Raw genomic sequence first — 144,179 nt, 5'->3', positions numbered from 1 at the left:
ATTACATATGTAAAGTACTTTGCAAATCTTAACTCATCATATAAATGCTAGCTATTATTATTGGCACCCATTTCACCAAAGCTAATACATATCTGCAATGACATTTGAACTCCTTTTCCTTGATTTCAAATCCAATGTCCTATTCACTTTTGCCACACTGCCTTTTTCTGTGTCACCTATCTCCCTGAATTGTTGAAAGATTCCAGTGAGATAATCCATGTAAAGTGCTTTGCAAACTGTAAAACCCTATTTAAATGTCAGTTCTAATTATTCTGTGATTGAATCTAGCCAATAAAGAACTGGTAACTGAGATAGAAATGATAGTAACTTTGAGAGGAAGTGATTTCCCTGAGGAATTGGGCTCTGCAACCTATGTCGCTAATCTGGGGGAGTGGATTTCAAAGAAATCAGAGGGAGGTGAGAGAGAATCTTCGGTCCAAAAATCCTACAAGGGAAGTCAGAGTCTCAGAGATGAAGGAGACTTCAATGGCCATGATCTCAAGAACTAAATTCTATTGACAAAAACAAATGATTCTAATCAAGAAGAAAAGAGGAAGCTGTCTAAAGAGACTAATGTGGATGCTCAGTAAACTCATCGATTTGGAAAACCCCTCCACTATGTATAGAAAATGGAAGCAGGTAGTGAAGGATACATATAGGAGCATGGTAGTGTTCAGAAGGAAGCATCAGGAGTACCAAGGCATAGAAAGAGTGATGGTGATGAATGCTAACAACTCAAAAGGCCACTGTAGCTATGTTGGGGGTGGGGGGATAGGAGAATCAGAATTGGGTTGAGCCTATTGCTTATAGTGGATAGGATGATAACAAGTGATGTAGAAAAGGAAAATTACCTGATTCCTATTAAATTAGAGAAACTGACCAATGAAGCCTAATCCTTAGAGCATGTACAGTAACTCCTGTTGTCAAAAATAAAAGGGTGAATCTACTTCCATAAATGGGTGAGGAAAGGGCTGGTGCCTTTTTCCTCTCCCATTCATAACCTCACAGATATTCTTATAGCTTACTGAGTGGTGATTAAAAAAAGTCTTTTAATTGGTTGCTCAGCTAGAATTGAGTGAGAATCCAAAAGATTTGAGCTAATAAAAGAACTACATATCCCTGATGGCTTTTGAAGTTGTAGCAAAAAATGTTTTTAGCTTCTGGGAAAGGGAGTTCTCTATGTTACCAGGCACCATGTGGTTGTGAACACATGAAGATACTGTTGTTCTTCTGTCTCTGTAGTGTTTCTCCTCTCCTGATCTATTGGTAAATAAGTTATTGGAGATGAAACAGACCAGGTATCAATTTGTGAGTTTTGAAATGTAAGAGCTGATGGCAGTCTGTCAATAGGCGTAGAAGTCAAACCCAATGAACCCTGAGGAGTGACCTGCTTGATACAACCCACAAGCAGATTGGTCCATCTAGTTGAGATCCTGTTATTTAAATGGAGCCAGCCCAGCCAAGCAGTTGAGAGACTTACCTAATTTCTCACCATGCAGCAGCCATCATGAGGAGCACCCAGAGAGAGAGAAAGGACATTAAAATAGGTCCTGCTGTTCTGGAATTATGAGACAGTTTATATGATAGAAATCTGAGGGTTTTAATTCTATTTTGATTCAAATAAATATTTTTTAAGTGTCTGCTATGTGCCAGGCACTGTGCTGAGTGCTAGGGATTCAAATTTGAGAAAGGACAGTTGCTGGACCTTCTTCATGGAAATTAAAATCTAATGGGAGAAGAAAACACAAAAAGAAGTTGAAAAGGATGGGGGACAAGGGTGTCCCTGGCATGATAGCATCATGTTTTATGCCTCAAACCTAACAGCTATGGATGGAAAGTGAAAAGTTAGTTACAATAATTACATTAATGGAATTAATTAATTAATTAATGGAAACCTCAGACAAAATCTAAAGTAATATTAGACTGAAAAAAGAGACAAAGAATCCAGAAGAAGGGAGATGATGCTAGGTGATGCAATGGAAAGAGTATTAAATTTGGAGTCAGGAAGACTTGTGTTTGAATCTTTCCTGAGCCACTTGCTAGCTGTGTGACCCAGGGCAAGTCAATTGGCTTCTCTATGTTTCAGTTTCTTCTATAAAGTAAGGATAATAATAGCTCCTACTTTCCTGGATTGTTTTGAAGATCATGTGAGATAATATTTACAAAATACTTTGCAAACCGTATCATATAAATGCTATCCATTGTGAGATAATAGTCTCTTTGTGTTCTGTCCTGATAAAACAAATCTACAGGATTGGGTTTAGCTCTTGGTGCCAAATTTCAGAAGAGACAATGACACCTCTGAGGGAGGGCAATCAGGATGTCGAGGGGACTGAAGACCATGTCCTATGAGAATCCACGGAAAGTATCAGAGAAATTTAACCTGGGGGAATAGAAGACTTAGGAGGGTCCTTCCAGCTCTCCAGTTGTATACTGTATACTCAAACAAAAAGTGAATTAAACTCATGTTGCTTGTTTCTAGAGGGCTGTTCAGGAGTGATGAGTAGAAGATATAGGGAGGCAACATGATAGGATTGTAGATTTAGAGCAAGAAAGAGTCTTGGAGACTACTGAGTCCAACTTCCTCATTGTATAAATAAAAAAAACTGAGGTCCAATGATCTGCCTAAAGTCACCCAGCTAATATGTAACTGAAGTAGGATTTGAACCCAGGTCTTCCTGACTTCAAGTCCAACACTTTGTCCACTATACCTACTTAGTCTTGATATAAGGAGAAATTCCTAAGAATTAGAATTGCCAACAAATGGAATAGTTTACTTGAGAGTTAGCCTTTCACTGGAAGAGTTCAAACAAATGATAGATAAAGTTGATGGTGGTGTTGGTGGGTTGTGTGTGTGCATATGTACATGTATGTGTGTTTGTGTAGAAGTGTGAAGTGAAGATTCTAGATCTGATTTCATGATCTTAGCTATTGAGGTTATGGTCTGTAGAATGTCCTGTTAGGGTCACTGATCCATCAGATATCCAAAAATGGATCTTTGAATATCATTTTCTAGGAACATAGCTGATGGGGAAGCACAATACTAACTTTAATAGTTCAGTATATATGATATAGATACTAAGTTCAGATTGCAACTCATTCATACCTTTTCATTCAATTCAGTTCAACTAAAGCATTTGCTGATTGCCTAGTGTACTAGGCATTGGAGATACAAAGACAAAAGTGAAAAACAGTCCCTGACCTCAAGGAAATTCCACTTTATGGGGTACCTAGCATGGTGTAATATATAGGGGTGGGGAAGATCTGCCTGCATTTATATCCAGTCTCTGATATTAGCTGTGTGGCCATGGGCAAATCACTCAACCCTACCTGTTAAATAGAATAAATGGTTGCTATGTGCCAGGTACTCTGCTAAACAATGGAAATGGAGGTGATAATATTTCTAGTTTGTCACTGAATTATCATGGGACTCAAATAAAATAATATATGTAAGGAAATTTTCAAACTTCCAAGTGCCATATTAGTTATTATGGTTGTAGCTGGCTCAATACTTGTTCATACCCTCTCATTAATCATCCATAGAAGATCTATCTGCTATTCTGGAGATTATCCTGTATGTCTTTTAATATTTCATCTATTCATTCATTCATAACATTTTTTGTTGATTTATTATTCTCCTTCCAAATTCATCTACAAATGCTCTTAGCATGATGAGACTTGTTTGGTAAAAAGGATCATAGATTTATTGCTGGAAGGAGTCTTCAAGGTCATCTAGATCAGTTTTCTCACTTTATGGATGAGGAAATTGAGGACTGGAGGGATGAAGTGACTTACCCAAATTTACAAAGATATCCAGTAGCAGGGCAGGAATTAAATTGAGTTTTTTAAATCAATCCAATATTCTTTCCACTCTGCTATACTTTCATTATGCTTTCTACAAATTAAAATTTCTTTTTCACTATTTTTCTTCTTTTGTAAGATTGTTCTAGCCTTAATCTTCTGCCATTCTTTGCAATGTTATACAAATGAGTTTATATACTTGTTCTGACCTATCTGCTTGACATGGAGATCAAGCTTTCACCAAATGAGGTGATCTAAGGTGAATTAATTGGTCTGGGCTCTTTTGGATTCTTCGTTGTAGTGACTGCTTTATATATTAGTTAAATTCTGTAAAAAATGATGATCATCAGAATTATTGTCTTTGTGTTTATCTGTTTTTACATTTTTTCCCAATGGCAGTAGCTTGTTCAAATAGGTCAGTTTGAAGCTATTTTAATTGAATACAACATCTTCTTTATCCTTTCTTCTTGTATGATGTTGATTTTAACTTTTGCTTTGATTCATTCATGGTCTGACTACACCCAGATATCTAAAGTGACTTCTACATCAATAACCACTCATTTTCTGTCAAATAATAATTAGTTTTGTTTTTGTGTGATAATGTCCATAATTTCCGAGTCTTATGTTGAATCAAGAATTGATGCCCTGTAGGCCTGTGGCTTCCGGGTAGCCCTCAATTTGAATTGGACCAGTTCTTTAAGTCATCAAAAACACTCTTCATCTCTAATAGGCAGTGGAATACTTTAGAAATGCTATGAATCAGTAAGAGATCATTCATGGCAGGAAAATTAGGGTTCTCTGGCATCAGTACTGCCCAAAGCCAAAGAAGCAATGTTGGTCTTTTACAGAGGTGAATTTAATCCTTTAATATGACCTTTAATTTATGTGGATTAGTATACCCTTCTGATCTTTATGTATCTCAGGAATATGATCTCCCTTCACAAAAGAACATTAAGAAATTGGTGGAAAACTGATGCTGGTGTTGTGTTGGTAGATAGCTTGGACCCGTTTGGCATGCTGAGCAGGGTCCTAATATTCAGGAGCAATTGATAAAACCATGAAGATGAACATTTTTGCCCTTCTTGGGAGGTCTGAATGAATGATTCTCTAAAGAATTGAAGAAGGCCAGCACAAAGAACAAAGAAACTGGCATAAACCAGTTTCTAGATAGGGCATGACAGATTCATAGGAGCATGGATTTAGAGCTGGGGGAAACCTTGGGAAAAAAGTGTGTCCAACCACCTCATTTCACAGTTGAGAAAGCCAAGATGTCAAGTGACTTGCCTAGGATCAAATAGCTATTATGTGTCTGAGATAGGATTTGAATCTAAGTCTTCCTATATGGCATGGTTGACAGAATGATGGGCTTGGAGTCATTCAGGAAAACTTGAGTTCATATCTCTTTCTCATTTACTTGCTGTGTTACTCGTTTAACCATTGTTTACCTTTTTTTCCTCACCTGTAAAATAGGAATAATAACTGCACCTTAGTTGCTGTTAGGATCAACTGAGATAATAATTGTAAAACACTTAGCACAGTTCCTTGCACATATTAAGCACTAAATGTTAGTTATTATTACTATTATTATCATTCCTAAATTCAGTTCCTGATGCAATATACCACATGGCTCTTTGATACGGAAGACCATCTTCTACCTTGATATCTGTATAAAATCGAACATCCTCCAGAAGACCATTTTAGTGAACATTGCTAAGTCTTCCAATGGATAAATCCACTTGGGATCTAAGGTAGAGGTTATAATCCTGGATATTAATGCCATTTAGGATTCCATAGTTAAGGAAGAGTCTTAACTCCCTACTTTGTTTTTTTTTTCTTTCTTTTTAAGCAAATGGTTTTTGTTTTCTGACAGGGGACATGGAAAACCAAATACATGTTTCCTCTTTCTTTTTAAAAATTCCCATAGGGACACAGTCTCTGAACTGGTCAATGTACTACAATTGGTCAGGACTGGGGCTCATCAGACCAGCTTGGATATACAGAGTGGAGGAAAGGAATTGGGAACATTCAACCTTGAGGAGTGAAGACTCAGGGGAAATGTGAGCATTGGCTTCAGCTATCTGAAGGATTTTTATATTGAAGAGACTTTGTTCTGCTTGCCCCAGAATGAGGAACTAAGATGACCTCCAAGGTCCTTTCCGACTCTGAGATTCTACAATTCAGTTGTTTTCAACAAACTTCCTACTTCATCTATTTTACTGGTCCCAAATGGCCCAGGGCAATAATTTTTTAAGGGAACCAGAGAAAAACAAAGGATGTCCTTTTCCTCTTGGAACAGAACAATAAAATTCCTCTTTTGAAATGAGGGGTATATTCTGATTGACATGGGGTCAGGGCTCTTAGCCCCATTTTCCTGCAAATTCTTCTAAATTTATTCAATGAAAAGATAAAAATTTATCAAAATTCTTCTAGAATCTCTTGATTGAGACATTTTTAGAATTACAAAAGGGCAGCTTCAGTGAATTGCTGCAAGTGATGATAAATTGGTTGCAAGTATTTTTCTTTTCATCCTCTTCAGCTCTTGTGATGTAGAAGAATTAGTATCTAATCCCAATTTCTTATTTGTTAATTAATTTTTGTTTGCTTCTCTAAATCTGTTAAATAGAGGTTTATCATTTTATCTCTGTGTCCTCCTTGGCATCTGGCTCTGTTGGCAGCAGAAGGGATGTTGGGATTATATTTAAAGCTCAGGGGTTAAACCTCTAGGACCATAGACAAAATGGAAGGAAGATCATTAGTCAACACACTTCTGGGAGCCTCACCTTTCAGAATCAAAACAAAACAAACCAGATGAAAAGCAACTTGCTTTGATTTGTCAATGGAGCACTTATGTCATTAAGGAAGCTAGTGCCTCTGCACCTTCTCATCCTGTCTGATTCTTGTCTCTGCCTTTCCTTACATTCTCCAAAGTCTATCCAATGAGCTGGAGGCCATCTTTAGGATCATTTAGTAGTTTGCAGGTAACAAAGAACACAGACTCTGCATCCATTTTCCCCTTTTCTCAATATGCTAGCAACTCACCTCCCTTTCTAGTCATTACAAATTCATGATTGTATTTTTTATTCTGTTTTCCTCATTTAAGTCATCATTGCTAACATAGCTTATTTATGTCTGGCATATTATGACTTTTTCTTCAGGTGTATTTGTACTCTAGATAAACTTCTTTTTTTTTAAACATTATTTTATTTGGTCATTTACAAACATTATTCATTGGAAACAATGATCATTTTCTTTTCCTCCCCCCACCCCCTTCCCTCCCCCTCTCCCATAGCTGACACACAATTCCACTGGGTATCACATGTGTTCTTGATTCGAACCCATTTCCATGTTGTTGGTATTTGCACTAGAGTGTTCGTTTAGAGTCTCTCCTCAGTCATTTCCCCTCAGCCCCTGTAGTCAAGCAGTTGCTTTTCATGGGTGTTTTTACTCCCACAGTTTTTCCTCTGCTCGTGGATAGAGTTTTTTAGATCCCTGCAAGTTGTTCAGGGACATTGCATTGACCCTAATGGAGAAGTCCATTACCTTCGATTATACCACAGTGTGTCAGTCTCTGTGTAAGGTTCTCCTGGTTCTGCTCCTTTCTCTCTGCATCACTTCCTGGAGGTTGTTCCAGTTCACATGGAATTCCTCCACTTTATTATTCCTTTTAGCACAATAGTATTCCATCACCAACATATACCACAATTTGTTCAGCCATTCCCAATTGATGGGCATCCCCATATTTTCCAATTTTTGGCCACCACAAAGAGCACAGCTATGAATATTCTTGTACAAGTCTTTTTCCTTATTATCTCTTTGGGGTACAAACCCAGCAGTGCTATGGCTGGATCAAAGGGCAGACAGTCTTTTATCGCCCTTTGGGCATAGTTCCAAATTGCCCTTCAGAATGGTTGGATCAATTCACAACTCCACCAGCAGTTTATTAATGTCCTGACTTTGCCACATCCCCTCCAGCATTCATTACTTTCTGTTGCTGTCATGTTAGCCAATCTGCTAGGTGTGAGGTGATACCTCAAAGTTGTTTTGATTTGCATCTCTCTGATTATAAGAGATTTAGAACACTTTTTCATGTGCTTATTAATAGTTTTGATTTCTTTGGCTGAAAACTGCCTATCCATGTCCCTTGCCCATTTATCAATTGGAGAATGGCTTGATTTTTTGTACAATTGATTTAGCTCTTTGAAAATTTGAGTAATTAGACCTTTGTCAGAGGTTTATATTATGACTTTTTAATGCATTAAAGGTCATCCAAAAGTGTGATTCTTTCAAGATCACGGAATTCCCTAATTCACAGTCATATAACTGAATCAATGAGCCCTAGAAATTAGTAGAGATAAGAGCAATGGTCACTTAAAGCTTTTTGTCCTAAAGCAAATGATTGGAATTCTTGTGCCCTAAACCCAAACACATTTTCCCCCTACATCTAGAAACACTGTACTTCACCTTTTCTTCACTTTACAATTCTAGCTAAGCGCTTCCTTCCATTATCTCCTAAGCTACTTCAGCCATAATCACCCTCTATGGTTTCTCTCTTTATCCATTTGTTAAATTCCCATCTACCCTTAAACCCCTGGATTAAATACTATCTTCTTTACTAAGGAGGGAACTCAGCTCCACCTTGTGCTCACTATTATCTCAGTTCCCTCTGCCCACAGTTGGGTATCAGTGTGAAAGAATGGAAAGTACCCACTAGCTTTGGATGTCAGGTATGTTCTGGATCCAGCTGAATAAGCTGGAGCATCATTGTTAAATTTTCAATGTAAACATTCATACCTTTTAACAAATGTTACAAGCCTAGGCTTGATTTAGTGTTCTTTTGATTGTCTAGGTTTAGGAAAATTGTGGGGAAAATGTTAATAACAAAAATTAACTTTATTTATTTATTTATTTTTAAAAAAACCCCTACCTTCTGTCTTAGAATCAATACTGTGTATTGGTTCCAAGACAGAAGAGTGGTAAGGGCTAGGCAATGGGGTTAAATGACTTGCCCAGAGTCACACAGCTGGAAAGTGTCTGAGTTCAGATTTGAACCTAGGACCTCCCATCTCCAGACCTGGCTCTCAATCTACTGAGCTACACAGCTGTCCCCCAAAGACAAAATTTAAAAAAGGCTATCAAAAACACATTTTTTTTGGAGAGTTAGTTATTAAACATTTACTAGCACACTCTCAAAGGAACTGGATTTGTAACCTTTTTCTATTTATTAGCTAGGTGAATTTGGGCAAGTCTCTTTACCTTTCTAAGCCTTAGTTTCCTTTTTATTTTTTAAAAATAATGTTTTTTCCCCAATTATATGTAAAAACAATTTAAAAAATTTGTTTTCTTAATTGTTGAGTCCCAAATTCTCTTCTTTCCTCTCTGTCCCTTCCTTTCTCTCTCCTAAGATACCTAGAAATATGATACAGATTTTACATGCTCAATAATTTTTCTATATTAGTGATTTTATGTAAGAAGTCTTGAACAAAAAAGAAGGCAAGTGAATATAATATATTTTGATCTGCATTCAGACTCTGTACATTCCTTGTCTGGATGACTCATCATGATTCTTTGGCATTATCTTGGATCACTATTTTGCTGAGAATAGCTAGGTCATTTATACTTGTTCATCAAAAAACATTGCTGTTACTGTGTACAATATTCTTCTGATTCTTCCCGCTTTGTATCAGTGCATGTAAATCTTCCCAGATTTTTCTGAACTCATCCTGCTTATCATTTCTTCTAGCACAACAGGATTCTGTTTCAATCATGTACCACAACTTGTTTAGCCATTCCCCAAATGATGAATTCTCTGAATTTCATTTTTTTTTGCTACATCAGTTTCCTCTTTAAAGTAAGGAGAAAACTATTTGTATTGCCTACCTCACAAGGCAAATGCTTTGTAAACCATGAAACCCTATACAAAAATAACCTATTTACAACATAAGCTTCTTTCAGGGAGGGATTGATTTAATAATCTTTTGAACTTGTATCCCTATCACCTATCATAGTGGATGGCACATATTAAGCTCTTAATAGCTGCTTATCAAATTGTCATTCATGTAGTGAATAACTCTAAAAGGACCTGAATAATAAAGGAATCCTCCATGACCTGGGAGAAGTTGAGTGACCTTCTCTCCCAGTGCTATAGACATGTCCATTTGTAAGAAAAGAAGGACCTTTGGAGATTGCCATGTAAAATCAGTGGTCAGTGTAGCAGCAAATATGTTGGGACCTGGGATAAATATAAGCCCATGCTCAATGACTAGGACAACAGCCAGGAACCAGCATAAAGGATGCTAGCATAAAGAAGCATGGATTTTAGAGAAGGATGAAATGAAGCTGATGCTCTACCAGCTCTGAGATCCAGAACAACAAAGCATAGGGTGGGGACTTGGTTAGTTGATGCTGTGTGTGAGTTTTAGGGGTAGAATGGGCTGTAAACATATACTTACTAACTGGGTTTGACTGTGAGCATTTTTTCCTACTCTTTATATACTTTTAAATAAATCTGTTTTATGTTTAAATGCTTTTGTGTGCTTCAAATGCTGGGAAAGACTGGGGGGAAAACCTAAGGAGAAATAGAAAAGACAAATTCAGGTGTTTCCAGGGTTTGGGAAGGGATGGGGGTGGGCACAAAATGATCCATGGAGATTATTAAAGATGTTTTAAAGAATGATTACATTTTTGGGAGCCTAGAGCTATAGTTTTGGGTCATAAGTTATAGTATTATCTTTCCTTCTTCCAACTTCACATAACACTTAAAAATAAACTTTTGATCTTTTTGCTTTTATTTAATCTATATTTCCTAATGTATCACTCCCTGTAACTCTTCCCAGAGAGCTATCCCTTAATATCAAAGAATAAAAAAGGAAAACAGTTTCAAGAGATGCTAAACAATATATTAAAAAGCTATTGCTATACACAAGGAAGCATTCCATATCCATAACCCTACACTTCTACAAAAAGTAAGAGGAGGTACTTTCTCATATATCTTCTTTGGGGTCAAACTTCACTTTTATAACTTCACTGCTTTCAATGTTGATTGTGGTGCTCTTTCTATCGACATTGGTACAGTCATCATATATATTGTTTTCGTACTTCTGCTGACTTCATTCTTTACCTCCCTTTGCCCTTATCGTTTGATATTATATGTCATAGTTTTATGTGTTCATGGCCATTCTTTATTTCAGCTAATAGACCTTGATTTCCCAGAGAAAAGACTGGGTCCTTTCCAGGGATGTGCTAGTGAATGTTTAACAACTGGGCTCCCTGAAAAAAAAAGTGCCCTTGTCACACCTTTAAGTTAAATCTATGTTATTAACATTTTCTCCATCATTTTTAAAGTCTAGACAATCAATAGAACAATAGATCAAGCCCTGATTTGTGGCCTTGGCAGATTTCCAAGTTGTGAATGAGCATGATGAAAATTTAACAATTGACTCCATAAGCCATTACAGCTGCCTCCAGCAAAGCCCTGATTCTGTCTTTTAGTGCCTTAAAACGTATTTGTTGAATGAATAATAGGTACAAAGATTGATAGGCTAATGAATTCTCTGACTGAGAGAACAGAAGATACCAGATCAAGAGAAAGATGCAAAGGGTAGACGAGAGAACAAAGGTCCTGAGTCATGAGGAGGCATGAATGGGCACAAGGAGAAGCTGGGATGGGAAGCATTGAAGGGAGTCAGTGATGTTTCCTGGGAAGAGGGAAGCTTTTTTAAAAAAATTAGATCTTTATTGATATCTTGTTTCCTTTTTCCTCTTTTAGGTCATCTCTTAAAACCATTTTAAAAAACCCATAAAAAAAGAAAAATAAAAAGAGGAAGAAAGAAATCTAGCAAATCTGATCAATGCATTTAAATGATCTGAAATTATATGTAATACTCTACATCTGTAGACACCCCATCCCAATCTCTGCAAAGGGTTAGGGAAGGGTCTTGGGCTCCATGTCTTAATTTCACAGTATTTTCCTACAATAATTTTCATTTCTTTTGTGGTGGTTATTCTTTCCATTGACATTGTTGTAGGCACTGTGTATACTGTTTTCCTGGCTCTGTCTCTTCACTTTGCATAGTGAACCCCACTGTTCTTAGCTGGTGGTTGCTGCCTGTAATCTCCTCTTCTAACTCTTGGGGCTGTGGTATTTGAGGTCATATCCTCCTCCTTTCCCCACAGGTCTGCTTCTCCCCAAATACTCATGAGGGTTTCCCTAGATATGGCTAGACATCTCCTGGAATGATGCATCTTGATGCTTTTGGTTTCATTATGAAGTGAACTCTGGCAGCTCTTTTGCTTGCCTCTCTGAGCAGCTGCTTTGAATTGTCCTTCTATGTAGCCTCTATTCATCTACACCTTTGTGACTTCTGGTTTCATTTATAGCCGGAATGTCTGTATGAATGTATTTCACTTCGATGATATATCCATTTGTCTGTCAAAGATCTCACACTTAGAATATCATTAATTAAAGTCATATTTGTAGATAGTCTGAAAGCTGTGTGCTTGCTATTTCTGTCACCGTCTTGGCTGAAGTAGAAGGTGGTCACAAAGCAGGGGACCATTTTATATTTTCATATATTTATTTTTTATATATTTCTGTTTTGTGAGTGTCCAAGACCAAAGAAAAAAAATTCCTCACCTTGTGGCTAAGCTGCATGCACTGAACTTTTCCATTTACAACTTCACTGGTACCTCCTGACTTTTCTGCCCTTTTCTCAGCTTCCAATTTTGACCTTATTTTTCTTTGATCTGACATTTTCTGCTCTCTCAATGACTCACTTTCCACCCCCCATTTCAAATAGTCAAATGACCACATAAAAATACCTAAAGATTCTTGTGGATAAAAGTTGGTAATGTGATGTGTACAACATCTTCCTATTTCTCTTAAAATGTGCTCCTTCCATGTGCTAATTGGCTCATTATTTGATGACATAACATCCTCTGAATAGTCTGTAAGCTTTGTGGGGTCAGAATCTGAAACTCTACAAACCTCACCTTTTTTTGTGGGCCTCTTGGCAGTTTGGAAGAGGGATGGATTTCTTTCAAAATAATGCTTTTAACTGCAGAAAAGAAAATAAATGGAATTACAAAGGAAACCAGTCAAATTGAGTTTTATACATATATATACATTTATAACATGCATATATTACATAATAGAATACATAAATGTACATATGCACATGTGTGTTTGTTGTTCAGTCAACTTTGGGAGTTTTATTTTTTAATTTAATATTCTATTTTCCCAATTACATGGAATAATAGTCTTTTATATATGTTTTCCAAAATTATAATATCCAAATTGTTTCCCTCCCTCTCTTCTCTCCCCCTTCCCTGAGATGGAAAGCAATTTTATTTGGGTTATACATGTATGATCTTGCAAAACATTTCCACATTGGTCATATTATGAGAAAATACTCATATGAAGCCAAACCCCAAAATAAAAACACATATAGGAATAAAGTGAAAAATAGTTTGCTTTGATGTGCATTCAGATTCCATCAGTTCCTTCCCTGGAGGTAAATAATATTCTTTGTCATAAGTCCTTCAGAATTGTCTTGGATCACTGCATTGCTGAGAATAGCTGTCATTCACAGTTGATCATCTTACAATATTGTTGTTACTGTGTGCAGTGTTCTCTTGGTTCTGCTCATTTTACTCTGCATCAGTTCATGTGGGTCTTTTCAGGTTCTGAAGTAACCTGCTCATCATTTCTTACAACCATACACCACAATTTGTTCAAATATTCTTGGAGTATTCTTGGAAAAGATATTTGAGTGGTTTGTCATTTCTTTCTCTAGCTCACTTTTTTGCTTTTATTTTTAAAAAAGATAAATATTTTTAATAGAATTTATTCCCAGGTTATCTCACCCCCTTCCTCTCCTCCCCTCTCCACACTGTAGAAGGTACCACCCAACAAAAATATATGTATATATAAATTTGTATCTTTCATGTTTCTATTTTTCAGTTCATTCTCTGTAGGTGGATATTCACAAGTTATTCTTCTCACATTAATTCTATAGCTGTATACAATGTTCTCTTGGTTCTTCTTGTTTCACTCTTCATTACTTCATGTAGCACTTTCCAAGTTTTTAAAAAAAAATTAACCTGCTCATCCTTTCTTACAGAGCAGTAATATTCCATCACAATCATACACCCCAGTTTTTGCAGCCATTCTCCAATTGATGGATATTCTCTCAGTTTCCAGTTCTTTACCACTACAAAGAGAGCTGCTATAAATATCTTCGAACTTTTAAGTACATTTCCCTTTTCCCTGATCTTCATGGGAAACAGATCCAGCAATGGTATTGCTGGGGCTTTTCTCCAGCTCATTTTATAGATGAGGAAGTTGAGGCAGACAGAGTTAAGTGACTTTCTTGGGGTCACACATTTAGTAAGTGTCTGAGACCAGATTTGAACTCAGAAAAATGAGATACAATTAAGATATATATTTTTAAAAAGTTCACAGACTCTAAGAAATCTATCCTTAATCCCTCAGGCACACTGGCTATGTGACCTTGAGTAAGTCATCTTACTTCTCAGTGCTCTAAGCAACTCTCTAGGGGACTAAGGCATTGACTTTCATTACTGAGGGGAAATTTCTTTCCAGAGGGATCCATCTACCAATGAAATCACAGCATCAGTCCCTATCCCTTTTGTTGTTCAGTAGTTTCAGTCCTTTTCAACTCTTTGTGACCCTATTTGAAGCTTTCTTGACAAAGATACTGGAGTGTTTTGTCATTTCCTTCTCCAGATCATTTTACAGATGAAGAAACTGAGGCTAACAGGCTTAAATGATTTACCTAGGGTCATACAGCTGGTAAATATCTGAAGTCTCATTTGAACTTGTGAAGAATAGCCTGCCTGACTCCTGGTCTTGTTCCCTATCCACTGGACTATCTAGATCCTTATTAGCCCTAGTTTTTAACTAGTGTTGGCTCCACTATGCCCTTGTCCTAGCCCCTACTGTGGTCACCCTCCTATGACTCTAGACTTGTGGCACCTCTCCTGCATCAAATACAGGTTTCTGCATACAAAGGGATCTTGGGGGATTCAACCCTCCGAGAACATCCAATAGCTGAGGGATGTCCAGACTAATCCACAGTACACTATACTATTTTCCTTGGGATACTTCTTCAGATCCAAGTAGTGAGTCCTACACACTCTCTCCCCTTTGAATTAGTTCAATTATTATTATTTTTTAAACCCATACCTTCTTTTTTAGAATCAGAATCAATACTAGGTAGAAGAGTGGTAAGGGTTAGGCAATGGGGGTCAAATGACTTGCCCACGGTCACATAGCTAGGAAGTGTCTGCAGTCAAATCTGAACCCAGGACCTCCTATCTCGGAGCCTGGGTCTCAGTCCACTGAGCCATCCAACTGCACCCTGAGTTAATCCAATTATTTACATTGGTGAAGGGAATTACGAATGTGGAAATCCCTTTGCACCAAGGAAAAGCAGTAGCCACCTAAGTACAACTTGTAGTCTTAAAGTTTTGCCTGGGGGAACTGAGGCTTCTCTAGGGTTACAGAGCTAGAATATATCTGAGGTGAGACTTGAACCCAGGTCTTCCTGACTCTAAGACCTGTGCTAGTTCTGACATGCCATGATCCATGCTCTCTCTCTTTTCTTTGTTTGTTTGTTTGTTTGTTTCTTCATCTTTGATGATCATCATCATCTCTTTTTCACTCTCTGTCTGTCTGCATCTCTCTCTCTCTCTCTCTCTCTCTCTCTCTCTCTCTCTCTCTCTCTCTCTCTCTCAGATCGTTACATTTAGGCTCCTTCTGTGAGATTAGAAGTAATAGGGAAGGGGCAGCTAGGTGACTCAGTCGATTGAAAGCCAGGCCTACAGATGGGAGGTCCTGCATTAAAATGTGGCTTCAGACACTTCCTACCTGTCTGATTCTGGGCAAGTCACTTAACCTCAGTTGCCTAGCCCTTATTGCTCTTTTGCCTTGGAACTGATACTTAGAATTGATTCTAAGACAGAATGTAAAACGTTGATTAAAAAAGTAATAAGGAATCCACCGAAAGCTGAGAGATGCAGTAAAGACAGGTCTGCCAAGAATGAAAGGGGTTAAAGAAAAGAGAGAAAGATCTTGAAGTTGGGCTGGGTGAGGGAGGAGTTAGAAGCTTCCCTGGTGAAGCCAGTCAGAAGATCTTGTACACGGTAGGGCCTGAAAACCACCAGGGGTCAGTCTTTGGCTCTTTGAGAGGATGCAGAGAAGCTGGCCCTGAGTTTGATGCCTGAGGAAACTCACATTAGGGGGAAGATGCTCCTACTTTAATATACTATGGAATAAGCAGCTTTGAAATTCTGCACGACCAAGGGACTCTTAAAGGCAATGAAGCAGGAGACTATGAAATGATCCATAAGTTAGGAGGGAACATTTATAACTCTCGCTGTTTCAATAAAAGGTTAGTTTAATAGTGCAATTATTCTCTAAGCCTTCAGCTTGTGGGGAGGTGTTAGGTAACAAGACAGTCCAGCTGGTCTCTGTTCTCCATTATTAAAGGGTAGAACCTTTCCATTCTTTCCCTCTAGGTCTAGCCCTTCCACCCACCTACTCAAAGACAGGGGGTGTGGCATGGGAAGACTGAACAAGGACAGAGGCTGGCTCTGAGGCAGGGACAAGATGGAGCCCCAGCTGAAGTTTTTAAATAGAGAAAATAGACACAAGGACCTATGCCTTCTTTGGTATAGGGAACTCCTGGTGAGAAAATGCCCTCCACCAATGCACATCAACACCTTTTCTCCTTTAGGAGCGTGCCCAGAGTTAAGTGATTTACTCTAGGTCACAGAACCAATATATATTAGAGGTGGGATGGGAACCTAGATTTTCCTGACCCTGAGGAGAATTCTGTCCACTATGCCAATTTGCATCTCTCGGGGCTATTAACTGGGGCTAAAAAATCCCTAGGCTATTTAATATTTGGGTTTCATCCTAAAATAATTTGCTTTCCTGTCTGAAGAGTAAATAATGCACATGCATACAGACACAAATATAACTTGATGTATTTCTAAAAACTTTCTCCTTGTTTTATCAAATGATTTTTGCCTATGGACACTGATGAATTGGAGGCTTGTTCTCAGCTGGATGCTGGGTCTTTTCTCTTGTTTTATATATTTAGAACTAGAAAAGATTTTAGAATACATTTAGCCCCCACTCTATTTCATAGGTGAGGAAACTGGCTAAGAGAGTGACTTGCCTATGGTTTTACAGTGAGTAAGTGTTAAGAGGCAGGATTTGAGTCTAGTTCTTCCATACTCCAAGACCATATTACCCTATGCCACTTCTTTTAATGCTTCATCAGCAACATGATCTCATGGGGGCAAGCAATTGTCCAGAAATTCAAATTCCATTTTCAGAGACCCACTTGACTGCTTCCTCTTCCTTTCTTTTTCTTCCTTCCTTTCTTTTTCTTCCTTCCTTTCTTTTTCTTCCTTCCTTTCTTTTTCTTCCTTCCTTCCTTCCTTCCTTCCTTCCTTCCTTCCTTCCTTCCTTCCTTCCTTCCTTCCCTCTTTCTCTTCTAGACAATGGAGGTTAAGTGACTTGCCTAGGGTCAAACAACTAGCAAGTGTCTGAGGCCAAATTTGAACCGAGACACCCATCTCCAGGCATGACTTTCAATCTATTGAGCCATCTATCTACCCCTGCTCTTTATTTCTGAAGCCATTTTTTTCTCCCCGGCATCTATTGTTTTCAGGCAATGAAGAAAACACCTCTTTTTAGTTTATAATTTCTTGATGTGTGGATGAGAGAGAGACAATATATTGCAAAGACTGGATTTTACAGTGAAATCTCATGCAAGAAGGAAATAGAACTTTGACTGCCAACAGGGGATGGGACTGGAATCTTCAGCTAAGAAAAGTAGGTGGACAGTTGGAAAAATATTCTTCTTGTCCTTCTGAACTGAGAGGGAAAGGAGCAGTCTCATTGATCTTATCTGGCTACAATCCCTCGTTGATCTGAAGAGACCCAGATTAACCATCTTTCCTTATACGTGGTGGATAGAGACTTTTTCCCTTTGAGGAAAGCCAGAGACTATCCACCCTGAAGATTTTCCTTCAAAGCTGTATCTCTATCTCAGGAACTTACATAATCCTGACTCCACAAAGATCCTAAGGTCTTCTGAGACTTAGGTCCCTAGACCTGAGCTTCAACTTCTGAAGAAACTTTAGGTGGAAAATAGAATAGGGACTTCCTGTTTCCTTCTTCCCTAACCTACCATTCCAGACTTATCAACTAATAGATCTTATAACCTACTGAAGAAATATACATCTCTTTTTCCAAGTACTAAGGGGATCACAGATAACAATCATCTAAAGAAGAGAACAGAAACCAGAGATTAAAGGGGATTTCCTCCTATCCTTTCAGCTCTGGACAGAGATTCAAATTCATTTTCTCTGAGTCAGCTCCGTCTGGGAGAGGAAGCAGTGTTTCTTTTTATCTGTTCCTTCCCTCTCAGAGACCTGTCAAGCTTTGGTTCCAGATCTCCCGCTAGTACATACCTAACTCAATAATCTTCAGCAGGACATCCTATGTTCCTTGTGGCAGTATTATTTGTGTCCATGTGACTGATCAGATTCTCTCCTCTTATTGGGTTGACAAATAATTACCTCAGTATTTCTGATCAGGAAATAGCCTACCACCACAGTTCCTTTATTTTTTCTCTGGTCCTTATTGGATGATCTCTCTCTCTCATCTGATTGCTTCTGGGTCTCTGGATCATTCTTGGGAAGACCTGATACTAGCTAACATTTATATGGTGCTTATTATGTGACAGCTACTTTACCATGATTATCTCACTTCAATCTTCACAACAAACTAAAGTATCTGAGACTAGATTTAAATTCAGGTCTTCCTGACTCAAGGCATGGTGATCTATCCACTGCACCACATAACCATGTCCAAGCACAAATATTTGCATCCTTGACATGAGCAACCAATTCTTTCCTCTTGAAGAAAAAACTTTTAGTCTTTTTCTTTTTAAGTTTCATAAGTTTACAGCTATTCTCTTTCTTCTCCCTCATCTCTGCATAGCAATCTTCTATCTATACTCTAATATTCTGACAAGGCTTGAATCTTTCCTCCTCCACATTAGTTTTATTTTTCCTCATTGAAACCCTTTCCTTAGGGAATATTTCATTGTTCACCCAAATCTGGAGTATAAAGAAGTATTCCTCCACCCCGTTCTTCTTTTCTTATAGGAGAGAGATTAGCCTATTCTCAAAACACAGAAATAGTCACTCAGCTGTGACAGAAATACAAATATTGTATACTTAGTACAAGTTGCTACAAAAAATTCATATTTTCTTCAGGTTGGCTGAGATTTCCCCCCCAATTTATTGAAGTACTTTTAATGTTGTTTTGTTTACACTATTTAGTAGTTATTTACAATACTCTGCCTGAAGACAAAAAGATCACATTTCAATCTGGCTTCAGATGCTTACTTACTTACAGATGCTTCAGACCCTGGATAAGTAATTTAACCTCTGCCTCAGTTTCCTCAACTGTAAAATGGGGATCATAACAACATCTACCCCCAAGGTTGTTATGAGGATTAAATGAAATATTATTTTTAAAGTATTTTATAAGCCTTGAAGTACTATATATAGTTATATAGCTATGAAGGGATAGAGGGGAAAAGTGAAAAATTCTCCTTTAGACATTGAATTTCAGATATTGATTGAAAATTGAGGGGGTGATGTCTATAAAATAGGTAAATATGTAGCACTGGAGTTTGGAATCAAATTAGTGATGAACAGAAAGATTTAGGAGCCATATGTATAATGATGCTAATAAAATTTATGGAAGTTGATGAGATCCCTAAGGGAGATAGCATAAAAGATGATAAGAGGGCTCAAGATAGACAGAATATTGGGGACTTTAATGTATAGGGGATTGGAGATGCATGAAGTTCAGTTGAGAGGGAGTAGTCAGGTGAGTAGGATGGGAACCAGGAAAGAGCAAAGTCATGGAAGTAAAGAGGAAATAACATGTATAAGGAGAATGGTTAATGTCAAAAGATTCAGAAGAGGAAATGCCCCATATGACCTGGGAGAATCTCAATGAACTGATGCAGAGTGAAATGAGCAGAACCAGAAAAACATTGTACACAATATGAAGGTGAAAATTAATTGTTGGACAATAATTTTATGAAATTATGTGGTCAGCAATATTTATTATATCTCGAATCAGAAATTTATTTACATGTATTTATAAATAGAGAGGAAACAATAAAGAAGAGAAATGTGAGGATGATAGAGAAGTTATCAATCCTATCTCAACCAGGAAGGCTGGTGGTGAGTAACCTCTTCCAAGATGGAAGCTAGTCTCTTAGGAAACTAGTTAACCTTTCACCCATGCAAGGAAGTAGTCCAGGCATCAGAGTCTAAGCTGAAGCTGAGCTCCAAGGCCATGATCCAAGGTGCAGTCTCCAGTAAAGCTCCCTTGAAGACTCTACCCAGTTAGAAGACTTATCCCTTCAGACTATCTTCTCAAAGACCATCTTCTCTGAGGGGGTTTGGACTTGCTTTTATGGTGACTTCTTGTCTCCTCTCCTCTTCACAGGAGCCAATCAGTTTCCAAATTGTCTAGCACTGCCCATGGAGCAGTGTCTGTGGGATCAACTTCTCAACTTCTGAAAGTCAATTTCTCATCAAAAAGGTTCACAGTTTCCTGATTGAACAGTTTCTGAGGGTGCGAACTCTGAAAAGAATTCACAAGTTTCTGACTGATTGAGTAAAAAAAAAAGGGTGGAGTTCTCTAAGTATCTTGCTGGCTTCTGACCTAGCACCAAGTAGGGTGTGAATTCACTAAATGGTTTGTGAGCTCCTCCACCTAGTTCAAGCTTGTGTTGATTCAATCAAAAGGTAGACAAAGGAGAGTTAATCCTGTCTTCACAATCTAGTGAGGTACTTAAGAAAGAACTGTGGGAGTAGAAATGCAAAAGCAAAATATATGACATCACTTATCACACATATATGTGGGTATTTGACTTGGGGACTAGATTTTTAAAAAATCGTTCTATAGCAAAAATGAATAATATGGAAATAGGTATCAAGTGACAACATTTGAACAACCCAATAGAATTGCCTGTTGGCTCTGGGAGTAGGGAGGAAAAAAAGGGATGAAAAGAAAATTAATCATGTAAACATGGAAAAATATTTTTAAAAATAAATAAAAAATAAGAGGAAATGCCAATATGGACTGAGAAAAGACCAAAACATTTATTACTTACTTGTTAGAGAGAATTTGACTCAAAGTGGTAGAGTATAAGGTTCTGAAGGTACCAGATCCTAAATATAACCCCTGAAAATCAACAAAAATATGCACAAAAGTAAATTAGTAGCTCAATAATCACAAAAAAATTAAAAATCAACCAAAATAGAAAATGATCAAAATGGAGACAAAGGTCAACAATTTAAAATAGCAACAACAGAGGAAATAAAAACGCTTAAGTATCAAAAAACAGAAATAAAAATAGATTCAATGTAAGATATTCCAAAAGTTGTTTTCAAATAGATAAATTATAATTCTGAAGAAATCAAGCAAGGATGAATATTGATAAGATAATATCAAGGTCAATTAAAAGAAGAGCCTGTGGAAAGTAAAAAAAAAATCAAGGAAGTTTATCAAGTTAGAAACAAAATACTTTAAAGAAAATTCAGAGAAAACCGTGGAGAAAAAATATGGAGTATATGACTAAAACTCCTCCAAAACCTGTAGAAGCAAACAGCAAAATTCTATAGTCTAACATAGAAATGGCCTCAAAACAGAGTGATCAGAAGTTAAGGTTTAAAAAAATAGCTGAATTATCCAAAGAACTGGAAAACATGCAGAACCAAAGGACAGGAAAGATTGTTCATGATGAAGTAATTTCTGAATTATTGACAATGCTGAACATTTAGAGAAATAAAAGAACTAATCAATAATGACTTAGAGCATTTATTCATATATATGTCTGATTTCTTCATCTTAAAACTCTCTCTTCATATCTTTTGACCATTTATCAATTGGTGAATATGAAATATTCCAGAAATTTGTCAAAGAAATGTTTCCAGGAATAACAAAAACAAATAAGAAAACACTAATTGAAAGAATCCAATTTAACCTTCCTAGACATATTATAGCTAAACTTGAGCATTAAAACAATAAGATAATATACTTTAAACTTCCAGAAAAGATGCAGAAATCCTTTACCAAGAAGAATTGATAAGAATCAGAGTGCATTTTTCAATGAATATGAAGGATTATCAGAGAAATTCCTTCATTTCCCATCAGCCACATTGCTTTAATCTTCTTTGCACTCTCCATCTTCCCTCATGCCAAGTACCTTCCTCCCTCTTCCAACTTTTCAGTTCCTATTTTATATTGTCTTCCCCCCTTAGATGGTAAGTAAGCTCCATAAAGGCCAGGACTGTATTTTAATTTTATTTGTATCCTCAGCATTTAACGCAGTGCTTGGCACATAGCAAGCTCTTAATAAATGCTTACTGACTGACTGAAATTACATTTACCACATATAACAAATTAAGAAGACTGGACTATATAGCCAGAAGTTTCTACCCAGCAAAACCAAGCTCAGCTTAAAAGTAGGAGGTAGACATTTGAGATTAATTTAGACTCTGAAAAGTTTGTAAAGAGATGGAAATACCTTAAAAAATCCTCCAAAAATAGTTAAGCTGAAAAGATAAGTATTTAAAATAATTTACATTTCTTAAATCAAGTTGAATTACTTAAGATGATGTAAGAATCTTTATAGTATCTTATTAGCTATATTACTATTTCAGAGAAAGAGGAAAAAAAAGGAATGCAGTGGACAAGGTAATCTTTTTTTTAATTAATTGAAAAGTTTTATTTAACTAATTAATTTAAAATATTTTTCCATTGTTACATGATTCATCATCTTTCCCTCCCCTCCTCCCCATAGCCAACATGAAATTCCACTGGGTTTTACATGTATTACTGATCAAGACCTATTTTATTATTATTGATAGTTGTACCAGGATGATCATTTAGAGACTACATCCCCAATCATATCCCCATCAAGCCATGTGATCAAGCAGTTGTTTTCTTCTGTGTTTCTACTCCCACATTTCTTTATCTGGATGTGGATAGTGTTCATTCTCCTAAACCCCTCAGAATTGAACAAGGTAATCTAAACCTTTGATCTTTGATAAAGAGGAATCGTGATCTTAAAAACCAACATAGCTATTTATCTAACACAAAGGAATTTGACTTAGATTAGTTTTGCTAAATTGAGTTCAAAGCATAAATAATAATAATAATAATAATATGTGTTTTCCCTGATGATTACACAATTAAGACAGAAAGATAAAAGCTAACAACAGTAATACTAAATGTAAATGGATTAAACTCACCAATAAAAACTTTAAAAGTAGTCATATGTTGGATTAAAAAGCAGAATCAATAATGTACTGGTTATAGGAAATGCATTTGATTCAGAAAATATAGAATCCATAGAGAATGGCAACAGTAACAAATAACTAATTTTAAAAAATGAAAACCATTAATATTCAAATAAAAAGGCTTTTCAGCTCCCTTTTATATGTTATCCTCCCATGAAAGCTCCTTAAAGACAGGAATTATATTTATTTTTGCTTTTATTTGTATATCATGGCTTATCTTAGTGTCTGGCATGTGTTTTTTTCCTAAACCTTACTTTCCATCTTAGAATTAATACTGTGTATTGATTCCAAGGCAGAAGAGTGGTAAGGGCTAGGCAATGGGGCTTAAGTGACTTGCCCAAGGTCACACAGCTAGGATACCAGATTTCGGCTAAGGACTTCTAAGCCTTGCTCTCAATCCACTAAGCCACCTTGCTGCCCTCATAATAAGTGTTTAATAAATACTAGATGCCTACCTGATTGTCTGCCTTTGGGGATTACGAATTACTCAATAAATATCAACTCTTGGTTCTATCTGGCTCACTTATTCCTTAGAGTCTAAAGCAGAAGAGGAGGAGTAAAAATTATGTGACTTCCCTCAAGTTGTTAGTGTGTTCTTTCTCTGTATTTCTGTTTCTTTTTCCTCAAATTACTCCATATATCTTTGTCTGTGTTCATGTTCAGTCCCTTGACCACAGAGACTATCTGTTTTTTCCCCTTTTGTCTCCTTCTCAGGACCTGGTGTTTGTTGCATTGAGGTGGGAGAAGCCATTTTGCCTGGTGAGTGCAGGGATATTTGGAAGTAAAAGCTATTTCTAGCAAGAACAACTCTCATTATGAGAGGAAAGCTTGGCTCAGGTAAAGGATAGAAAGAAATTGGCACTCCAGCGACCTGATCAGAGCAGAAAGCTGAGCCCAAGTGCATTTGGAAAGTCTGCCCAGCAGGAGGTGATGATTTAAGTTGAAGACATATTCTAGGAAAGAGAAGATAAGTAAGTATTAGGATTGTTTAGCCAGCTATAGCTCCTTTGGAGTTTAAAGACATATGCTTATTTTGAAAGTAGTACTATTTGATTAGAAGCTTGATGTAGTAGGCAGAGAAGTAGTCTTTAATCTGAGAAGACCTGAATTCAAGTCCTGAATTTGGCATTTGCTGCCTGTGTGATCCTGGGCAAGCCACTTAAATTCTGAGTGTTCCAGGTGACTCTTTAAACCATTGAGTTTCAGAGAATTTGCCAACCTTCTTTGAGAGAGGGGTTTTCTCATGTAAGAATTATTTTTGCTAACAAAATCACAGGACCAGTCCTTATTTCCATTGATTGGTTAAATTATAAATGTAAGTAAGCTTTATTTATAAAGTGACCTGTTAGTAAGGAAAAAAATGGTTGTGATAGTGAAAGTGTATATTTCTGGTTTTGTCATATTTCCTTTTGCCAAAAAGTTGGAAAAATCTGATACTAGTGAAATGGATGTAAATGCCAATTCATGTAAATGATTTTAGAAATAGTGGAGGATGGGGCAACTAGGTGGCACCATGGATAGAAAGTCAGGTCTGTATTTGGAAGGACCTGGGTTCAAATATAGACACCTCCTATCTATGTGACCCTGGATAGGTCACCCTGTTAGTCTAGCCTTTCCCCTTCTATCTTAGAGTTGCTACTAAGACATGAAGTAAGAATTAAAAATATATTAGATGAGCCTACAGTTGATGACTAATGGTCAAAGCGCCTTGAAAACTACCATCATCTACCAGTAAGAAAACTAGGGTTGAAGAGATTTGGTTTTAATCTTAGCCTAATCACTAAAGTCATTGTGTAATAAGAGGTAAATCATTTCCACATCTCCTTTAGTTAATTAAGGCATTTGGGTTTATTCTCCATGATTCTTTCTAGTTCTGACATTCTGTGTCCCTCTAAGCTCTAAATCTATGCATCCTTCACAACTTCCAGGTTTTGTTACCATATTTCCAGCCCTGAGTTTACTACTTTGAAGAATTCCTTGATTTTTCATTCTATTTCACTTCTTGATCTAATTATTTGTCAAATATTAATTCTGACTCTATAACATTACTCACATATATTCCTTTCTTTAAACTAACCTAGGACTACTTTTCTCAACTGGACAATTGCAATAATCCCTTTGTTGGCCATGTAGCTTCCAGTCTTCTCCTTTTCCAATATATGTCACATAGCTATTAAATAAATATTCATGAGACATAGGCTTGATCATGCCACTTCCCTACTCAAAAATCTTCATTGCCTCTCTAATTTGTCTAGGATAAAGCCAAATTTCTTGGTGAGACATTTAGACCCTTAAAAAAAATCTAGTTCTCTTCTGTTTCCAACCCTATGTCATATTGTTTCCCTTCATTCTTTCCATATTCTGGCCAATACACTTACTAGCTGTTCTTTGAATCTGTAGTACCCTGTCTGGTCCATGCTGCACGGTGAGAAATGCTGAGTATACAAAAGGGACCAAAACCATAATTAGTGCTGAAAGGGACTTGGAGGTCAAATAGAACAATGCCCTTCTTTTATACATGAGGTTGAAGATGTTATATGCCAAAAGTCATGTGGTATTCAGCATCAGATGTGGGATCTGGGTGTATATTGTACAACTCCGTTTCTCCCTAGATTTGAGATGGTTTTTCTAAGGGGAAGCCCTGTGTCCTGAGAGGTTCATACTCAAAGGAAATGGGATTCATAAGAGAATGTTGAATCAGAAAATGTGTACTTGTATGAGTGGAGAAGAAATTTCAAATGCTTGAAGGACACACTTTGAAGACATTTGAGAGATAGGTATTCAAAGGAGGAACATATGCAAGTTTGAATGGCTAATAGGAAACTTGGTAGTCATAGACATGTGGAGAGAAAGCCTTCATCATGTCCCTTGACTTCTAACACTTGCGACTTTAGAGACTGCTGAGAATTCCCTGGTAAAATTATGTTCTTTTCTAGTTGGAACTGAGACCTTCTCTTGCTTTCAGCTGAAGAGCCCATTTACTCTTGTTTATTCTTTGGTATATCGTAATCCACATAATTTCTCCTACTTCTACTTATTGTTTGCTTAGATAAAGAAATGTACTAAATTGTGGTATATGTTGGTGATGGAATACTATTGTGCTCAAAGGAATAATAAAGTGTAGGAATTCCATGGAGACTGGAACAACCTCCAGGAAGTGATGCAGAGTGAGAGGAGCAGAACCAGGAGAACATTGTATACAGAGACTGACACATTGTGGTACAAGAGAACATAATGGACTTCTCCAGTAATGGCTTTACAATGTCCCTGAACAACCTGCAGCAATCTATGAGAAAAAATAAAAATAAAAACTATCCTCAAGCAGAGGACAGACTGAGGGAGTAAAAACACTGAGGAAAAGCAACTGCTTGACTACAGAGGTTGAGGGGACATGATTGAGGAGAGACGCTAAATGAGCGCCCTAATGCAAATACCAACAACAAGGAAATGGGTTCAGAGCAAGGACACATGTGATACCCCGACGAATTGTGCGTCGGCTAGGGAAGGGGTGGTGGTGGGGTGGGGGAGGAAAAGAAAATGATCTGTTTCCAATTAACAATGTATGAAAATGACCAAATAAAATAATGTTTTAAAAACTAAAAAAGAAAGAAAGAAAGAAAGAAAGAAAGAAAGAAAGAAAGAAATGTACTAGACATTTTGGTTGTCTTTTATATAACTGGTGTATAATGGGAGGGAGCTCTGTAAAGATTAAAATTTTGGGAAACTGAGGCAGGGTAGAAATTAGTTCCTCTCTGCAAGGAGTATTATATTTTTAGAGGTTTATTGAAGATTAAAATATAAAGAAAATACAAGTAAGAGAGGCACGTGTTTAGGCCCAAAGAGCCTATTCACGACCACTCACATCTTGCCTGCTTGCTAGAGAGCTGTGTCTGCTCCAAAGTGGAAGTAGGAAAAAGGGGCAGAGCCTTTTTACAACCAGGTTAAATACCCCATCTCGCTCTTGGCCCAGATGAGGTTACAAGGCATTCTGAGGAAGCGGAGCAAGGACTTCTGGGGATTGAAGTCCTGGATTCAAGTCTCCATTTCTACATTTCTCCGTTTGATCCTCTGGGAAGAAGGACTTCCCCAAAGGATCATAAAAACATAATCAATTTAAAGATTACAATAATTTGAGGATAAGAGAAAAAAAAACCCAATAATTGCTGGACCTATTGACAAAAAGCCAATTAGGGGGAAGTCTCCTTTGGCATGAAAGTATACATACAAATAAATGTTCAATCAACCACATCCAAAGTTCATTCTTGTGCAGCTTGTGACCTGGAGGCTTCTTCATCGTGTCTTCTCCAACAGTTCAGTTCTGGATTCAGAGAGGTAGCATCTTTCTTCACCTAAAATTCTTCTAAAAAGGAATTTAAACTTTGCAATTTAAATGATATTTTTTACATTCCCCCATTAAGAGGGTGATTGAAAAATACAGGATCACTTAGGGATGCATGGCTGAGGTATGAGGTATATGAATCAATTTGCAAGAGAAATTAAAAAGATATCAGAATAATCCAAATAAAAAAGAAAATACTGGAAGAAAATATAGACCATCAAAGTCTTATGTGTAAAAAAGGAGAGAAAAAAATAAAAAAACCTGAACTAGTATATTGCACATGCAAGAAAAATATAATAATAAAAGAGCTTTAAAAAATTCAAAAATATAGCTTATAATCATTGACACTCTGTGTCAGCTAAGAAAATATAGAATGCAAGGCTTTCTCAACAAAAATGAGATCCATTTCCTCTTCATATCTGGCCATGATCCACTGTAAGTATGAACAAATGAATTGAACAAGGTAACATTTTTCATTTTTAAAGAACAGTATTACAAATATGTAGATATCCATATCCCCCAAATTCTCAATAGCCCAATTAATTACAATAGCAAACAAACACACAATCATTTTTACACGAGTTGCTGTATAGCATTTAAAAGCCTATGAATTAATGGATATTTGTCACAATTTTTGCAAATGTATCAATCTTTCAACCTTGGTGAATAAACATTTTTAAACAAAGTAAAACTCATTTTGGGTTTAGAAAATAATCAAGAAATCTCATTCTGGTGGAAGTAAAGTAGTGAGCTGAAGAGTATAAATGAGAGGTGCTCCTTTTTTGGAGGCTTCTTAGGGGTACAAATGCCCTGAGATTAACTGCGCCAACTTCCATTCATATATTTAGAAATGCAGGAAGGTTGGGGGTTATAAAATGTATTTCACTTCAGCTACTAGAATGGGCCTTACCTTGTGGTAGGGGCAGGCAAAAATGACCAGAGATTGTTAAAAAAATTTCTAAAAATTATGTTTAAAAAAAAACCCTTAAAATCAATTGAGATATTTAGCACATTAAATTTTCCAAAGGTTGTTATAGCAATTGTAACCAGTTTTGATGAAGTCCATCTATCCTTTATGTGACAATTTACAAAGTCAAAATAGAAAGGCTGTTTTTTTTTTCCCATATATGGGCTTAATTACAATGATCTCAATATGGTTATAGGGGAAAAGCAACAGAATTTTATAGTAGTTAACCCAGTACATTAAAATGATTCAGTGTAACAAAATAATATTAAATGCAGTAATATATGAATTTAAAATCACAAAGTTAAACCTTAAACAAAGCAATCAGTAAAATACAATAGAACACAGAGATTTGTATAAACTATTGGTGTCTGAAATGCTTTAGAATATATAACCTCCAGTCTTTAAGTTCCTTGGGTTCTTATCCATTTAGATATCTATTGTCAGAAGGCAAATTGATAAGGGGTAAGCTATGAGGTCCAAGCGATCTGTTCAGGGCCACATGGCCATGAAGTGTCTCAGGCCAGATTTCAACCAGAGACCTCCCGTCTCTGGGCCTGGATCTCAGTCCACTGAGACACCCAGCTGCCTCCCCAAAGTTAGCTAAAAGGTTGTACAAAGCTGAATATTTTCCCTGACACTCAGGTGAAGTCAATAAAAGGATCAATGCAATTAAAAGATATCCTTGTAAAATAGCCATGCTTCTAAGTTCCTGCTTAGAAAAGTCTTTCTTCTTTCCCTCTTGTCTCTCTCCCTCCTATGCTCTGATCTGCCCATGTGGAGCCAATACTCCTGTTTGTTACCAGCTGGTAGAGATGAGTCCTGAGCAATGAGTGATCTGCTCCAAGGCTAGAGTTTGTTGGGCAGGCAGGTCACTAGGTGGTCAAGATCTGGGTTAAACAGGGACTGGGTGAGAGAGAAAGACCAGGAGCATCAGCCAGAACAGGAGCAGGCAGCCAGGGTGGGCAGATGAGCTGCAATCTGGGTCAGATGAGCGAGAGACCACTGGGGTGGGTAGGGCCAGGACAGAAACGCAGGAAAGCAGGGTCAGGAGCCAGAGCAGGGCCAAGATGAGTCAAAAGGCTAAAAAGGCAACTTAGAAATCATTATCTAGGCTATCCTTCTTTAAAAAAATTGAGAGTCTTTTGTCCCATTAGTTCGCCAACTGTTAAGATTAAAATTTTGGGAAACTGAGGCAGGGTAGAAATTAGTTTCTCTCTGCAAGGAGTATTATATTTTTAGAGATTTATTGAAGATTAAAATATAAAGAAAATACAAGTAAGAGAGGCACGTGTCTAGGCCGAAAGAGCCTATTCATGACCACTCACATCTTGCCTGCTAGGTGGAGAGCTGCATCTGCTCCCAAGCAGAAGTAGGAAAAAGGGGAAGAGCCTTTTTACAACCAGGTTAAATATCCCATCTCACTCTTGGCTCAGGTGAGGTTACAAGGACTTCTGGGGATTGAAGTTCTGGATTCAAGTCTCCATTTTTATAGCTCAGATGGTGGTGTTAAGATAAGTATTGCTCTCACCTTGAGAGGGATCAATGGAAAGTGACATTGAGTCTGGATGTTCCAAAGTATTATACCATTAGACTACTCACATTTGGATAGACATAATTCTATCCCATTAGCCTTCTTGGAGATTGGTGAGGGAAGGAGCAATGCCATTTTTTCTGCTCCCACAAAGGCAAAAATTGCAGTCTTCCTTGGAAAAGGGAAGGCCAGATCCAGATCAGACTTGTATTTATGACACATGACAACCACGTCTTTGTATTTAGACAGAAACCAAGCACATATGTTTTTCAATTAGAAGATCCTTGAAGGTCTTTGTTTCCCCAAAACCTAGGACAGAGACATTTTTGTAGAATTGGGTTGAATTCTAAGATTCCTTTCTGCTTTATAAGTCAAGCTTTAAAGTTTCATCTGATCCCAGAATCCCATATATCATATTCTATTTTCTAAGGTCTTCAATTCATGACATTCAATGCACTATAATAACTTTATATTCATATGGCATTTTAAGGTTTGCAGAGCATTTTATACACATTGTCTTATTTATCCTAATGACAATTTTGTGAGGTACGGAATTTTAGGATTATTCTCATTTACAGATGAGAATACTGAGGCCACGAGACCATTTCTGGTCATTTGGAAAAATAGCTGCTAAATATAAATAATAAGACCTGAAACCAAATCTTTCCAAACTCTAGGACCAATGTTTTCTTCTATACCATCCTGCCTTTTTGGACTCCAGTATCTTCATCTATATAATGAAAACATTGGACTAGGGGATAATAGAGAGGCAGATAGAGCATACAACATTCTAATTTCCCTTTCAACTCTAAAATCACTGGGCCATTCATATTACTCTATTATGACTATATCAGCCCCTAAAGGGATATCCTGAGTACTCATTACTGCCTCCCTTTGCTTAAGGAGCTATGAGCTTATTGACATTACCAAGGCACCAGATTTGCAGTCAAAGGACCTGTGTTCAAATCCTGATTATACTATTTATTACCTTTCTTGTGATCATAGCTATTTAATCTTGTTGGGTCTCAATTGCCATATTGTAAGCTGATGAAGTTGAACTAGTTGGTCTTGAAGGTCTAAATTTTAAATTCTAAACTTGTACTCCTATGATGTAGTACTTCAATTTTCTCAGAAATAAAAATTTCTAATTCTAATAGTTGTTACCTCAGTCAAAATTTCACAAATAGAAAGCCAAAGCTATAGAAAGACCTTTTGAGACAGCTGTTACATTCATCTCATTTTACATGTAGCCTAGTATTTCCAAGCCTGTAGAATTTGCATAAGACTTTCTTCACTGGTAAAGAGAATAGTGACTCAATGTTCCATGCAACTATGTGAGAGGAGTGGAGCTGGCATAAGAAATTTGGTGAGGAAAGACTTTCTTTATTCCTTTTGGGGAAGAATACATGTGATTCTAGATTTTCTTTAGAGAGATTCATGAAGGAAGAAAAAAAGACTTTGGGAAAGTAGCACTCATGTAGAAAAGCTGATGTATCAACATGCCCCTGATTTCCAGTTCATCTCCCTAGAGACTTCTTGGAGGTTTTCCCCAGGTGATACAGGGGGCTTTCTTGGTTAATCTGAGATATCTACTGCCAGTGGGAAAATTTATTCATTCTGTGTATTTTCTGGAGGAATTTCTTTATTTTTTCTTTGCTTTCTGCTTGGATAAATGGATTTATTCACTATTTGTTGTTTGTAAAGGTCTTTTGTATAATGAGAATTTGGTAGAAAGAAATTGTCTGCCAGGTGTAAGTCTGGGATTCCTTCTTTAAGGGACAGTGACTAGAGGAGTGATTTTAATCTCAAGAAGTAGTTCCACTAGATTAGCAATATTTAGAGGGGGGAGAATAAATATAATTCTAGTATAGTACATCTCAGAGGAGAACTGAATGGCCAGGCTCATGGCCCTTCTCTTGCTCCCCTTCAGGCAGGAATTAAAATCTCCTAGGGATAATGGTGTCTCTTTTCAAGATGCATTTAGACAATCCACATGAATACACATAATTTACATGGGCAACATTCACATCTTAATGGGATACACATGGGAAACTGTGTCTCAGAGAGAACTTCCTCAAGGTGATATAGTAAATTTGTCACAGAGTTAAAATCAGAACCCAGGCTTCCCATGTCTCACATCAGAGCTCTTTCCACCATCCAATACTGCTAATATTTCCTCTAAGTACAATCTTGGATGTTTTATCTAAAACCAGAATTCAGAATTGATTATTTTGAAGGACTCCAAATTATGTACTTGGCTTATAGCCTAACATAGATAAATATTTCATGAAAACAGTCTGGGAAATGTTGATTTTCCAAAAGAGGTAAATAATATTGAAAAATCATCCCCAAATACACACAATCTCCTGGGCTAGGGCTCTGCTAACTGGCCCAGAATCCTTCTGCCCCCAGGAGCAGAGATTTGGTCCTAGTACCACCTCAATCTTTCTCATACTATCCTCATGGGGAAAATTTTTCTGGCTTATGGATGAAAAGTCAATATAACATTTTCTGGACAGAAAATGAGAATTTTTTCTCTTGCAAAAAGGTTTCTTCTACATTGCAAATTGCAACAAAGGCTTAATTGGAGGTCTATTTTCCTAATGGGAGAATATATAGATATTTAGCATTTATGCAATGTTTTAAAGTTTTCAAAGTGCTGAGCAAATATTATCTTTCCACCCTCACAGCAATGCTGAGAGGTAGATGATATTATTATCCACATTTTACAGATGAGGAAACTGGGCCAGGTAAGGGTTAGATGACTTGCTCAGGCCACAGTTTTACAAAGTATTTGAGGCAGGATTTGAATTCAGATCTTCTGGAGTCTAATACTCTAGTCATGGTACCATCTAGCTGACTACATAGATCCTTTGGTGGAAATGCTTTTCAGAGAAACCTCAGAAAACTTATATAATTGATGAGAAGTGAAGTAAACAGAACCAGAAAAACAAGATATACAATAATTATGACAATGTAAAAAAAGAACAACAAAAAATTAAATTAAGTGCAATGTAAATGATAATGATCAAGATATATCCAAAGAAGTCATGAAAAATGCACCTTCCTTTCTTCTCTGAAGAGGTGAAGGACTATGAGTATGGAACATTGTATTGACTAATTTTATCAAATTGTATTTTCCTTATTCTTCATTTTTAAAAATAAGAATTGGCTCTCTGGGGGGGGCAGGAAGAAAGAGAATATATTTAGAAGCAAAAATGAAATAAGAACAAAGGATATCAATATAGTCTCTATCTATCTATCATCTTTCTTTCCTTCTTTCCTTCTTTCCTTCTTTCCTTCCTTCCTTCCTTCCTTCCTTCCTTCCTTCCTTCCTTCCTTCCTTCCTTCCTTCCTTCCTTCCTTCCTTCCTTCCTTCCTTCCTTCCTTCCTTCCTTCCTTCCTTCCTTCCTTCCTTCCTTCCTTCCTTCCTTCCTTCCTTCCTTCCTTCCTTCTCTTTCTTTCTTTCTTTCTTTCTTTCTTTCTTTCTTTCTTTCTTTCTTTCTTTCTTTCTTTCTTTCTTTCTATTTTAAAAACTCTCAGGAAGCAAGTTCTGATCTTGATACTAATGGTGACTTCCTTTCTCTTTGTTTCAGTTCCCTTTCAGGAAAAGAAGGGGTGAGGCTAAATGATCTGTGAGATCCTTCCATTTCTAAGAGAAGTTTCTTTGATTTTCTGTCCTTCCTCAGATCTCCCTGTATTCATTTGGTATATGTACTGTGTATTCTTGTATCTGTATATGCTATCTCCCCTGTTAAAATGTAAGCTTCTTAAGTACATATATTATTTCACTTTTGTCTTTGGTTCCCTAACAGTACTTGTCAGAGATGTACTTAATAAAATGCTTGTTGATTAATTCATTAGCTTGTTTTAAGGGAATGGAGACTGCTATATTAGGAATCACTTAAGGAGCTATGGATACTTACATTGAGAAGGGAAAACTTATGGGAGTCATGAAGGCAGCCAAGTGGAAGAGGGATTAAATATGTTCTTTTTGTCCCTAGAGCAGAAATTTGGGATCAGTGTGAGAAAGTCATAGGGAGACAATATTCAACTCAACATAAAGTCCTTTCAATTAAACCTAGCTCTCTTTTGAGGACACTAACAGGTCTGCAAATTGAATTATCCTTAACTCTTCATTTCTCCTTACCCCAATATTTGAGTACATTTTATTGAATTTATTTCCCCCCACTTCTTGTATAAGTCTCCTCTCCATTTTACCTAACCACTGCCCTACTTTAGACTCTCATCAATCCTCACCTGTACTATTGGGATAGCATCCTAATTTATTTCTTGACTTCCGGTCTCTTCACTTTCCAGTAACCAAAGCAATGTTCCCAAAGCACAGGTCTAACCATGTCACTATCAGGCTATGAATGCTTCTTTGGCTTCCTATCACCTCTATAACAACAGTCAGGTTCTTCTTTTTGATATTGAAAGCTCCACACAGTTTGACTCCAGCCTTTCTTTTTGTAATGATTTCACATTGGTGTTCATAATGTATTCTCTGCTCTGCAAATTGGTCTATTTGCTTTTCTTTGTGCATGATGTTCTGTCTTATTCCTCTGTGCCTGAGTGATGTCCTCCACCAAATGCCCAGAGCACTCTTCTTTCTAATCTCTTTCTTATGGAATCCCTAGCTTCATTCAAAGCTTAACTTAGGTGCTACTTACTGATCTTTCTAGTTATTATATTTACTTTGTAGATGATTTGTATCTGCTTATATGTGCTGATGTATCTCCTCCTGATAGTGTAAGCTTTTTTTAGGTTACTGACTGTGTTTTCCCTTTTTAAATAACTCCAGGCATGTCATCTCCACTTTTCACCACTGGAAAATTGGACCACAATTCCAGAACTTCTCTGGACTTTAGTAGACCAGATTTGGTCAGTTCCAGGTCTACACAGAACTGGCTGGGTGTATCACTGTAAAGTGAAATCAGTCATGCCACCAAAACTATAACTCTTGTTTTCTGGCTTCCCTTTATGTGTTGTCTTCTCTCATTGGAATTTAAACTATTTTCCTTCCTTCCTTCCTTCCTTCCTTCCTTCCTTCCTTCCTTCCTTCCTTCCTTCCTTCCTTCCTTCCTTCCTTCCTTCCTTCCTTCCTTCCTTCCTTCCTTCCTTCCTTCCTTCCTTCCTTCCTTCCTTCCTTCCTTCCTTCCTTCCTTCCTTCCTCTTCTTCTTCTCCTTCTCCTTCTTTCTTCTTTCTTCTGACTAATATGGAAAAATGCTTTACATGATTATATACTAAAATCTATGCCATATTTCTTAATGTCTTAGGGAGGGAGGAAGGGCATGAAGGAGAAAGAATTTAGAACTCAAAATGTAAAAAATGAATGTTAAAAATTGTTTTCACATGTAATTGAGGGAAAAAATTAAAGAATATAAGCTCCTTGAAAGTAAGAACTATCTAGTACGTTTTTTAATTTGGATTCCCAGTGTTTATCACAGTGCTCAGGACATAAGCACTTAACAAATGCTCTATCCATCCATCTATCTATCCATCTATCCATCCATCCATCCATCCATCTACCCATCTATCTATCTATCTATCTATCTATCTATCTATCTATCTATTGATTTATCTTTAGGTTCAGCCCATCATAATGCCTTTCTCATGCTAGATACTTAATAAATTCTTGTTGATTTGAATCATAGCTGTTTGATAATGGAGTGGGCTGCTTCATGATATAGTGAGCCCATTGAATGCCTCCAAGAAGAAGCTGGATGATGACTGGCTTAGGATGATATAAAGGAATTCCTTGAAGTGTGGTTAGTGGGTGATGTAGGTACTGTTTCAGGCCCCTTCTGGCTCGGAGACATTATTTCTATTTCTTCTGCTGGGGATTCCCATTCTCCCAGTTCCACTTCACCATCAAGACTTCCCATGAGCTTCCATATCCTCCACATAGAAGCATTTTTTTCCCCTAAAGCATCACTGGAGTAAATTTTTGCCCAAGATAAGGAAGGCCTGAGTTGGGTCTGAATTTTAAGGGCAGAATCTAGAGCAGGACCTGTCCATCTTGTCTGATGTTTGGGGGGGGGCGGGTATGTAAATTGGCAGATGTACAGTAGATATTGATCTGTGTGTGTACTCCCCCTGTCTAGTTTGATTTCTAGATGGCTATTTGGATGTGATGATGATAGGGGTGGTGTCCTTGGTTTCACCTGGTCATGGGCACTACTTACTACTTATTTACTGAGTCTGCTATCTTTCTTTTTGGTTCCCAAGGCAAAGTCTACTCCCTAGGCCTTCCTCTTCACCCACATACACAAACTCCCTCTCCCCCCCATCTTTCTTACTGTTAGACATCTGATGGTGGGGAGATGGAGTGGATAGAGTACAGGGCTTGGAATAAAGATAGTTTGACACATACTAGCTGAGAATCCCTGTTAATCAATCAATTAAGCATTTTAAAGCACTAACAACATGCTAGGAGATGTAAAAACAAATACATGGAATGTAACAATACCTACTCTCAGAGAGTTTGTTTAACATCTATGAGCCTCAGTTTTCTACTTTGTAAAGTAGGTATATTAATACCTATACAACCTATTTTATGAGGTTGTTATGAGGCTTAAAGGAGATAAGTAAAAATATGTCACATAAGTATTAAATACAGTGTTATAAATAGAAATGCTATAGTGCTATACCAATGCCTGCTGGAGTTTCTTCAGTCTTTTCCTCTTGCCTGGGTCCTTTTCTTCAAACTACAAACCTTTTCAGGTTTCCTTTATAACCTTCCCTTGACCCAGCTTCTATTTAAAGTTATCATCTAATTTATTTCCTCCTTTTCAATCACTTGATCAATAAATCACTCAACAAGCATGTATTCTACTGCCAAACTTCCAGAGGAAGTCAGCTTCATTTGATGTCTCCTCTTTCTCATCATCCATTTGCTATTCAGCCTCCTGTAATCTGGCTTCCACTCCCACCACTCTGCTGGAACACTTCACATTTGAGGTCACTAATGACCTTCTTGTCTATAAATCCAGGCTCATCTGCTCCCAGAACTTTAATAATCATCCTTGTGCAGATGACTTAAATCTTTGCCTCTACCCTCAGAAGCCCCTTGGATAATGAGTACTGTATTTACAACTGCCTGTTGGACAGCTCCACAGAGACATAACCAGACCCTCAAGATTGCCATATTTAGAATTGAGTTCACCATTTCTAAAACAATGGAACCTTCCCATTTCCTAATTCTTTGTTTGTGTCAAAAGTACTACCCAGGCACCCAACACTCAAAATCTGTCATCTTCAACTCTCCCCTTCCCTATATCCAGTCACTTGCCAAGTTCTACTATTTCTACCTTCATAAGACTGCTCACACCCATCTCCTCTCCACTTGGCCTGGATAGGCAGTCACAGTTAGCTGATGAAAATCATTAGTTTGTGGTTCCACATTTTGTTACTCTTCTCTTCAAAGAAGCAATTATTCTTATCCAGAGACTTAAAAAAACCAAACAAATGCCCATACCTTCCATCTTAGAATCAATACTGTGTATTGGTTCCAACGTGGAAGAAAGGTAAGGACCAGACAACAGGGCTTAAGTGACTTGCCCAGGATCACACATCCAATCTACTTTAACAGATTTTGGGGGGTTATACTTTCCCACTAAACTTATTTAAACTTCAAGCTAAACTAGATTACTTTCCATCTTTTATTCTCTTCCTATTTCCTGTCTATAGTTCCTTATTCAAGTAATCCCCCCCTTTTTTTTAAACCCTTACCTTCTGTCTTGGATTCAATAATGTATATTGGTTCCAAGGCTGAAGAGTGGTAAGGGCTAGGCAATGGGGGTTAAGTGACTTGCCCAGGGTCACATGCTGGGAAGTGTCTGAGGCCAGACTTGAACCTAGGACTTCCTGTCTCTAGGCCTGACTCTCCATCCACTGAGCTACCCAGCTGCCCCCCCCCCCTTATGCTTTTAATGGACTCCTTCCTGCTGACATTTTCATGTAAGGTCTAACTTAGATGCCTTCTCCCTCATGACTCCTTCCCTGATCCATCCCTTGGTGAAAATGATACATCCTTAGGAGAGTTCTGGGATCAGCTTGAATCTTCTCCTAAGAGGCAATTATTAAAATTTCAGTGCAAATATTGGAACCTTGTGTGAATCTTAGAAATCTGACAAATCTACAAACAAGGGCTTTATTTATTATTTTGTTGCTTTTCTAAACTTCAGAAAGTAATAGAGACAATGTTAATAATGGAGAGTAAAATGTTATTGTGTAAGTTTTTGGCGAGCTAGTTGTTAAATACCTACCAACACAGTCTTGCTTTTCCTTCATATTTAAAAAACCCCACAAAAACCCCAAAAAACCCCTTTGCCTTCTATCTTAGAATTAATACTGTGTTCCAAGGCAGAAAAGCAATAAGAGCTAGTCAATGAAGTTTAAGCAACTTGCCTTCAGGGTCACATAGCTAGGAAGTGTCTGAGGCCAGATTTGAATCCAAGACCTTCTGTTTCCAGGCCTGGCTCTCAATCCACTGAGACATCTTGCTACCCCTTCTCCCTCATATTTTTCATAAACCTTTACCTGAAATTCTCACTCTCACTTACCTTACTGTCTCTTATATCAGTTGATTGGATATATGTTTTTCTATCTGCTTGTGATCTTCTTAAGGGTCCAGTCTATATTGTGAATATCTGTGTACACTAATATTATTAACCCCAGGGCTTTATATATAGTAACTGCCTAAGAAATATTTCTTGAAATCAAATTAAGATAATGGTTGGGGAGGAGAGTTGGATTAGGTTCTCTGGGAGTTCCCTTTAAACTTTGAGTTTCTTTGATTCTAAGGGTCTCAGATTTAGTCAAAAGAAATGAACATATTTGAAATTTATAATGAGGAAAAATAATGGATACAAGAAGATCCCTATCTCCCAAAGCATCCAATACGTTGAGAGTATGTGACAGTTGGTCTTGTCACTAAGAAACATTTCTAAGCTTGAATACAAGCAAGAACTCATTCTGAGGCCCTGAAATGACCACAAAGTTGATAGTGCCCATGTCATTTTTGGTATGGGTGAATATATACATTAAATAAGTAAAGCCTAGACAAACATCACCCTCCATCCTCTCTGAAGGACTCAAAAGGAAAAAAAAATCCCTCATTATTAAGACTGACAAGGAAGCTAGTAAGTAGATACCTTGGGACCCAAAAAGAGAGATAGATGTATCATTCTTCTCCCCTTAACAGTTATGTATACTTTGCAGAATCTACAAGGACATTGTCCCTAATACAATCAGAACTGTCACAGAAGGGATAGAATTAAGGGTCTAGGTGGAGTGATTAGCTTTATACACCTTGGAGGAGGAAGTCAGCTCTTCCTTTAAGACTGAAAGGAAGTGGTAGAGGGGTGAAAGCATGGAGAGATTTAGTGAAATAGAAGAGGGGAATGGAAAGAATTCATGCAGGCTAACTGCAATTATCTCAATAAAGGATGAATTGAGATTGGCTGCTGATATGTATTTCATGAAAGTACTAGTATAACTTATATTAGACTATTTTCTACTTTAGTAATGGATGGGGAAGAGAGTAAGGGAGGAAATCTGAATCCTAAAATGTCAGAAAACAATTGTCAAAAATCGATTCTACCTGTAACCGAAAAAAATTAACTAATTAGGAAAAAAAGAGAGATTGGCTGCAGAGACAGTGTGCCACTGTGGCCTTATGGACAGAGGAGATTTGAGCTAACCACTATTCTGAGTAGAGTGAGAAAATATCCTGTAGTATGAGGATCAAATCAATTCAATTTCCACAGATATTTACTCAGCATCCATTATGTGCAATGCACTGTGCTGGACACTAGGGCTATATAGACAAATATGAAATGGTTTCTGCCCTCAAAGAGATTAAGTTTCCATTGGGAAGTTATAGCATCTATACAGATAAAACAGCATGTTTAGGGTGTTCCAGAGGATTGGCACCTCTGCTGTGAGGGTTTGCTGAGTCCTTTTCAGGCCTGCTAGCCCACCTTTGGTGTCCTCTTATCACCCAACTTTCAGTTATGGCTTCAAGAAGCTATAGCACAGTGGCCATACCCCTTTAAAACCATCATCAGATGGACTAAACTAGTTTGAGGAAAACTGACTAGCCTTAAACCCATCAGTGACTTAGGGAGATGCCTACCTAAGCATAGGAAGACTTTTCCCAGGAAGAATGGGCAGATGAGAACAATGGCCATGAAAGTGGTTGATGCTTGGTCACAAAATGGACAACAGGGGGGCAGCTGGGTAGCTCAATTGGATTGAGAACTAGGACTAGAGATTGCATGTCCTAGGTTCAAATCTGGCCTCAGACTCTTCTTTGCTGTGTGACTCTGGGCAAGTTACTTCACCTCCATTGTCTAGCCCTTAGCACTCTTCTGCCTTAGAACCAATACATAGTATTGCTTCTACGATGGAAGATAAGAGTAAAAAAAAAAAAAAAAAGAAAACAGACAACAACTGTGTACTAGGCTCTGTGCTAAACTCTGAGGATCCAAAAGAAGGTAAAAACCAGATGCTGACCTCATGGAACTTATAATATCAGACCTAATTCCCAAAGTATCTCAACACTCCTGTTCTTAGCCTTATCTTCTTCCCTTTTAGTTGGGAAGAAAGAAGAGAAAAAGTATTCAGTAGGTGCTTACTATCAGTATCATCTCATTTGATCCCCTCAACATCCCTATAAGGTTTTGTTGTTCATTCTTCATTTTTGAAGACAACCAATGGCATCACAGAGTGATGTCTAGACTTTTGCTTGAATTATATTTAAGTGAGGCAGAGTTGCACAAATCCATCAGACTTACTGTCTCTCTTCCAGAGTTATCAAAGTCTAGTGGCAAGACAAAAGTCAGGATGACTCGTGACAGCCCAGGATGCAATTGGTGACTGGTTTCTGTGAGTATTTTTTTTTTTGTAGTATGAGGGGAAATGTCGATTAAATAAATAAATTTAGAAGGTTGATGAATTTAGCACAAAGGTGCTTCTATATTAGTTTGAATTCTCTGAACCCATCACATACCAGGGCAGCTAGATGACAAGATGGATAGAACACTGGGCCAAGAGTTGGTTCAAATTTGACCTCATCTTCCTGAGTTCAAATTTGGCCTCAGCCACCTCCTAGCTGTGTGACCCTGGACAAACCACTTAACTCTGTTGGTCTCAGTTTCCTCATCTGTAAAATGAGCTGGAGATGGAAATTGTAAAACACTCCAGTATTTTTGCCAAGAAAACTCCAAAAGGGATCAGAGAGCCAGATATGACTGAACAAGGACTGAAAAAAATCACATACCAAGTGTCAAAATAACTTGCCCTTGATTATACAGGAAGCAAATAAGCAGTTTGGACTTTTGAATTCAGTTCTTCTGATTTCAAATCTACAGTTCCCCTTGCCCCTACCCCACTAACATTTGTCTGCTCAGGCAGAAGAGCAAAGAAGCTAAAGTCTCCTATAGCATTTGCTCAAAGACTGTTAAGAGATGACGGGATCACTGTCTTGCTTCATCCTCCTCCATTTTTGGACAGCTGCTTAGTTATATGGAACTCTCAGGCAGCTTCTGGTTTTCCTTCCTCAGTGAATCCCTCCCTTCTATAATAGGGGTTCTTTATGGGCCTTGGCCTGAAACTGGACTGGACTTGCTGCCTTCAGACCTAGGAGCTAAAGAATAGCCCCTTGGGGAGGTGGGTGGAAGTTTCTCTAACCAGTGGGAAGTTCAGACAGAGTTTGAATGTGATGGATGCATCACCAGCTGGATTTTCAAGTGGAAACTTCAAGATGGATAATAAGGAAGTCATTTTTCAGAGCGATCGATATGATGAAGGATTAAATGATGAAATGAGGCCAGTAGTTAGATTTAGCTGAGCCTGAATTACATACTAGAAAACCCAGTGAACCAGAAGAGGGGAAAATACTTTTCTACAGAAACAGGCTGATCCATAGATGAGACTCTGCAGGGCAGAGGCAGAAAATGCTGAGTCTTGGTCTAGCATTCAATGCCTCCACAATTTGACTCAATCTAATTCTCCAGCTGTTTTTTAGCTCCATAGTCCAGCCAGCTTGATGTGCTCAGATGATGTGTCAGAACATAGCCTGAGTTTTCTCCACTTCGAGTCTGTGTACATGCTGCACTTTCTACTCTCATCCCTCCTAACCCTATCATAATTTCCATTTCTTTCTTTCTTTCTTTCTTTCTTTCTTTCTTTCTTTCTTTCTTTCTTTCTTTCTTTCTTTCTTTCTTTCTTTCTTTCTTTCTTTCTCTTTCTTTCTTTCTTTCTTTCTTTCTTTCTTTCTTTCTTTCTTTCTTTCTTTCTTTCTTTCTTTCTTTCTTTCTTTCTTTCTTTCTTTCTTTCTTTCTTTCTTTCTTTCTTTCTCTCTCTCTCTCTTTCTCTCTCTCTTTCTCTCTCTCTTTCTCTCTCTCTCTTTCTCTCTCTCTCTTTCTCTCTCTCTCTTTCTCTCTCTCTCTTTCTCTCTCTCTCTCTCTCTCTCTCTCTCTCTCTCTCTCTTTCTCTCTCTCTCTCTCTCTCTCTCTCTCTCTCTCTCTTTCTCTTTCTTTTTCTTTCTCCCTTATTTTCCATCTTAGAATGAATACTATGTACTGGTTTCCAGGCAGGAGAGTAGTAAGGACTAGGCAATGGGGGTTAAGTGAGCTGCCCAGGGTCACACAACTAGGAAGTGTTCTGAGGTCAGTTTTGAACCTAGGACCTCCAGTCTCTGGGTCTGACTCTCAATCCACTGAGCCACCTAGATGCCCCCCATAATTTCCATATTCCAAGGGCCTTCCAAAGCCATCTCTTCAAGGAAGCTTTGAACCCCTGTAAAGAATTTTTTTCTCTCCTCTGAAACCCTCTTCCCCTCTCTCCAACACTTGCTATACACCTCTCCTAGTACACAATAAAGGTTTATTTTATTTCATTTATTTTTGTTTCTTTGTGTCTTAGATATCTTGACAAACTGAAGAAAGATGTTTGTTTTCACTTCTGTATTTCCCCCTACCAGGTCAGTGGGAGGATGTGTTAAGATAGTAAGTGGAGAGCAGCTAGGTGGCTCAGTGGATACAGATTCTTGCCAGACATGGAGATGGAGGGTCCTGGGTTCAAATCTGAACTCAGATACTTCCTAGTTATATGACCCCAGGCAAGTCACTTAACCTCAATTGCCTGACCCTTATTGTTCTTCTGCCTGGAAACCATTACTTAGTATTCGTTCTAAGACAAAAGCTAAGGGTTTAAACATTTTAAAAAAAGAGAGTGAGTAGGTCAGTTCCTGGGTCTCTAGGCAGACATGTCACGTCTAACTTTGATGTAAGAAGGCTCCTGACTGAAAGGGAAACAACTGGCACACATCCCATGTTAACCTCTGACTTTGGAACCATCTGGAGAAAGATGTAGGGAGTAAGAGGGGAGGGGCAGGCTAGCCCTGGGATTGAGTTCTAGGGAGAGAGCTCCCAATGGGCTTTGCAGGAGAAACCTATTTCTATGCAGACACTGGATTTTGTTTATGTTCATAGATACCTCCAAATGAGTAGATGGTGAGGAGTTGGAAGTTGCTAGGTGATGTAGGAAGCCTAAATGTCTGTCTTTGGAACCAGAAAGACCCGAGTCTTCCTGTTTCAGATGCTGGCTAGCAAAGCGGTCCTCAGCAAGTCACTTGACCCCTCTCAGCCTCAGTTTCCATTGACCTATCATGTATTAGACCTATTATGTATGCTTAGTTTAAGATTGGCAGACAGAGAGCCTTTTCTTGTCTCTGGTAAGGGTCAGAGATAAATGGGGGAGCCTCCTGTGGCTTAAGGGAACTTCTGACTCCATGAGAGCCAGGCCCAGATATCTCCAGTAAATCTCAGAAACTAGACAAGTTTAGGAACCCAGGACTGGAGGTCACTCTCTCCTGGGGCTCCAGACAAATCTTTTTCATGGATTCTCTTTGTCTGAGATATCAGAAGACTGGTCAAGTGAGATAAGGCTTAATGATGTTTTGAATTCAGACTGTAGAGTGTTCAATGTCCTAAGGCATTTGGACTTTATCTTGTATTATAAATGAACAACAACAGCCTACTGCTACTCAGCAAATGCTCAGAGTTCGAACTCACCATCACGAACACTGTGTTCAGAATGGCGAACAAATATAAAACAACGTGGATGCACCCAAGATCAAAACAGTGGCATCTCATTGACTACATCATTGTACGCCGGCAAGACATCAAGGATGTAAAGATCACCAGAGCCATGAGAGGAGCTGAATGCTGGACAGACCACCGATTGGTTAGAGCGACTCTTCAAATGCGCATTGTGCCTCGCCATCCAAAACGCACCCAGACAGTTCACGCATTTTACAAAGTGAGTTGTCTTAGAGATCCATCTTATTTGCAAACATTCCAGTCCTGCCTGGACAACAAGCTGTCTGCCAAGGGACCACTCACTGGAAGCTCAACCGAGAAATGGAACCAGTTCAGAGACACAGTGAAGGAAACATCAAAGGCAGTCCTAGGCCCAAAACAACGCAACCACCAGGACTGGTTTGACGAGAACAACACTGCTATTGAAGACCTATTGAGCAAGAAGAACAAAGCCTTTATGGAGTGGCAAAATAACCCAAACTCTGCTCCTAAAAAGGACAGATTCAAGTCTCTCCAAGCCACGGTGCTGTGTGAGATCAGGAAGATGCAAGACTGATGGTGGGAAAAAATGGCAGAAGAAATCCAGCGGTTTGCTGATATGAAAAACTACAAACAATTTTTCAGTGCCCTCAAGACTGTCTATGGGCCATCAAAACCCACCACCACTCCCTTGCTATCCTCTGACGGTGACACTCTCATAAAAGATAAAAAAGGCATCAACAACAGGTGGAAAGAACACTTCAGTCAGCTTCTCAACCGACCCTCTTCAGTCGACCAAAGCGCCCTTGACCAGATCCCCCAAAATCGCTCCATCCTTCAATAGAGGAAGTCCAAAAAGCCATTAAACAAATGAGTGCAGGCAAGGCACCCGGTAAAGATGGGATCCCAACCGAGGTGTACAAGGCCTTAAATGGAAAGGTGCTCCAGGCATTCCACATAGTGCTGACCAGCATATGGGAAGAGGGAGACATGCCCCCAGAACTCAGAGATGCCTCCATCGTAGCCCTATACAAGAACAAAGGCTCACGAGCAGCCTGTGACAACTACAGAGGCATCTCACTACTCTCCACTGCCAGAAAGATCCTCGCCCATGTTATACTCAACAGACTCCTGTCATCTGTTTCAGAGCAGGACCTGCCTGAATCACAATGTGGCTTCTGACCAGATCGCAGCACCATCGACATGGTCTTCACAGTGAGGCAAATGCAGGAAAAATGCCTTGAGCAGAACCTGAGTCTCTATATTGTCTTCATAGACCTGACAAAGGCGTTCGACACAGTGAACAGGGACGCATTGTGGGTGATCCTCAGCAAGCTCGGTTGCTCAGCAAAATTTGTCAAACTGATCTAGCTCTTTCATGTCGACATGACAGGGGAAGTCCTATCTGGTGGAGAGACTTCCAATCACTTCAACATCTCCAATGGCGTGAAACAAGGCTGTGTCCTCGCTCCGGTACTATTCAACCTATTTTTCACCCAATTATTACGACATGCTGTGATGGATCTAGACCTGGGCGTCTACATCAAATATTGGCTGGATGGCTCACTATTTGACCTTCGCCGCCTGACTGCAAAAACAAAGACAACAGAGAGACTCATCCTGGAAGCTCTCTTTGCAGATGACTATGCTCTCATGGCCCACCAAGAAAATCATCTGCAAACCATTGTGGACAGGTTCTCCACCGCAACAAAACTGTTTGGCCTGACTATCAGCCTCAGCAAAACAGAGGTGCTGTTCCAACCTGCACCAGGGAGGCCAATGAACCAACCGTGCATTACAATCGATGGCATGCAGCTTTCTAACGTCAACACCTTCAAGTACCTGGGCAGCACCATCACCAACGACGGATCCCTAGACCACGAGATTAATGCCAGGATCCAAAAGGCCAGCCAGGCACTTGGGCGGCTGCGCTCCACAGTCCTCCAACACAGAGGTGTAAGCTCTGTGATGAAGCTCAAAGTGTACAACACAGTGGTCCTCAGCTCGCTCCTGTATGGTTGTGAGACATGGACACTGTACCGGAAGCACATGAAACAGCTGGAGCAATTCGACTAATGCTCCCTCCGGTCAATCATGAGGATCCAATGGCAGGACCGAATCACCAACCAGGAAGTCCTCGACAGAGCCAACTCCACCAGCATTGAAGTCCTGGTCCTCAAAACCCAGCTACGATGGTCTGGACACGTCATCCGCATGGACCCACAGCGAATACCAAGACAGGTATTCTATGGTGAACTGTCAGCTGGACTCAGGAAACAAGGCCGACCAAAGAAAAGATTCAAGGATCAGCTAAAGTCAAACTTGAAGTGGGCTGGCATCACACCAAAGCAACTAGAATTTGCTGCCTCTGTCAGAAGCAGCTGGCAAACCCACATTCACCATGCCGCCACCGCCTTTGAAGATAAGTGATGTCGACGTCTTGCCGCTGCACATGAACACCGACACCAGGCCACAACTGCACCTCCCGTAACAACTGGAGTCCCATGCCCCATGTGCCACAAACTCTGCGCCTCAGCCTTTGGACTCCAAAGCCACATGAGGGTACACTGTAGATGAAACTGCACAAAGACAATAGTCATTCTCGATCACCAAGAGACTACTATATAATAGGAAACCATTAATGGATTTTTGAGCAGGGGAGTGATGAGGTATCTACCTTCTGAAGATATATACATAAGGAATTTATTAAACCCAATATCTTGGAGTAGGACGGAATGGAGGTTAGTAGGTCAGATTTTGGAGAATGCTACAGAGAAAATCCTCCTCCTTTCCCTTATCCCCCTATCCAATGCTTCTCATCGGCCTCCAAGTTTCAAACTCTCATTTCCCATGATTTTTCCCTCCAAATCTCCTACCTAACCTAGCAACTAGGGCTGAACTCTGTTCAAGGATGGGATTATGGTCTGCTCTTGTCTTTTTATGTAAAGACAGTTTGGAATATCAGCTGGAGTGCTTGACCTGGTACAAGGAGAAGTAGGTTCAAATCCCACCTTGAATATTTACCAAATGATATGCCTTAGACTGATGAAGTGACTTCAACTCTATATGCCTTAGATAATTGTCTAGGGCTTATCTTTTAAATTACATAGTCCTAAAAGGCAAGAATATGTTACCATCTGCATTTGGGTGAGATTATGGATGTGTTGGAGTGTAATTTAAGCCACTTGGTGCTTTCAGAGTTCCTTTGAGGATTACAATCAATCATTCAATTGATTTAGTGTCTACAATGTGCCCTGTACCAAGAGCTGAGAATACAAAAAGAGGCAAAAGACAGTCCTAGCCTTCAAGGACTCCCCAATCTAATGAAGACCATATAATTTAGGTAATGCATTGTTTTCTTATATTGGTAAAATAGTCATTTGCTTCAGGGTAAAGTAGAGAGTAATAATGGTAATAGCACTCTTTGGGAGGTGGGGACCTCTGATTGCATTGGTATCAGGAAATCCCAAGGAAGGAATTCCCTAAATCAATGTACTCTGAGAGTTGTTTCTCTTTAGTGTGGTGAATAGGTAACTGATATATTAAGGATCACACAGCCAATATGTGTCAGAGGTGGGGCTGGTCTCAACTCTGAGGCTGCCATATTGCCATCATCCCCATCACCAATACCACTCCTACCACCATCCCCATCACTACCACCACCATTGCTGGTACTGCTACTTTTACTGTTCTCCCTCCTCTTCTTTCTGATGCTGTTGTTGCTGCTGCTACTACTATTGTTGCTAACACTGCCACTGTTATTATTGTCTCAGTCATGTCTGGCTCTTTATAACTCCAGTATATCCATAATCTTACCCAGGAGCAGTGGGCAACATATTCAAGCCTTTTAGGACCATCTCTAATTTAAAAGATAATCCCAAGACAATTGTCTAATGCATATAGAGATGAAGTCACTTGCCTAGAGCACACCATGTAGCAAAAATACTGGAGTGTTTTGTCATTTCCTTCTCTGGCTTACTTTACAGATGAGGAAATGGAGACAAATAGGGTTAAGTGACTTGCCCAGGATCACATAGCTAGTGTCTGAAGCCAGACTTGAACTCAGGAAGAGGACTCTTCCTGGCTCCAAGCCCAGGGTCCTATTCACTGTTGGACTAGTTGCCCAAAAGCCCTGGGAGGTAGATGAGAATCTTTATATAGCACCCACTATGTGCCAGGCATTTTAAAATATCATGTCATTTGATCCTCACAACAACCCCGGGAGATAGATGCTCTTATTATTTTACTTTTTTAGATGAGGAAACTAAGACCAAGAGGGTTAAATGACTTGCCTCAAATCTAGTAAGTGTCTGAGACTGATATGAACTCATGTTTTCCTGACTCCAGGCTTGGCACTCTACCCATTGTACCATCTGGCTACTCATTATACAGTTTTATCATACTGCATCTATACATGACACTTTCAAGTTTATGGTACACTTTTCTCCACTCCCCCCCAGGTGGACAGAGCAAATATTATTCCCATTTCACAGATGAACAAACTGAGTCTCAGAGAGAAATGATTTGTGTGGAGTCATACAGCAAGTAAACGCTGGAGCCAGAACTTTCCCCTCTGAATTCAGAGTTGTCTGTAATATTGCATTTTTTTTCATAGCTTAAGGAGCCTAGTGATTCCTTTTGCAGTAGGAAGGGTAATTCATACCTCTGTGATAACTAATGGGGATAAAGGGTATATTACCACTACCAAGAGAACTGAGGTGGCCTTGGTGGCCCAGATTTAGTGGGTCAAAGCACAGCAAACCTTCTGACAGGCCCTGGGTAAGTCAGATAGCTTAGGAGAGGGAACTTTGTGTCTAAGAACATTATATATGCAGACAGGGTCCTGCCACAGAGATGATTTGGATTGATGGGAAAGCCAGACATTGAAAAAATGATTGTATTAAACTCTGGGGCATTAGGAAAGTAAATGAGGAGATGCTTATGCAGATTATAAAGAAAAGCTAAGCCTCGAGATCCTGGTAAACACATCGGGGGACTTTAAAGCAGGTCTTGACTATTTAGGGAAGTAGGGATCTTGGGGAAGGGGATCAGATGACAGAAGACCCTAGGAAGGGTAGTCTTAGTCCTTCAGGGGTCACCCTTTCTTTTTATTGTATCCTCAATGGTCTAGCTGTAGCCACTCTGCTACTCAGTTCCTTTTCCCAGTGTTCTTCTGGATTCTTAAAAAATTCAGAGTAGCTATTTTAGAGTCAAGAAATATGGAACCTTAGTCCTTAGGCTACCTTAGAAAGGTATTAGCATAGTGTCCAGATGTGGGAGGTAATGATACTAGCTAGTTTGATACTTTAAGATTTGCAAAATACTTTACATATATTATTTCATTTGATAGTCACAAAATTTCTGTGAGGTAGATATTACTATTATTCCCATTTTATAGGCAACTGTGTGGTGTAGATAGAGAGCTGTCCTTGGAGCCAGGAAGAATTGGGTTCAAGTTTTACCCCAACACATCCTGGTTATAGATGACTCTGGACAATCACATTAAGTGCATTAGGTAACTCTCTGTGTTATAAGTTACAAAGAAGGGGCTAATCTATATTGGTAGAAGGAGGTTCCTCATCTGGGAGTCCCATAGATAATGAAATCAATTCCTCTCCTATTCTGCCAATGAGGAAACTGAGGTTAAGTGACTTCCTCAGGCTTATACAGCAAGTGTCTTAGGCAGGATTCAAACTCAGGTCCTATTGATTTCAAGTTCAGCATTTTATGTACTATGTGCACTTTAGATTACTCCACCCTACTTAGTCTAACAAAAATCAGGAAATTGTGAACTTTAGATTACTCCATCCTACTTAGTCTAATAAAATCAGGAATGTCTATACCTATACTTAAGGATTAAGTATTTAGAAGGATGGCCTATGACAGACATGTGCTAGCAAATGACAAATCAGAAACAACTGACAGACCCCTGGGCTGTCCTAAGTCAAGCCTAAGATATCATTGGTACATGTGAGATGCAGGAAAGTGATGTAAAACTGTCTATATATTTTTCATCACTTCCTCTCTCTGGCCTCTTTTGCGGCAGAGAGGTGGCTGGCAGCAGCTTGCTGAGTGTGTCGGCATCTTGGTGTGCTGGCTGCTATTGTCCGGTTTTTAGTGGTGAGTTTTCCCTGATACCATACTGGAGGAAGCCTAGTAACCTAGTTCAATGAGGCATCTTCTCTGAGATCTCTCAGAGTTTTAAGCTTATTCTTTCTCTTTTACCTTCCAAACACTATCCACTTAGAAGTCTCTAATCTTCTTCAGAAACCTTGTGGTGGAGGATTTTGAACTCTCCCTGGCACAGGGGAGAAATCCTATACCCTCTTCCTCTCTCTTCTCCTTGATTTCTTCCCTATATATTGATTAAACCACCATATATTTCCAAATTGACTTGGGTATTTTTATTTGGGATATCCCCTGGTGACCAAAAATTAAATTTAGATTAGGTCATGACCCTAAATTATCCTTACAACTACACTACCTAGTTGCCTCTGGAGAATGGTGGTCCTATTATTTTTTGCATCTGAAGTATTCTATGGAGATATTGGTGTCAAATTATAGGAGATATTCACATTATAGGATGTAATAGGAAGGAAAATCCCGATGTTGGAGTACATCCAGAAGATGGTCAAAATGGGGAGATTAGACATTAAACCACAGGAAGATTTAATGAAGGATGTTTAGCATGGAAAAGAGATTTGGGAGAGAGACTATTCCCTGTCTTCAAATGTTTGAAGGACAATAATGTGGAAAGGGGAATAAGGGAATAAACTTGTTCTGCTGAGTCCCAGAAGGTAGAAGGAGGGAGTCATGGAGAAGTGTCCTCTTTCACCAGGGCCAGTGCTCTATCTCTGGTACCATATGGACTCCTCACTGCCTTCTGGCATCCTGCCACCCAGGAGAGATTTCTCCTTTCTCAGTTCTTTTGTATCACTTTATTTGGACTCATCACCAATAAAAATTGTATTATAGTTGTATATGTTTCTATATTACATTTCCTGTGAGACTGTGAGCTCTGTGAGGTGAGGAACTCAATGTTTCCCACTACTCTATCCCAGTCAGAATGGAGGTGGGGCCCAAATGAATACTTGTTGAATTGTGTTGAACTGAACAGACTGAACATTGACACAGGACACTATTATTCTTTCGAGGTTGGACTTGATGGCCTCTAATCTTCCAGTTCTATGTATTCTGAGTCCCTTGTTCAATGGCAAAATGTGCTGCAGCTCCATCACAAGCAAGGATATTAATTCAAATCAGTTTCCTGGGAGGAAGGAGGAAATTGTGAGGATTGGGCGGTAGAAACAGGGTAGAGAGATTCACTGACATTCTTGGAGCTCTTTTGGACACCAACTACACAATCTCAGCTCCATGAAAAGCTCACTTCCTCCATAGAGTCCTCTCAGAATCCTCTAATTTGTTGGGATTTTCTCAGTGTCCTCCAAGACTCACTCCCTTCCCTCCAGCACCACAACCCTCAACAAACAGCTCTACTTTGTTAGGTCTTTGGGATGTACTGAAGAAAGGCTTCCACTCACTAGTGAAGGCTAGGAGGAACTGTCCAGCATTGCAATGGGCTGATAATACTTACTGTCCCTATTTGGATTAAGAGTTAAGACACACATGATGCTTTCCTTATAGAAACCCTGTGAGTTGGGTTGTGTGTGTAACCCATTTGCCCAATTTTATCCAACAACTCAAACACCTGCTAGGATAAACAGCATACCCATGTGAGGACAGACACTAGAGTTTGTTTACTACCATGGACATGGTGATGGAACGTGTTGAACAAGGAGCTGGCATTGTGCCGTGGAATTAACTGGATTGATTAAAGTTGTACAGATAGTTTTGGATGAGGGAGTCTGGAAAGACTGAGAATGGAGAGCAAGATGACGAGGGCCAGGGCCGGTATGGCACTGGTAAACTCTACCTGTTCATTGAACTCTGGGCTGGAAAGAGACTGTAGGTAGAGAGACATCTTGAATAGAATGATGCATGATGAGGATAGGCTGTGGTGTTGTACCACTTACTTGAATACAGCATTTAGTGTGCTTTCTTAGTTTATTTTAGGAAAGGAATACCTGGTGGATGTGTGTGTATATATGTTGGCACACATACACACACAAATGTGTATTTGTGTATGTTCCAAAAGGTGACATTAGCATTAGTTCCAAAGCATGCCTGACTGGGAGTGATCATTTTATGACCTTTTTATAGGTGAAGAAACTAAAGCTCACATTACTGAATTGACTTTTCCAGAGGCATATAGCCAGTAAGTAGTGCAGCTGAGATTCCAGCTGAGGTTTTCTGACCCAATTCCAGCATTCTTCTCACGATACATTGCTGCTTGAGGGAGTGAGTACCTTGTACCCTGGAAAGTATTCCAAGCACAATATGGATGCCTACCCATTGGGGGCGTTATTGAAAGTTTACTGCATTGGATGAGAGATTAGTCTAAATTACTTCAGAAATTTCTTTCTAGTTCTCTGATTTCTTGATTTTTTTATATCCTAAAGAGGACTCCTAAGGACAGAAACCTCATTATCCTTACTTTTATCTGACTCTATGGTACCATGCTTAGAACTTTGCCCAAGAGGAAGATCCATTGAAAAGAAAGATGAGGCTTGGAAGGCTATTGGTGTGTCTGATCTATGGACTTACTTTCAGGTGTCTGGTGGACTTGGTCTGCTAAAAAATGGGTAACAAGCATATGAAGAGTCAGATGTGACAACCCTCTACTAAGATGATTTCAGGATCTCAAACAGTACTAGTGAAAGAACTCTATTTGCATTTCATCACAGATTCAGATATGCTAGAGCTAGGAAGGAGTTTAGAGCCTTAGTATTGTAACTACTCTGTGCTCCAAAGCAAGGGCTCTATATTTGTCATGGATATTTGGTAGTCTCCTGAAGCCTTTGAATGTCTTCTTGGGATACTGCTTGAAAATGTATAATATAAAGCACATAGCATCATAAAGAAAACCAATTGTAATGAAATAAAGCTACAAATTATTTTTAAACCAAATTCATGGACCCTACACTAAGAACCTTTGCTCTAGAGAAAACTCCTCACTCTGATCTTTCAAAGGTGAGTTTTTTTTTTTTTTGAGTGATGTAATTCTGGAAGCCCATTCATGCATTTGCCTCTTTCAGAATGCACACCAATGCTGCTACTCTTATAGCTTTCTCTCTCTATTGAGGGCCTTCCCAGATAATTTCTGAGCTGCAAGGAATCTTAGAACATAGAATTCCTGGTTTGGGTGGCACCTTAGAACTCTCTTTTCACCTGTGTTTCTTGGAACTCTCAGCTCCTTTTGAATCTCTGTTCAGACTTCCTTTAAGAGGACTTTTCCCAATCCTCTGATGAGTGTTCTCCCATCTCAGATTATTTTGTAGGCTTTATTTATTTTTTTTTTGAGAGTGAGTCTCCCCCTGAGGCTGAAACAAAGGGGGGCTAAGTCCCACTTTTGATTGACACAGCTCTTCCTTCCTTCCTTCCTTCCTTTCTCTTTTCCTTCCTTTCTCTTTTCCTCCCTTCCTTCCTTTCTCTTTTCCTTCCTTCCTTCCTTTCTTTCTCTTTTCCTTCCTTCCTTCCTTTCTTTCTCTTTTCCTTCCTTCCTTCCTTTCTTTCTCTTTTCCTTCCTTCCTTCCTTCCTTCCTTTCTCTTTTCCTTCCTTCCTTCCTTCCTTCCTTTCTCTTTTCCTTCCTTCCTTCCTTCCTTCCTTCCTTTCTCTTTTCCTTCCTTCCTTCCTTTCTCTTTTCCTTCCTTCCTTTCTTTTTCCTTTCCTTTCCTTTCCTTTCCTTTCCTTTCCTTTCCTTTCCTTTCCTTTCCTTTCCTTTCCTTTCCTTTCCTTTCCTTTCCTTTCCTTTCCTTTCCTTTCCTTTCCTTTCCTTTCCTTTCCTTTCCTTTCCTTTCCTTCTGGGTAAGGGAAATGAAGGCAAAGGTTTTTCCAGAGTTTGGGATCTAGAGCTCAAGGTCCTTGCTCCTCACTCAGAGTTCAGAGGGCAAAGACCCTTTCTTTCTTTCTTTTCAACAGCTTCTCCCACAAACCTCTTTTCTCACTTCAACTCCCCCTCCTGTCACATTCCAAATGATGGGTGCTAACTCTCAGTGGGAAGAAATACAAAAGTTTGATTCTCAGTTTTCCTTTCCACAAACTGAAGTGATAACCAATCTCAATCTCCTTCTTAGTGAGAATTACAAATGTGTCCAATCACACCCAGTTAGAGCACATATCCACAAAACACAATTTACTTATCTGTACATGTTGGACATCTCCCTCCATTCCCATCCCACCTCATATTGTAAGTGTTTAATAAATATTTCTTGAAATTTTTAACTGAAAGTAGAATGGCAGAGGTGACCTTTGACTATAGAACAAAGAATTTCAAGGCAAGGAGAGACCCTCCAGATCTAGTCTGGTTGTTCCCAGTCTTTTGAAGTTTGATCTTTTTAATGTGATATGTGATAGAGTAGCTTTCTGTCATTGGGCATTTTCTCAAAGTTAAAAAATGCTTCTAAAGTTTGCATTTTATTAATCACAACAGCATTGGTATATTTTCATAATGTATATATAAGGAACAATAATGCATCTATATGAAGAGTACTCATTCAGCCTCTAACAGGTATGTTTATTTATTACTCTGAATAATTTAGTGAGATGATAATGGTTGATATATGGGATGGGGGAAACACTGAACTAAGTCAACCATGCCATTTTACCAAAAGAGAAACTGAGGCCAGAGAAGGAATTAAATGCTTAATAGTTTTTTAAAGCTTTAAAATCAAGTAACAATCTTATTGAACATTTGTACCATGGATGCCTGCTTTTTCTGGATAGAGAACAAAGTTCTTCCATCACCCAAACTTATGTACTGGCCTTCGATCTGGTAGCAGGTCTATCATCAGATGAACACTGGGAAGTTACATGGATGCCCAAAGTTCAAAAGTACAGAAAGTAGAAGCTCATTAGGCAAGACATTCAGTCCTCAGAATCTCAGAATAGTCTTATTCAGTACCTTTCATCCTCTAAGCTCTAGCTAGTCATTAGCTAATGAAATGAGCTCATTAGGAAAAGGGCAGAATGACAGTGACTGCAGTCAGCAGGAGAGCTTTGGGACTCACCAAATCAGAGGTCCCTAGGTGGTCCCTGATTTGCAGTGGAAGCAACTCCCTGTGGGGTAAAAGGAAGGCAGGTCACTTAGCTGTGAAGCTGCCTTTATGACAGGCAAGACAGAGAACGGCTTGAAGCTCAGGAGATGTGGAAGTTTTCTTTAGCCTGTAGAGGAGGTAGTGAGTCGTAAAGAAAAGAAAATTGCATCTGCATTCAAAAGACATATGTTTGAACCCCAGTTCTGTCATTTCCTGCTTATGTGACTTTGGGCAACCACTTAACCTCTGGAGATCTCAGTTTCTTTATCTGTAAAAAAGAGGCAGTTGGATTAGATGGCCTTTGAGCCCCTTTCTAGATCTAAATCCTATGTTCCTAGTGCTTGGCAGTGCATCTACCAAAGCTGGAGGAAGGAAAAGGTGATTCCCTCTTTTTTCTCCCCATTCTTTTGCTCCTGATTTTTTTCCTCCTTTTACAATCTAGCAATCATTCAGCATTTATTAAAGGCTTTCCATGAACCAAATACTATATAAAGTACTGGAGAATAAAAAAGAAAATGAAACAGGAGTCAGCTAGGTGGCACAGTAGATAGAGAGCCAGGAAGATCTGGGTTCAAATTTGGCCTCAGACCCTGCATAGCTGGTCCCTTTCTCTCTTTTGTCTTAGAATTGATACTAAGACAAAAATATAAGTTTTTTTTTTTAAGAAAGTGAGACAATCCCTTCACCTAAAAGAACTAACATTTTATCTGGGAGTAGAGGTTTAGAGATAGAAGGCACCTTGGATATCACCAGTCCTGTCCTTTCACTTGCTTAGCTTAGTCAGTCATGTCCAATTTTCTTTACTGAATTTCCAAATAACCTTTAGCAAGTCTCTTTGTGCCTCTGATTCCTCCCCTTCTTCTTTGTTAAATTGAGATTTGTTCTTGGAAGATGGAATAGATAATCTTTCTGCTTGGCCCCAGAGGACAAAACTAGGTCCAATTCTCACTGCTTTTAGGTTTTGGTTCAATGAAAAACAGCATGGGATACTGAGCCCGGAGTAAAAAGAGACCTGGATTGGAATCCTTCCTTTGACTCCGTACTAGTTGTATAGTTTTGGCAATGGGAAATCATGTATGTTCCACTCATCTTAGGTCTTCACATATGTAAAATGGGGATAGTAATAGCTATGATACTAAATTTCACCTAGTTTTTGTACATGTAAAATATTATGTACAACTTAAATCACTATACAAATATCTGCTTTAATCAAATTATTAAAAGCTAGACTTTTAAATGGTTAGCACTGTCCAACAATTGAATGGCCTTTCTGGCATATAGCAAGTACTTCAGTGATTGCTTCCTTTATTGGAAGATGGGGTGGCTACTCAGGAATGTGTGGCCCCACTTGGAGTCTTTCTGAGATAGGAGGCCCTGTGGAGGGTGTTTTAGAGGGTATTCATCACTTGAAGAAGGTAGTTAGGACAGAAAGGAGTTATTAAAACTGAGAACCTTGCCCCTTTCCCTCTAATCTCTAGACTAGATGCCTAATGAAAGCTTGGAATGGGGAAGGAGGATAGAAGATTTTGGAGAAAATGTTTCAAAGGAGCTATTTGAAGAAAGAGGGTTCATACTAGATGATTAATAAATGGTTTTGGTGTATTAATTAATTTATCCCAAACTTTGATAGCAGGAAGATGAGTGGGTAATGGGGAAATACACCATTTGGAGAATTAAACTTAGACCTAAATGACATAAGAGGATTGACTTGATACAATCGACCTCTCCTGAATATGTTATCTATAAGAGGAGAATTTTTGGTGGGCAGTCCAGCCATGGGATGGGAATAGGACACTGTTCTGGAAATATAAATGACTCCTTCAGGAAGGCAGGTACCTCAGCTGATGATTATCATAAGATCATAAGATTTTATGCTGGAAAAGACCTCAGAAATGATCTAGGTTAATTCCATGATTTTATGGATGGGGAAACTGAGGCCTAAAACAGTTAAATGACTTGTATAAAATAATTTGGGTAGTAAGCAACAGAGCCAAGATGAAAACTTATTTCTTCTAACTCTGAGGATTGAAGAAGAAATAACTTACCGAGGTCATATGACAGTTATATGATGGGAACTAGAAAACACTTTAAAACATTTAGTAAATCATAGAACCTTAGAACTGAAGGTTACCTAGTACAACCTAGTAAATCTTTAGTAAATTTTTATCCCTCCTTAAAAATGAAGACTTCCACACATTTTTGTGTCATGGACCCCTTCGGAAGTGTGGTGAAGCCTATGGATCTTTTCTCAGCGCAAAGTCTTTAAATAATTGAAGGAAATGCTAAATTTTAGTTAGATTAGTGAAAACAAAACTATAACACTTTCTTCCTCTAAGTTCATAGATTCCCTGAAACTTAAGGGTCTGTAGATCCTCTGCTTTAAAACTATTGGGTTAAAAACTCCTCACTTTATTTCAGACCTTTGGACCCAGACATCAGATCTCTTAACTCACATTCCTGAATGAATGCTGAGCCAAGATGGGAAAGTGGGTGAGCTGTGTTTAGACTCTCTATATCTATTGTCAACCTCTCCATCACTCCCTCACAGTGACAGCCATGTCCAGGTTCTGTGACCTCTGTGGCTTTTCCCACATTTATATGGTGGTGGTATGATGGAAAGACTTTTAAATTTGGAACCAGAAGACTTGGGTTCAAATCCAAAGTCTGCCCCTAACTAGGTAGAAGACGTAAAACAATCACTTCTCCCTTCTGAGTTCTAGTTCTCCCACTAGGATCATCTCTAAGTTTCCATCCCACTCTACAATTCTATTCAAATTCAGTTCTGATTTTATATTTGGCCTGAAGCATTGAATGTAGGGCCACATTGTCACTGCTTCCCCAACCTTCCATATCTATAGGGTCCTGATAACTGGGGGAGAAGTACCATCTGTATATGTGAGCACAAAGAGCTTCAGTCGATGTATGTGGGGTTATAAAGTCCCTCAGGGAATTAAAAAAGCAGCATGTTTCCCTGCTCCGTTGATTTATTGAATTTGATTAATGATTCTAATGTCCTCATTATCATGTCAAATTTTGCAGGCAACAGTCTGCTCTGAAGCCAGAGAGCACTGAACTCCCTCCTTCCCCCTCCTTCCTTTTATTTTACCCTTTCCCCCTCATTACCCTCCTTCTCTCATTCTTGACTGCTCTTTTCCATTCTCTGTAATCTTTTCTCCTTCTTCTCTTCCTTCCCTCATTCTTTTACTCTATCATTTTATCAATTTTTTTACCTCTCTTCCTCTGTGATTTTCTCCTTTTCCTTTGATTCTTTTTCTCAATAATTTTCTCTTTCTATTCAATCTTTCTATTAATTAATCTTTCTATTCAATCTTTTTCTTCTTTTCCCTCTGCATCTCCTTTTCTCTACCTTTCTCCCTTTGTTCACCCCTATTTTCTCTTTCTCCTTTTCTCTCTCTCTCTCTCTCCCTTTATCATATTTCCCTGTTTCTGCTTCTTTTTCCTCTTCATCTTTCCCTTCTCTCTTTCTCCCTCTTTTCCTAATCCCGCTCACTTCCTGCCTCCCTTGCTGGAAGATTCAGGACAGGCTCCAATGCATGTGGCTAACTGAGAATTCAACATTGGAAATGCCAAAAATACATGTTCTGTATCTCTTTCCTGGCTGGGAAAGTACTGTGGCCAATTAAGAATGAACTTTAAAAGAAATGAACATCTTGCATGCCAGGTTTCAGCTGAATGTCACTGAAATGGACTAGATTACCACCAACCGAAAAAAAAAAAGCATCTTAATTATGAAAATGCTATTAGGAGCAATTCTTATTGCCCTGGTTGCAGGGGAAAAGACACAATGACCCACATTCTTCAACACTTAGTCCAAATTTGGGGAAAAGGCTGGGGAGGGGGTACCATATGAATGTTTTCCCAGGGCACCCACTGTCTATTCCCCAGAGTGCATTCTCTTCCCACACAGTGCCAAGAGTATTTGAAAGAATACCAGACTGTGGAACCTTTCCAAAATCCATGATTCTCTCCCACCGCCATTTCTTCCCCCTACCCCCAAAGCTCAGTGGAGGTGGCAGGCAAAGCACAGAGACAAGGAGGGTGGGCAGGGATAGAATAAATGAGCCAAAGAGGCCAGAATATGGGAAGCAGCTGTAGCCATGCAGCTGAGACAGGGGATTCATTAGGTGCTTTTCCCTTTTTATGAAAGCATTGTCTTTAAAACTCAATGGCAATCTTCCCCTCATGCTGGTGATCTGGTCTGGCTGCTTTAGGTGAGTTATTATCAAATGAACTGTTTTGCATTGTGTAGCTGAGAAACTGACAAAACAGTGGGAAACAAAGGGTTCCTTATCTGAGAGCTGAGAAACTCCTCTTTCTGGCTCATGTGAGTCTGTGTGGTCCCTTTGGAGCCTTCCTGTTTGAGTCGGGGTTTGGGGAATCATGCCTCATCCCTGCATTTATTGAAGAATAGAATTCCTTGAAAGGGGGACCTATTACATAGTGTCTATCTGGTTCATAGGGACCTATGGGACTGCTGAGAACTGGCCAGATTTTTACGGTTAAGTCATCATTTATAGAATCTGTTTCCAAGCTAGGGTCCATTAGCTCTTGTATGAAAAGAGAAGCTGAGGTTGTCCCTACTGTCATTGTTATTCTTTATGTCACTCAAGAAAGAAATGAGGCTTCTTATTCACTGAAGTCTTACACTCACTGTCTCTTCCTTCTGCTTTCTTTACCTAACACAGTAAGCAAGGATTAGAGAAGGAGAGAAAACATAGTACAGAAAGAGAGAATGCTGATTTTGGAGCTGGATGATAGGGACATTGGAGCCAGATGTCCTGGTTCTGCCACTTACCACCTGGTCATTTTGAGCAAGTGATTTTACCCCTGAGCCTTAGTTTCCTCATCTGTAAAATGAGAAAGTTGGTTTAGGTCCATGTTGGCAAACCTATGGAATGTGTGCTGGAGGGGGCTACTCCCTTCCCCATCTCCATGCACACTTGATGACATCATACTTTACCTGTCCCTATTCCCAGCAGCCCAATGGGAGTGCTTCCTCCCTCCCCTGTCTGGGGTAAAATGAAAGGTTCACATACAGCATGAGGGTTGTAGTTTGGTCTCTAAAAGGTTCACCATCACTGGTTCAGGTGGTCTCTATGGTTTCTATCAGCTCTAGATTTATTATCATATGCTCTCCTTTCAAGGCAGTCTTGGGCAACTGCCCCTCTGGCATAAGATACTAGAAGACCTCTGGACCTGAAACACTATATGAACTTGAGGGTTCTTTATTCTGGGCCTAATTTCCTTCCTCTATAAAATAGTTGGGAAGAGATGATCCTTTAAGATTTTCCTCAGGCCTAAATACTATGCTCTTATGACTAGCTGGGAGTACTATTGTGTGGAGTGGCAGCTGTATTAATAGGGCAAATATCTCTCTCTTCTCTGGTTTCTCTGGCAGGGCTTCCAACTGGAGCAAAATTGCTTCAAGAGCTTTTAGATTTCCTGGAACCCTTCAAAGGGAAAGATTAAGCTAAGCCTGAAAAAGAAACCCCACCCACCCTGCCATGGAGGATATTATGAATTTAAGCTGCTATGATTATTTAAGCTAGGGTAAAAAAGAGAAAAATGTGACTAAAGCACTCTAAAAATCCACTTGATGTATTTAGTCAAGATGTGTTGACAACCCATAGTTTCCTTTGATGGTTTCCCCCTCCTCTGCTCTTTGATATGTGACAGTAACAACTGGTCAGGAGCTCTTTGAGTCATTGTGTTGCTTCATAGACATGGCAAGGAAATGAGGCTGGGCAGCCTTGACAGGGGACGGTAGAGAACATGGATAGGTGAGTGTGACAGGCATCAGAAATTTGCCTTAGAAGGATGGGAATGGAGAAACTTGACTGTTTGGGTCTTAGAGGGGAATAAGAATAAAGGCATGGTGTGCACCTTCAACCCTTCCTGCTTCTTCTTCCCTGCTAGGATTTACCTGGGTCTGTCAAAACAGTGAGAAATAAGAAATTCCTCACCTGAATGGTTGAGACACTATATTTTCTGGTCTTATGTACATTAACTTATTTGGGAAGTGAGCAAACCAGGAATGCTGTCAAGTTTTCTTCAAAATGGTTGCCAATTCTCCTCCTCCTCCTCCTTCTCCTTCTTCTTCCCTCCTTCTGTTTTAGAATCAATACTGTCTTTTGGTTCCAAGACAGAAGAGTGGTAAGGACTAGGCAATGGAAGTTAAGTGACTTGCCCAGGGTCACACAATTAGGAAGTATCTGAGGTCAAATTTGAACCCAGGCCTTCCCAATTCTAGACCTGGCTCTCAATCAAATGAACCACCTAGATGCTCCCTCCCCCAATCCATCTTTTTCTAGCAGCACCTGGGTGTACTATTCTCTTTGGAGCCAGCATGCTGGATACTGGTCTGGGGAGGAATGACTTGACTCCTGGCTCAGCCACTTACTTTGTGACCCTGGTCAAATAACATGACCTCTCTGGGTCTTGGTTGGTTCATTACCTAGCTAACCAGTTTGTTCATCCTTAAAAGAGAGCTAGTAACAAGTATCTCTTTACCTGAAAATGAAGAGTTTTAACCTCGGCTTGATGATCTTTATTTAAAAAAAAACATTTCAATAACTATATTTCAATGTAATTAACATTTTTTATAATTCCAATGCATATTATCTGCATTTAAAAACATTATCCTGTAAATGGGTATATAGGTTTCATTAGACTACAAAAGCAATCCATCCCTTTCCTCTCCAAAAGCCCAGAACTCCTGATGAAGGTTTTAAGATCAAAAGAGTTATATACCGTATCTATTCAAATATAGACTATAGGCTAACCTCCTCGTTCCAATTTAACATTTAAAACCCGAATGCAGCATCTAATTGATTTTTATGTATATATCCACTTACCTTTGAAAGAGATTTCATTTTAGGTTTGGCCTATAACATAAGAAGGTAGCCCACATTTGGAACAATTTCATATGTAAAGTACTTTGTAATAATCATGAAGGCTATTTACATAGCACTATCAAGTTTGTGAAACAAATTATGAACATTATCTCATTTAATCCTCCAAACAACCCTGAGATTCAAATATTGCCAGAGTCCCTATCTTACAGAAGAGGTAAGTAAGGGTCAAAGAGATGAAGGCAGCTAGACTTAGGCAGTTAAATGGCACAATAGAATAGAACATTGCACTTGAAGGTAGGCATGTTGCTTAACCTTCAGCCTCAGTTACTTAATCTATAAAATGGGGAGAGTGATAGCACCAACCCTCCTTGTGAGGACTGAATGAGAGAAAGTATTTTGTAGCCTTAAAGAACTATGTAACAACTAAAATAAGCTTAAGACTCTCTATAACTTCCAGCTATTATGAAGCATTTTGCCCCCAGTCACTAAGTATCTGAGGTCAAATTTAAACCCTGGTTTTCTCGACTCCAGGTCCAATACTTCATCTGCCACAAATGCTGCCTTTTACCCAATAGTGCCTCTACTATAGAGAAATGAGTCATTATTATAATGATAATAATCATTATTTAATAATTTGGATCTGTAATGTCAATCCATTTTCCATGAAGACTAGAAACCCTCCTTTCCTGCCCATCCCTGTTTAACTTGTCTGTGTCTTCCTACAAGCCTACTAAACACAATATTCCTTCTTCGTGTTCATTTCTTTGATGATATCCTTTAGGAAGTTTCTCATTTTCCCTTCTTCCCTTGTAATGTCTTACAGCCTGTTCATAGTTCTTATTCACCTTTTCAATATTTCCATTATGATTATTGATGGCCATGGTTCAGACAGAACTATTAGAGAGTGTAGGGGTGTGTGTGTGTGTGTGTGTGTGTGTGTGTGTGTGTTTGCACTTTACCATTGACTGGGAAGAGCCCCCTCATTCATAAAACTTGCTGTGGCAGGCAAGGGGGCTGATTTGCAGACATAGATAGGAGTCAGAGACCAGTCAGTGTCTGTAAGCTGAAGCACTCTGGATAATTTGGATCATCAAACTGGAAGAAGGGAGAATGAAGGGTCTAATGTAATTGAAGCTGAAGGACAAATCCAAGAAGGAAGGTCTGGATCCAGCCCAGGATAAACAAGAGCCTGTGTCCCAGGACATGCTACACTCAGAGGCAATAGTAATTAATGGCAGAATTGTCTTCGGGTAGCCCTTCTGTCCAGATAATTTGTAGTATATTTTATTTTTTGTCCTAGTTCATCTTCACCCAGATGTTGTCCATCATACTTTTCTCTCCAGATTCTTGATTTCCTTCCATTTTCTTCCTTCTTAATTACCAATACCACCTCATCCTCACTTTTTTACCCTCTATCTTTTCTTTTGAATAAAATATACTCTTTAGCACCCTATTTTAGTTATGTATCTAATCCCACAAAGTCTGAGTTACCTTGATAATGTCAAATTTGTCTTCTGTTAAAACCTTTAGGTTTTCTTGCTTAGTGTCTATACCGTGTGAATTCGAGTGTAGACATTTGAGGTTGCTTGTCTTGCATTTCCTCCTTTCTTGAATTTTTGTCTTCTCTGAACTTTTGGCTACTCAAACCAACGCTGCTCATTTCCCAAATCTCCTCTTCTCTCTTGCCTTAAATAAGCAGCAGGAATAGAAACACCACCTGTCCCCAGTGTTATTTAATTACTTGACCAAGACTTTGTAATCTCTGGCACTGATTTCTAGGTTCTTTTGGGCAGGATCTCTTATGCTGACATGAATCACCAGAAATGGATAGTTATCATCTGTTTGGGCAAGTCATGGGATTTATTTTTCTACTGTGTTTTGTACACATGTACTTTCAACCACTTGTCATATATAGGGTTGATTATGAGAATTATAGGCAGACTGAATGGGATCAGGATCAGAGCAAGCCAGTGATGGGGACTCATTTTTGAGTCCCCAGAAGAAAGTGGAGAACTTGCTTTTTTACTTCTGGTCTATCTGAAAGAAAGAGAGATTTGTGCAAACTTGGCTCTTGACTCCTGTCAAATAGCATCATTTCTAGGGAGGGTGGTGACCTGCTATTCTTGATCACTACTGTGGATAAAAAAAGAAGAAAGGCAGGATTTTAAACCGGAGCATCATGGAGGGTTTAAGTTAGCAGTGAGGCAAAATTCCCTGGCAGCAAAAATAATTCAAAACCAGAATAGTCAACCCAGGGAGATGAAGACATCTTCAGACAAAAGTCTTTTAAAAAATGAAATCTAGGATAGCTTTAGTCTAGTCTTTGTGAAGGCAGGGGAATACATGTGTCATAGAACAGTTGAGTTGCAGAAGTCCTCAAAAAACTTGTCCCATACCCTCATTTTATAGGTAGGGTAGGTGAGTCCAAGGGAAGGTGCCTGTCCTAAGTTAGTTACACATTAAGTTCATGTCTCAAGGAAAGAAAGCTCCTTAATGAATAGTAAAGGCACTACAGAGACAGGGAAACTAGATATTTGTAGCAAGATCAGACACCAGTAAAACGATGATGTTGGCAAGGTTTGCTTATGGCAACTTGGCATCATAGATCTAAAGTTGGAAGGGACTTCAGAGGCTGTCTAGTCCAATCCCCTCTTTTACATGTGAGGAAACTTTGGCCAAAAGAGTTGGGGCCACCCTGGCAGAGTTGTCAGAGCTTATTATCCTGAGTAGCATTGTTGGTGTCTCAAATACCCTTGTCTCCATTAAGTTTTCCTCAATCCCAATCAAAAGGTTTTATCAGGAAAGTGTCAATTACATGTTGGTTTAAATTAAAAAAATTATTATTAGATATTTGTGGTTGGAAGGCAGATCTGCTTAATGAACTCTAATCTCCCATCCAAATTAAGAAACTCCCTTCCCATAACATCCCTGTAGGGAATCATCTAGCCTCCATTCAAATGACCAGTCTATAGTCATTTGATACACAACACTGTGTATTGATTCCAAGGCAGAAGAGTGGTAAGGGCTAGGCAATGGGTTTTAAGTGACTTGCCCAGGGTCACATAGCTGGGAAGTGTCTGAGATCAGATTTGAACCTAGGACCTCCCTTCTCTAGGCCTGGCTCAATCCACTGAGCTACCCAGCTGCCCCCTATCTTTTAAAAGGAATTTCAGGCACAAATGATCAATGGATAGAGAGGACTTTAGTGGTCTCTTTGAGCCTACTGAAAGTATATCTTGTGATTTGCAGAGATTCGAGTGAGTCTATCTATATGCCTCAATCTAACCACCAATAACTCCCCTCCCCACACCTACCCCACTTCTTCAACCCTCTTTTGAAATTATTCTCTTTATTTAGATGTAATCATAATTATTTTTTCTTGTCTTCTAGATTGTGATTTTTCTCCAGTGCAGAAAATGTGTCTAATCATTGTTTTGTCCTGTTCTCCCCACCCTCTTTCCACCCCTGAGTGCCTAGCATAGTGCTCTGCCTCCCTTAGGCTCCTAATCATTACTTGTGGACTGACTGACTGACTAATTGGGCCTGAAGAAACAATTTCCCCCACTCTTAAATTTCAGCATCCAGCTGTGACCAGCCGTGACTGCCCCAACTCCCTCTCCCCGCTTCCCAGGGGAATGTGTGCCTAGTTCTCAATCGTGTCCATGCATCCCAATGTAGTAGACTTTGGTTTTGAGCATCCTCTCTATCCTATCCCCAATTGCAGAGAAAACCAAAAACTTGAATGGCAAGGCACAACCCAATAACGGCAGTTCTATTGAAAGTCCCCTTTATATTTATCTGCTCTGGCTTCTGTTAATGAAAATTTCCCAGGTGTGAGTGTACTCCAAGATTGCAATTTGTAATGAAGGTGACGATATATCAAACAGATGTTTCCAATTGTGCCTTTATCGAGCTTCTACCCTCTGCCTGGCACCTCATGGCACCCCCCTCCCATCCCTGTTCCCTCCCTCTCCTCCCTGGATGTTGGCTATAAATCAAGGATTCCATCCTCATATTGTAATCACCAAAATAAGGAGGTGATTTATAAGGGATTCTGAAATAGTAAATAGTATGCTGAGCACTTCCATTTAATGCTGGTAATAAGTCAGAGGCCTCCATGCTTATCAGGCTAGAGGTGGGAGGGGGAGAGAAATTGCCTCAGTCTCTGTTGTTTCCAAATGACAAATGCTCTTTGGTAAGTTGTGGCAAATCAATTATGCACATGTTGTGAACTTAACAATTCCTTTTCAAGATGTACATTTATGGAGACATTAACAAAATATCCCTGGGAAGGAGAGAAACAGAACCCTTCAGTTATTTTTCTCGTAGAGAAAAATAAGGAGATGGAATTGGTAAAAATAACTTCTCACAAGAAAAAGTCATCAGAAAATTCTATAAATCAGAGGGTACAGATGTCAGGAGCCCCACGACAGAACAGGCAGCATTTCTTACCTTCCTAAATAAGGACCAAAGGCCAAAAAAAAAATGACAAGTAGTCACTTTGCCTGACTGTCTTGAGGCAAGGATGGGATTACATTTCCAAGGACCCTTCCAGTCCTGAGATGCCATGATTCTTCTATAGTTCACCCAAGAATGCTCTGGGTAACATTGTCTAGTTTAGGGAAAAAAAAAACAATTGAGTGACATGCTTATAGATTCACTAGAATTGAAGAGTGGGAAGGGACCTAGAGGGCATCTACTGCACTGCCTACCCAAATATAAATACTCTGGTACACCATTCCTTACCAGTAGTTATCAATTTCTTGCTTGAACACTTCTAGTGAGGGGGAATTTGCTACCTCTTAAGATACCACATTCTACTTTTGGACCACTTTATAGATGGATCAGGAGTCTATTTCTCTGAAATTTCTACTCCTAGTTCTTGTCCCGAGGTCAAACCAAACAGGTCTAAATCCTCTTTCATGGATATTTGAGATATTTGAGATAAAAATTCTAACATTTTTGAAGGGATGGTTTGTAGGCATTCCGAAAGTGAAGCAGCAATCACTAAGAAGGGGTGGTGGTGGATTTAATTAAGAACAGACTATGGCACAATGACCTCATTTCCTTTTGTAATAGTTATTAGATATTATATATCATATATATAGATATTAGATATTGGATAGACTTATGGAATACCTTATACTAAGTATGCCTAGATTTTAACACTGCACACCTGACAGAGTCTCTCTTCCGAATCTTTATGCACAAAGACAGTTGTAAGCTAGATGATAGCACAGTTAGAGGGAATTTAGAACTAGTCAAATCATCAGCTCCAAAGAGGAGTAGTGATTAATAGATAGATGTTAACTTGAAAAGTTTCTAGTGGAATGCTTTAGAAATCTACCTTTGACTGTCACCTTTGACACATCTTTATCAACAATGTGAAGGAAGGCACAGAAGTAAGCTGGGAGAGATAGATAACAAAGATAACAGAAGCAGGCTTTAAAAAGATCTTGACAAAATGGAATGATGTGCCAAATGTAACAAGATGAAATTTAGCAGGGGTAAATGTAAAATTTTACATTAGACTAAAAAAAAAAAAAAGAAACTGGGATTAAGAAAAGAGACCAATTACACAAATATGGAATGTGAGAGACATGGCTCAACAGTTTATTTAAAGAAGATATTGAGGTTTTAGCAGTCTATAAGCTTGCCATGAATTTATTGTATGACATGACATAGCAATTTACAAAGTTAATACAATTTTAGGCTACACTAAAGGCATAGTATCTAGGATAAAGTGATAGTTTCAATATAGTCTTTCCTGACCAGATCCAACTTGGAATATTCTTTTCTTTTTTCTTTTTAAACCCTTACCTTCCATTTTAGAATCAATACTGTGTGGATCCAAGGGAGTAGAGTGGTAAGAGATAAGCAATGGGGGTTAAGTGACTTGCCCAGGGTCACTGGGATAGAATTGTCTGAGATTAGATATGAATCCAGGACTTATTATCTCTATATCTGGCTCTCAATCCACTGAGCCATCTAGCTGCTCCCTTGGAGTAATGTTTTCAATTTTAGTTGCTACCTTTTAGAAAGGATACTTTATATATCTGGAGAAGAGTACCTGGAGACTATGATATTAGAGGTCTGGATAAAGGAGCTAGAGTTATTTAGACTATTAAAGAGAGGGTCTTGTAGGAGGTGGCAGGGATAGAGTAATTGTCTTTAGGTTTTTAAAGAAAGAAAAGCTTGGAGAAATGGGGGGAGTTTGCCCAGAGGCAGGTTTCACTGTGGGATAGGGGAAAACTTCCTAATAATTGGGGCAGTTCAGAGTAAAATGGACTGAATATGGGGTAATGAGACTCTCTTCATTGAAATTCCTTAAAGAGAGGATGTGAAGAAATTTCTAAAGAAGAGTCAAATTCTAGTCCATACTGAACTAAATGAGCTTGAACATGAGTCCTTCTAGTTCAAAAATTGATGTTTACTCATCATCTTGCTTAACCATTCCTTGCCCCCATCCAAGGGCAGCTAAGTGGTATAGTGGGTGGAATATCAGGCCTGGAGTCAGGAAGACTTGAGTTTAATCCAGCCTCAGACATGTACTAACTGTGCGACCCTGGGAAAGTCATTTGACTTTATTTGATTCAGTTTCCTCATCTGTAAAAATGAGTGAGAGAAGGAAATGGTAAACTATTTCAATATCTTTGCCAAGAAATGCCATGAAGAATCTGACATGACTGAAAAATTATTGAACAACAACAAAAGACCCCCAACGAAAGTTTGATATCTCTAGTTCTTTCAATCAAATCTCAGATGATATGATGTCCACGGTGCCCTGAACTGATCATCCTTCTCTAAACAACATCAATTTTCAAGTATTTAAAGGTGTTATATAGAAGGGGGATTAGACTTGCCTTCTTTGACCCCAGAGGTAGAAGGAGTGAGTGTGAGTATGTGTGTGTGTGTGTGTGTGTGTGTGTATGTGTATGTGATTACAAGGAGATAGCTGTCAATCCATTGGTATTTGTCTTTAGCTCCATATAAAAGCATTTATTAAACACTTACTGTGTACTTACAGTTATGACTTCCTCCAACAGAAGGAAATTATAAGAATGATTTACTCCAATGGCTATGAAGCAGGCACTGTGGAGCACATAGAACTTGATCAGACATTGAAGATGACAAGGTCATCAAAGTCACTGGAAGAGAGAGTGAGGCTGATGACTTTGCACAACTTTGCCTCACTTAAATCCAACTTGAGTCAAAAGACAATGCCAGTGCTGTCATTTTGGTCTTTTTCAAATATGAAGGTCAACAACCAATCAACTAATGAAGGCACTGTGCTTGGCTCAGTAAAGAATGAAACAATCCTTGCTCTCAAGAAGATTATATTCTTTCAGGGAAGCATATACAAGATAATATAAAAAGAATAAATGCAAATATATACAAGGTAGTTAAGTACAAAGTATTTGGGAAGGAGGGCATCTGCAATTGAGAGTGAGGATCATTCATGTAGAAAGTGGTACTGAAATTGGAAAGAGAGGGATTGAAGGAGGCTGAGGTGAGGAGGGAGTACATTTTAGGCAGAAGGGACTGCTAGTACAAGAGTTGTTCATCCTTCATTTCAAAAAAGACAAATAACATCACAGGGTGATATCTTCACTTGTACATGAATTGGATTTAAGTGAGGTAGAGTTGCACAAAGTTGTCTGCCTCATTCTCTCTTCTAGATCATTGAAATCTAATGGCAAGACAAAAGTCAGGATGACTTGCAATGGCCCTGGGATGCAGTGGATGATGACCTTAGTATCTTTGCTGTCTGACCAAACTCTGAGTGCTCCATAGTGACTACTTCCCCTGCCTTTGTGACTATTGGAACAAATTGTTCTCATCTACTCATTCCACTGGGGGAGGTCTTCACACGCTTGGGGTAGACATTCCCCTAACTCACTGATGGGGTTTGAAGCCTGTCAGTTACTTCCAATCTGGTTTAGCCTGCCTGCCAACATTGTTTACTTGGATGTGGTCTCTGAGCATGCTACATCTTCTTGAAGGTAAGAGAATTGTGTCCCAGTGATGTGGTTAAGGTGATTGGGTCTCATTCAAAGAATTGATTGATGGCTCAAACAGACTCCATTTTGAGGAAACAAGCTTTATTATAAGAATATAGCAATAGAGTAGCTAGTATAGTAAATAATTAAAGTAAGATAAAGGGGTAAGGAGTTGGGATAGAGAGAGAGAGAGAGAGAGAGAGAGAGAGAGAGAGAGAGAGAGAGAGAGAGAGAGAGAGAAATAGATGATGTTAGGGGTTTTCAGGAAAGCTTTTTATCTTGATTAACTAAGGAAGGGTCATTAGTTTGGTCAGTTGTTGCCTTGTGTCTCCAAGGAACTGATGCCACTTTACCCATGATCCACTTTGATTTTTGTGGTTTTACCTGTGGTTTACTATGTTTGCCCAGTGGAAGAAGCAAACTACAATGTAAGTGGATACTAATGATATAGTAAAAACTCCGGGGCAACTTGAAGTCATTTTGCTTTTTTCTGTATAGACTTTAAGACAGTGAATGTGGAAATTGAGCATTGTTTGAACCTAGTCCTGTGTGACTGGGAAATGGAACCACCTGTGTTTGCTGTATAGCCACTCTCAACCAAGGACCTAGGTTATGTCTAAAGATCTACGTGAATAGTTTTCTCATAACTGTGATTCTAAACAACTCATATGTCTTGCCTGAAAGGTAGCTCCATCCTAATCAACTAGTTATTGTTTCTATGTTCTTTTGATTGTGTATAGCTACTTGGCAGGATTTGTGGGACATTTCAGCCCACATCACCAGGTGGAGACCAAAGATGAATGAGTAGCCTTGAAAGGGGGGTCAGCAAGCCCTCACACCAGAGTTGACAGTACTCCCTGAACATCCCATACACCCCAGTATAAAGGTATAGAAAAGTTGAGAGTATTTTATGTGTAGAACCCTGAGAAAACCAGATTGGTTGAATCATAAAGCACTTAATAAAAGGAAGGACTAGTTAGCAATTAGAGCTCTGCAACAATGGAATGTACTGCTTCAACACTCTTGGTGAGCATCAAGCAGGGGATGAATTCATCAGAGATTCCTGTGTTGTGTGGGAAGTTAGACTAGATGACCTCTCAGGTCTCTTTCTGCTTTGAGAATCTGAGTGCCAATCCACTTAAGAGTAAAAGCTTTCAGCATTGGCATTTACATTCCAGTAATGATGCTGCTAATTATAAATGATTTTTATCTCTTTGTTAGAATCTTTTCAAGGTTTTCTAGCACACAGTGTTCCCATTCCCGCCCCCTGTCAGCATCGTGACTGTACGAGTTGAATATAATGATGGGCCATGCCTTTACAAATGTCTGGCTACTCTGACTTATCTGTCATTGGGATCCTTGGCCTACTCTATCCTCAAGGGAGGGTGAATTAATGAAGTCCAAATGTCTTTAAACCCAGAGAGCAAGAAATGAAGTCCAGAGCACTTGGATTGGGAATGGAGAGTGAATGGAGGTGGGAGCTATAGGGTCAGAGGATTTAAGAAGAAGAAATGAAGAGGGTGGGGGATTCTAAGGGAAGGAGAGAGAGAGAGAGAGAGAGAGAGAGAGAGAGAGAGCGAGAGAGAGAGAGAGAGAGAGAGAGAGAGAGAGAGAGAGAGAGAGAGAGAGAACAAAATTATCAGAGAACTATAGTTATAGACTTTCATAGCTGGAAGCAATCTTTAGAATATGGAATGTTAGAATTACAAGGGATCTTGGAGGATGGAAACCCCAACTCTTCACTATCCTTCATCTCATAGTTAATTGTTTGACAAATCTTGTGGATTCTTTCTCCATATATCTCACATCCATCCCATTCTCTCCAGTCAGATAATCACCTCTCTAGATTGAGGTCTCATCACTTTTTGCCAAATTATTGCAATAATCTCCTGATTGATTTGTCTATCTCAAGTCTATGCCCCTTCAATCAATCCTCTACAAAGCTTCCAAAATGATATAGCTAGGCAGCTAGGTGATGTAGTGTCAACCTTGAGGTCACAAAGAATTGAGTTCAAATCCAGTCTCAGACTTACTTATTAACTGTGTAATCCTGACCAAATCATAGTTTACCCAAATTTCCTGATCTGTAAAACTGAGATAATAATAACACTTACCTCCTAGGGTTGTTGGGCAGCCAGGTAATGCAGTGGATAGAGCATTGTCTTATTTTCCAGTCTGGCCTCAGACATATACTATGTGACCCTGGGAAAATCACTGAAACCTGTTTGCCTGTTCCCTCATCATTTGTAAAATGATCTGGAGAAGGAATGGTGGACCATTCCAGTAACTTTGCCAAGAAAACCCCAAATGGGATCATGAAGAGTCAGACACAACTGAAACAACTAAACAATAAACCAGCCATTGCTGTGAGTTTCAAATGAGATAATAATTGTAAAGTTTTCAGCATGGTACCTGGAATATACTAGATGCTGTATAAATATTAGTTATCTTCATCATCATCATCATTTCCCCAAGGCACACAGTCCTTTGTTTTTGCAAATATCCATAATGGTTAAGAAACAATGAACAAATTGATTTTTAAAAAACCTGGAAAGAATTACATGAGATAATGAACAGTGAAATGAGTGGAACCAGAATATTATACATAGTCACAAAACTAATACTAAAAGAATAAACTGCAAATGTTGCCTCCAGAAAGTGAACAGAAAGATATAACATGAAAGACTTAATTCATATGAACATGGTGGTGTCCATGAAAATATCCTATGTGATGCAAGGAGGGTGGGAAGGGATAACTAGGGGATGGGATCTATTATGTAGATACAAAGAAAAGTAAATTAAACATATAAGAGATCTGTGATTTCATTTGTATATCGGTTTTTGCCTTTTCTATTCCTTATACCTTCACAATGCTTGGGTCTAGCAGATGCTTAAGAAAATAAATGCCTGTTAATTGATTGATTGACCTTAGAGACTGCTGTCTCTCACTCTCTAGATCTCAGTTTTCCCATCTATAAAATGAGGAAATTGAGAGTCAGCATTTCTAAGGTCAATCAATCAACAGACATTTAGTTAGGCATTCACTAGTCCTAGGAAATGACAGACTTTACCTAATGCTTTCCTGGAATCTTGGTAGAAACCACACAAGAGAGGCAGCATAACATTGTTCAGAGGATTCAAAATCAGGAGAAAGTAGAGTTTGAATCCCGCTTCTGATCCTCATAAATTACAAGTCACTAAGGTCTTAGTTTTCCCATCCACAAAATGGGAATTCAGTGAGAGGCTTTGGTAAGGATCAAGTGAGAAAATGCAATTGATCAACTTCAGGCATCAGATAAATATCAGCCTTTATAAGCACACACAACAAGCCTTTCATAAAAAGGACATGGGCAGAATTTTGCAGCTGATATTCTGCAACCCTTCTTCTCTATCACACAACTGACGATTGACTAAAAGGTGTAGTGAATGTGATTCTAACATGTCTGTTTTGGTTGCATTTTTTTAAAAAAGCATTTAACTCAAGAAGAATATTGTTCAGTCTTGAATGTCCTTGTCAGACCAGGTATCCTCTATTCATATGCTAAGATCTTACCACATGCCATGACCTATGACCATGGGCAATGGAGCTAACTTTGTTCAGCTATCTTCTGAATGTTGACCTTAGGAGACATAAAATAGGGAGACATACGCTTACCTCTGGTGTTTGCCATAGACTTGTAGAATGACAACCCATTTGGAATCCAAACAAAGAATGATTAGAGTTAAAGATGAAAAGGACTTTATATATGTCTAGTACAATGTCCTCTGTAAAATAAGGAGGAAGCTAACATTCCAATAGGTTTGCCAATCTGTACAAAGTTAGATAGTTATATAGAACATTCAGACCCAAGTCCTCTGGCTTCCTTTCTCACACTTCAAACACTGCCAAAATGAATTCATGCTGAGTTTCTCTACATAGGTTTGTTTGCATGTGACAATATAGAAGTCAAATCAAGTCCCAGAACCCTATAAAGTCTTCCAAGTAAAATCTACATCAGGGTGATAGATATTTCTAGTAGTCTACAGTGGATGAACAGATTGAATGAAAAATATGTATTATCCAGAAATGATATCCAGCTGGTTCATTGATTGGGTAGAAGAAATGACAAGCATCTCTGCATCCTGGTTCATTTGACTAACTAATCCCAAGAGGCTGTATCTTTAATGCCAATATTCTTTCAAAGAGCAGATGTTTTGTAAGTGAAGGCAATGTGGCACAAAGGAAGGCTCTCTGGGTTAAAATCAGTAATGTGCTGGTAAATGTTTAATAACACTATCTGGGAAAATGTACATGGGACACACTTTTAATTTTAATCTACATTACTAATTTTTTTCTCACCCCCTTTTTTTTCAACCTTTATCTTTGATCTTAGAACCAATACTAAGTATCTGTTCCAAAGCAGAAGAGTGGTAAGGGCTAGGTAACTGGGGTTGTGACTTACCCACGGTGACACAGCTGGAAGTTTCTGAGGTCAAATTTGAATCCAGGATCCCCCATCTCTAGTCTTGGCTCTCTTTCTACTGAGCCACTCAGCTACTCCATTTCCAACACTTTCTTGTCTAGACAGTCAATAAAACAATAAACCAAACCATGATTTGTAGTATTTACCCATTTCTAAGATATAAATGCTCACACTGAAAATTTAACAACTGTCTCTTGGAAGTTGGTTTGAATGGACTCCAGTGCACCCCTGGAAGCTGCCTCTTTAACAACTGTAGAGCTCTGAGCCTAATGGATGTGTGTGAACCATTACCACAGAGGGTTCTAATCATTATTTTGACCCACCCTTGGAGATAAGCAGCACCCTATCACTAGACAAATTCCTGATCTGTGTCCTGGCTACTTCCCTAAGAAATCAGGGCTCTCCATGTCCTCTGTGAGACATTTTTCTATTTCTCTCTAGCTGCCAGTTCTTCCTTGGCCCTCTTTCCCCCACCCTAAATACCTTGCATTTTCTTTCTGTGTATTTACATATTGTCTTCCTCTATAGAATATGAGCTCCTAGAGAGTAGGGTCTAGTTCCTTCTTTTTTGAATCCCTTGTGCCTAGCATAGTACCTGCCACTTAGGTTCTATACACACATAGACACAGACACACACACACACACACACACACACACACACACACACACACACACAGAGTCTTCTCTTGTTCCTATGTTGTTTAAACAGAAGAGTTTGGGTGTGATCTGTGTCCCCAGCTTCCTGTTTTTCAGCCCAGCACATAAAATCACCATTAGCAAACGTGTTCTTGGAGCTTGTGAAATGTTACAGGAAGGATTATTTTGGGAGGATCTGCATCCCCTGGAGGGGGTGGGTATGGTGAGGAGATGGTAAAGGGAAGAGGCTATTAATACAACTCCTCCTGTGAAATAAGATAGGCTGGGTGGGCAGCAGGTGCCACCTGAGCAGAGTTGGTGCAGTGGAAAGGATCCTGGGCTGGGAAGCAGTGGACCAGGGCTTTATTCCCAGCTCTGCCATTACTTTTCTGTGTGTTCATAGGCAGGCAAGTCACTTTCTGTGTCTCATAAAATGAAGACTCTATGCCTCCAGGACAGTTCTATGTGGTACAGTGGATAAAAATGCTGGACTTGGAGTCAGGAAGACCTGAGTTCAAATTCATCCTCAGAGATATATTAGCTATGTAACCCTGAGCAAGTCACTTAACTTCAGTCTACCTCAGTTTCCTCATCTGTAAAACTGGGATAAAAATTAGCATTTACCTCTGCAGGTTGTTGTGAATATAAAATGAGATGTCTGTAAAGTGCTTTGTAAACCTTAAAGCACTATAAAAATCTGCTGATATGCATCTCTGCATCCTGGTCCATTTGGCTGAAGCAACTTTTCCAGCTGGTTGCCAAGGCTGAATATACTGGTAAAGCTTGGTCTGCTCTCCATTGGTTGGGGATTCATTTACCTTTCTGCTTAGTTTTCCCAACGGTCTCACAGCCATATGGCTGGTGCTAGCTATGATGGATGGAGCTTCATCTTGTAATTGCTTGTCCCCACTAAAATGGGTTGGGAATAGGTTGTGGGTGGGTCCCCTTCATAGGTGTAAGGCACAGCTCTTTAGAATGGTGTTAGATAAAACCTTTTCAAGTGAGCTAAAGGTAGGTGAGAATGGAGTCAGTGATACCTTTCTAGAGCAAGATATTAGATAGTATATTATGGGCCAGGACTAATGCTAAGGACATGTTAGAACAGGAAAAGGCATTGCAAACAGGGACCAGAGAGGAGTTGGGAATGGCCAAGCCAGTGGTAACAACCAGAAGCAATCAGAGGTGAGTTGGGCTGGCTAATGGAGGCTTCTCTCTTGGGCGACCTCTTTTAATAGGGGTGGGTAAGGAAAGATTGTCACCTCTAGGATTTCATCTTTCTTATCTAGCAATCCTTGGCATATAAAGATGGAGGCAATGCCTTGTCCTTGGGGCACCCAGAGAACTTCACCATGCACTGAGTTCAGATGGGAGCCATCTCCTTGCATTACCAGGATCATTAATTTAATGTTGTAGAGGACCTTAGAGGCCATCTAGGCCAATCCTTTTCTCTTTACAGTTGAGGAAACTGACATTCTGAGAGGTTAAATATTGTGATTAAAGTTGTACAGGTTCTCCTGGTTTGGATGAAAAGCTTAATGCTTCTGCCCTACCCCAATTGTCCTGCAAATACTCAAAACACTGATTGTGTTCCTCATCCCCTCCACTTAAACATTTTCCTGATTTCATCCAATAGGATCCTCCCTCCGAAATGTAGATCTCAGCTTGTGTGTGTGTGTGTGTGTGTGTGTGTGTGTGTGTGTGTGTCTAAACCAAGAACATTTTCCCCTTTCAGTTTGTGGCCAAAACTTTGATGATAGGCTTTTCTGAACTTAACTATACTGGTCTTAAGGTGACAGACATGCTATCAATTACCAGATCGGAATATTAGATCTTACCAGTATGGTAGGATCTGCTGGATCTGCTGCTGTGCTAACATTTCCTTAAGAGCCCAGAGTCACTTCCCTTCCATAAGGAAGCATCAGAGAAAGGATTTTAAGAAAAGAAACAAAAATTCAAGGTAAGAAAGGAGAGAATTAGAAGAGAAGCTTGTAACCTCTGACTTCAAATGCTGATCGAACTGATAGTGGGAGGGGGAAGAAGGGGGAAAGGGAGGGGGTTCAGATTCTGGATCTTGCACAAGCTCTGTTGAGAACAGAAGAATTTCTGTCTGAACCAGACAAGCCCTTAGCAGTCTCAGCAGCTACATGGGTAGCCCTCTGCTGATGAGGCAGCAGCAACTCTGTCCCTCATCTGGGAGTGTCACGTGATGGGAGCTCTCCAGCTCGTCTTTTTGTCTCGGCTGGTTCTTTTCCAATTAAGATGAAAATAGCTGGTGTATTTATATTCATTTCTTGGACCTACAATTCATGCCCCATTTCTCAGAAGCTGCTTGCATTATCTTTTGCTGTTATCTGCTCATTTATCCTCCTGGAAACATCTATTTGTGTCTGGGATGGGTTAAGAAATGTTTCTTCATCCCCCCACCCCCAGCTCTGGAGAGCAATGACCTACATATGCTCCTTGGGATTGGGGGGGTGGTTGGGTGGGTGGCTGCAGTAGGAACTAGAAGCAGTGGTGAAAGGATAGAACAATTCTGGGCACAATCTTGGTTAGGGCTCAGAGAAGGCAGTCTGATCTTCACCTTCTTAGAGGTTTCAGTAGAGGATAGGTCCTTTAACAGGGCTGCCACAATAGGACCCTGGGTGAGGGTGGAGGTTACATTTGTTTCCCTGGGAGAGGAAACATCCCTCCCCTGGATATTGATACATTGGGCCAAAGCTCATTTGTTCCATCTTAGTTACAGTTCTGGTGTGATATCTTCTAATTTTTCTCTCTCTCTTCCCCTCTCTGTCTGTCTGTCTGTCTGTCTGTCTCTGTCTCTGTCTCTGTCTCTGTCTTTGTCTCTCTCTCTATTTCTCTCTCTGTGTCTCTGTTTCTCTCTCTGTCTCTATGTCTCTGTCTGTCTGTCTCTCTCTCTCTGTCTCTGTTTCTCTGTCTCTGTCTGTCTCTCTGTCTGTCTGTCTCTGTCTCTCTGTCTGTCTCTGTCTTTCTCTCTCTGTCTCTGCCTCTGTCTATCTCTGTCTCTGTCTCTGTCTGTCTCTGTCTGTCTCTCTCTCTGTCTCTCTCTTGCTAGATTGAGGGGAGGTAAAACAGGTATGGACCATTTTCTTCCCTATTGTATATAACCCTAGTACCTTTCCTTTCAGAGAAGGTAGGTAAGATTCTAGCTCAGGGTGCTGTAAGTATTGATTTTCTGTTGATCCCATCCCTACTTGGATTCCCTCACTGATGGAGTATGCTGGACTTAAAAAGGCTAATCTTTGGCCTCCTTTCCTATAGGGGTTTAGAAGTTCCAATATCTGAATCTTGAAGTGGTGCTCAGAAAGTGGCTAGAGTTACCATCCTATGCTAGGGGGCAGGGGTGGAGGTGGTAAGAGAGGAGCCATTGGTTTCCTGGGTTAGTAGGGGAGCAATCGGAACAATATGTCTATGTCTAAAGCTCCAGAAATTCTTCTGGATTGCTGAGTGTCTCATTTCCCCTGGCCAACATATTGAGAGATGTTCAGTTAGCACCAAGCTTTTAGACCAATTTGCCCTGCTGATGCCTAGAATGTCCTGATGCCTGTTCAAAGGAGAGTTGATGGGAGCTGAGACTTGGAGATCATGGCACCAGAGAAACAAGTCAGTAGCTTCTTTTTGATGAAATTCTCATTATAGATAATATTTTTATGTTGGACATTATGTTTGGAAAATTCAAGAAGACTCCCTCATGTTATTAGTTAATGATACTAATAACCCACATGTATATATGACTTTTTCACACTTGCAAAGTACATTATTTCATGTGATTCTCCCAGAAGCCTTGTAATGTTTTATTATTATTATTATCCCAATTTTATATATGAAGATTCTGAGGCTCAGAGAAGTGACATCAGCCTCCCAGGGTCACACAGTTTCTGTCACATACTGCTGTTCGAGTTACCTGGGACAAAGTAAAATACATTTATTCATTTATTTGAGGCATATTTATTGACATAGAGTGATCCTTACAACTTTTGCCGTCTTTGTGAAATCTTTAATAAACAATGTTTTAATTAATTAAATTCAATTAAAAGAAGTCTCCTTTAATTCATCTAGTTAATTAATAAGTCTTTGCTACAACTGTCTGTTTTACGACACTTCAGACTTGACATTGAATTCAAATAATTTTGATGCCTCTTTCTTCATTCTTTATATTCATCACAATTTTTTAGCACTTCTAATATTTTGTTTTATAATATAATAAAAGCTATTTTATAGGATACTTGAAGGTCTTAAAGGACTTTGCTTATGTTATCTTATTGGATCATACTATTATGCTCACAGGGTAAATTGTTCTCTTGGTTCTTATCCTTTCACTTTGCATCCATTCATAAAAGTCTTCCCATATTCCCAAAGGCCTCTTTGACCATATCACATTCCTTTAGTAGATTCTACCACCATCTCCCAAATTGCAGGTGTAATATATATTGGGAAAGGAAATAGGAAGATAAAAGGAGGTTTGTATGGGTATGGAGTAGTTGAGGGGAGAGAGGGTATATTGCTTGGAGAGGCAAGGGAGGGAGATGCCCCCTGCTGAGAGGAAACAGCAGGGGTCCAATGAGGTCTGTTTGTCTTTGAATGACTGAAACTGAAGTTTAGCTCCCTTTATGACCAGAAAAGATAGTCCACTTATCTGACTGCGAATTTAATAATATAAAGTTTAATCACTAGTTGGGCTTGGAGTTTTTCTCAGCTTCAGACCTGAGGCCAGGCCCCAGAGGCTGGCGGAGAGTTTGTCCCACTCCCGTCTACTCTCGTTGTTCTAATTCAGAATCTTAGCAGTACACAGAAAGCAAACAAGAACAATTCTAACCTTTAGAAGCCTGTGTCTTCCGGCTGAACCAAGAAGAGCATGCCACTCCAGACGGGGCTGAACAAGCTCCTCTCTCCTCCAACACCAGGAACCAAGTTCCCCAGGCAGGAAGGAAGTGCTAGTCACAAGACCCAACTGCCACTCCCAGTTGGCCCTTCCCCCACACAAACTGTTAGTCTAGTTTCCTTTCCACACAGGTCATAGAAAACCCCTCCCATATCTCTTAAAGAATGGTTTATGGCTGATTTAAAGGTGTTTTAAAAGTTATGTCTAGTTATGATTTATATTTGTAACTAGGAATATTAAAACCAGAGCACTTAAGTATCTGACCAGGTCTGATGGTTGCTATGGAAATGACTGAACAGAAATTAATCACTGAATACCCAGCAGCTAGATGCGCTTGATGGGAAGAGAAAGCATTTAGGCCAAGAGATGAGAGAAGGAGGGGACAAGGAAAAGGGGCTTGTAAGCTTTCTGCAGTCTCTCTTTGTCTTTCAAAGAATGGAATTTATATTTTAAATTAAAGTGAAAAATTTAAAGTATCTGTCTCCCAAACTCAGCAGCATTTTTGGATCCACCAAGCAGCATTAGACTAGGAAGGGTGTTTTCTCCTCTGGGACTGGGGTTTGGGAGAGACCCTTTCACTTTATCCACTTTTCTTTGTTGGAATCAGAGTCATTTGCTTGGGCAGTGCAGGATTGCTGTAAAGGAAACTCTATGAGGACTTTTGAAGAACAATGCAAATAACTCAGACATTTGGCCAGAAATATTAGAATTTGTGAATTGAAAGGAACATTCACATTTGGAAAGAGATGAAAGAATGATTGACCTTAGTTAAGTATTAGTGAAAAAGGAACCCTAATTGTACCCATTTTGCTTTACAAATACAGGCAAATATTTGAAGTGAGTAAATGCTATTGGAAACTTCCAATGAGCAAATTCCCTCTACCAAAACAGAGCAGCACCTGCTCTAAAACATAATTTTAGAGAGTTCGGGTTTATGATGGTGACACTGAAAGGTTAAGGATCACAAAGACAATAAATAATGTCAGAAGCATCATTTGAATCCAGGTCTTCCTGACTCAGAGGGAAGTTCTTTATGAACTACCAAAAACGTCAAACTCATGGAAGAGCAATGTGGTGACAATTAAAACTTATATATGTTTTATACATATAAGTTATATGTAGTTACTATTTATATATTTTATATTCAATAATATTTATATTATATATGTTACATATAACATATATAAGTTATATATCAGTTTACATCAAGAGATAGAAGGTCCTGGGTTCAAATTTGACCTCAGATACTTCCTAACTATGTGACCCTGGGCAAATTACTTAACTCCCATTGACTAGTTCTTACTACTCTTTTACCTTGAAACCACCAGTATTGATTCTAAGATGGAAGTAAGGATTTTAAAAAATGTAACTGGGAAATACTTAACAAAATAAATAAAAATAAAATATGACACCAATAATGTTAATTTGTAATTTTCTAAGTCAGTATACAATCTATATGGATCAGTTTCACAAAGTAAAGTGAATTATTCTCTTTAACTCATATCCATGGAAGGCAACAAGGTCTTCACCAAGTTAACCCCAACCGTTTGGTGACAGTTTACCCTACCTGAAATACAACTATCAGGGAAGATAGAAATATCCTCTAATGTGCTTGTTTTACAGTCAAAAGGTAAAGAACAATGGCAAAAGTTGCACAAATCAGGACAGATTTGGAAGTCAGGCAAAGGACAGATGGAGACTTCTTGCATCTTGATTGCTGCCCTCAGGATCCCCTTTGGCTGCATGTTTTCAGAATTACTTTGGTTTCCTAGATTTGGGGAAATGTCTGGGCAAGTCATCTAACCTTTGTGTACCTCATTTTCCTTATTTATAAAATGGGGATAACATGAGCATAGGCAGCTAGGTGGTATAGTATGGTTAAAACACTGGCTCTGGAGTCAGGAAGATGTGAGTTTAAACCTAGCTTCAGACACTTATTAGCTATGTGATCTTGGACAAGTCATTTAACCCTGTTTGCTTCAGTTTTCTCAACTGTAAATGGGGACAATAATACCATCTATCTCCCAGAGTTGTGGTGAGGGCTAAATGCAATGATATTTGTAGAGTACTTAGCACTCTACCTGGTGATGAATAAAATGCTCCTCCCTTGCCCCTTCCCCACTCCCAGTTCCTAGGGTTGTTGTGAGGATCCTAGCACATTGTTGATATTCAGTTATGTAGGACCTTTCTGACCCTATTTGGGGTTTTCCTGAAAAAGATACTGGAGTGGTTTGCCATTTCCTTTTCCAGCTCATTTTCCAGGCGAGGAAACTGAGGCAAATGAGATTAAGTGACTCCCTCAGGTCACACAGTTAATAAGTGTCTAAAGCCAGATTTGAACTTGTGAACATGAGAATTCGTAACTTCAGGGGCATTCACTCTACCCACTGCATCACTTAGCTGTCTAGCACATAGTAGGCACTTAATAAGTACTTGTGCCCTTCCTTACTAATTATGCAAATTAGATTCTTATTATCTGAAATTAGCCTAGCAAGGGGAGAATGATTAAATGCTTTATTCCTATTCCATTGTTTTCTCTAAAAACATCTCCCTACATTTTTTCCTGTTGTCTCTGATGTTAAATCTAGAGTTATTCACCAGTAAGATCTGACTCTCTGGAAAATCTTTTTTTTCTCAGGAAAATCATCCTGGATTTTCTCTCCTGTCTTTCTTCTTCAAAATTCAAATTTCATTCACATTTGCTCTTCTCCTTTGGAGGCAGGAGAGTTCTAGAGTTACTAACCACGTTTTATAGAGGTAGAACCTAAGGCTTAGAAAGGTAAGATGACTTGTTCCCCTATGGCAACTCAACAATTACATCCTTTAATCCTTTAAATACCCTGGACAGTTAGGGACTCAACATCTCAGAGTGACTGATAGTGTTGTTAATTTGAAATCTAAAGCTTCTACTAGACCTTGCCTTTGTGTTGGTCACTGGGGAGTCAACTCTTTCTGGAATTCTAATTGATTAATTATTTGAAAGTCTGAAGAACATGGTGGAAAGGACTTGAAGTCTGGTGAGTTAGACTCTAGTCTCAGTGCCAATATTTATTTTCTATATGACCTTAGGCAAGCTATTCCTCAGCCTGGAATCCTTTCTAATTTTTCCCCATGGAAGTGGTCTTTGGGAATTCTTTAGACATTTCCTTCCCTGGAATCTTTCTCTCTCTCCCTACTTATTCAATTAATATTTATTGTTTGTGGATCACTAGACCTAGTCAACTATAGTGTTGTTGTACCCTTCAGAACTGAAGAGGTCATCTTGCCATGTGCCCTGATGCTACACTCTAAGGATCCTTGGGAATTGCCATCTACATTACAGCTTTACTCTACTCTAAATGTTGCTTCCCCTATTAGAATATATAGGCTTCTTGGGAGCAGGGTCTGTCTTGCTTTTGAGCTCCCCCCCCCCATATTTGGTACAATTCTTGGCACATAGTAAGTACCTAATAAATACTTTATTTATGTGTAAGGCACTGTATGAAGTATATCCTTAGGACACCAAACAACAAAATAATAAACTCTTCAAGGAGTTAACATTTTACTAGTAGAAGGGGACAATATGAATATGGATAATGCAGGGCAGGAAATGAAAAAGTAAAAGTCAAGATGAGATTAAAATGAATATTTAAGGAAGGAAAAGTCAATGAGAGATGAGTGGATTAAGTGGGGTTGGGGCAGGGCTTCACATAGAAGGTAGCAACTAAACTGAGCATTGCCACCTCATACCTAGCATATTGGCCAATATAACAGTAAAGGAAAATAATAAATGTTGTAGGGGTTGTGTAAAAAATGGGGTACTAATGCATTGCTGGTGGATTTGTGAATAGATCCAACCATTCTGGAAGGCAATTTGGAATTATGCTCAAAGGGCTTTAAAAGATTGCCTGTCCTTTGATCCAGCCATACCACTGCTGGTTTTGTACTCCAAAGAGATAAAAAAAATTGTACAAAAATATTTATAGCTGTATGTTTTGTGGTGGCAAAAAATTGGAAAATGAGGGGGTGTCCCTTGATTGGGGAATGGCTTAAATGACTATTGAAGGATGATAGAATCCCAAATCCTAGACTGTTGTTGTTCAGTTGGTTGACTCCTTGTAACCCTTTTGGGTGGTTTCTTGGCACAGATACTGTACCCCAGGGGTGGCTTGATATTTCCTTTTCCAGGTCATTTTACAGATGAGAAAACTGAGGCAAACAGAGTAAAGTGACTTAGCCAAGGTCACATAGCTAGTAAGTATCTGAGACCAGAATTAAGCTCAGGAAGATGAATTGTTCTGTTTCCATGCCTCTATACCACCTTCATCCCTAGTAGTGCTAGTTTTTAACTAGTGGTGGCTCCACCATGCCTTGTCCTAGCCCCTATTGTTGTTATCCTCTCATATCCCTAGATTTTATCCATTGTACCACCTAGCCACCCTAATCCCATATTTGGGGGAATATATTCCAGTCATGGAGGGAGACATAGCGATGAGAATTCATATTCCAAATTCATGGAAAAGGCCAGTTTGGCTAGAAAGCAGAGCACATAAAAAGAAGTACTGTGAAATAAAGTGCAGAGGTAGGTTGGGCCAGGTTGGGAAAGGTTGTAAATGCCAAGGCTCACAGTGCTATATTTTATCCCAGAGGTAAGAGGGGAACCTCTGAAGGTTTATTTGTGTGTTTAGGCACCTACCTGCTCTTCACACAGGTACTGAGTGGGGCTAAGACAATGTAAGGGACCTGTCTCATTTCTAAAACCTTTTAAGGTGATATTTGCCATTTGTGATTCTCCAGGAGCTCTTATGGGATTGAGGAGAGCCAAGCCAATGGTAGCACCAGTTTGGACCTTGCCTTCCTCTTCAGGTGGCCATCCTCACCACCTAGAAGCCCTCTCTGGCTGTAACCCTGAGGTAACGCAGATTCCATCAGGCCACCACTGCTTGCCAGCATTGCCTTCATTTGGGGCAGCTAGATGGCTCAGTGAATTGAGATCCCGGGTTCTAATCTGACTAGTCACCACTCCCATTGCTTAGCCCTTACTGATATTCTGCCTTGGAACTAATACATAGCATTGATTCTAAGACAGAAAGTAAAGGCTTAGAAAATAAACAACGCCCCCAAACATTGCCTTTATTCCATTTCCCCTTCATTCCCATTCAGGGCATGGCTGGAGTCACTTGGGGACGGGTGTGTTGTTCCAGATGAGAAACTTGTAATGACTACACAGCCTTTCAGGAGAGAGAGAATCTTCAAATGTTTATCACCGTGTAAGCTTCACAATAATAACTTCTCTGACTGGTCGTCTTAATGGGCAACGACCAGAATACTAAGAGTGTCTGCTTTGCTTGGGGCCCTTAATTCCATCCTCAGGGAAGGCCTGCTTGACTCACTTTGACAACTTAAATGTGAAAAATCTAGCAGGACATATTTCATATGACAACACCTCGCATTCTCCCGCTGCCTCGCTCTGTCAGCAAAAAGGTTATATTTCAATCTTTTTTATGGTATTTATTACCAGCAGAAGGAATAGATGTATTCTGGGTGTTCAACGACTTGTCAAAACAAGCCTGGGAAAAACTCCCTGAGGCTTGGCTTTGGTACCTGTTTCTGAGCAGAGAAGGTGAGCTGGTATAGGCGGCGGCAGCAGTGAGGGAAACAAGAGGAAGGGAAGAAGAGAGCCAGGCTGAGGTCAGGGCTCAAGGCTACCATCACCATCATGGAATAGGCAGGGAAGGACCCAAGAGGTAGAGAGTGGGGGCATCCCTCCACTTTGGTCCAACAGTGGAACCCTCGTCAGAGCCTCTAGCCCAGCCCATCTTCCACCTATGCTAAATCCTCAGGATCAGAGCAGTCAGTCAGAAAGACCACCACCTCTATTCGTTTGTTCTCTGGGAACAGCTGGGTGTTGTCAGAAGCACCATGGAAGGATAAATATTTTATGGCAGATTAGCTAACTGTGGCATAGCTAATAACTTCCTGGGGAGGAAACCAAGTCTAGAGCTACTGGTGTTTGTACTCAGAGCAGCATGGGGGCCATAAGTACACAGGAGTCTGGGGCTGGAGCCTTTGGAAAAGTAACACAAAGCCGCCATCTCACTGGTTAACTAGTTGACTGACTGACTGACTAGTGGACTGACTTATTTGGTAAATGCCTGACTGATTGCTTAGCTGGCTGACCCAATGTTTGCTGACTAGTTGACTGACTTGCTGAGAGACTGACTGGATATCCAGTGGTTTGTCTGGCTTGTAGGCTGACATTCTGAGTGATTGACCATTTGGCTAGCTGAGTGACAAAGTGACTGAGGGACTGTTAAACAATAAAGTCTTTTGCTTTGCATTGATAATCGCCTAATTCTGATGGCTAGTTTTGGTCTTACCTTAACTAGATCCAGGCCTCCTCTGATAATTCCCAGACATCACCAAGTCATTTGAGTCTTACTTGGGCTTCTAGCTCCAATTCTGCCCCACCACAACTTTAGACTTTGCCCTGAAACCACTCTGGAATAGGACTGGCAGTCTTTCATTCCATCTTCCCTAGAGCCAGGCCTCGCCAGTTCTCTTTACAACCATTTCCATTCCGTCATGCTGGGTATGAATCCTAGCTTCCTTTCCAGATCTCCTTTATATATTGATTTACCTCACTAGACTGTAAGCTCCTTGAGAGTGAGTGTCATGTTGCTTACTTGTATTTGTATCCCCTACCTTGGCAGTGCTTGGCATTGTAAGTATTTTTACACTATATAGAAAGCTTTCTTGATCTCTCTCTCCCTCCCTCCCTGCCTCCCTGCCTCCCTGCCTCCCTCCCTCCCTCCCTACCTCCCTGCCTCCCTCCCTCCCTCCCTGCCTCCCTGCCTCCCTGCCTCCCTCCCTCCCTCCCTGCCTCCCTGCCTCCCTCCCTCCCTTCCTTCCTTCCTTCCTTCCTTCCTTCCTTCCTTCCTTCCTTCCTTCCTTCCTTCCTTCCTTCCTTCCTTCCTTCCTTCCTTCCTTCCTTCCTTCCTTCCTTTTTCCTTCCTTCCTTCTTTTCTTCCTTCCTTCCCTTCTTCCTTCCCTCCTTTCTTCCTCCCCTCCTTCTTTCCCTCCTTTCTCCCTCCCTCCCTCCCTTCTTTCCTTCCTTTAGAAATTAGAGGAAAGGGGGCAGTTAGGTAGCTCAGTGGATTGAGAACCAGGTCTAGAGATGGGAGGTCCTGGGTTCAAATGTGGCCTCAGACACTTCCCAGCTGTGTGGCCCTGGGCAAGTCATTTAACCCCCATTGCCTAGCCCTTATCACTTTCCTGTCTTAGAACCAATACATGTATTGATTCTAAGGCAGGAGGTAAGGGTTTATTTAAAAAAAAAGAAATTAGAGGAAAAACTTTATAAAACCTCCTAAATCAAGTCAATATTTACCTTGATACTTGGTAATTTCAGTGAAAATATGGGTATAGAGAAAGATGACCAAAAAGCATGCTGGAAAACATAGCTTCACATTAAATAATAAATGTCATAAACTTAGAGGTTCCTCTGAAGATTCACCTCTATATCATAAATCCTCTTTCAAAAAAGAGGTTGAAAGGCTTGGGAATGGCAAGCCTTAAAATTAATTTGACTCTAGAGAATTTTGTTTCCAATGTAGGGATTCACTCTTGATTAGTTAGCCAGTCAAGCATTTGTTAAGCACCTGGTATGTGCCAAGCATCATGAGAAGAGTGAGAAAAATCATTTAGTGCAGAATGGTTCTGCCCTCAAGAAGCCTACATTCTAAGAGATCAAGAAAAATAAAAAGAAAGTTGAAAAAGGGGGAGGAGAGCACAAAGGTGAACTATGGGCATGGTAGATAAAGTTTGGAGTTTAGCCTACAATGAAATGAGATCTGGCTGGCTTAGGTTCCTGCCTTAAATATAGGTCCTAGGAGGAGCCTTCCAATCAGGGAGAAACCACCGGGGTGGAAAGTGCTTCCAATGTGAATTCCAGGACTAGAGTGAGGTTTCAGTTTAAGAACTGGGCATGGTAGAGGTAGTCCAGGAAGCAGCCTGAATTAGAATTAGCTGTAGAATTACATTACTGACTGGCAAGAGCAAAGGTCAGAATCACCACTAAATTAGGAGAAAGGTAAAGATGAGAAGGTATTGTATACAAAAGGTGTGGAGAAGAAAACATGGCTATAGGAAACTCAATCATTTTTAAGGCTTTCATAGATGAAACTGGAAAGAGGACAACACATAGCTGTGAATTGGAACAGATTTACTAGGAATTATATAAGGATTTCTTCTCATCACTGATTACAGGGATCTGCAACATTTGGATTGTAGCCTTTTATACTTAATATATTATGTTAAGGAGTCTAAGTAGTATTTCATACAGAAATTGGGAGGAATGACTGGAAATGACCATATACATACAGAGCAAATCCAAGCCTGGTATAGCACCATCTTTAGAGTAGTGAAGAATCACTTTTCATAAGTTCAAATTGAAAAGATTAACAATAACACTCTACAAATGGGTGACTGAGAAGATATTAGCCACTACCAGATGATTATTTTAATACTCTTCAAGGTATTTTCTTGACAAAGATACCAGAGTGGTTTGCCATTTCTTTCTTCAGAGGATCACTTTTTGTCCGAACTCCTGACTATAACTTCTCCTTCTTGGGTAATCCTACACAGCATAGCTCATAGCTCCATTGAACTACAGAAGCCCCTCTGTCACAAGAAGGCAGTGATCCAGATTTTCACTGGAAGGAAAAATACTTTGACCACTTATAAGAAGTTTATTGGAATTGTTGGAAAACACCCTACTGGAGAAAGATTGAAGGCAAAAGGAGAAAGGGATGGCAGAGAATGAGGATAGAGAATATTATGGAAAGAGTGAACATGAACATGGACAATTTGGGGGAGATAGCAGAGGATAGAAGGGCCAGGTGTACTATAGTCCACAAGATCACAAATTGAATCATGGAATCACAGACCAAATAACTGAACAGCAACAAGAGCCTATTCATTACACTATTTCCCTTCTGTGGCTCATACTTTCTTCTCCAGACCAAATGTCCCTTTTGCCTTCAATGGAGTCTCTCTGGTATGCTTTCCTATTACCTCAGAATGGTGGTCATCCTCCTTTGGATGAGCTCCAGTGTGGCAATGTCTTTCCTAGAATTTGGCACTCAGAATTGAATTCAGCACACCAGATGTGATCTCAAGAAGGAAGAAGATGGTGAAATGGTCTACATTGAGATCTATGAACCCTCTTTGATTGAAGGCTGGATGACTCCTTTTCCAGGATGTTATATTAGAATATTCCTATTTGGGCAAAGAGTAGAAATTGTCCCTGAAGTTCCTTCTGATTCTGAGATTCTAATTTTGTGTGTGTGTGTGTGCATGTGCATCATCCGAGTCTCTGCAGAACTGATGCTTTGTAGGTAATCTAGCCTGTGAGCAGATGGGACCGTGTAGTTCACTGACTTCATTTTACAAATAAGAAAAACAAGGTGAAGAGAAAGGATATTTTAAAACTAGTTCCAGGGTACAGATTGTACTCTTGTTTGTCTCCAAATCTCTCTCTAAATCCCAAGCTCTTTAAACTGGCCTGTTACTAAGAAAGAAACTACCTCCTTGACCACAAACACTGTGTACTGATGAGAATTCAAGTGGGTGGACAGAGAAGCAAGCTTTCCTATAATTTAAGTGGGGGTGTGAGGTGCTTTAGGGAAGAAGGGAACCACCTCAGAGAGAAACAGACCTAACAAATCAGATAAAGAACTGATTTCCTCAGACCTCTCTATTTCAAATAGAGTCTATTTCAAGTCTATTTAAGTCTATTTCACAATTTACTCTTCCCCTTGGCACCCAGGGCAGGATTGCCTGTCAACATTTGATAAGAAAGTTCAAACATCTTCATGGTCCAGAATATGAGCTTCTTTGCTGTTGTCTCTATTATCACAAGCAAGTACTTTTGGAATTTCAGGCCACTGGATTGTGCCATTAAAAAAATGTCCTCCTTATCTGCCCTTGCTTTATGTGCCGGATCTTTTAAAATCTGATTTTTTTGATGAGCTCCCTGTGTGGCCACATTGATCTCCTTCTTACCTCTCTCTTTTCTTCCTCTCTTGTATTCATTGCCATTACAATGCCCTCATCTGTCTTGAGCCAATTTCCTTTTTAGAGTCTTAAGCCTTGCGATCTTCTCTCTTCTTTTTCTGAATCCCTGGAGTTCAAATCTAGAATCTATGATGTGAGTCAGTCTATGTGCAGATCTTTTCTCTTTCCCTAGGAAACTTTGACCACTGTCTCTAAGGTTCTTTTCAGGTCAATGACAAGTTTCCTGAAATGGAATCAAAAGACTTAGATTATCCACTAGGTAACTAGAAGGCACAATAGATAGAGAGCTGGGTCAGGAGTCAGAAAGATCTGTATTCACATTCAGCCTCAGAGGGGCAGCTAGGTGACACAGTAGATAGTGTGCCAGGGCTAGGGTCCAGAGGACCTAGGTTCAAATCTGACCTTGGACACTTACTATCTATGTGATTCTTGGTAAGCCATTTAACTCCTGTTTTCTTAGCTCTTACTCTCCTGTTTTAGAGTTGTTACTAAGACAGAAAGTAAGGGTTTAAAAAAAATCTGGTTTTACTTGCTAGCTGTATGACCTTGGGCAAGTCACCTAACTACCATTTCCCACCATTATTTCAGGGTAATAATAATATCTTCTGATTAGAGTTATTATGGGGATCAAATGAGATGTTTGTGAAGCACTTAGCACAGTAACTAGCACATAGTAGGTGCTAAATAAACATTTCTTTTTTTCTCTCTCCTCATATACTTTTTTTACTTCCCAGCTGTATGCCTGGGTAAATCCCTCCTCTTTAAAACAAATAAAATAAATTATTTTAAAACAAAATAATAGAGGCATCCAGGTGGTTTAGTGGAAAATAGAGCCAGGCTTGGAGACAGGAGGTTCTTGGCTCAAATCTGGACTCAGACAATTGTGTATCCCTGGGCCAGTCACTTAACCCCAATGACCTAGCCCTTAGCTCTCTTCTGTCTTTTGGAACTGATACCTAGTGTTGATTCTAAGGCAGAAAGTAAGAGTTTTTAAAAAAATGAACAGGGGTTTTTACTGCATCAACTCTAAGGTCCATTCCAGCTCTAACTTCTCTGATTCTTTAATCTCCTGACCACTCTGGCTACCTCTTCTCTCTTCTTTTTCAGATAAAGCAGGAAGAAGAGTGGTAAAATGGAAAAGTCACTGGAAATTGGGAATTGGAGGACCTGGGTTCACATCCTTAGTGTGACTTTGTGAGGCCTCCTTGGGCCTCAGTTTCCTCATCTTTAAAACTCCAGGGCCTGGACTCAGTATCCTCCATTGTCCCTTTCAGCTATAAACTTATGATCCTGGGATCCCTATCCATGAATTGTGTTCTTGCTGGCTTGCTGACCAAACTTATACTCAGCTGAGTGGATTACTTAAATCCTATTTAATGGAGAGGAGGCTTTGGTTCCCCTGATCCTGCCTGCAGGTCAGCAGTCTGACTTTCATTGCTGACTAATTGAATTGCTGTCTTAGACATCAAAAGCAGGGCCCAAACCCTCTCTGCAAAGTGCTCACTTTAATTCTCTGTTTCCTCTTCTTGGAAATGGGAGTGGGAGGATAAGACAGTGGTGAGCTTCACTGACTGCCTTGGGGAGCTGCAGGCAGAGAGAGATGGACCTGCTTTGGTGAGCAAAGAATCCTGGGATGGCAGGACTGGGGCTGCTGGGTATTCTTTCTTATTTTCTTTCTATTTTTCCTCATTTTCTTTCTTATTTCTCCAGGCCTGGAAACCTTACTCTTTCCCAAACAGCAGCTCAGATTTTCCTGGCATTATTCTAAAGATTTTCCTTGTCCATCTTATTTGGACTTCCCTGTGCTACTTGGGGGTGGGTAGTGTAAGGAAGATGATTCCTTATTTACAGATGGGAAAACTGAGGTCAAGAGAAAGCAAGCTCTATGCCCAAGGCCACATAGAAGTCCTTTTTCTAGATATTAAGGGGGGAAAGGTCTTCATGCTTAAGAGTAGGTCTGCCCCTGCCTGCCAGCTCAGTCTGTATCAAGAACAGACTTGACCAGGAGCTTAGATGGGATTGTGTCTTAGAGGGTAGAGAGGGCAGAGGGTCTTGGCTTCCTAATATATAAAATGAGGGGGTTGGAATAAATGAGCTCAAAGACAATCTCATCTGTAAAATGAATTGTAATAGGAAATGGCAAGACCCTCTAATATCTCTGGTTCTCTGTCCTCTGAAGATCCTCAGGGACAGCCAAGGCAAGTTTGAGGCCACTAGAAGTGGTTCCATCTTTACAAGGAAGCTGGGGGGGGGGTGTCTCAGTGGATAGAGCACTGGGTCTATGGTCAGGAAGACCAGAGTTCAAACATGACTTTAGATACTTACTAGCTGTGTGACCTTGGGCTAATCACTATTCTGTCTACCTTAGTTTCTATATCTATAAATAGAGATAATAATGTAATAGTACCTACCTCCCAAGGTTGTTCTAAGGATCAAATGATGTAATTTGTGAACACAGTGCCTGACCTGTTCTTGTTGTCATAGAGTCAGTGTTCAGTTCTGTCTGAGACTTCATAACCCCATTTGGGGTTTTTGTGGCAAAGATACTGGAGTGGTTTGCCATTTCTTCTGGCTTATTTTGCTATTAGGCAAACAGGGTTAAGTGACTTGTCTAGAGACACATCATAAGTATCTGAGGTGAGATTTGAACTCAAGAAGATGAGTCTTAAGCCCAAAGGGCTTTAAAAGACTGTCTGCCCTTTGACTGAGCCATAACATTGCTGGATTTGTACCCCAAAGAGATAAGGAAAAAGACACACTCTGTGGCAAAAAATTGGAAAATGAGGGGATGCCCTTCAATTGGGGAATGGCTGAACAAATTGTGGTATATGTTGGTGATAGAATACTATTGTGGTCAAATAATAATAATATTGTGGAGGAGAATAATAAAGTGGAGGAATTGCACGTGAACAGGAACAATCTCCAGGAATTGATGCAGAGTGAAAGGAGCAGAGCCAGGAAAACATTTACACAGAGACTGATGCATTGTGGTAAATTCAAATGTAATGGACTTCTTTATTAGCAGCAATGCAATGACCCAGGACAATTCTGAGGTACTTAAGAGAAAGATGCTATCACCATCCAGAGAAAGAGCTGTGGGAGTAGAAACACAGAAGAAAAACAACTGCTTGATCACATGGTTTGATGGGGATATGATTGGGGATGTAGACTCTAAATGATCACTCTATTGCAAATATCAATAATATGGAAATAGGTCTTGATCAAAGACACATGTAAAACCCAGTGGAATTGCTTGTGGGTTATGGGAGAAGGATGGGAGGAAGGGAGGGAAAGAACATGAATCATGTAACCATGGAGAAATGTTCTAAATCAATTAATTTTTAAAAAAAGAAAAGATAAGTCTTCCTGACTGTAAGCTGAGCACTCTATCCACAGCACCATCTAACATTCCCTGACACATAGTAGGTGCTTAATAAATGCATATATCCTATGCTCTTTCCTTCCATCTTGTTGGTCCTGTGGATTAAGTCCATGGTACTTGACATCACACTTTAGTCATTTTTCACTGTCAGAGGACCTAGGTTTGAATCCAGCTCTGCCACTTGTAACAGAGAGTCCTCTTAGGGCCTTAGTTTCTTTCTCTGTGAAATGGGGGTCTTTCCAGTTTTAGTGCAATGAATTGTTTGTCCACATTCTATTTCTAGGTAACTATCCTTGGTGTTAGGGGTTGGCTAAACAACTAATTACAGTCAGGGTTAATGCCTTTGGTGTTCTGTGCTCAATGAACCAATGCTGATAAGGTTTTATTTAGATGATGGCCCCATCTCCCCTTGCCAAAGCAGCCCCTTCAAGGGCTCTAGAGCCCAGGCTGATGGCAGAATTTTAAGGGGTATAGCTTCCCTAATTGCTCTGAGGCCTGGCATTCTTGAAGGGGTTGTGTTCCTTCATTATTCATTACTTAGAGGAAAGGACTTGAAGACCTTTCAAGGCATTTGAAATCCATTGTCATCACCATGATTGATCATGCCATTTACTGAGAAAGTCAGGGAGGGGAAGGGAACAAGCAGCTAGGTGGCTCAGTGGATAGAGAACCAGGCATAAAGATGGAAGGTCTTGGATCCAAATGTGACCTCAGATACTTCCTAGTTGTTTGACCTCAGGCAAGTCACTGAACCCCAATTGTTTAGCTCTTAGCACTCTTCTGCCTTCAAATGGATATTTAGGATCCATTCTAAAGACAGAAGGCAAGGGTTTAAAAAAATTTCAGGCAGAAGTCCAAAGGCCTGGGTATTGAAATCTTATTCCTCCCTCTCCATTCACCATGAGGTTTAGAAAAGACAAGAAGAAAGGACATTCCATGGAATACTAAGAGGTACTTGACTCCTTAAAGCAAAATAGCTTGTAGCCCCCCTTATAACCAATGAAAAATATGCAAAAGAAATCCACTTCTTAATCAGATTTTGGGAATCTAGGGAAACCCTAGATCTTAGGTCAGACATTACAGATGGACAAGAAACTGGGGTCCTTATTGACTAATAGGAAGAGAACTAGCTGGGTTATAGCTGTGAAATGGATTAGCAGCACTATTGACATTCCCAAGCAGCAACAGTCTCACCATTTAGAGATCAATATTCTCCCGGTAGATGTTATATGGTTACAAATCATGCAAAGAGTCAAAATTATGCATGATTCAAATAATGGGGGAAATAGGCATAAAATATCTCTCATTCATATCATACTTTGGGTTTTGCAAAGAGCTCTCCTTAGAATGACCCTGTGAAGTAGGTAATGCATGTACTATTATGTCCATTCTACAGATGAGAAGATGAAGACTTGGAGAGGTGAAAAATTGGAGAAAGGACTCTAACCTAGGTTTCCTGACTCTAAGCCCAGCTCTCATCCTATTTTGCTTAGAGCTCTTGGTCTTTTTAGTGTCTTGGACCCCTTGTGTAATCTGGAGAAGATTAGGGGTTCCTTCTCAGAATAATGTTTTTAAATGCATAAAATAAAATACCTAGGAAGGGCAATAAAATGCAAAAAACCCTATGATATCAAAACACAATTATAAAATATTTTGTATTTTATTACTTTATTCATATATTATATTTTGTATAAAATGTATTACAATATTAAAATATTAAACAAACAATAAGTTTTATGGCCCCCAAGTTAAGAATTTGTACTATGCCATACTACTCCCTCATAAAGCAAAGCATATTGCCAATGAAGGTTCATATGTAAGTGGCATAATTGACAGAATTCAGGAAAATAAAGATGAAAGAATAAGTGAGTCAAAAATATAATGAGGAGAGAAAACAAATGGACAGCCATAATATTGTTGCATTGTTACCATGGAAGATGGAAAGACCTGAAGGAAGTTCTCAAGGGTTTTTGGGAGCAGCACATGGGCAAGAATTGACTAGGATGACAAGGCAAGGGTAGGTTATGGTCTGCATTCTGTGGTCACTGTAAAAATGGAGGTTCCTGAGGTTCCTTTCACTGATTTTTTTTAAGCCCTTACCTTCCGTCTTGGAATCAATACTGTATATTGGTTCCAAGGCAGAAGAGTGGTAAGAGCTAGGCAATGGGGGTCAAGTGACTTGCCCAGGGTCACACAGCTGGGAAGTGGCTCAGGCCAGATTTGAACCTAGGACCTCCCATCTCTAGGGTTGGCTCTCAATCCACTGAGCTACCCAGCTATCCCCCTTCTTCACTGATTTTTGATGGTATATGAGTGGAGTTTCTCAAGGAGTTTCTGGAGAAGGATCTCACTGAGAGAGAGTTGATGCTTGAATGGGCTAGCACCTATTCTCCTCTCATCCCCCTGAGAGGGGTTGCTGCCAATTGCTGCACTGGTATATTGAGGTTCCCTGAAGAAAAGGGGTAGTGGGCAGTTGATGACAAGGTTCCCCTCTTAAATAAACTCAAGGATAACCTCAGTTACTCGGGCCCAGAGAGGATTTGGAGACAAGCCTCCAGGCTTGACCATGAGAGATGGTCTGGGTGCCTCCCTGTTGAACTTGATCAGATACCTCCTCAAGTATAAGCCAAAAGCCAGACAAATCTGACTATGATTTATAAAGTTTAATAGTGATACTGTAGGCAAATTGGGAGATGGAAAGTGGGTACTGGTTCCCGTAATATGGTCTCTCACCTGGGAAGCATGATTTCACCCAGGTTTCTCCATCCCATTCCCCAGCTAAATGACCCCACAATTTAATCTATATATCTATCTAGTTGGCCTATAGAATCTGTAAATAAAGAGGTACAAGAGAGCTAAAAGGGCAAGGGAGCTGGGTTCTCTCCTCTGTGAGTCCACAGCATCCCTTTGGGGTTTGAGGGATCTTCTCCTCAGTTGAGAGGTGGTTGGAGATATAAGATAGATGATACATCTATGAAGGAATTGAATACAGGTACAGGACATTCTCCTGTGGCTCTTGGTGAAATCCTCCAGCTAGGAAACAGGTCCTGCCAGGTCAAGGACTCAGATGGAAAGTCAAGAATTCCATCTAGATCTTCCTCAGGTCAGTTTCCTTTCCCAGCATGCCTCATTCTCCAACCAATGCATTCTGTTCCTCACCCCTGATGCCAAGATTCCAAAATCCCCTCATGCACCCATCATTATAATACCTTGATGAAATCATGAATCCACTGAGTTATTGAATTACACCTGTGGATGTCTTTCTTTTCAAAGAGTTCTCACATAAGGGCCACAGCCTACACTTGGACCAGTATGATAACTGCTGATTTTGTTTTGTTTTAGATTCCCAATTTTGATTTTTTTTCAAAACATGAGAAAATTTGAAGGAAAAATTGTAGTACCTTGAGAGGACAAAAGATTTTGGAGAGAATAAGTTGAATTAATTCTTGCTGTGAAAAGAGGTCCAAGGAAACATGGGTCCTACCCACTGGTAAAATAGATCCTTGGTTTTCTGGACCTGATTTCCATAATATTCTACCTAAAACTGAATCCACGTTTGTGGGCTGTTGGCTCAGAATTAATCACATGTCGAAGTTTGTACAATTTCTTGCACCCCTGCTTGTGTACTATCTCCTTGTATCCAGAACCGCTTCCCTTGGGCTCCTTTCTAAATCTCATTCTTCCTCTCACCCACTAAATGTAGAGGTCTTTCCTTTCCTGATGTTGCCTGATTCTTTTGTCCAGAGTTTGTCTGTGTCCCCCCAAAGCACATTATGTCCCCCTCTCCCCAACCCACCCCAAGCAACTGGAACTTTCTCCTCCCACTTTAAGAAGTGAAGATGACTCTACAAGCCCTTGGGCAAACATCCAGGTGTCTTCCAAACCATTCCAATCCTAGTCATAGTAGCAATAACTCTCATTTATACAGCTCCTTATGGGTAAAGAACCTCACAGCAGCCTGCTGAAGTAAGTATGAATATTGCCTACAATTTTACAGAAATTATGCTTTTAATGACTCCAGGCTTCTACTGGAAACAAAGGCTCATTGTTTTAACACCAGGATTGTTCCATTGATGCTATATGCCAATGAAGCATGAAATATCAGGTGGTTTTTTTTGCTCTTTGAATTAAGGTTTCAGGTCATCCCAAAGTCAATGGAGAGGCACATGTTGGGCCTGAGTAAGTTATAGCATGTTACGAGTAACAAATCATAAAGGGAAAGTTGAAAGAGTACAAAATCACTGCCTCTGAAGTCAGAGAACCTGGGTTCAATTCTTGCTTCTGTCACTACCTGCCTGACCCTGGAGCAAGTGACTGATCCTCTTTGGACCTCAGCTTTCTAGAGGACAGGACTACATGGTCTCAGAGGTCCTCTCCTCTTCTAAATGTATATGGTGCAAATAGGCTACAGTTTATTACCCACAAAAATTGCAAAGGAGAAGTTGGCATGATATATATGAATAGAGAGTCAGATTTGGAGTGGGAAGGCATGAGCAAAGATCCTGGCTGTGACTCTTAATAGCTATGCCATCTTGGGTAACTCACTTAATCCTTTGAGACCTTGATTTCTTCATTTGTGAAATTAGAGGGTCAGGACAAATTTACCTCTAAGAACTCTTCCAATTCTATATCTATGGTGAGTTAATAAATATGAAGTGCATTGCAAATCCTAAAGGGCTATATGATTACTAATTATTGTTATGATCCTAAGTGTTACAAATGAGATTGTGTATGACCAAAATAAGAGGTAAACTTGCCTTTATTGATAATGAGAGATTACTAGTGAATAGCCAGTATATTCATTAGTACTTGTGTTTAGGTAGCGAGGTGGTACATTGGCCAGAGTGTTAGGACATCAGGAAGACCCACGTTCAAATCTGGCTTTGGACACTTATTGGCTGTGTGTCCCTGGGCAAATCACTTCACCTCTGACTCCTCAGTTTCCTCATCTGTAATAATGGGGGTGATAATAGCACCTGCCTCTCACAATTGTTGTGAAGATCAGATGAGATTTGTAAAGTGCTTTGCAAACTTCAAAACATTATGTAAATAGTTGTTATTATTTTGAACCAGATTAAGATATAATTGGCAAATATTTAACAACACAAATAAAATATAGAACAGAGGTAATGTTAATGTACATTTTTCTACATTTATATGTGGTCTAAAGGGATTATTATATAAGGTTTATGGTCTCTGTATCCATTTCAGTTTACAAAATTGCTGTAGATTTTAGCCTCTGATTCTCTCTTCTCTAGATGTCAGACACCACACTCTCTTCTAGTCTCTCACATTATCTTTTCTTTCTCTTATTTCATATGCCTGAACATAGGTGATCCTCAAAGTTCTAGCCAAGGTCCTCCTCTTCTCTTTCTACTTCCTTCCTTGTCAAATTTATTCCCTTCCACAATGGCAACTATTGCCTCCTCGCAGATGACTCTAAAATTTTTCTTTCAAGTCTTGACTTCTTTTTTGAATGCCAATACCATATTCCCTATTGTCTAAAGGATATTGGGGTCTGGGTGACCCACTGGGTCCTTAAACTCAAGATCAGCAAAATCAAGGTAATTTCCTTTCTCTATCTCAATATGTTATTCCTTTTTGTCACCTCTGGTTCCTTTCTGTGATGCCATATTTTATCTGGACTTCATGTTTGAAGGCTTGGGATGATTTTAGACTCTTCCTCCATCATTTATTATATTTAATCAGTTATTGTACTATATGGCTCCAGTTCACATTCTTTTACTCATCTCTATTTTAATTCTACTTCCCTGATATAAGCCTTCAATACCAGCAACAAAGATTGTTTCAATAGACTTCTAGAAAGGGTCTTTCTGTCATCAGCCTCTCTCTCTCTTGTGATCCTTCTTCTAATTTACTGACAGAATAGTTTTTCTTGGAGCTGGTCAGGCCATTTCTCTGCTTAAAAATCATCAGTGGACCCTTATCATCTTCTGAGTGGAGTTTGAATTCCCTTTCTTGGCATTCAAAACCTTACACAATTGGGCAACTTCCTGCATTTTTTTAAGTTTTCAAAAAATTTATTTAATTAATTTAGAATATTTTCTCATGGTTACATGATTCATACTCCTTCCCCTCCTCCTCCCTCCTCATAGCCAATGAGCAATTCAACTGAGTTTCACATGCATCATTGATCAAGACCTATTTCCATATTAATATTTATAGTAGAGTGATCATTTAGAATCTATACCTCCAATCATATTCCCATCAAACCATGTGATCAAGGAAATGTTTTTCTTCTGTGTTTCTACTCTTACAGTTCTTTATCTGAATGTGGATAGTGTTCTTTATCTTAGGTCCCTTAGAATTGTCCTGGATCATTGCATTGCTGCCAATAGAGAAGTCTATTATGTAAGATTGTGCCACAGTTTATCAGTCTCTGTGTACAATGTTCTCCTGGTTCTGCTCCTTTCTCTCTGTTTCAACTCCTGGAGATTGTTCCTGTTCACATGCAATTCTTCCAGTTCATTATTCCTTTTAGCACAATAGTATTCCATTACCAACAGATACCACAGTTTGTTCAGCCATTCCCCAATTGATGGACACTCCTTCATTTTCCAATTTTTTTTGCCACCACAGATTGTGGGTATAAATATTTTTGAACAAGTATTTTTCCTTATCATTTTTTTGGGGTACAAACCCAGCAGTGGTATGACTGGATCAAAGGGCAGGCAGTCATTTAAAGCCCTTTGGGTATAATTTCAAATTGCCTTCCAGAATGGTTGGATCAATTCACAACTCCACCAGCAATGCATTAGTGTCCCCATTTTGCCATATCCCCTCCAACATTAATTATTTTCCTTTGCTGTCGTATCAGTCAATCTGTTAAATGTGGGGTGGTATCTCTGAGTTGTTTTGAAGTGCATATCTCTAATTATAAGAGATTTAGAACACTTTTTCATATGCTTATTGGTAGTTTTGATTTCTTTATCTGAAAACTGCCTATTTATGTCCCTTGCCCATTTTTCAATTGGGAAATGGCATGATTTTTTATACAATTGATTTAGTTTCTTATATATTTGAGAAATTAGACCTTAGTCAGAGGTTTTTGTTATAAACATTTTCTTCCAATTTGTTGCTTCCCTTCTAATTTTGACTGCATTGGTTTTGTTTGTACAAACCCCTTTTAATTTAATGTAATAAAAATTATTCATTTTATATTTTGTGATATTTGTTTCTTGTTTGGGCTTTTCTTTCCCATAGGTCTGACTATTTCCTGCCTTTCTTGACATAACTCCAATTATCCCCTTCCATGCAATGTCCTCTACAACCAAATATAATTATTCAGATACTTTTCTGCCTTCCAAGCTTTCACCACCATGTTTTGCTTACACTGTTCCCTATTTTCTGCCTCAGGTATTTTTGTCTGTTGGATTCTTATCCATCATTTAAAATCCAATTCAGATGTTACCTCCATGAAGCTTTCTCTGCTTTCTTTGTTATTAGGAACTTTCTCCCTTAGATCTCATGTAACAGAAATTCTCTGATGCTGTAATCTCATAGTATTCTATATTAAAGTGATATATGTGTATATTATGATGATGATGTACCCCTAGAATTATAAGTCCCTCCAAAGTAGGGACAAAGTTTTGGGTAAACTTTATATCAAATTCAACATTGAATACAATGTTTTGTTCATGATATTCACATAGGCAATGTTGAAGAAAGGTGATAGAGATGTGAATTTTACCCAGTTTTCTTGATTCATAGTATTTATACCTTTACCCTGTCAGCCTTAAAATCATCTCTGTCTCTCCCTCTCTCCCTTCTTCCCTTCCCTCTCTCTTTTTCTCTACTTCTCTCTCCCTCCCTCTCTCCTTTTCTTTCTCTCTCTCATCCAAATCTACCATATATCAATTATCAAATATCTATCATAATATATATATGAATATGCATATGAGTTGTTAATAATGATTAATCTCAACATGACCAACAACACAATCTACTTGTCACAATTAACTAAAATTCAACTCAGAATGGAAAGCCCTCAAGTAGAACATTTTGAATTTTATTGCTGGGCTAGAGAAAAAAATGAATTTGGGGGCAAATACCAACAGCTAAGATAGCACATTATTTCTTTCTTGAATTCAATTTCCCAAGACTCTTCTCTTTGTTACAGAAACAATAAAAGAGAAGGAGACAGATGGCACAACTTGATTCACTTTTACCCAGTGTTTTTATGGAGAGAACATAAAGCTGGAAATGAGGGGGCTGTGAGCATAGCAGTGATCTGAGGAATTGGGAGGGCAGTCAATGGAAAGGAACTGCTCTGGGGAAAAATTCCTTAAGAAAGACAAATCTTATCATAAGGATGGAAGGGAGATCTGTCCCCTGTTCCCCTAGGCTGCTCCCTCCTAAGCCCCATCCCTATGCATAATGTGGAAAGAGCAGTGATCAGGAGAATGACTGGACTGACATCCTAGACTCTCCATTTATTGGATTTTTGACTTCCAGTGAGTCATAGGATCATAGAATTTAGAACTCAAAAGGCTCTTAGGAGAACACCTTGCCCAGTCCCTTATTTTACAGATGAGGAAAGAGAAGCTCAGATTGGGGAAAGGACTTTAACAAGGTTACTTTGCTGCTTTATGTCTGCTTGCTCCTCTATAAAATGAGAAGTTACAAGTGTGATTATTCCTTCTTACAGTGTGGTTGTGAGGATCAAATGAGATAATCTATATAAAATGCTTTGCAATTAACTGTAAAGGCTTATATAAATGTGAACTGAGGCATCTTCCCCCTAGAGTCAGATAATTAGCTTCATTCTCTGAAGGGTCATCTCTTTTCATCCAGCAAGACATCAGTCTGGGCCTCAATTCTTGGTATCCACTAATCAAGTGATTTCATTTCTTTTGGTCAGACCAAAGGATTGGATTATCCTTGAAGTGCTCCCAGGCTGGGCTCAAATATGTGAGGTCATAATAGACACAGAATATAAAAGAACAGAGGTAATGGGGTTATTGTAGAAAGCATACAGTTACCAGCAGGAATGTCCTGCCTCAAGAAGCAACTTAGAAGAACAGAAAGGGAGCTGGCCTTGAAGTCATAGAGACCTGAGCTTGAGCTTCATTTAAGCCCACATATTGATTTCAGAACCCTGGACAAGTCACTCAGTACCTCTGTGGGCTAGTAAGTTTCTAGGACTATAGTTGCTGATCAAGGGCTAACTTATTTTGATAGAATTAAGTTCCTTACCTGGAATTCTCAGGTAAGAGATAAGATAAAATGATTACATGTCTGGTGAAAATAAAAAACAAAACCAAACAAATCTCCTGCCTTGAAAATTGAGGCATTTAAATGGAGATGGCTGTGGGCCCATATTGGTATGATATCACATCATTAGCTCTAGCAGCATTACCAAGAAACCTTTTTTTTTGTATGGTTTCTTGGTAGTTAACTCTTCTTAGTTTGAGGACCTTTAGTGGGCTAGACCAGGAAAAGCTGACAAAGAGAGACCACCCTCAGCTATGAAAAGGAGAGAAATATGCTTTGTGACTGCATTTTCTATAAGCAAATGGACCCCATCATAGTCATGAAGGAAGAGTGGCTGATCTGTGGCACAAGAAGGAAGCAGCTGTTATAAATAATTGCCAAGAGGAGAGTGCCAACCTTGTTGCTACCTTAAAGATACCTGGAGGCAGCAGGTAAAATCATGGAAAACTGAGACTTCTGGGCTTAGAGGTAGTCAGTCAGTATTTATTTTACTTAAGCTTATTACTATGTGCCAGGCACTGGTCTGACCTTGAGGATATAAAGGCAAAAATAGGCCTTAACCTCAAAAGGCTTTTGTTCTAGACTTCTGGGCTAAGATGGCCTCAGAGTAGAAGCAAGAGTCTTCTTCTCCTTACAAGTGACCAATTTAAAGTGCTTCAGAAGGACAAAAATCCAAATCAGGCTAGTGAAGGGGCTCCACTATAGGGTGCAGCCTTGAAAGTAGGCAGGGTTTGGGCATTTCCATACTATAAAGGGGTAAAATAACACCTACAAAAGCTCAAGTTGATCATCTACTCCACCCACAGTGCCAGAGTCAGAGTGAATGTGGAGCAATCTCTAGGTTCTTGGGGGCTGGCTGAGGGAATCACAGGCTTATCCCTGAGGGCAGTGAGACTTGGAACCTGAGGAACATGGAGACTGGGTGCAGAGAAAGGGCAGAGAGGGGCTGCCCACAGCAGATGTGTGGAGACTGAAAAAATAGCCTCAGGGCAAAAACCACTCTGTAGTTCTGCCTCCCCTCCACATTCAGACTTCTGACTGGGAAGGGAAGAAAAAACTAACACAGAAATGGCCACCAACACCCAAGATCTACAATCTACAACTACCCCCCCCCCAAAAAAAAAAGAAAGAAAGAAAAGAAAAAGCCTCTGACCCTGGATAACTTCTATGGAAAAAAACAGCAGACTACAGAGGCAACAGCAGAGAGCAATAAACAAGCAAATACATCCAAACTTTACTCTCCAAAATGGAAAATTGCCACAAGCTCTCAAGGAACTCAAAAAGGAATTCAAGAACCAAGTAAGAAAGATAGAAGAAACTTGGCAAAAAAAAGTAGGAAATAAATAAAAGAAAATATCAGTTTAAAAGACAGAATCTCCCACTTGGAAAAAGAAACACAGAAATCATATAATATAAGTAATACAATACACATTATGTTATATATAAATGCATATAAATAAACAAATTAAATGAATAAATAAATAGAAAAATATAAGTAATAAATAAGCTGGAGACCAGAATTGTCCTGCTAGAAGCCATGAAAAGCAGAATAGACCAAACTGAAAGGGAAAATTAAAAGATCATAGCTGAAACCCAGTCTTTTTTTTTTTGTATTGGATTTGTATTTTATTAAACATTTAACAATTATATTTTAATATGCTTTTGACATAATTTTGTGGTTTTATAGGCTATTTCTTTTTTATATAAAATTAAACTATTTATTGAAAATACAAGGATAGAAAAGGATTTATAACTCTAAGGAATTCTAACTCCACACAAATAAAACTTCCTGGTTCTGTAAGGAACTATTTCTTTCTTTGTTTTTCACTTTAAACATTATTTTATTTGGTCATTTCCAAACATTATTCATTGGAAACAAAGATCATTTTCTTTTCCTCCCCCCTCCCTCACCTCTCCCATAGCCGACACACCATTCCACTGGGTATCACATGTGTTCTTGATTCGAACCCATTTCCGTGTTGTTGGTATTTGCATTAGAGTGTTCATTTAGAGTCTCTCCTCAGTTGTATCCCCTTCCCCCCTGTAGTTAAGGAGTTGCTTTTCCTCGGTGTTTTTACTCCTATAGTTTATCCTCTGCTTGTGGATAGTGTTTTTTAGATCCCTGCAGACTGTTCAGGGACATTGCATTGACCCTAATGGAGAAGTCCATTACCTTCAATTGTACCACAGTGTATCAGTCTCTGTGTATAATGTTTTCCTGGTTCTGCTCCTTTCGCTCTATTTGCATCACTTCCTGGAGGTTGTTCCAGTCTCCATGGAATTCCTCTACTTTATTATTCCTTTTAGGACAATACTATTCCATCACCAACATATACCACAATTCGTTCAGCCATTCCCCAATTGAAGGGCATCCCCTCATTTTCCAATTTTTGGCCACCACAAAGAGTGCAGCTATGAATATTCTTGTACAAGTCTTTTTACTTATTGTTTCTATGGGGTATAAACCCAGCAGTGCTATAGCTGGATCAAAGGGCAGACAGTCTTTTAATGCCCTTTGGGCATAGTTCCAAATTGCTCTCCAGAAGGGTTGGATCAATTCACAACTCCACCAGGAATGAATTAATGTCCCTACTTTGCCACATCCCCTCCAGCATTCATTACTTTCCATAGCTGTCATGTTAGCCAATCTGCTAGGTGTGAGGTGAGACCTCAGGGTTGTTTTGATTTTCATCTTTCTGATTATAAGAGATGTAGAACACTTTTTCATGTGCTTATTAATAGTTTTGATTTCTTTGGCTGAGAACTGCCTGTTCATGTCCCTTGCCCATTTACCAATTGGAGAATGGCTTGATTTTTTTGTACAATTGATTTAGCTCTTTGTAAATTTGAGTAATTAAACCTTTGTTAGAGGTTTTTATGGAGATTGTTTCCCAATTAGTTGCTTCCCTTCTGATTTTAGTTACATTGGTTTTGTTTGTACAAAACCTTTTTAATTTGATGTATTCCAGATTATTTATTTTGCATTTTGTGGCTCTTTCTAAGTCTTGCTTGGTTTTAAAATCTTTCCCTTCCCAAAGGTCTGACATGTATACTATTCTGTGCTCATCTAATTTTCTTATAGTTTCCTGCTTTATGTTCAAGTCATTCACCCATTTTGAATTTTTCTTGGTGTAGGGTGTGAGGTGTTGATCTAAACCTAATCTTCCCCACACTGTCCTCCAATTTTCCCAGCAGTTTTTATGAAATAGTGGTTTTTTGTCCCAAAAGCTGGGATCTTTGGGTTTGTCATATACTGTCTTGCTGAGGTCACTTACCCCGAGTCTATTCCACGGATCCTCCTTTCTGTCTCTTAGCCAGTACCAAATTGTTTTGATGACAGCTGCTTTATAATATAGTCTGAGATCTGGGACTGCAAGGCCCCCTTCTTTTGTATTTTTTTCATTATTTCCCTGGATATCCTTGATCCTTTGTTCTTCAAAATGAACTTTGTTATGGTTTTTTCAAGATCAGTAAAAAAATTTTTTTGGAAGTTCCATGGGTATGGCACTAAATAGATAGATGAGTTTGGGTAGGATGGTCATTTTTATCATATTGGCTCATCCTACCCATGAGCAGTTAATGTTTTTCCAATTGTTCACGTCTAGTTTTAGTTGTGTGGAGAGTGTTTTGTAGTTGTGTTCATAAAGTTCCTGTGTTTGTCTCGGGAGATAGATTCCTAAGTATTTTATTTTGTCTAAGGTAATTTTGAATGGGATTTCTCTTTCTAGTTCTTGCTGCTGAGCTGTGTTGGAGATATATAGAAATGCTGATGACTTGTGTGGGTTTCTTTTGTATCCTGCAACTTTGCTAAAGTTGTTGATTATTTCGATTAGCTTTTTGGTTGAATCTCTAGGATTCTTTAAGTAGACCATCATGTCATCAGCAAAGAGTGATAACTTGGTCTCCTCATTGCCAATTTTAATGCCTTCAATTTCTTTTTCTTCTCTAATTGCTACTGCTAGTGTTTCTAGTACAATGTCAAATAATAGAGGTGATAATGGGCATCCTTGTTTCACTCCTGATCTTAATGGGAATGCATCTAGTTTATCCCCATTGCAGATGATATTAGTTGATGGTTTTAGATATATACTGTTTATTATTTTTAGGAACGACCCTTCTTATTCCTATGCTTTCTAGTGTTTTTAATAGGAATGGGTGTTGTATTTTATCAAAGGCTTTTTCTGCATCTATTGAAATAATCATGTGATTTTTGTTGGCTTGCTTGTTGATGTGGTCAATTATGTGGATGGTTTCCCTAATATTGAACTAGCCCTGCATCCCTGGTATAAATCCTACTTGATCATGGTGAATGACTCTTCTGATCACTTGCTGGAGTCTTTTTGCTAGTATCCTATTTAAGATTTTTGCATCTATATTCATTAGGGAGATTGGTCTATAATTTTCTTTCTCTGTTTTTGACCTGCCTGACTTTGGAATTAGTACCATGTTTGTTTCATAAAAGGAATTTGGTAGAACTCCCTCTTTGCTTATTATGTCAAATAGTTTGTATAATATTGGGGTTAGTTGTTCTTTGAATGTTTGATAGAATTCACTGGTGAATCCATCAGGCCCTGGGGATTTTTTCTTAGGAAGTTCTTTGATGGCCTGTTGGATTTCTGTTTCTGATATGGGATTATTTAAGAGTATTTAAGAGATCTATTTCTTCTTCTGTTAGTCTAGGCAATTTATATTTTTGTAAATATTCATCCATATCACCTAGGTTGGTATATTTATTGCCATATAGTTGGGCAAAGTAGATTTTAATGATTGTCTTAATTTCCTCTTTGTTGGAGGCGAGGTCCCCCTTTTCATCCTTGATGCTGTTAATTTGCCTTTCTTCTTTCCTTTTTTAAATTAGATTGACCAGTACTTTGTCTATTTTGTCTGTTTTTTTCAAAGTACCAGCTTCTAGTCTTGTTTATTAGCTCAATAGTTCTATCACTTTCGATTTTACTAATTTCTCCCTTAATTTTTATGATCTCTAGTTTGGTTTTCTTCTGGGGGTTTTTAATTCATTCATTCTCAAGTTTTTTGATTTGCATTTCCAATTCATTGATCTCTGCCCTCCCTAATTTGTTAATATATGCACTCAGGGATATGAATTTTCCTCTAAGTACCACTTTGGCTGCATCCCATAAGGTTTGAAAGGATGTCTCACCATTGTCATTTTCCTCAATGAAATCATTAATTGTTTCTATGATTTCTTCTCTAACTAACAGATTTTGTAGTATCATATTATTTAATTTCCAATTAATTTTTGATTTGGCTCTCCATGTACCCTTTCTGATCAATATTTTTATTGCTTTATGATGTGAAAAGGTTGCATTTATTATTTCTGCTTTTCTGCATTTGAGTGCCATGTTTCTGTGACCTAGTGTATGATCTATTTTTGTGAATGTGCCATGTGGTGCTGAGAAGAAGGTGTATTCCTTTTTGTCCCTATTTATTTTTCTCCATATGTCTATTAATTCTAATTTTTCTAGGATTTCATTCACCTCTTTTACCTCTTTCTTATTTATTTTTTGGTTTGATTTATCTAAATTTGATAGTGGTTGGTTCAAGTCTCCCACTAATATGGTTTTACTGTCTATTTCCTCCTTCAATTTTCTTAGTTTCTCCATTAACAATTTGGTGCATACATGTTGATTAGTGATATTTCCTCATTATCTAAAGTCCCTTTTAACAGAATATATTTACCTTCCCTATCCCTTTTTGATCAGGTCTATTTTTGCTTTAGCTTTGTCAAATATCATGATTGCAACTCCTGCCTTCTTTCTATCAGTTGAGGCCCAAAAGGTCTTACTCCTTTCATTCTAACCTTGTGAATATCGACCTGCCTCATACGTGTTTCTTGAAGACAACAAATGGTAGGATTCTGGGTTCTAATCCAATCTGCTATTTGTCTATGTTTTATGGGTGAGTTCATCCCATTCACGTTCAAAGTTATGATTGTCACTTGTGGATTCCCTGGCATTTTGATATCTTCTCCTAGTTCTGACCTTTCTTCTTTAGCTATATCCTTTTGAACCAGTGATTTACTTTAGGTCAGTCCCCCTAGTCCCCTCCCTTGATATGCTTCCCTTTCTAGCCCCTTCATTTTTATGCTCCCTTCCCCTCCCCCCCTCTCCATAACCCAGTCTTTAAAGACTAGAATTAGGCAAGTAGATGCTAATAAGACAGCAAGAATTAATAAAGCAAAGTCAAAAGAATGACAAAATAGAAGGAAACAAAATATCTCATTGAGAAGACAACAGACCTGGAGTACAGATCTAGGAGAGATAATTTGAGAATCATTGGTCTACCAGGAAACCTGAAAAAAAAAACAGAGGCTTTGACATCATACTACAAGAAATTATTCAAGAAAACTGCCCTGATATTCTTGAACAAGAGGGCAAAATAGACATTGAAAGAGTCCATAGATCACCCTCTACATTAAATCCTCAAAAGACAACCCCAGGAATGTAATTGACAAATTCAAGAGCTTCTAAGTCAAGGAGAAAATATTGCAAGAAGGCAGAAAGAAACAATTCAAATATCAAGAACTACTAATCAGGATTACATAGGATCTGGCAGTCTCCACACTAAAGGAATTCAAGACTTGGAGTATGATATTCAGAAGGGCAAGAGAATTGGGTCTACAACCAAGGATCACCTACCCATCAAAACTGACTATATACTTCCAGGGCAAAGAATGGGCATTTAAGAAAATAGAGGTTTTTCAAGTATTTGTAAAGAAAAGACCAGATCTGAATGGAAAATTTGATGTCCAAATCCAAAATTCAAGAGAAACATGAAAAAGTAAATAAGAAGGAGGGGAGGAGAAATTATTTTGAAGGGTTTCAATAAGGTTATAAATTGTTTATATTCCTATGTGGAAAAATGATATTTGTAACTCTCAAAAACTGTTTTCACTATTATAGTAGATAAAAGAATTATTCAATGGCAGTGGTTGTGGTACTAAGGGTTTAAGATGATATATTATAAAAAAAAAAGGTGGGTTGGGAATAGAAGATGGCACCAAGAGAAACTTTAAGGAAGAAGAAAAAATAGGGTAATTTATACCACATAAAGAAGTACATGGGATGGGAGGGAAAGAATCCTATTATAAGAAGGAGAGGAAGAGAGTGTTAATAGGTAATACTTAAACCTCACTTGCAATGGAATCAATTCTGAGAGGGAAAAATAATTAGAAGCATTTGGGTATAGAATTCTATCTAACCTTATAGGGAATTTGAGAGGGGAAAACCAAGGAGGGGAGAAGGGTAGAGTATCAAAAGAGAGGGAAAGGGAGTGGGGAAGGAATTTAATAGCTCTTAAGGAAAAATAAGAGGGAAATAAGAAGGGAGGGGTGGGAAAGAAAATAAAGTAAGGGTGAGGAATAGGGGGACTTATTAAAAACATAACATTGGTATAGAAGGAAATAGTAAAAGAAGAAAGGGCAGGACTAGGAGAGGAAATCAAAATGATGGGGAATACACAGGTGGCAATCATAATTCTGAATGTTAATGGAATGAACTCACCCATAAAATGGAAGCAAATCGTAGAAGCAAATTAGAAACTAAAATCCTACCATATGTTGTCTACAAGAAATACACACGAGGCAGATAGACACACATAGGGTAAATGTAAGAGGCTGGAGCAAAATTTATTGATCATCAACTGAGAAAAAGAAGGCAGGAGTTGCAATCATGATATTTGACAAAGCCAAAGTAAAAATAGATCTGATTAAAAGAGATAGGGAAGGTAATTACACCCTGATAAATGGCAGTATAAACAATGAAGAAATAGCAGTACTCAACAGGTATGCATCAAATGGTATAGTATCCATATTTTTAAAGGAGAAACTATTGGAGCTTTAGGAGGAAATAGATAATAAAACTATAATAGTGGGAAACCTGAAGCTTCCTCTATAAGATCTAGATAAATCAAAACAAAATATAAATGAGAAAGAAGAGATGTGAATGAAATCTTAGAAAAATAAGAGTTAATAGATATATGTAGAAAAATAAATATGGACCAAAGGAATACACCTTCTTTTCAGCAGCACATGGTACATTCACAAAGATTGACCATATACTAGGACATAAAAACATGGCAAACAAATGCGAAAAAGCAGAAATAAGAAATGCAACCTTTTCAGATCATAATGCAATAAAAATTATAATTAGTAAGGGTTCATGGAGAGGCAAATCAAAAATTAATTGGAAATTAACACGATTCTCCAAAATTGGTTGGTTAAAGAACAAATCATAGAAACAATTAATGATTTTATTGAAGAGAATGACAATGAGGAGACATCATATCAAAATCTATGGGATGCAGCCAAAGCAGTACTATTTGGGGGAAAATTTATGTCCCTGAGTGCATATATCAACAAATCAGAGAGGGAAAAGGTCAATGAACTGGGCATGCAAATTATAAAAACCTAGAGAGAATAAATTTAAAAAGTTTTTGTTCTAATGGAAGAGTCAACATAAATGATGAGGTATATACAAGATACATGTATAGTGTCTAGGAATTAATCATAGAGGGGAAGGCAATTAACAATTACAGCAGGGATATATATGAATGGTGAAAATGGGGAGCAGGCAGAGAATAGACTGAAAAGGTCTGCAGTAGGTGGGATTAGAACTGAGTCAGAAGAAATTAAAGGATCTACAGTGGAAGAGTCATGTGTATTGGAAGGAAGGATAACAAGAGAAATGAATGAGACCTTTTTTATAATGACTTTGATGATCTGGTATTCCTACATGGCTTTCCATATATATTTACTTGTGTTGTATGTTTTCCTGCACCAAACAGTGCTACAGAAAATTCCAAAGCAATGAAAGATGACTCCAAAGCAAGCAGCACTTTCATATTTGACAATGACTTGACAGTTTCCACAGACAAGGGAAGCCCCCCAAGAGGTCTTTGTTCTCCCAGAGAAGAAATTTCCAGCAATTTCCTTATTTTTACAAGGACACTTGTACAGAAGTCAGTGGAGCTCTTGCAGACAGAGGTCACAAGACCCTGATAATTGGACTTGGGGTAGAACTTCTCAGCTCAACAGATACTGACTGTTTGACCCATCCCCTATATCCTTTGCCAGTTACTCTGCTCTCTCTTGCGCACTGTTCCCTAGACATAAGAAAGTTCTCAGAAAACACTTCTGGGTTTGCATTGATGAGTAGAGCTGAGCCTGGGTGCCCACACAGGAATATCCCTCTGGTGATCTGTTCCAGGACATATTGTCAAACTCACTCCAGAAATTCCACAGGCAATCAAAGCTTCCAAACAGGTCTTTCTTCTGCCAGAAAATACACAGATAGAATTTGCCTTCTCTAATTAATCCCCTCAGCAGGAAAACACAGAGCCACACAAAACACATAAACAAGAGGAAATATAGAAAAGAATCCAATACCTCCAAGGGAGAAGAAACTATACAGATGCTTTAACCCTTTGCAGCTCCCTAACCCCAAAAGATGCCTTAATGGTGCTTGGTGCTCTAGGATGGTAGTAGACCACTTCAAGCCTTCTGGTACTAATCCTTCAGTGCATTTGTGAGCCAATGGAAAGAGAGGTGGATTTGCAGTCAGAGGACCTGCTCTGGACTACCTGTGTGTCCTGGATCTTCACTTTATTAAAAAATATTTATTACCAATTACATGTTATAACAAATTTTCACACAAGTTTTTCTAAGTTATATGATCAAATTTATCTTATTCCCTCCCTTCCCTTTCCTCTCTTAGGGCTGGCAGATAATTAAATCTGTATTATACATGTATTATCATACAAAACATATTTTCATGTTGTTAATTTTTATGAGAAATCTTATAAAACCCAAACTCTAAAACATAAACCCAAATAAACAATTGAAAAATTATATGCTTTCATCTGCATTCTGTGTCCAACAGCTCTTTCTCTGGAGGTGGATATCATTCTTTGTCATAAATCCTTCAGAATTATCCTGGATTATTGTATTGCTGATAATAGCTGTCAATCATTCCACATATATTGCTGATTTGTTGATCATTCCACAATATTGCTATTACTATATACAATATTTTCCTGGTTCTGTTTATTTCACTCTGCATCAGTTCATGTAGGTGTTCCCAGCTCTTTCTGAAATCATCCTGTCCACCATTCCTTACAACACAATAATATTTCATCATCATCATCATATGCTACAATTTGTACAGCAATTTCTCAATTGATGGACATCCCCTTGATTTCTAATTCTTTGCCACCACAAAAAGAGGAGCTATAAATATTTTTGTATAACTATGTTCTTCCTGCTCTCCCTCTGCTTTTTTTTTTGTTTTTTACCTCTCTAGGATATAGACCTAATAAGAGTATTATTGGATAAAAGGGTATGCATTGTTTTATAGCACTTTGGGCATAACCTTCACTTCACTTTGCCAAGCCTCAGTTTCCTCATTTTCAAAATGAGATGGCTGAGAAATTTTATGTGATTCTGATTGAGGTTCCTGAATATTTGAATTCTTTCTTTCTGACTGCTTGTGGGATTTTTTCTTCTTTAAGCAGAAATTCTGAATTTTGGCAACAACATTCTTAGGAATTTTTATATTGGGCTTTCTTTTTTTAAATTAAAAAATTTTTTTTTTAAAACCCTTACCTTCTGTCTTGGAGTCAATACTGTGTATTGGCTCCAAGGCAGAAGAGTGTTAAGGGCTAGGCAATGGGGGTCAAGTGACTTGCCCAGGGTCACACAGCTGGGAAGTGTCTGAGGCCAGATTTGAACCTAGGACCTCCCATCTCTAGGGCTAGCTCTCAATTCACTGAGCTACCCAGCTGCCCCCTGGGCTTTCTTTAAGGATGTAATCAGTGTAAATGTATATAACATAGAAACAATACCATAATAAAACTTTAAATGATGGTGTTAGACTACATAACCTCTAAGGGCCCTTTCTCAGCTCTAATGGCCCATGTTACTAATAGATTCATCAGGGCATGAGTTAGAGGGAAAAGGATGAATAATACCTCCAGAAAAAATAGTTAACAGTTTAAGTCCTAAAGACAACAGGATTAGTCAACTTCATTTGTAGGAACTTTTCCTGTGAAAGTGGACTGAAAGGTCAATAGGCATCAACAGAGCTTAAGCTTCATTAAGTGAATCATGGTGCCCAAAACAGGGAGGTGACAGTTCTGCCATGTGCTGCCCTAATCCAAGTTTGTCTAGAGTATTTCGTTTGGTTCTAGTTTTATATGTTTTAACTTTAAAAAAATGTATTATCATTTTTTGTTTTTATATAATGTTTATATATATATATGTATATATGTATATGTTTCCCTCCTCCCTTTTGTTCCCAGAGAAATCTTTCTTATAACCAAAAACAAAGGCAAAAAAAGAAAAGGAAAAATAAAGTAGTTTAGAAAAACCACTGATTGTTGTATTTATGGAAGGATGTTGACAGACTAGAGTGTGTCAAGGAGACTGGGATATGGCCAGGATGATGATCAATGTGGAGAAAATGCTCTATGCTGATCATTTGAAGGAACTGAGAGTATTTAAGCAAGAGAAAAGGCCAGGGACTTCAGGGTAAGGCTGTGGCTGAGGGCAATGGTGGAGCTGAGGCTAGGACTAGGAGAAAAAGTGGAGCATGCTAATTGTCTCCAAGTATTTGAAAGGCTGTCCTGGTAGAAAGGGATTATTTAATCTGTTCTACTTGATCTCAGAGGTAAGAGCAATGAGTAATGGACTCCATTCCCAGCACTCTATCCACCAAACTATCTGACTGCCCCTAAAGACAGAAGAAGACTCAAAATGGAATAGGTTATCTTGTAAGGTAGTGAGTTCTCCATCCCCAAAGATTCTCAAGCAGAGGAAGATATTTTGTGAGATAATTATTATTCAGGCTGGATTGAATTACCAGACCTCCAAGGTTCTTTCTAATTCTCAGAATCTACAGCCTTCCTAAAGTATATATGTGGCTGTCAAATGAGTTTTATTGGCAGCTATTGACTTCAATGTTAGTACACCCACCACTCTAATCCAATCCAATAAGTATTTATTAAACATCAACTGTGTGTAAAGTATAATACCCTGGAAGGCATCTTGGCATAGTAGTGTAAACCTTAAAATTTCCCAGACCCTACTTTATAAGATTGGATTAAGACCATTCCCCATTTGAGCAGTGAACTCTACTTAAAGCAGGAATGTGAGAACTCTACTTCACCTACTTGGGTCTGCCCTAGGGGAAGATAAAGTTGTGAACTCTTTTCTGAACAATGAAAGTACTTAAACCCATACTTATAATGAGGCAAAAAGTTCTTTAAGCCATGCCTATTTTTTAGAACTAATACAAAGGGGTGCTAAGTACCTATTAAAGGTCAGGCAACTTGTAAACATACAAGGAGCAAAGAGGTGAAAACTTACTCAGAGCTTTCCTGATGTGAATTACTCAGAAGTTTTAGTCTACCCAGAAAAGGTGAGAGCAAGATGTGAATTAAGAAGGTGATAACAAAATGTGAATTAAGAATGGTCTGTCCTTTGAAAAACGTCTACTGTGATTGGTGGATGTAAGAATTTAGGGGAGGTGACAAAGGAGAAAATGCCCTATATAAGGAGATGAGAAATCTGAGTAGAAACAGTCAGCTGGGAAAGGCTGAATTGAAGGAGGCAGCTGGCCAAGGCTGCCTTGAAGGGTCTCTCTCTCTTGGGACTCTCTCAGGAACATTGGACACATTCAGATTCAGGCATTGAGCTGGTGGAGTCAGCTGAGATGGAGCTGGCCTGGTGTCCCTAGAATCCTTGCTTAGACAGATCTTATGGTGAGTGATAAAAGACTGACTGGTCTCCCTCTCTAAAGACTCAGGTCTAGGCCATGTTGGCTTAAGGCCCTTCAAACTTATTCCTTTCTTACTCTTTCTCTCTCTCTCTTTAATTCCTCATTGTATTATTAATTAAAGTCTCTATAAAACCCAGTTGACTTGGGTATATTCATAATTGGGAATATTTCCCTGGCGACCACCTTATATTTGATTTTAAACAAGACACTGTAGTGAAAACATATTTTCTGCGGTCAAATTTACTCACCCACTCTTATATCTACTATAATTTATATCTTCCACTACTTTACTCACTACAGTTTACAACCTCAACCATTTTAACTCTTACAGTTTAATGGCCTCCTAATAATTTTAAGTCTTTTAAATGCCACAGTAGAGAGCTGACCTTGGAGACAGAAGACCTTGGTTCAAAACTTGACTATGGCTAGATGACTGAGCAAGTTGCTTAACCATTTAGTGCCTCCATTAACTCTTTTTTTTTTAATATAAACCCTTACCTTCTGTCTTGGAGTCAATACTGTGTATTGGCTCCAAGGCAGAAAGAGTGGTAAGGGCTAGGCAATGGGGGTCAAGTGACTTGCCCAGGGTCACACAGCTGGGAAGTGTCTGAGGCCAGACTTGAACCTAGGACCTCCTGTCTTTAGGCCTGACACTCAATCCACTGAGCTACCCAGCTGCCCCCTCCCATTAACTCTTAAAACTAAATTGCTGAGGGACTCATGATGAAAATGGCTATTCTTCCTCACAGCAGGAACTTTTAGAATATGAATGCTGACTGAAGCAGATGATTCTTCACTTTATTTCCTCCATGAATTTTTCTCTAGTATAAACAATGTGTCTTCTTTCACAACATTCTGAACATGGAAATATGCATTGTTTGGTAACACATGTACAATCCATATCATGTTGCTTACTGTCTTGGGGAGAGGAAGAGAGAGAATGTGGATCACAAGATGTCAGAAAATGATTATTAAAAGTTATATCAGGGGGAAACTGGATGGCTCAGTGAATTGAGAGCCAAGCTTAGAAGAAGGGAAGTCCTGGGTTCACATGTGACCTCAGACACTTCCCAGCTGTGTGATCCTGGGCCAGTCACTTGAACTCCATTGCTTAGCCATCACCACTCTTCTGCCTTGAAACCAATACATAGTATTGATTCTAAGACAGAAGGTATGGGTAAAAAAATAATAAAAAAGTTATATCAACCTGTTAAAAAAACCCAACCCAAAACTCAAGTTACAGAGTAAAGGCTGACCTGCATTGCCAGGGGGAGTGCCTTTAAGGGAAGTTCCCAATACTAGTGTAGTGCCTCTATCCTACCCTGCACCAAGCATTGTGGAGTGCTATGGTCACAAACACAAAAGGAGGAATTCTCCTCACTTTAACATCTCTGCATTCATTATTCATACCCTATCCAGCTAGCCATTCAAGCCATCTTGCATGCCTGACACTCCTATCTCCTTACAGCTCTGACCACAGAAAGTAAGCCATTGTTTCTTTCTTTCTTATTAACCTTTACCTTCCCATTGGTCCCAAGGCAGAAGAGTGGTAAGGGCTAGGCAATGGTGGTCAAGTGACTTGCTCAGGGTCACACAGCTGGGAAGTGTCTGAGGTTAGATGTGAACCTAAGACCTCCCATCTCTAGTCCTGACTCAATCCACTGAGCCACCCAGCTGCCTCCAAGGAACTTATATTCTACTGGAGGAGACAACAATATAATGGAGTGACAACCAGGAAAGGGAGTTGGTGAGTTCATTCATAAATCAGTTAATTTCTTTAAGATTAATTGATATTATTTATTTTTACATTATATACATTTACAGATTACTCCCGGTTTTTATCTTTCTTGTAACAAAGTAAAATAGTTCAATATAACTGATGATATAGTAACTTCATCAACATTTCACATCTGTAACACCTAGGAAGAATGAAATGATTAATACCCTATCAAGAAACAATGACTTGTGGGCAACTGGGTGGCTCAGTGGATTGAGAGCCAGGCCTAGAGATGGAAGGTCTTGGGTTCAAATCTGACCTCAGACACTTCCTAGCTGTGTGACCCTGGTATTGATTCCAGGATAGAAGCTAAAGGATTTTTTTTTAAACCCTTACCTTCCATCTTGGAATCAATACTATGTATTGGCTCTAAGGCAGAAGAGTGGTAAGGGCTAGGCAATGGGGGTTAAGTGACTTGCCCAGGGTCACACAGCTGGGAAGTGACTGAGGCCAGATTTGAACCTAGGACCTCCCATCTCTAGACCTGGCTCTCAATCCACTGAGCTACCCAGCTGCCCCCCAGAAGCTAAAGGTTAAAAAAAAAAAGAATATAAGTTCCTTGAAGGCAGGATAAATTTCCTTTTGTGTTTGTGTCTGTGTTGTGTATACAACAATCACAAGTACACATACATATGCATATATACATACATATATGCATATACATCCACCCATCTATATATTTGCTTGTCTGTCTATGTATTTATATCTATGTGTCTAGGTATATACCTTTCTATTCTATCTCTCCAGCACTTAGAGCAGTGCCTGGAGTGAGAGTAAAATAAATACTTTTTCATAAATTGATTCCTTCCTTCCTTCACATAGGTGGGTGGTAATGAACCATTAAATTGCAACCACAAGCTTACTAACTCTTCTGGAGTCAGAAATGTACCTGAAAGCCTGGGTGGCTTGGAGATTAAGGTTGGCCAAGGTAGGGACAAATTGTGTGTTCAGGAGGGATGCTGAGCACACTTCTTTCTGAAATATTACTTGAAGCCTAAGCTTTTTTTTTAAGCCAATGGAAGACCATTCCCTAACTCTTTGTGCAAAGACTGGTCTGGATCTCTTCCCTGCCTCTCTTTACTTGGTAAGGAGCTGTCAGTGAGTACACAGCTCAGGGTGTAAGAAACATTTCCATGAGCCAATATTGACAGCAAAGTTCTTCACACTGTGATGAGCTGACATTCGCATGTTTGTTCAGACTTCTGGTGAATCCCCCATCTGGGGAAAAAGGGAAATATTGACCTGGGAAGGAGGAGGGAAGGGGAAGAAAGCTGGCAACCTGACATGGCCATCAAGCACCTGGATTTTCCTCGAGCTTAAGAACAAAATGAATACACTTGACAAGAGAAACTGTTTCCTGCTGTGTCTGTCAGAACTCTACCATCCTGTTCTTGAAATCACTTGGAGGGTACAATCTCTAGATATGCCTGGATCTCTCTGAAGGTTGTGCCATTAACCAAGGAGTCATCTCTTTTGTCTCTGACTATACCTCACCTCTAGCTCTTTGTTTAGTACACTTAGTGGGAGAATTTTGGGTCTCATCTCCTCCCTAACTTCCCTGGCTCCTGAGAAATGATTCCTTAGCTCCCAGAATCCAGGGTAAGAGATTTAGACTCCAGAGAAGGGATCTCCAAGGCCATTGAGGCCAGCTGGCTTATTGACTTCCTCAGCCTTTTTTGCAATTCTAAATCCATGATTCTATGACATGCCCAAGGACACGTAGCTTGTGGATGTCAAAGCCAGAATCAGAACCCAGGCCTATTGATTCTAGGTTCAACCCTCTTTCCCCTCTACCATATTCTTTCTAATTCACTGATTTCTAGCCACCAGTTCATGGGCTGGCCCCAGAGACAAAAACTTCATTTTCCAAAGCCTTTCTAATTTAAATCCCATATACTCCCAAAATAGATTCTTCTCTCTGAATCTTTCTCTTTGTACCTCTTCCAAATCCTGCTTCTGAATCAGCCACCCTGAAATGAAGATTGGAAATTTCTCACTGTAGTATAGCTTGGGTTGGAAAATGCAAATGTCGAGGAAAAGGGCTTGATTTTGGAGACAGGAGATCTATGTTAGAATTCTGGGTCTGCTTCCCCCCACTTATTAGTTGAATAATGTTGGTCAAGTCATAGAAGGCCTATGGAGCTTCCCTTTTCTTCATCTGTAAAATGGACCTGATGACAGTCAATATTGACCTTACAGCTGTAGTTATCCCAATTGATCAGAATAATGGGCGTAAAGTAATTTGTAACCACCAAATGTGAGCCAAGTAGAAACAACAAAAGAATGAGGTCATTAATCAAGCTGTGCTTTGTCCTGCCATTGAGCTAGACTTTCTAATTACCATGAGAAACCCTTCAAATCAGGCATTGGTATCTCAGTTTCCTTTAAGACATGTGAATTAGAAGCATCTAGGTGTCTCAGTGGATAGAGTATGAGGTTTGGGGACAGGAGATCCTGGGTTCAATTTCAGACACTTCCTAGCTGTATGATCCTGGGCAAGTCACCTTAACCCCCCATTGCCCAGCTCTTACTTCTCTTCTTCTTTGGAACCAATATTTAGTATTGATTCTAAGACAGAAGGTAAGATTAAAAAAAATATGAATGGTGAGTGCCATTCCAATGATTTCATGGAACTGAGTCACCATATTTGAACAGTGGTCACTCTTCCCCTTGGTTGAATGGAAGAGCTAGACCCAGGTCTTCTCTGATTCTAGCTTCTCTTTTCATTTCTTCTGTACATCCTCCAAGTTCTTCTAGGACACACTGGGCTCTGTAGTCAGTCCTTCAAATGACACATTGATGTTCTTCAGATCTAGTATCTCCTTTGCCCCTCATTTTCTATCTGAGGAAATCAAGGCAAATCACACAGGAAACAACGATAGAATTTGAACTAAGGTGCTGTGACTATAAGTTCATTGATTTTTTTTTCCACTTTAAAAGTCAATTTTCTGCTCCCTGCCTCCTCTGCCCATATTAGGTGGTACAGCGAATAGGGCTCCAGGCCTGGAGTTCAGATCTAGTCTCAGACACTTACTAGCTGTGTGACCTTGGGCAAGTCACTTAATCCCATTTGCCTCAGTTTCTATATCTACAAAGTGAAGAAGGAAATAGCAAACTACTCCAGTATTTTTGGCAAGAAAATCCCAAATGGGTTCATGAAGAGTCAGACATGACTGAAACAACAACAATAGCTCTTTCTTAGGGATCTAGCTTAATGTAGCAAAGCCAATCCTTCTCGGGTCAGAACCAGATTCTTTCTTCTCATCTCTGCAGTAAATTCTGCTCAGTTTAATCCCTCAGCTGGTCTTTGGTATCAGGAGATACTGAGCACGGATTCCTTATTGTCTTGTTTCCATTTTGTCCACTTCCCCAACTTTTGTCACTTTGCTATCCTTTGAGGCAGATATGGCCGTTGGGTCTCTTATATAGCTGAGAGGCCCCCAGCTCAGTCTGGTCAATCTCCAGTGACTCAGCAACTGCTTTGAATACTTTATGTGGCGCTGGCTTACTCTGGGGGCAGTAACAAAGCAGAGAAAACAATGATCTGTGGCTGGCTTTGGATGGCAGCATACATTAAGACTTCTCCCTTCCTGCCACTTGTTAACCACATTTTGAAGGTCATGTCTTCTTCCCAGAGGCATTCGGCTGAGTTGGTTGCATATTTGAATACCCTGAAATAAATTAAAATATTGATTAATCCTTAATATTCTATCAAAATCTCTGACTGTCCTATAAATCAATAGGCTGCTTGAAGGGACTTATTCAACAACCTGCAAAGTATCCCAGTAATTACTCTCAAGCTCATATCTCTATAGAAGCAGGTCGCCTTTTCATCATTTCTAGGCCTATTGGTAGAATAACATATCAGGGAGAATCTCATTTATTATTTAAATGAGTAAAATTCTTAGATGAAGAGACAGCAAGCTATAGTGGAAGAGAGGACTATAGGATTGTATAAAGAGTCAGAGGAGCCAGGTTGGAATACAAGCTCTGCTCCTTATTGCTTGGGTGTTTTGGGTAAGCGAGTTCAGTTCTCTGGGCTCCAAGGTTTCTTTATTTGTAAAATGACAAGGTTGGACTAGATGACTTCGAAATCTATGAAACTATTGTAAAGGTTGGAGTCCGCTGAATTGATCAATTATCCCACCCCACTTAAAGTGGTCACTGTAACCAGATGAGGACACATCAATGGCATAATCAATCAAAGGCTTCGAACTAGGTGCAAAAAGTCCATAATCAATATAGAAATCTTAGAAAGCAATGGCTAGAGGAGGGAGGAAATGAAACTTCAAGACTATCAGGTGCCTAGCAGAAAGGAATAGCATGTTTAGAAGAACTTTATACATGTCTCATAAAGAAGAAAAAAAGATTTTTAGCAACTAGGAGCAGTGAATCATCATTTTTGTTATATCTATACTCTAAACTTTAGCCCACCTTCTCTTGAACTCTACATTTACTTGTGGGAAAGTATATCATAGACTTTTTGTTGGCAGGGGGATGTTTATACCAATATTTTATTTGTTATTTATTTATATATTATTTGATTTATTATTATTATTATCTATAAATTAATAAATATATACATATTTATTAAAATGACAACATTTGTCATTTTAAAATAGCATTAGTAATTCCATTTTTGCCCCATAAGGGGGAGAAAAGGCTTTTTTTTTTAATAAAAGGTTGAACTGAATTATTTATGAATAAGGTAGCCAGGAATTTAATTAATTCCAAAGAGATTTATTTACAATTTATTTACAAAATATAGAAAGAGTGAAGTAAGAAAATCAGAGAAAGGATAGGGTAAGGTATCTAGCCTAAGTACCAGGTATTTTGCTCAGGCCCCTGGCTCAACCCAGGCAGTGGAGTTTAGTCCTTAGTCAGAGAGGCCTTGGCTTGAGCCAAGGACCTGGGGATGCAGGGAGCCTCTCACAAGAGGGTAGGTCTCTCCTACTATGTGATCAATCATATGTTTTTCCTCTGCATTTCTGTTTCCACAGTTCTTTCTCTGGATGTGGATAGCATTTTTCTCATAAGTTCCTCTGGGTTGTCCTGGATCATTGCATTGCTGCTAGTAGAGAAGTCCATTACATTCGATTGTGCCAAGTGTATCAGTCTCTGAGTACAATGTTCTACTGGTTCTGCTTCTTTCACTCTGCATCAATTTTGAAGGACTTTCCAGTTCACATTGAATTCATCCAGTTCATTATTCCTTTCAGTAAAATAATATTTCATCACCCTCAGATACTACAATTTATTTAGCCATTCCCCAATCGATGAACACCTCCTTACTTTCCAGTTTTTTTGCCACCACAAAGAGTGTGGCTATAAATATTTTGTACAAGTATTTTTACTTATTATCTCTTTGGGGTACAAACCCAACAGTGGTGGCCATAGTCTTAATGTAGAAAATTCTTTGAGCTTTTTTGTTTTATGGAACTCAGAAACCATTGGTGGTAGAGTTCTAACTTTGATAGCAAAAGTTTAATCAGGTCTACACAAGGGTTGAATGATTAAGAGAGCCTCAGGAAAAGAATGAGGTTTTACCCTGGACACAAGTTCACTTTTTATAAAACACATTTAAAATGGAATTGAAAAAGTTCTGGGATTACTCAGTCTCTGAAATAATTCATATCTTGAATGATGAGACCCACAAGTTCTCCCTGTCATCTAGGATGGACTATACAAGAATGTCAATGTAAAAGCAAACAAAACCTTTTTTTCTAAAAGGCACATTTTTAGGTTTCTGTGAAAATTTTGATTAAATGTAAACTTAGATTTAAACTTCATACTAAGCTCTGTCAGTTTTTGTCATAATAAAAGTTTAGATTTATTTTTTAAAAAGACTTTATAATAATAACTGAGGAAATGAAGGTTTAAGGTCTTGTGCTGACCAAGAGCCTTGGATTTGATTGGATTTTGCAATCATATGTGCCTTGCTGAGTAAATCACTGTCTCTATTATTTCTGGAATCTTTATTTCTCTGTAACAGTTCTTACTTTAACTCCTTAGTAAATATATGTTTCTAAAAGCTAATTAAGCCTGGTTGACTAATTCATATCAAATGATAATCAGAGGGGAAGTACTCCTGGTGGTTCAGAAGCTATCACTCTAAAAAATGACCACCCTTCAGAGTTACCCTTAAAATACTAGGGGAGATATAATTGGCATACTCTGGGGGCTTAGAAGGCAAGCATAATTGGGGGTTGGGAGAGTTCAGAGCTTGTACTAGACTATGAAACATAGCCATGTGCTTAACAAAACACAATCCAAATCACAGTCCACCAATATTCACTTAGACCTGAGGCCATCAACTATGATAAGATATAGCCACCAGATATGGGGAAAATGTTATTTGTAACTCTCAAAATTTATATTCGCTATTACAGTAATTAGAAGAATCACTCACAGGAAGAGATTGGGGTAATAAGTGCTATAAGATGATATGAAAAAAAAAGAAAAAAGAAGGGGGGAATTGAAGATGGCACCAAGAGATACTTGAAGAAATAAAATAAACAGGATAATCTTTATCACACAAAGATACACATGGGAAGGGGAGGGGAAGAATATTCTTAAAAGAAGGAGAGTAAGAGAGTTCTAATAGGTAATACTTAAACCTCACTCTCAGTGAAATCAATTCTGAGAGTGAAGAGCATCTAGATCCATTGGGGTCTTGAATTCTATCTTATCCTACAGGGAAAGTGAAAAGGGAAAACTAAGGTGGGTAGGAGGGAGGGAGTACAAAAAGGGAGGGAAAGAGGGGGGAACTTAACAGACCCCCCCAAAATAAGAAGGGAACAAAAAGGGAGGGGCCAGAAAGGGAAGCATATTATGGGAGGGGATTAGGGGGATTGATTAAAAGTAAACCACTGGTTTAAAAGGATATAGCAAAAGAAAAAAGGACAGAACTAGGAGAGAAAGGATATCAAAATGCTGGGAAATACTCAAGTGACAATCATAACTGAACGTGAATGGGATGAACTCATCTATAAAACAAAAACAAATAGGAGAGTGGATTAGGATCCAAAATCCTAACATATGTTGTCTACAAGAAACACACTTGAGGCGGGTAGGCATTCACAAGGTTAGAAGTAAAGGTTGGAGCAAAACCTATTGGGCCTCAACTGATAGAAAGAAGGCAGGACTTGCAATCATGGTATCTGACAAAGCCAATGTAAAAATAGATCTGATTAAAAGTGATAGGGAAGGTAATTACATCCTGATAAAAGGCAGTATAGACAATGAGGAAATATCAGTAATTAACATGTATGCACCAAATGATATAGCATCCAAATTTCTAAAGGAGAAACTAGTGGAATTGAAGAAGGAAATAGATAGTAAAACTAGACCTGAACCTACCACTATCAAATTTAGATAAATTAGATAATCAAATAAAAAAACAAACAAGAAAGAGATAAGAGATGTGAATGAAATCTTAGAAAAAATAGTTAAAAGATATATGGAGAAAAATAAATAGGGACAAAAAGAAATACACCTTCTTTTCAGCAGCACATGGTACATTCACAAAGATTAACCATGTACTAGGACATAAAAACATGGCAAACAAATGCAAAAAAGCAGAAATAATAAATGCAACCTTTTTAGATCATAACACAATAAAAATAATAATTAGTAAGGGTACATGGAGAGCCAAATAAAAAATTAATTGAAAATTAAATAATATGATTCTCCAAAATTGGTTAGAGAACAAATCATAGAAACAATAATTTCATTGAAAAAAATGACAATGATGAGACATCCTTTCAAAATCTATGGGATGAAGCCAAAGCAGTACTCAGGGGAAAATGTATATCCTTGAGTTCATACATTAACACAGAAGAAGAAATAGAATTCTTGAATAATCCTATATCAGAAAAAGAAATTGAACAAGCCATTAAAGAACTCCCTAAGAAAAAAGCCCCAGGGCCTGATGGATTCACAAGTGAATTCTAGCAAACATTCAAAGAACGGCTAATCCCAATACTATACAAAGTATTTTACATAATAAGCAAAGAGGGAGTTCTACCAAATTCTTTTTATGACACAAATATGGGACTAATTCCAAAGCCAGGCAGGTCAGAAACAGAGAAAGAAAACTACAGACCAATCTCCTTAATGAATATAGATGCAAACATCTTAAATAGGATACTACCAAAAATATTGCAGCAAGTCATCACAAGGCTTATTCACTATGACCAAGTAGGATTCATACCAGGAATGCAAGGATGGTTCAATATTAGGAAAACCATCCACATAATTGACCATATCAATAAGCTAACCAACAAAAATCACATGATTATCTCAATAGATGCAGAAAAAGCCTTTGACAAAATGCAACCCTCATTCCTATTGAAAACAATAGAAAGTATAAGAATAGAAGGGTCTTTTCTAAAAATAATAAACAGTATTTATCTAAAACCATCAGCCAACATCATCTGCAATGGGGATAAACTAGATGCATTTACAATAACATCAGGAGTGAAACAAGGATGCCCATTATCACTTCTATTATTTAACATTGTACTAGAAACACTGGCTGTAGCAATTAGAGAAGAAAAAGAAATTGAAAGGTATTAAAATAGGCAATGAAGAGATCAAGCTATCACTCTTTGTGGATGATATGATGGTCTACTTAAAGAATCCTAGAGAATCAACTAAAAAGCTAGTGGAAATAATCAACAACTTTAGCAAAGTTGCAAGATACAAAATAAACCCACATAAGTCATCAGCATTTCTATATATCTCCAACACATCTCAGCAGCGGGAATTAGAAAGAGAAATTCCATTTAAAATCACCCTAGACAACATAAAATACTTAGGAATCTATCTGCCGAGACAAACACAGGAACTATATGAACACAACTACAAAACACTTTCCACACAATTAAAACTAGATCTAAACAATTGGAAAAACATTAACTGCTCATGGGTAGGACAAGCTAACATAATACAAATGACCATTGTATCCTTTGAACTTATTTACTTGTTTAGTGCCATGCTCATTGAACTACCAAAAAACCTTTTTATTGAATTAGAAAAAAACCATAACAAAGTTCATTTGGAAAAAAAAAAGACCACGAATAGCCAGAGAAATAATGAAAAAAAAATGCAAAGGAAGGTGGCCTTGCAGTACCAGATCTCAAACTATACTATAAAGCAGTGGTCATCAAAACAATATGGTACTGGCTAAGAGACAGAAAGGAAGATCGGTGGAATAGACTTGGGGTAAGTGATCTCAGTAAGACAGTCTATGATAAGCCCAAAGATCCCAGCTTTTGGGAACAAAATCCACTCTTTGATAAAAACTGCTGGGAAAATTGGAAGACAGTGTGGGAGAGATTGGGTTTGAATCAACTCCTCATACCCTACACCAAGATAAACTCAGAATGGGTGAATGACCTGAACATAAAGAAGGAAAGTATAAGTGAATTAGGTGAACACAGAATAGTATACATGTCAGACCTTTGGGAAAGGAAAGATTTTAAACCCAAGAAAGACTTAGAAAAATATCACAAAATATAAAATAAATAATTTTGATTACATCCAATTAAAAAGGTTTTGTACAAACAAAACCAATGTAACCAAAATTAGAAGGGAAGTAGCAAATTGGGAAACAATCTTCATAACAAAAACCTCTGACAAAGGTCTAATCACTCAAATTTACAAAGAGTCAAATCAATTGTACAAAAAATCAAGCCATTCTCCAATTGATAAATGGGCAAGGGACATGAATAGGCAATTTTTCAGTGAAAGAAATTAAAACTATTAATAAACACATGAAAAAGTGTTCTAAATATCTTATAATCAGAGAGATGCAAATCAAAACAACTCTGAGGTATCACCTCACATCTAGCAGATTGGCTAACATGACAGCAAAGGAAAGTAATGAATGCTGGAGGGGATATGGCAAAGTTCAGACATTAATGCATTACTGGTGGAGTTGTGAATTAATCCAACCATTCTGGAGGGCAATTTGGAACTATGCCCAAAGGGTGCTAAAAGACTGTCTGCCCTTTGATCCAGCCATACCACTGCTGTGTTTGTACCCCACAGAGATAATAAGGAAAAATACATGTATAAGAATATTCATAGTTGTGCTCTTTGTGGTGGCAAAAAATTAGAAAATGAGGGGATGCCCTTCAATTGGAGAATGGCTGAACAAATTGTGGTATGTGTTGGTGATGGAACACTATTGTGCTCAAAGGAATAATAAATTGGAGGACTTCCATGTGAACTGGAACGACCTTCAGGAATTGATGCAGAGTGAGAGGAGCAGAACCAGGAAAACATTGTACACAGAAACTGATACACTGTGGTACAATCAAATGTAATGGACTTCTCCATTATTGGCAATGCAGTGATCCTGAACAGCCAGGAGGGATCTATGAGAAAGAACACTATTCACATTCAGAGAAAAAACTGTGGGAGTTGAAATACCAAAGAAAAACAACTGATTGATCACATGGGTCAATGGGGATATGATTGGGGATGTAGACTCTAAATGAACATCCCAGTGCAAACATCAACAACATGGAAATAGGTTCTGATCAAGGTCACATGTAATACCCAGTGGAATTGCAAGTCAGTTACAGGAAGGGCAGGGGGTGGGGAGGGAAGGATAGAATATGTTTTTTGTAACCAAAGAATAATGTTTGAAATTGAAGGAATAAAAAAAATTAAAAAAATAAAGGAATATGAAAAGAAAATGCAATGTTAAAAAATAAAAAGTATATCATTTATAATTAAACAATAAAAAAGTTGTAGCCACCAGATTACAATATTCCCTTCCTAGTTCCTTGGCAACTTTTTCTACAGTGACATCCTAGGCCCTCTGTTACCTAATTTTGGTCCTTCCATTTTGGTTTTCTTTGTCTGTATGTTCTGATCATCTCCGTCTTCTCTCAGCATTGAGCTTCAGCTGGTGCCTGCTTCTTTGCTTTGCCCAGATTCTTGATTACTCAGAGTTGGCTCTTATTGATGCTTTTGGCTCATGCTTGCAACTGCTAGTCCTCTAGTCTTGATCAGGATTAAGGTCTATTTAACTAACCCCTTGGATTTTACATCAGTTTGGGTTTCCATGCTTGTATGTGTAATGGCAGTGAGGAAGATACTCTGATGTTGGTCTGTGTCAGTCTCAGACAAAGCTCTAGTCGACTCCAGTCATCTCATTCCTTGCCTTCTCCACTGATGTGATGTGTTCAAGTCAGGTTGCCTTGATGTGGTAGCTTACAGTTTAATTTCAGCATTAAACAAACTGCCTGATTTTTTAAGAAGGTTCTCAAATTAAGCAGACAGTCAACAAGCATTTATTGAGTACTTACTATGTGCCAGACAGTGTGCTAAGCCCTGGGAAATACTAGTTTAAAGAAAGACATCTCTGTCCACAAGGAGTTTGTTTATTTGCTAATGTAGAAGATAAATACATCAAAAGAATGTGAAAAGTGGTTAATGGGGAGAAGGTACTTGGCATGGGGCTATTATAAAAATGTTTAGAGAAGCAGCAGAATACAACCTGGTGAGAAATAAAGGCTGGTCTGGGGGATGGAGAGAGAGTCAGAGAGAAGAGAAAGAGAGGGAGAGGGAGGAAGGGAAGTAGAAAAAGAAGAGAAAGGAGGAGAGAGTCAGAGAGCTAGACAGACAGAGACAGAGAGAGAACAGACAGACAGACAGACAGACAGACAGACAACCCAGAGGTAGAGACCCAGGACCAGAAGGTACTTTCAAGGTGTGAGTTCCAGTTCTGAAGTGGTCTTCCAGGATGAAGAAATTTTGGGGCCATGGTGTACACAATGGAATATAGGAATACTGTGGTAATACAGCAGCCTGATGGGAAATGAAGGGATGGCTGACCTGGGTGCCCTCTGATGCAAGGGCATGATGGAGAGTCCAGAGTGGTGCTGACTGGTGATAAATTACCTTCCTCTGTCTTTTCAAGGGTGCACCTAAGTATCTATTATTGACCCCTTTGATTTCAGGAGAGAGATGGAAGGGCAGAGATGAGGAAGAGGAGGAGGGAGGTAGATAGGAAGCAAAGAAAGAGGAAAATGTACCTGTGCATGGGTGGGAGGGAGATTAGGGAGAAGGGAGAGGCACCATCTGCCTTCAGTGGCAATGTTGTTTACTCTGCAGTAAGTAACAAACCCAATTACTCCAGCTCATTAGTGCTTAGCATGCTTCTTCCAGGGAAGACAGTTGGCTCAGAGGAAACTAGAGCTGATGTTTTCCAAAAGGGCCTGTCTCCAAAGTAAAATGTGAGTTTTGCCTGCAGCTGCCAGAGAGAGGCAGTGTATACAATAAAGGGGAGTAAGCTCCGTACTGGGAGCTGCGAGACATAGGAGGTTCCAGTGTCAGCTTTGCCACATACTAACTAAAACCTTGAGCAAATCACTCTTCCTCTAGGACTTCGAACCTGTTTCTCTACTAAATGAGGAGATTAATAGCTAAATTAATAGAATTAATAGAACAGCTGTCTAACAGCTATTCATCCTTTTGAGCTCTTACATCCTAAACCTAAAACCTAAAAAATTCAATTAATCAATCAACAAGCATTTACTAATCATCTACTATGTGGCTGGTGCTGGGATTGGTTGCTTCATACTCAAAGAGGACCAGAATGACATCACTGGTTAAGTCTTTTGATTTATGCCTAAATTGGATTAAAGGGAGGCACAGTTGTACAAAGTCATCAGTCTCATACTCTCTTCTAGAGTCATTAAAGTTCAGTCACAAGCCAAAATCAAGATGAAAATGACTTCGGATGCAGTGGATGATCTTAACTTCTTCAATGTCTAGCCAAGGTCCAAGCACTCAACAGAGCTTGCTTTCACCTTCCTGGTGGCCATTGGAACCAATTGTTCTCATCTGCCCATTTCAGGAGGGGAAGACTTTATATGCTTGAGGTAGACACTCCTCTCACTCATGGGCTCAGTTGAGGCCAGCCAGTTACCCTCACCCACTTTAGTCCACTTGCCAAGATGGTTTTAACCAAAGTTTGGCCAATGCACATACTATAGCTTTTTGGAACCACAGCTGAGAGCTGGGTGGCAGATAGACACCAACGGAAGAAAGTCAATCTTGAAAAGGCCTTGGCAAGCTCTAACACAAGAGAAACTAGTCATCTCTGAATCCCCTGCCTACTCTAGTTCTGGGATATAAATACAGTGAATGACTTACACAAAGCCTATGTAAAATGGTGTAGACAACAACATATATAAATGTATGCAGAACAAATATCAAGAGAATAAATACAAGTTCCTTAAATACAAGGTAGCAGGGGGTAGCCAGGTGACTCAGTGATAGAGAGCCAGTCCTAGAGACAATAGGTCCTAGGTTCAACTCTGGCCTCAGACCCTTCCTAACTTTATGACTGGCAAGTCACTTAACCCCAATTGCCTATCCCTTTCCACTCTTCTATTTTGGAACCTATACACAATATTGAGTCTAAGACAGAAGGTAAGGGTTTGAAAAAAATAAATATAGGGTATCAAGAGGGACAACACTAGCAGTTGAAGGTGGTGATCATGTTAAAAGTGGTAGTTAAGACTCTTTGAAGTGGAAGTAATGAGGGAACACATTCTAGTGAGGAGAGATGGCCAGAACAAAGACTCAGGGATGGGAGGATGAGGAATAGGGAAAAGGCCAGCTTGGTTGTGTCACACAATGTAGAAGGGTGAGTTACATACAAAGAGTCTAGCAAAGTAGCTTCTGAAGGGCTATAAAAAGCTAAACAATTGAGTTTATCATTTATGGTAACTCAACAACTATCTCATTCTGTAATCTGCCTTTTTAAAAAGCAGAGTTCTGTGCCATTTGGACATGTTAGCCTGATTCATCCATAGGTAAATAGGGGTTTTTCCTCTAAATCCAGTCTCTCAAATCCCAACCATGGACAGTGCTTCTGTATGGGTCTTGTAATTCTTGAGGACCTCCAAAATAGAGAGGGCCTCCACACAAGAGTTTCATTATTAGATAAACCAGTTGTAAGGATTCACTAAAGAGCCATTAGCATGCTTTCTTTCCTTTGTTTTAGGATGTATTTGGACCATTTCTCTTTACAAGTCAGACCAGCTTCTTGGACATAGCTTTTACTTGTGTGAATGCTTAAAAACTGATATCTATTGTATGGGAGTGTACTCATTTGTTCAAGACCATCCAACCACATAACTCCTAATTGTTCATCTTTCTTTTTTTCCTTTTAAAGAAGCAGGCTGTTCATAGAGACATGAATTATGAGTGTTTGTCTGAGATCTTTTTGGCCTTTGGATCTGGAGGATAAAGGGTTGCTAACTGGTCTAGTGACACTGAAGAATCAATTCATAACTACTTTATCCCTCTTCTGAATTCTGTTTGTATTTGTGGCTTACCTGACCCTGTTTTTTTTTTTTTGTTTTTGGATTGAGTCTGGTGGTCTAGTTTTGTGGTGTTTGTAACTCCTTTTAGATGACTCCTATTCTATCGGGTTCCACATCAGTTATCAATAAATATATATTAAGTATCTACTATTAAGCACTGTGCTAAATGCTAGAGCTATAAAGAAAGGTAAAAGGCGGTTCCTTTTCACAATGAGACCACAATCTAATGGAGGGAGACCCCATGTAAATAACTGTTTTCAAACTATGTATTTACAGAATAAATAAGAGATTATCAACAGAAGGAAAACATCAGAATTAAGAAAAACTGGGAGACTTCTAGTAAAAGGTTGGAGTTAAGTTGTGCCTTAAGGAAACCAGATACCTCAGAGGAATTTTGGTACAGCCTTGTCAAAAAGGTGAATTTTAAAAGTCCAGATCCCCAATAGGATGGCTTTCTGTGCCAAAGAATTTTCTTTGAAGACATCTTGCTTTCTTACCTACAGGATGAGGGGATGATTTTCAGATGATGCCAGGTCTGTAATCCCTGCAGGAGGGTTTGTTCTTAGAGTGCTGTAGTGATAAGCTTTTCTTTGTAGATAGGAAGCTTGATTTTCTTTTATCTCTGAGCTGGGGAAAGTAATTTTGAATACCAAGACAAGCCCTTTATTATTGCATTATTATTTTTTATTATCTCAAATGTAAAGCACTTAGCAGAGTGCTTTGCAAATAGTAAGCACTTAATAAATGTTTATTCCCTCTCTCCTCCAGGCAAGCAATAACCTCTAATGAGCTTTGTAAAATGTCCCTTGTTTGTTGAATTGACATAACTGTATTTTGGGGGAGATTGTGATTTCCACCTATAAGTTTGGGATAGTAAAAGATCTGTGCCCCAGGAACTTTTCTGAGATACTTTAGTACAAGGTATTGGAGATGCATTAGAAAAGGATACTGTCTAAGACTTCCTGGGACCTCAGAGAATTATTCTGAATTGGGGACATGGACAAGTTCAAAATGAACATATGACAATTTTCTGAGGACAGAAAATTTTTAACAGGAGGAAGAGTAGAATGAGAGAGGGATTTGTCTTTTTAGGTCAGTTATAGAGAGCATGCCGAGGTGTTTTGTGCCTGGTTCCAATACAACATGTAGAACTTTGGGAAGACTCTTTCTTTCCTTGTGTGACTGAAGGATGATATTGTGTGATGACAGAAGCTCTTCAAATGGATTAGAACTGTTGTCTGAGTTTTCATACAAAAGGAGTAACCTGCCAATACTTCATTCTCTCTCTCTTTTTTTTCCTGGCTGTCAGTGATGTAGGGAGGAAGGTGGTTGCTCTGTCTCCTATTCAGATGCCAATTGTCAGTGAGCATGGTTTCCACATTTCTTTTGTGATTTTTTTCTTTCATGACTTTTTGACAATTTGTCATTCCAAGAAGGGGGTGCCTAGATGAACTTGTAAGTTTTAGGGATCCTTCAGAGATCACACTGGCCATCTAAGTTGGTAGCACAATCTCCCAGAGGAGGGAACATTGACTGCTAGAGTAGTAGCTTAGACAAAGGAAGCAACTGTAGAGAGATGTGGGAAGACAGTCACTTGAGGATGCTTCAGAAATGGTGATAGCAGAAATATTGGTATCAATTGTTGGAGCTTAGCAAAGAACCATACCCAAAGGGAAATTCATGAAGACTCCATGAAGGGAGAACTAAGTACTCAGTACTAAGGAAACTGAGGCACCATTTCTCCCATGGCAAATGAGTCCCCTTTGTATTCTTTACCAGTGTTTATATGTGATCTTTATCAGAGATACTGCATCTTGCCCAAAATGACTTTTAATTGAAAATGAAACAGGTCATCTTGACCTGTAATAACTTTTACCTGCTCCTGTCACCCTTAGAACCCTGGGTGAGATATAAGTCAATTAAGCTCTGGGTAAGTATCCCAATAGTATGAGTAGTATTAAGGAAAATGAACCTAGAGGGGTGCTACCTTTAAATATTTCAATGAACCCCAAGACCATAGGTAACACAATGTACTTTAGGAGTCTGAGAATTTTGAAGGAAAAAGAAAAAAGATAAATTGCCTCTGAGAAGTAACATAGTATTGCAGAAAGAGATTTGGAGTCCAATTCAAATCCTGACTATCACTAATTATATATATGACTCGAGCAAGTCATTTAACCTTCTTTGGGCCTGTGAAGGGGCAGGGTCCACATTTTCCAAACAATTGTTATTGTTTAGTCATGTCCAACTCTTCATGATGATATATGGGGTTTTCTTGGTAGAGATACTAGAGTGGTTTGCCATGTCCTTCTCCTTTACACATGAGAAACTGAGGCAAATAAGGTTAAATGACTTGCCCAGAGTCACACTGCTAGTAAGTGCTGAGGGAGGATTTGAACTCAGGAAAGTGAATCTTCCTGGCTCCAGGTCCTGCTAACTGCCCCTTCCAAAAAAAAAAAATAGGGAGTGCTTATTTTTTTCAAAAGAGAAAATCCTTGAGGGTTGTAAAAATTAAAATTAATCTCAATAATAAAAATATTATATTTAAGAGATTTATTAATGATCATTAGAAATAAAGAATAAAAAGGTATAAAAATAAAACTAACCCATTGCTAATCAGCGTTTTCAAAATCCTTGCTTACCACCACCACCACCATGCTCATGACAGGAAGCCAAAGAGGGCAAACTAGGAATGCCCACTGAATTTATTTCCTGTCTACAGGAAGTATGTAATGATAGGAAGTCAGTGGGCTCCTGGGAAATGTAGTTTTTTTTAAGGTAACAGATTTCCAATTATTTGGTGCCTGGAGCAGATGAGGGAAGTAGGGATGAATGAAAAGAACCTTTCTCAGGAGTACTGCTTCCTAGCACCAATAGAGGCTTTTCTCCATTTGGGCAGTCTTTACTGGGTGAACTTTTGGTTCTCTATTCTAAAGAGATTCAAATGAGGAAAGGAGGAGCAGAAGAATGAGAGGCAATGGAAATGGAATAGCTACTAGAGATCCAAAAGACAAAGAGATGAGTTTCTCATAGCTAGATGCTTGATGAGGAATCCTTCCCACTCTCTATCCCAGCAGGCAGTCATCTAGTTTTTGCTTGAAGATTTATATGGTTCTTGGGCACTTAAATCTTGGAATATTGTTTTACTTAAAAATTTGAAAAGTATAAACATAAAAGAAATAGAAATTCCATGTGTTCACAGACACATGGTGTCCATGTGGAAGATAGGGTAGCCACTCTTTTCCCACCTAGTGGCTCATAGCATTTCTTTCCTCACTTTCAGTGAAGAAGTAAAAGAAAGTAAAATATTGGTTGGTCATCCTAATCCACCACCTGGCTAGGGAGTTGTTTAAATTTTTGGACAGCAACAATTTTCAGAATATTCTTCCTTATGTGGAATATAAATTTGCTTTTCTTCAACTTCATCCACTATTCCTTGTTCTGTCCTCTGTGGCCAAGCAGAACACATATAATTTTTCTTCCATATGACAATCCTTCAAATATTTGAAAATAGATAAAATGTCTCTTCAAGTATTCACCTTTCTAGCTTTGATTTCCTTAAATATCTCTACTTCTTTACTTTAAAAGATTAAAAATTTTTTTTTACTGATACCAATTTCTTCCCCAATATATTTCCTTCTTCATCTCCTCATAGAAAGTCACAGAAAGGGGGGAAATCATTAAAAAAAGTCTCCAGCATTCATCCTCTATTTTCCATTTTTTCAAGGGATCCTCACATGGCATGATCTTAGTTTCCCTTATCTGGATACTCTTCAGTTTATCACTATCCTTCCAAAAATGAGATGCCTAAAACTGAACACTAGTATTCTGGATGTGGTATAACCATTGCAGAGTGTCACTGGACCATCATGTTCCAAGTCTTAGCTAGCGTATATTTATTAATGCAGCTTAAATGTACATTAATTTTTTGACTGCTGTATATTATCATTAATTTGCATTGGTCTTGCAATTACAACCCTCAAATATTTTGGTCTCCTTCATCTTTTACTGGATTTCTTTGAACCTGAGTATAGTTTTTACCATAAAGGATAAGGATACTCCTGGGAATTCAGTGCTCTAAGAAACTCTGGAGTGAGGAGACTTCTTTAACCAATTCAGGCTTCCATTTTCTTTGTGATTTATAGTTTATAGACCATTGCCTAGAAGAGGGAGGTTAAATCACGTCAGGATCATGAAGCCAGCAGCTGTCAGACTTTGGTCTTAAAACAAGGTCTATCTGGCTTTTAGACCAGTTCTCTGTCCATTAGAACCACCAGTCTATACTGCCTCTTGATGTACATTTTTGCCTATTAAATGACATTTTGTCATCCTCTGTCTAATATTAGCACTATTCATGGACTTTTCCCTTACTTCCTATGAGATAGTGAGACCTATGAGCAGGAGGGCCTGTGTATGGTTCATCTTTATATTCCTCGCAGGACCATGCACAGAGTAAGCATTCAGGAAAAGAATGAGTGAATTATAGGAATGAGAAGCATTGAGGTCAGAGGTGGCTTTTGAGCAGCTTCAGGTCTCATTTGCATAATCCAAATTACTTTTCCCACAATGCCAGAGGGAAGTCTCCCTTTAGCAAAGCTGATGAATTTTTCTAGAGTAATAAAAGCTATTTATTTTACAAGGTTTTCAAAATGTGTGGAGAAACCATGGGTATCTCATTCTGGATAGAGGTATGGTGGTGGTGGTTTCCTAACTAGGTTGAAGGCTAGTTTGTCCTGAGCAAAAGTTTAAGATCTGGGTACTTGGTTGGGGATTGATGCCTCTTGGTTTGATAGTTGAGAGCTCTAATTGAAGAAGCAGCCCGCTTTCCTAGTCTAGGAAGGAAGTGGACTAGGTCCTTTGAGAGAAGGACTCTGAGTCTTGGAGCAGAGTTTGAATAGTAACATGTTCTCTGGACTAAACCAAAGGTACCTCTTTCATGCGCCAAGTATATGTTTGCAATAGGAAACTCCCTCCCCCAATCATTCTTCCTCTACCCACTTGATCTCTTCAAGGTCACCATTAGAGGCAGATGCTTCTCTTTGGTGATCACTGCTTTCACTTGAGATTCAAGTTTGTAGTGAGATGGGGGGTGTAGGCTGCACCGAGGGTGTTAGAATCCTAGAATCTCTAGGAGGAAGGGATCCCAGAGAGCAACTAATTCATTCAATCTGTCTTTGGTACATCTAACCAAACTTCTTCAACATAACTACTGATAGGGAGCCCCTCACCTCCATATTTAATGTTAGCCAGACTGCTCTAATTGTTGGAAAATTCTTTCTAGCTTGTAGCCAACTTTCCCACACTGCTTCCAGTTCTACCCTCTGGGGCCAAGCAGAACATGGTTAAACCCTCTTCTACATTACAGACTTTCAGACTCTCGAGAGCATAGTGAGCATATCCCCTCTAATCCCATTTTCATAAGGAAAGACTTTAGGAGAAGACTCAGGTTTCACTTTAGGTAGTTGGATTATGCCTATGTAAGTCCCTACAACTTTAGCTTGAGTAAAGCATAGCCTTAGTTATTGGTGCCTTTGTGGATGGCAATTCCATCCCCCACCTCCAACCTCATATCAGGGCACAGACCTTGAAGAGAATGTCTTATACTTAGCCAGAATTCTGAAGATGGTCACTAGAGATTGACACACATCTTGATGGCTTCATACCTTATCATTACAAGATGGGGGATGAAGATTGTTTAGATATTTCAGCAACAATATATTTCCTTGTACTTGAATCCAATGTTGCCTCCTCACTGGCTGTGTCCAGAAGAGCTAACATGGTAGAGTACAAAGAGCACAGTGGGCTGTGGAGCTAGAGGGCCTGCCTTGGTTATTCACTAAATGTGTATCTTTGGGCATCACTTGTAGAGACTGCCCTGGGTCTCCTCTGAGGTCACTTTTAAAATCCATATTCATGAGTTTTATAAAGCTTCATTTAAAAAAGTATTTTTATTTTTTAAAATGTTTACATTTCATTTTAGAATCAATACTCTCTATTGGTTCCAAGGCAGAGTGGTAAGGGAAAGGCAATGAGGGTTAAGTGACTTGCCTAGGGTCACACAACTAAGTCATATCTGAGACTATATTTGATCCCAGGATCCCAGGAGAAAAATCTCATTTTTAGAGATATCTACAACCATATGTGTGGCCTTTCCTTCTTTCCATCTCCAAATTCACCTTATTTACCAACCTATCCTTGTCATATTCATATCTCCTGGTTGCATATCTTATTCCAAACACTGTCAGAGCAAAATCTCATATTAACATGCAAACTACATCACTTGTTTCCCTTTCTGTAAAAGCAGGATACAATATATGTCACAAGATGAGAGGGATAGTGCTATGGGAATTCAGAGAAGGTAGGTAGGGAGAGAGACAGAGACAGATAGTGAAACAGAGAGAGAGAAAGAGAGGAGGCAGCATATTATGCTGGACTTGTGGTCAGGAATACCTAGGTTCAAATCTCAAGATCTCTGTAATCTTGAACAAGTGTTTTAATTTTTCTGAATCTATTTCCTCATCTTTTAAACAAGGGAGTTGGACTAGATGGCCTCTGAAAATCACTTTAAGTTCTAAGATCATTCACAGCCTGGAGAAAATAGAGAAGACTTCATGGAAGAGGTGACAAGAATCTTATTTAAAAAAACATCCATGAGTACTTAGCCACACTCCATAGCATGTACTGGCAGGTCCTCCTTTTCCCAACCCCTATCCACAACCCCAGGATCTAAGAACCCACTTTGTATTTTTCTGGTCCTATCCTACATATAGTCCATCCTTGCTAACTATCCAGATTGAAGTTGTTTTTGGCTCGTCCATCCAAACTCCACCTTAGTACTCTATCCTTCCATGAGTTTTGCTCAGTACACCTTTAGCAAGAGCTCAGATTGCTAGGAAGGAGTTTGTTGGATTGTAGCCTGGGGAGACTCAGTCTGACCTGGGGAGGACCCTCCTGTCCCTATGAAAGAGGTAAACCCTGAGTCTTCAGCAACCAGATCACTTTTCTTCCCTGATCTTTAGATCATGTGAATTCCTTGCCCTACAACTGAGGGATTTGGGGGAATGGGGTTGAGCAGGGATACATCTAATGAGATGGCTCATTATGTCAATTTACCAGCATTGTGTGAGTCATTACCGTTGCCTGAGACACGGAAGAAATGTTATTTGCTTGAGGAAAGCAGATGAGAGCTAAGCTGGTGGGTGAGGGGTGGTTGAGAAATGGATAGCTGCTCTAGAGATTTGAAATGATAGATCTGAGGCCAGAAGACAAATGACCACGGAGGCCATATTTATAAACCTTTAGCTCTGTACACTCATACAAAATGGGAGAATCAGATGCCATTTCCTTTGTGACAGTTTTGAGCTCTCAAATTATAGGACTGGAGGGGATTTTAGAGGTCATTTAGTATAATTCCCCCTATTAGGGACCATCATGTCCATCAACTCTCTTCTTCACCCCTCTCCCCAATGTACCTCCATTTTGGAGGTCATAATTATAGGATTTTTAGAACTCAAAAGGATGTTGGAAGTGTTTGGAATATAGGCTCATAGATTCAGAGCTAGAAGGGAGCTTAATACCTATCTAATCCAACTCCTCCAATTACAATAGAGGAAAATGAGGCAAGAAGTGGAGGTAGTAAACAGCAGAGCTAGATTTTAAACCCAGGCTCAATGACTTCAAATCCAACACTTTCTTTACCTTGGCATATTGCCAAAAGTGTAAACACTGTTATATTCATTTTACCGAGAAGATAACTGAGGCTAAGGGAGATAAAATGACTTAGTAATGATCTTGAGTAATGATCCAAGCCTGGATTTTCCAGCTCTAAGTCCAGTCCTTTTTCCACTGTCCCACCCAGGAGAGCTGATTAGAGGAGTAGAAAGAGTTAAAAAAAAAACTATCTGGGTAAGATCCGTACTTGTCAGCATTTCCTGAAGCAAAGCTAGCATCCCTAATTCTGCTTTAATGCCTATTCAGCCCTGGGATATGGGGATATCACATGGACCAATTCTCAGTCCTTCTGGGGGCATCATTTTCACTAGGTTAAAGAAAACAAAAGATTGTCCTCAGACTTGCTGGTCAGGGAAGAAATTCAGAAGTCCTAAAAAGCAGGATAGTTCAAGAAGTCAAGGAGACTTCTGAATAGTTGTCCTGGGAATGGAAGAGAATAGGGGTATGGGGGAATAGCAGGAGGAACCTAGATTGGGAAAGAGGAGAAATATAGCCTTCAGTCCTAGCACTGCCACTCAAGCATTCCTTGAGGGACTATGTCCCATCTCTCTCTGGGCTTTGGTTTCTTCTGTAAAGCAGAAGTAATGATACTTGACCTCTCACAGGGCTACTGTCAGGAAAGTACTTCATCAATCACAAGGCACTACAAAAAAGAGAAATAATTTTTATTGTTGATATTATTACTGTTATTCGTCCTCCTTGTGAGCAAAATCCCATGTCCTGTGCTAACGGTAGGTCTGCATGCCCAAGTTAATCAATCAGCAATCAGCCAGGATTCATTAGATTCTTTCCAGGCACTGTGCAAGGGCCAGGGCTCCAAAAATAAGAACTAAATAGTTCTTGCCCTTAAGACTTTTACATTCTAATAGCCTTTGAACTACTCATTACATAGAATAAAGACTTAGGGCTACTGGAGATCAAGAAAAGGCATTTCTGACTCTCTGCCCTTAGGTTCAGATAGATTCATGTCAGTTTAAGTGGCTGTTGGGTCCTTGGGAGGGTTCAGCTCAAAAACTACCTCCCTTAGAAATCCCCGGATTGTAAACTTTTCACCTCACCCCCAATTCACTTAGCCTTTTATTATTTATTTATTATTATCTAACGGCTCTCATCAGAGAGGTACCATGGTGTCTTAGAGCATTGTTCTTGGAATCTGGAAGATCTGGGTTTACCTTTTGCCTCAGAAAATTATAAATTGGGAGGCACTAGTGTCACAATGTAACTCTAGACACTTAGCTGTTTTTAGCCTGTTTCCTCCTCTGTCCACATCCAGAGAAAGAACTGTGGAAATGGAAATGCATTGGAAAAATATGTGATCAATCATGTAGTGTGTTAGGGATATGATTAGGATTTTGATGTTAAAGGATCACTCTACTGCAGATATGAATAATATGGAAATAGATTTTGTACAATGATACATGTATAACCCAGTAGAACTGCTTGTTGGATTCAGAAGGGGAGGAGAGAATCATGTAACCATGGAGAAATGTTACTAGCTTACTTATAAACATTTACTTATATAGAGACATTAACTTAACCTCTGGCTGCCTTGATTTTCTCATTTATAAAATGGGGGAAATAACCAGTCAAAAGTGTGGATTCTGTTTTGCCACATCCTCTCCAGCATTCATTATTTCCCTTTACTTTCATATTGTCCAGTCTTTTTAGTCTTCTTACACACCACCGGTCTCCATGTGGTGAAACCATCTTGGATTTCTTGATGTTCTTCACACATGGTGTTCTCTCTCTCTCATCTCCATGTGTTTGCCAGTAGACCCTTCCCCATATGTGGAATTCTTTTCCTTCTCAGTTCTACCACTTAGAATTCCTGGATTTCTCCAATGCTCAGCTTGAAAGCTACTTTCCAAAGGAAGTCTTTCCCAGAACAACCAGTTGCTAGAGCCTTCCTTTCTGAGATTAGCTCTCATCTGTATGTTCTTTATGGGTACATACTTAATACATGGTGTCTCCCTCAGTGTAATTAATGTAAGCTTCTTGAGGGCAGGGACTGCTTTTACTTTTTATTTGTATTGCTCGACATACAGCAAACACTTAATTAATGATTATAGATTGGCATATCTAACCATGGTGGATGTGAGGATAGGTAGGTATAAGAAAAGCATCTGCAACTATATCATCTCAAAGGGAGCTCTCTCAGAGGCTAACAGAGACCATAGGAAAGACTAGTTGAGATCCAACCACATGGCTTTGTCACTAGAGTCTCAAGATAAAGCCACAATGATGGGATTATGGAGTAGTGGACAGAACCCAGGGCTTAGAATCAGGAAGATCTGAGTTAAAGTCCTATTGCAAAGACCAGGCTTTTTAACTTGAAGCAAGTAATTTGTGACTCAGTTTCCTCATCTATAAATAAAAGGGTCAGAACCAATGGCCTCTGAAATCACTTTCAGCTTTAAATCTATACTTATGATTTATGGAGAAGTGACAGGGAGTTTTTTTGATGATGCTTAAAAAAAACACAACTCTTACTTTATGTCTTAATATTCTAAAACAGAAGGACAAGGGCCAGACAATAAATGACTTCCAAAGGTCACACAGCTAATAAGAAAATCTGAAACCAGATTTGAACCCAGGTCTTCCCATCTCCAGACCTGGCACTCTAGTCATTGTGCTATTTAGTCCTGACACTCTAGTCATTGTGCTATTTAGTTGCTCCCCTGATATTATTGACTCTACACTTAGTATGTTTTGGGGCTCTTAGATAGATAATTGAGTTTCATTGTATCTTCTACTTAAACCATAGCCTTATGCCTGGTTCCAGCTGTTATTCCATCATTCACAAGCAGGATGGACTGAGAGAAGGATAATTTCTCCCCCCCTCCCCCATAAGATGAACACACACTAATTGGGCAAGTTAAAGTTTTGTTTCTGAAATTACAGATGCTGGAGGCTGCCTTGAATAATTGCTGGGTATTTATTGAGGGTCTGCTATGTGCTGGCTGATGCATTATTTTTTCTCCAGTTTAAATAAGCTTTCCTTTTGTGGGAGGAATTGAAATGAGCTGTGGGGATGTCTCCATAGACACCACAGACCAAGACAAAAAAACACATCTTTTGCATCCTCAGCCATGAGTATGTGGTATTGTGAATATGAGTATTGTGAAGAGATGGACTCCTGAGGCAAGTTGAAAGGCTCCGAGATAGTAGTTGTTAACACAGAAGCCCAATCTTAAAGAGTCTTCATCTTACAGAATGACTGGCTCCCATCAGGAAGAATCCAGTTCACCCAAAGCTGTAACTACGAATTCTGACATCCAGAGCAAAGTCAGTTGGATCACAGAAGGGGCAAAGGTTCCAGAGGAGGTCCACAAGAGTTGGATGCAATTATGCCAGGCAATTCCTAGGAATAAGAATGCATATATAGAGGGTGGGCTGACTAGAAGATGGGTAGAATACTTTTGTAGGCTCCCCAACCTGGGGTATTAGCCCTCCAAGACAAAGACTCAGTTATTCTGCCCAGATACATCTCTGGCACTACCTTTGCGTTACACTCTCTGAATCATGTTTGTCAACCAAGTCATTGACTGGGATGTTTGGAAAACAACCTTCTTTCAACAAAGCAGAGATTGTTTGTATGCTTTTGATTAAAGGCTTGTCCCTTAAAGTCTTGTTGCTATTAAGAGGATGCCCTAACATTACCAGAAGCATAGACTCACAGCAGCAATCCAGTTCTGCTCCTTACTTCCTGTAACATTTTGAGCAAATTGCTTAACTTCTCCAGACATCTGTTTACTCATCTATAAAAAGTCAGAATGGCATCTTCACAGATAGAGGGAAACCCTAAAGCTATGAGAAGAGGAGAATAATTCAGATGAGCTTTAAGGAGTTGCTGAAGGCCTCTTGCCCATCCTAGTTGAACTCTAATTGAGTTAGTCCTGGGACCCTTCTCCTATCTAAGGAAGAAGTCACTTGAGTAGTGATTTCATGAGATTCACAAGAGGCCATTACAGATATAGGAACCAGGCTCATAACCTCTCAGAGTTGTAAAGGATCTTAAAATCATCTTATCCAAGAATCTCCTCTATGCTACTCCCAGACAAGTGGTCATTCCCAAGCAGGGTGGTTTTGATGGTGTTGTTTTATAAACACTTTTTAAAAACCTACATGTCATAGACCATTACAGTCTCAGGTACCACTACTGGTTTTTGTTCCTTTTATGTAAAAATGCTCATCTTTGTTAATTTCATAATTAAAAAAAGTTAGAAAAATCCAAGTGGTCTTTCAACCTCCATGTGAACACTTGCAGTAATGAGGACCGCTCTTCCTCATGAGCTAGCCTATTCCATTTTTGGACAGCTCTCGCTATTATCTAGTTGTTCCTTGAATTGATCCAAACATCCACCTCTCTCTCTTTTTTTCCACATTGTTCCTTGTTGTACCTTTAGAACCAGACCAATCAGAACAAGCTTAATCTTATTCCAAATGACAGCCTTTGAGATATTTCAAGACAGCAATCATTTCTCCCTTAAGCCTTCCTCTGGGTTGACTAGCCTTAGTTCGATCCAAATGTGTTTATGTTCCTCAAAGCACAATTATCCTTAAAAGATACTTTTCCAGGGCTTCAGGCAATCACCCTTAAACATCAAAGAAAGGGACAGATGGGAACTGAATACAAATGATCTTCAGTCCTAGGGTTGGCTACATGGGACCT

Source organism: Monodelphis domestica, chromosome 6, assembly GCF_027887165.1.
Source record: "Monodelphis domestica isolate mMonDom1 chromosome 6, mMonDom1.pri, whole genome shotgun sequence".
NCBI classification, from domain to species: Eukaryota; Metazoa; Chordata; class Mammalia; order Didelphimorphia; family Didelphidae; genus Monodelphis; species Monodelphis domestica.
Note: the sequence above shows the minus strand (reverse complement) of the source record.